This window comes from Alexandromys fortis, unplaced genomic scaffold (assembly GCF_014885135.2).
Source record: "Alexandromys fortis isolate MF-2015 unplaced genomic scaffold, M_Fortis_MF-2015_v1.1 scaffold_181, whole genome shotgun sequence".
Lineage (NCBI taxonomy): Eukaryota > Metazoa > Chordata > Mammalia > Rodentia > Cricetidae > Alexandromys > Alexandromys fortis.
This window is the reverse complement of record NW_026068069.1, coordinates 1,864,159-2,008,337: the sequence shown is the minus strand read 5'-3', so window position 1 is coordinate 2,008,337 and position 144,179 is coordinate 1,864,159. Positions and strand designations below refer to the sequence as shown.

Genomic DNA, 144,179 nt, shown 5'->3' with positions numbered 1-144,179 from the left:
CTCAGAGAAGGCTAAAGCTTAGGAGCAAGGGTGTCTAGGGGACACTTCTTAAGTGGAAAACATGTTTGCTTCGTCTTAAAAGCTTGGGTCTCATCCCCACCGGGCTTTCCCAGGTCCCAAGGCTGTGTGATTTTAGCACGGGGTGCAGCTGAACCCTTCCTTCAAAACCCTCTATAAATTTGAATTACTTGGGAGATTATCTGCTTGCTGCCCGAATTATCCAAAACTCCGGGCGGCAAGTGAGGGGGTTCACAACGATCGCATTAAATGCTCAGCAGTATACGAAGAGCTGATTCTTCTATTTGCAGAAAAGGCAAGGAAGAATGCTGGTCTGCCGCTAGGCGTGTGGTCTGCATATGGCAATCTGAAGGCACTGGGAACGCAAGTAAAGGAGATCCCACTTGGGACACAGTCCCTACAAAGATTATAAACACATCTTTGCCCATGCCAGACTCTCCTTCGCAACCAGGCCACAGGAGACATCTCAGTGGAAAAGGTTTTGCCTTAGGCTCTAATAACCCGAATATGTGCAAAGCAATTAGCCTCAGGCTGTGCACTCCAGGGCATACTATTGGTCACCTTGCAACAGGTGTGCCCTTCTGTGCTCTAAAGCAAACTGGCACCACAGGGCCCTGAATTCCCTGCCCCACCCCCGTTCCCCAGAACAATCAACTTCATCTCCTGCCTGAAAACATAATATATTAAACAGCTTTTTTTCCTGCTTACTTACAAAAATTTGGTGACTACTTATCAACACATTTTGTGCTCTTTTTTTCAGCTATAGAAATAAGAATTAAACTGAATGATGACTTGTCCTAGAGTAAAGCAGAACTAGTATCTAATTCTACCTCTGCTGCTACCAGGCATTTGGTTGAGGATAGCCAGATTCCTAGACATCTTTCTGGCACCCACTTCAGGGTTCAAGCTGGTTTCCTTTGGGTTTTACCTCTAAGGATAGACTTTTTCAATCTGAGGTTACAATTCTCCAGATGGTTATAAAATTAAGTTTTATGCTGGAATGGTAAGAGGGCATTCCAAAAAACAAGACTAATGTTCTACAAACTCTCGTTACGGCTGTTTGTATACCTAAGAATTGGTTGTTAATGTGTTCTTTTATTGTGGATAAAAGTGCCTTTTTTTTTTTAATGAAGCTCTGCAAATGAAGAGGACAAAGAGTAGAATAGTTGTTCATGGGCAGGGGATATTAATAGAGACTGATTGTTGATAGACATGATTTCTTTTTAGGTCGACGGAAATGTTCTAAAATTAGGTGGTGGGGGTGGTGGTGATAGTGGTATAAATCAGTAAAATACACTAAAATCCATTAATCATGAATGTAAAACGTGAGAATGTTATGGTATATAAATGAATATAACATACATTTTCAAGCATTCAAAGCTGTTTGAAAATATGACAAAAGGCTGCTCAAGAGAGCCATTGATTTGCTTCAGGCCATCTGAATATTCTCCAAAATTATACCATAAAATTTTAAGGAGAGAAAGTGTAGATAGTTTTCAATCAGAATCTCAAAATGATCCAAGACTTATCATGACATGATTTCATTCCTCTCATCTGACCCTCTAGGTATATATTCTATACCATGCCTATAGTGAATCATACAAGAACAAATATAGGAATACAGGGGTCTTTAATGATGCCCACTGAGCTTTCTTCATTAGCATAGTCAGACCACACATTAGCATAGTAAGGCAGACCAAACAGTAGCATAGTCAGACCACACAGTAACATAGTCAGACCATGTGGTAGCATAGTTGGACCACACAGTATCACAGTCCGACCACACAGTAACATAGTCAGACCATGTGGTATCATAGACTACACAGTAACATAATCAAACCACACAGCAGCATAGTCAGAACACAGTCAGTCCACACAGTAACACATCAGACCACACAGCAGCATAGTCAGACCATGTGGTAGCAGAGTTAGACCACACAGTGGCATAGTCAGACCTCACAGTAATATAGTCAGACCACACAGCAGCATAGTCAGACCATGTGGTAGCAGAGTCAGACCACACAGTAGCATAGTCAGAACACACAGTAACACAGTCAGTCCACACAATAACATAGTCAGACCATACCATGGTCCTGTCTCTAACTTTTTTTTAAATTAAACCACTGCTTGGCCCATTAGCTCTAGCTTCTTATTGGCTAACTATTATGTATTTATTTAACCAATTCCTATTAATCTGTGTATCACCATGTGGCTTTGGCTTACCGGCAAGATTCCACCTAGAGTCTGTCTCTGGCAGGGCTACATGACTCTGTCCTTCCTCCTCCCAGCATTCAGTTTAGTTTTCCCTGTCTACCTCTATTCTTCTGCCCTATCAGGCCAAGCTAGTTTTCTTTATTAATTAACCAATCGTATTCACAGCATACAAAGGGGAATCCCACATCACCTCCCCTTTTCTGTTTAAATAAAAAGGAAGGTTTTAACTTTAACATAGTAAAATTACATATAACAGTTATCAAGCAAGAATTACAGTTATATCTATTTTATCTTTTATCATAACTAAAAAAGAACTCTTTATGTTTCCCTCAGTGGTTGAACTACTTTACATTTAACTAACAGCAAATAAAAGGACCCATATAAATTTAAGGACCTTTTTAATCAAGTGGCTTCTCCCTATCGCTAAAATCCTGTGATTCTAAAATCTGAAAGTTTATTTTATTTTCCAAAAATTAGAATAATAAATAAAATTTTCCTTCCAGAGCATTACAAAACTCTATTTATTCAGTAGTGTGCATGGATTGGACCAAATATATCAAATTTTAAGAAGAAAATCAGTGTGCAAATTTGAAGTTTCATCAATGGCATCTTCATTGCTGAGTGTATCTCATATTGCATATTATATTTACCCACCTTTGTCAATATTCATGGGGCTTTAAGTCCTATGTACATAATGGAATTCGTAGTGCCACCAATGTTTTTCTGATATTGGTGATCCACAATTCCAAAAGAGGGCCTAGAGAGATGGGTTCAGTGAGCACAGTGCTTGCTAAGCAAGCATGAGGACCCAACTTCAGATGTCTAGCCGCCATGAATCTGTAATCTGAGAACTGAGGGCAGAGATAGGCACATTCAAGAGGCTCACTAGCCATCCAGGATAGCCAATAACAAGCTCCAGGTCCATCAAGAGACCTTGTCTCAAAAACTAAGGTAGAGAGTTAGAGTGGGAGATACCCAGCATTGACCTCTGACTTCCACGTCACATACGTAGTCAAGTGCACCCCAAAACAAATACGTACACATACAAACATGCATGCATGCATATGATACACAGAAACACACAGACGTGCACAAACAAAAAAAAACATAATTCCAAGGTGGGCTCAGCATGATGGTATATTCCCATAATCCTGACACTCCAGAGGCAATACCAGGAGGATTGCTGTGAATTCCTGGCCTGCTAGGGTTACATAATGAGTTTCAACAACAACAGCAATAATAATCAATGATAATAAAATTCTAAGGAAAGTAGAGCTTACTTACATACCCTTCATGACCATTTCATTGGTATGTAAACCCATTAGAATCGAAGATAACGAAGAACAGAGAATAGAAGTGTTTACAAGAGCTGGCAAAAGAGAGAAGGGGAGAGAACTGTAAATGGTCACAGGAGTGGGTAGGAGGCATGACTCAGATGTTTCAAAGTGCAATAAGAAAAGTGCAGCTGATAATAATTAATTGGACACTTCAGAGAGAATTTTGAGTTTTCCCACCACAGTGTTTGAGGTGATGGATACGCCAATCACCATGAACAGATTATTGCACTTTGTATATAGTATCAAAATACTATGTTTTATCTCAAAATCATGTACAATTAAAAGTGAAAGGGGATGGCAAGATGGTTCAGCATGTTCAGGTGTCTGCCCTTAAGCCTGGTGATGTGAGTTCAGTCTTGAGGACTTTCAGGGTGAAGTGACAAAATCGAGTACAGTGAGTTTTCCCCTAATCTCCACATGTACACAATGGCATATATACAGATACATAAATGAATAAATAAATGGATAAATAAATAAATAAATAAATAAATACTTGTTGGAAAGATGAAAGTATGTATGATAGCAAAAAGAGACACAAAGATTCTGTCTGTCTTATAGAAGCATGGAGAATGGGTATTTTTAAACAGGGTGGCAACTTGGAGATAGGAAAAAAAAATTCTGAGTAAGAAGAATGTTTATACAAGAGACTGTATTGGGTTCTTCCGTGAGGGCAACAAACTATCAGTCAGCTACATTCAGGCATTCCTTCATGGCAAGGGACGTGTCTAGTTTATCTGGAAGCATCCGGTAAGTATTTCATGATCGTTAAATTGCAGTGTAATTTTCCATTGCAAAATTGTTGGCAAAAAGCAAATGACTACCACCTAATCAGACATTCACAGCAAATTCTTTCAAGCCATTCTAGTAGTGAGAACCTTTTACATGAGATTTTTATGAATTTCAAGGTTATATTATTGATTGAAAAAGCAAAGTGTAGAATACTCTCATTTGAGTAATAAGGAAATGATAGAGTGACATCTTGACTATGATCACCGGTTACAAATTTCTCTTCTCAAGTCTCTTTGGGTGCTTTCAACACCTCTGTGTTCTAATGCCCATTGCTTTTTCTAAGGTTTGGGAGGTTTTTGGTATAATTTCACTGAATAGATTCTCTGTGCATTTAGTTTTGTTTTAACTCCTCTTTCTGTTTCATGAATTCTTGGCTCTGATCTCCTCTACATAGCCCAGGGCTCTTGGAAGATTTGGTCATATTCTCTCTCTCTCTCTCTCTCTCTCTCTCTCTCCCCTCCCCTGTCTCTGAGGCATTGAAATGTTTGTCCTCTACCTCTGAATTCTTTCATTCTTTCTTCTGATTCATGTTGTGTGAAATTTTGAATTTTTTCCAGCTATTCTCATTTAATAATCAAGTTTAAGGCATTGAGCAGTTGTAAGAATGCGGGGATGTCTTCACAGCTTGTTTTCTCATAGTTTTGGTGTTTATTGCGTTCCGTGCATTGAGAATGGGTATTTCCTCCAGTTTTTTTTTTCTCACTTTTTTTTCATGTTGCTTGTGAGTCTTCCAGGTAAGTTATCTTTACTGTGATTTATTCCCTCTGCCACTATTTAGAAGAAAACCCCAACTGTAGTAACAGAAACAATGTTTTCACAGAAATCCTGGTGCTCACAGTGAAGTAAAATATACTTGCATACCTCACTTGCATCTCTAATAATTTTCATAGACCCAGTTTCTAGGGCTACTTTGCTATTGGTTGTCCTCTCACATATATCCATGGTGTTTGTGTGTTTGTTTGTCTGTCTGTCTGTGCCAGTGCCCCACAGTTCTTGCCTGGGAACAACTGCATCCATCTGTAGACTGTGCCAAGTTCAGCACACGTCTTATGACCCTGTATTGCTGCTCACCTAGGCAATGGCAAGAGTGGTGCCCTTCCTATATTCCTAGTCACTCCAGGATGAATGCAAAGATGTCCAATCTTTGGGCCCCATGTAGACCTTTATCACATCCTCTGTGGCCAGCCTTGCCTAACCATCCCTCTCTACCCATGATGCTCCTGGGCTCAACTTGCTACTCCATAGCCTTTTTAGTCACTCACGTTTCAACCTCTCAGGCTCACACTCCTACAGTGTCCATGCTAGGGATGGTACAGCACACCCCTGACAACTGCCACTGACCTGGGGTCTCCATCAGATAGCTAAGGATCAGTTAGCAACTGCTCTTAGCTCTGTCTTATGTTGGAGGATGTGGGACTCTATCCTCAGCCTGTTTGTTTTCTGTGCATACTTTTTCCTCCATCCTTTCCTGCTCTCTTGCAACCCCCTTTATATGCTTCTGCATTTCTTCCCCTCTTCCTTAGTAATAGAACCTAATCTTCTGTATCATAATTCTTTCCCTTCACCGAGTCACATAGAGATCGATTCTAACTCACCTTCTTACCTGAGCACATTTCACCACACTTCTTGACACAACTTGGTCCACAGAATTCTGTCTTCTGGCACATTGCTTTTGCAACAGATTAGGTCAAGCTTAAAAGCATCACGTTTTCCCATAAGCCTCCTGCTCCTTCCAGTTCAAGGTGGGGTCCTTCTTTGTTATCGAGCAGTTCTTTCTAATTCTCATGCTAGAGGCTGCGTGGCTGTACCAATTTCATCTCCAGCCTACACATTTCCTCTATCTGCATTGCTGTTAGTACATCCCTGCATTGCTGATCTCCATCCCTGCACTGCTGATCTTTATCCCTGCATTGCTGATCTCCATCCCTGCATTGCTGAGCTCTATTCCTGAATTGCTGATCTCTGTCCCTGCATTGCTGAGCTCTATTCCTGAACTGCTGATCTCTGTCCCTGCATTGCTGATATCCATCCCTGAATTGCTGATCTCCATCCCTGCATTGCTGATCTCAGTCCTTGAATTGTTGATCTCTATCCCTGCATTGCTGATCTCCATCTTTGCATTGCTGATCTCCATCCCTGCATTGCTGATCTCAGTCCTTGAATTGTTGATCTCTATCCCTGCATTGCTGATCTCCGTCTTTGCATTGCTGATATCCATCCCTGAATTGCTGATCTCCATCCCTGCATTGCTGATCTCCGTCCTTGAATTGTTGATCTCTATCCCTGCATTGCTGATCTCCATCTTTGCATTGCTGATCTTCGTCTCTGCATTGCTGATATCCATCCCTGCATTGCTGACTGATCTGTCCTTGCATTGCTGATCTCTGTTCCTGCATTGCTGGTCTCCATCCCTGCATTGCTGATCTCTGTCTTTGCATTGCTGATCTCCGTCCTTGCATTGCTAATCTTCACCTCGAAGCTGCCACATTTCAATTATGCAACCATCATACCTCTCATGGTCCTTCATCTCTCTTTTTCCACTGAATTGTTTATTTCACAGATACTACATTATTTTCTCTTTAGTCTATAAGCTTCCCACCCTCATCCCCATTTCACACATTCAAAATATGAGTTTTACTACAAGATTCGTTTCCTCCTTTGATTTCCTTCTTTTGATATCTTTTGCCATAAACAAAACCATTTCTGGATCTTTATATATCATTTTACGATTTACCATTTCCTTAACAGCAATACAACCATACTTCTCTGAAAGTGATATAATAGATTATACATCTCAAGAGTATTTTTTTTTTCTGAGACAGTGCTGGAATTCACTCTATAGACCAGGCTGGCCTTGAACTCAGAGATCAACCTTCTTCTGCCTCCTGAGTACTGGGGTTAAAGGTCTGTGTCCCCACCTCCCAGCTTCAAGAGTATTCTTTAAAACACAGGAGGGGAAGAAAACAAAACAAAAACAAGACAGTGGTGTAAAGCAAGCCTCTGAGTGAAGTTCAGCTATAAAAGCGGTCTTGTATCAGAAAGCCTATAGAAACTTTTTTTTTTTTTTACTTTTTCACTTATAAAATTAGATGGGAGTGATTTGTTGGTTTTCTGTGGTGGTTGTTTAAGAGAATGAAAACCTGAGACTCAACGATGCCCAATAACTGTCCCCCTTTCGGCTTTGTACTGCCATCGGCTCCCCACAAATCTTGTAATTCTCATCCTGTCTTTCACCAATTCGTTTATAATTGCTTTATAAGTCTTAACATCCATCACCTGCATTTATGTTGAATAAATTTATTCCATCATGTTAATTATATTGAGTTGATAGAAAAAAAACTACTAAATGTACACCCTTTGGTTTACAATATTTTTGTTTGTTTTTCAAGACAGGGTTTTTGGCATACAATATTTTTGTATTACCTTTTTGTTTTTGTTTTGTTTTGTTTTTTTGGTTTTTTTTTTTGGTAGACTGAGAGAGTTCCCCTTGTAAACTGGGCATGGTAGTGCATACTATAATGCCAACAACTAGCCATGAGAAATATAAGTTCTAGCTAGCCATAGTTGGACCTTGTCTGGGGAGGGGTGGGGGAAGAGATGGGGGAGAAAGAGAGAGAAGATATCTTTTCAATTTAGGAACTCTAGGCTCTAATCTCAGAGGCAATCCAGTTTTTTTGAACAATGAAAGCTTTGTGCTTCCTTACACATTAGAGAGCAGCCTCGTATCCATTCACACCGGTTGTTATGGTGATTGCGTATGAGTACCACAGACGCATTCTTGCCTAAGTTCTATTTTTGTACAACTGTTCTGAGACTGCAGACATTTGTCTCATTTAGCAGTTACAATATTTAAGCATCAAGATGCTTTTAAAATAGCAGATAAGCCAGCCATGATGACATATTTTAAGCCAGGAATCGTATTACAAAAGACTAAGATTTCACATATTTCAATAATGTCTTCATAGTACCGTATCCAAATCCAAAAATAAAAAAAAAAAAATCCAACCTGGCTCTAAGCAAAATCAGATGGAGGAAAATGTGGATTCGTCTAATGATAAATGAAAAGAAAAAAAAGTTTGCACTTTTATTGCTGCTCCATAAATTATGACAGAGAGGGTATGAGAAGCTGGGCGTGTGTTGCATTCTTGCGATCCAAGTATTCAAGAGTCAAGAGGCTGAGGCAGAAGGACGGTGATTTCAAGGTGAACCCGGGCTACATAACCAGATTCTGTCTCAAGAAAAGTCACGGATCTAAGGAGGTGGAGGAAAGATAAGAGAAGATAAGGGAGATATATATGATTAGAGTACTTTATATGCATGTATATAATTGTCAAAATTCATGTACAGTATATGCTAATACAAGTTTCTAGGTTTTTTGTTTGTTTCCTGAAACAGGTTCTCACTCTGTAGCCCAGGCTGGCCTGAAATTCTTCCGCAACTTGAATCAATCAATCTATCGTCTCCTCCTCCCAAGTGCTGGGATTATAGGCATAAACAACCTAATCCAGAAAAAAAAAAAAAAGAAGGAAGAAAAGAAGAAACATTCCTCATATTTATAAAAGAAAAAAAAAAAAACACTGGATTCTGCCTCTTTTTATTTTCAAGTCTATGCAGCTTACAAACCAATTTAAATGACCCAATTGAGGCAGTTAATGTTTTATACCTTTATCCTGATTAAAATAAAGCTTCTTTTTGCTTTGCTTTGATTACATTGGTTTCTTTACTGCCTAACAGAACACTCTGCATCTTTCATATTCTTGATTTTTCATATTCCTCAATTCATATTCCTAATTGAAACTAGTTTGTCTTTTATAATTTGTGTGGATCTAGACATAATCCATCTTTTATAATGTTTTCTGTGTGTGATATGAGTGTGTGTACATATGTGCATATGTGTGTGTGGATAAGCGTATACATGTAAGCACGAACGTGTGGAGGTCGGAAATTGATGTTGAATATATCTTCCTCTTTTTCCACCTTAGTTCTTTTGAGACAATGCCTCTTTTACTGTACCTGAAACTTGATGGTCAGGCTAGACTGTGTGACCAGGAACCCCCAGCGATCCTCCTGTGTCTTCACCCCTACAGGTACGCACCACTGCTCCCAGAGTGTTATGTAGATGCTGGATCTCCAGACTTAGGTCCTCATGTTTGCGCGGCAACACTTTATTGGTGGAGCCATCTTCCTGGTCCCCATCACCCTTTTAGGAACACATTTGACTTTGATTTGGAAAGGATTTGGTGCACAGAGTTTTCTGCCCTTGAACAGATTTCTCACGTCAAGGAACACGTGACAGAAAAAGAGATCTGTAAACTCGTGAGATAGATGCCCAGGCCAGAGAAAGTTCAAGGTAGGAAGTGTTCAATAGTGCTGGAATGGCAACGAGATGGGGGCTGAGTGTACCGAGCTTTAGAAAGGCTAGAAAGTGACACCCGTCTCCTGAAAGAGACTGCACAGGGCAAAAACTGTCACAGCTTTGTTTAAAGCTCCGGTATGTGGGCAATCCAACAAAGGGATTTAGGTTGGGGCTTCTTGTTTTTAAAAAACAGGGCCTTTCTGTGTATCCAAGGCTGGCTTCGAACTGAACGACCTCCTGCCTCCGCTTCCCAAGTGCTAGGGTTACAGGTATACACCACCAGCATAGCTTACTATAGTAGTTGAAAACATTGATGTTTTGCCATTGGATCTATGTGTTACAGAGGTTCCTAAAGACAAAATAATACAATATCTCAGATTTATCACACGAATGTCTTATTATGAATCCTTCATATGACATTAAAAAGGAATTATTCTCCTAAAGTGAAGACAGAATTGTTAGTTGGGTGACAGCTATGAATAATTCAGTAGAAGCGAGGCATTTCAATGCTTAGCTTACCAATGACACATTCCCAAAGGCGGGAGAAATGTGTCTGTTGTCTGTAAGATTTCTTGGGTTCCACTGGAGAAAACCCACATGCCAGACAGAATGAGCATTTCGCACTTTATTCCTAAATCATGACAAGAATTCAGCGACAACTTATTAAATAATTTGCATTCACTAGCTGAATATAGACATACTATGATCTAAGAAAAACAATTTTCTTTGCAATTAAACGCAATATAGGTGCTGACAGCAAGATTACACAACACAATCAAGCCCGGGAATTGAGTTAGTTAATACTAATCTTTCAATATTTTCAATTATGTCCTACACAAACAGGTTCAGTATTGTGTAAAAACAATCTAAAGACTTGAGTTTTTTTTTCTCCCCAAACCGATGACTCTATCCTGACAATGTTTCTAATTCTGAGTGTCTCCTGTAAAGTGTAACTGCCTACTGGAAATCTATAAATTATACCTAGGAACTCTAGAAAGAAAACCTGATCATCAGAGTGAGGTCAAGCATGCGTGTTAACACTGGCCTGTCAGCACACTGGGGTTTCTGCTAACCTAGTTCTATCTTCTTGTCCCAGTTCTCAATATCGTGAAGATTTTGTTTTAGAGTATTCTTCATTATCCAGCTTATAATATTAAGCTAAACGTGGCTCTCAGTGCCTGCAGTTATTAGCCATATGCAGCCTTTGCTCATTCATCTACGGTTTACCTGTCCCCGAGGTCCAAATCAGTCAGCCAACCTTGAGCAACTCTGATCCTATTTTCCGATGACTCTCATTGGAATAATGAAGGCAGCTGTTGGCATTCAGTTGGAAGCACTTGCCTTATGCATATAAATCAGGTTTCCTTAACTTACATCTCTTCCTTTCATTATCTGTATTCATTTAGCAGCTGATGAAACTGCCTAGCATCTAAATAATTGGGCTTTTTTTTTCTCTGTAGAATTGTAAAATCAGCATACATCAGCTGAGAATTAAGGACAGCGGTAATGAACGTCCTGAGGCAAACTCATTGAATCACTAACATTTCTTACACATTTGAAGGTCAGGTAGAAACCGGCGTGGATAGATAATTTGGATGAAATGTGTAAGAATTTGAAACTGGTGTAAATGAGGCTAATGCTAACTACATGGTATAAATAGGAGCATTAGCCACAGACAAAGGATGAATGCTCAACCTGAAAACCATCCAAGAGAAATGAGAGGCAGACTGCTCCCTTGAGATGTTTCAGTGTCTGTGGGGCAGCTGGTAGAAAAAAATCACGGTGAGATGCATCATGACTATGGGACACAGAGGTAGGGGGAGGGTCTTGGTAGAGTCAGGGGTGGTGGGAGTATTGTACAAATTGCAAAGACTTAGTAGTCAGAATGGGAAAAGCAGTAAAGCTAGGCATGAGGTGAAGGCCTGTAATTCCAGCATTGGGGAGTCTGAGACAGGAGGATTGTGGGATTGAGGCCAGTCTGGGCTGCAGAGCAAAATTCTAACTCAGAAAAAAAATATTGAAGAAGAGGAATGGGTCCTCTGAGAAGGCACAGAATGGGCTACAGAAAATGCTGATGCCTGTATTTTGTGCTGTAGTGAAATATAGGGCTTTTTGTGTTAGGTTAATTTCTACTGTATCTTATGGACTGAGCAAAGTTGACATTCTTGCAATGTCAAAGTTTTCTCCAAACGCTTAGGCATTGGTAAATTGAAAAAGTTTGCAAAACAAACACACAGAAAAAAATATTAATTTAGCAATGATTTGCAGACTTATTCATCACTTAACATATTCCGTGTGTAACTATGGGCTATAATTACTGGTTCTATATTTAAATTCTCATCAAGTATGAAATAATTATACTCAACACAAATATCCACTTCAAAGAAATGATTCACAGTTGCAACGTTTTTCCCTTCTTTTTATTAATTCTTTGTGTCTTTCACAGCAGGCATTTCCATCTTATTCATCTCCCCATCCCTTCAAATCCACCCTCTGCCCTTGCAACCTCCCCCTCCCAATGCAAGAAAAATAAAACAAAATCTAAAAGAAAAAAAGGAAAAGGGAAAAAAAATCAATCTCATCGGGGAAGCTGTGGTGTAACCCAGTGAGTCACACAGTAAATCCTCTTATCCACACACATCTTTGCTGACGAGTGTGTGTTGCCAAGAGTCTGGTTCGAGGCCTGGTTTCTGCTACACTATTGATGCCAGGCCTTCACTAGGACTCCTCTTGACTATCCTGCTGTTACCCTATGTTGTGAAAATCCTGCAGTTTGGGGTCTGCAGGATCAGTAGTCCCTTCATGCACTACAGCAGATTATAGATGGGATGGATGTTGGGGTGGGCCAACATATAACCCTGGTTCTTGGCCTGGGGTTCTTGGTCAGCCTGCCAGTCCTTTGTCCTCACCACCAGGGTGAGCTCTCCTGCGTTGCCCTAGTGAGTTCACCCCTTGCAGCCAGGAGCAAGGGGGCAGGGCCAGTTCTCCATCTTTTGTGTCCTCAGGGGTGAGTCTCCCACACCTGCCCCTCCAGGGCCAGCTTTATTATGTTACCAGGCAGGTGTACGGGCCACTCTCCTGAGTGCTGCAGCTGATGGGGACAGGCTAGCTCTCCTGCTCTTAGGACCTCAGGGCCGGCTCTCCCACCTGCCTCAGCCTCAGGTGTTAATGAACACGGGAAGAGCAGACCTCTCTCCCCTGCCCTTGCCACCACATGACAGATGGGTAATAGCGACGGCTCTCTCATGCTCACAACTTCTGGACTGGCTCCTCCATACCTCCCCCAATGGAGTTGGCTCTATTGTGCTGCCCACACGAGGGACAGGACCTGCTCTCCCAAGAGAGTTACCACTTTGAACATCAGTAAAATTTAACTTCAAATTTCCACTAAAAGTGCTCCATATGTTCAAGTTCCCGAACACTAATAACTACCACAGAACCCATGGTGCTCCACTCCTGGGCTACAGTCAGGTCTTGTTAAGCTGTCCAGGCCTTGAACTTGCTCTGAAAACCCAATGTTCTTGACTAAGACCTAACTAATCAATATTTGTTTACAATATAACTTTAGGATATTGTAATTTGCAGGGAAACAGATTACAGCGATCTTTTAGTTTAAACCTCTTCACGGCATGAGTGAGACAGAAATGCACACTGGTTTCCTATACACCAGTACAAACGAAAGTTCGAGGTGGGAACAGAATCCAGATGTCATAATGCTTGATTTCTTCCTTCCTGCCGTGTCACATTGAACTGATAATAATCATAATTTTAAAAATAAATGAACACAGGCTGGAGAAATGGGTCAATGGTTAAGAGCACTGGCCGCTCTTCCAGAAGGCTTGGGTTCGATTCTCAGCACCCACATTCTCAGCTCACAACCATCTGTAACTGCAGTTCAAGAGGATCCAGTGCCCTCTTCTTGCCTCAACAGGAACCAGAGTCTCAGGTGATGCCCAGACACACAGGCAGGTAAAACACCCACACATATAACGTAACATAAATAAATCTAAGAAAATAATTGAGCACTAAAATGTTGAAAGAAATGCTCGGGTGGTGATATGGTATTCCATTCTTCTGTTCAGTTTTATTCTCTTCAATGTTAGCAGAACATAATCAGAGAACTGAGGAGAGAATCAGGAAACTTACTAGTCTGATTGTAGTATGCTGGCCAAGGCTGGGACTTTGTTGAATACACGTTACATTTGAAAGAAACGATTGTTCTAGGAGCTGAGGAAATGGCTCAAACTATAAAGTATTTGCTGACCAAACATGAGCACCTTAGTTTAGGCTCCCAGCACCCATGTGAAAGGTACCATAACCATATATATCTGAAATCCTAGAATGGGGGAGTCAGGGACAGGAGGATCCCTGGGGCCTGCAGGCCAGCTAGTCTAGCCAGACCAAGGAGCTCCAGGTTCAGCAAGAGACTGTGTCTCAAAATTAACGTGGACCATGATTGAGGACGACACCTAACACAACCTCTGGCATTCACATGCATGTGAACACATATGAACATACACACACATCTTACAGCACATGCAAACAAAATGGGAAATGCTTTCTCAAGACCAAGCAGAAAATTTAGGATCAGTTTTGTGTTATTGTAAGAGGTTTAAGGCAGTAGTTCCTCAGGGCCACACTTTATTCTCCTAGAGAAAGGAAGTGACCAAGTCAAAGATTGCACTATCGGGGGCCGCTCTGCTTCTCTTTTCACGGGGGTTCCTTTTTCCTGGCCTGAGAATCGGAAACAGTGTGCAAAAAGGGAGAGACCTTGGAACACTCAGTCCAAAATGGGCTGTCTCCATCAAATCCTTCTCTTCAGGGGTCAGAGAATGCTTCAGAAGAAGAAGTAGAAAGATTTTAAAAGCCAGAGGGGATGGAGAACCACAAGGACACAAGGTCTTCTAGACACGTCAGTGCTAATGGAGCATGCGCCAGGCCCACCTGGGCCTAAACCAGATGTGTTGACATGGGAAGTAGACACAAGCACACATCCCTAACCCAGAACCTAGCTCCAGTTGATAACCACTTGCAAATGAAAAACTACTTTTCTCCAACCCAGTCTCCCTGGGTATCCAAACTACTCCTAAGGACAGACTCCATGCCCAGCAGTAGATGGCCAACACACAATGGGGGTTCATTGTCTCATAATGCATTGTCTGAACATTTTACCCCTAATAGATCATTCACATATATATATTATGGTTTCCGGAGTTGTGTTTTTACGGGTTTCTGTGGATATGAATGTGTCTCTACTCTGTGTGTTTTCTTGTGCTTTTTCCTTTTCTCTTTTTTTTCTGTTTGTTTGTCTGTTTTGTCCTATTCCAGTCTGTTTTTCTTTTATTGCATTTTTCATGCCTGTTTGTTTTCTAATGAGGATTTGGGTGGATAGGAAATAGGAGGATCTGGGAGAATTTGGAAGAGGGGGAGACAATAATGCAAATATATTGATTGAGAAAATCTATTTTTGAAAAAAAATTAAAATTAAGTTAAAAGAAAGAATCATTTGCACTCCGGGCCTAATTATTTGCATAGTGACTGCCATGGTTTCCAGACCTTATATTATGGTGGCCAATGGAATAAACCTGTTTTGTTCCTTTAAATTGATAGCCCTTTAAATTTTATTTTAAAAACCAAAATTATAAACAATCTTGTGTGATACTCCAAAAAAATTTAGACTTTGAAATGAAGAACTTTTATCTTACATATACCTATAAAATGGTTTAGAAATTATAGCTGCTTTGATATGATTAAATATATATTTACTTCACTACTTAAGTTTTGACAAAGATAAAAATATAAGCAATATTTAGTTTACCTAAGAATTACTTCCATATGAATATAAATGCATTTTTCAAAGACTGTTCCGTAGAGAAATATAAAAATAATAAAAGGTGCTATTTTTCATAGAAAATGGCTGTATCATTTCAAATAGATGCAATATTTAGGGGCTCATAACTCTATATACCAGAAACAATTGGAGAAGCTAGAGTGCAAAGGTCAGATATTTATTCTCTTTATAAAACAATCCAAATTATTCTTTCATTTGGTTTTGGTTTTACAAGACAGGGTCTCACTATATAGCCATGGCTGTCCTGGAACTCACTATGTAGACCAGGCTGTACTGGAACTCACAGAGATCTACCCACCTCTGCCCCCCAAGTGCTGGGACTAAAGGCATGCACTCCCACACTCAGTATTCAAATTATTTTGGATTATATTTTTTCTCCCTATCAATGTTAGTGTCTTTTCATTCCTCTTTTAAAAAATTCTTTAGAGCACCAATTTCTTTTGCCATGGTTTGGATCAGGTTTCCATTTTCCCTCACAGATTGAGAAAGAGCAAATAGGTAACACATATCTATACATGTGTGTGTGTGTGTGTGTGTGATATGTTCATGTGTGTCTCCAGCCAAAGCTACACAATGAGACTCCAACTCAAATAAAAATTAATAACAAATAAGTAAAAAATATATTTCTACTGTAATTAGCCATGCTATCAAAGGTTCAGGACAGCCACTCAAATTACACACTGAAGTGTTGACAAATGCCTCTCCTGGTTCTTTATTTTTGAGTGCACCTAATGAGGGTGAATTAACCTTATTACCCATCCCGTTTTCCCTTTATTGGATGAGACACAGTTGGTGGAGGGACATGAAGATAACAGGGCTTTATTCCTCTCACACAAAAATTCGGAGGTAATATTACCTAATGCCACTCAGATTGTCCAGAACTGAGCTATTGGGCCATCCTCAGCTGCTGGGAATGCTAAGGAACACAGCCTTGGTTTGGGGCAGCTGTGTGTATTAGTAATCAAATCAGTTGTGTCTTGGTTAATCTCAGCTCGATCCTCACCCCAGCTAACATCATACATTGATTTCAGCTACTCAATTATACAGCATGCAAAGGAAAACTGAAGTTGCGGGGGAGGGACAGTAAAGGAGAAAAGAATCAAGTCTTTCAACACAGGTGATGTAGACTTTATAAGAAAGAACATGAGAAGTGAAGAAAAGGATAACACAAACAGGTTTTGCTCTAGGAAAGTTTCTTACCTATCAAATACACAGATCTGATCTTTATTCTTTGTTTCTTTTTGAGTGACTCTGTGGATTCTCACAATACTACGAAGTGTCACATTTAAGAGGGCCCTGTCACAAGCTCAGCTTTGTTCAGGAATTCTAAAATGCAGCCAGCTCATTATCATGCCAAAACATTTCAAGGTGCTTCACAAAAAAAATGTACAATTACTTACCAACTGTAACGCAATCTGTAGCCCGAGATAAGAATTGCGAGCAGAAGGAAACGAGTGAGTCACTACAGCTATTGGCTTCTATTTTTGATAAGGTCGTAAGGGGATTGCCTGCCTCCAGTCTAACCGCTTCCTATGTGGACATACACAAAGAATGTAGGTGTGGCCCAGCATACACAAGACACTATTTTCACATGTTTGCCTAACATCTTGCGTGCACTCTTAAACCGTTCCTCCACCGCATCTGTTCTTTTAAAATCATAGAACAATTTAAATAAGAAAACATAATTCTATTTTTGCTAAAATTCATTCCCAAGTTGGCATCATCTAAACTCCTGTCTATGTGCATCTTATGAAGCATGAGTTACATATCTTTAAATGAATATCCCCCCCAACCCCCTCCCACACTTGTGCCTCTTTTTTTTTTTTTTTTTTTTGCAGTGCTAGAAATCGAAGTTAGGATTTCCTGGTGCATGATAGGCAAGTACTCTACCCCTGAGCTATATCCTCAGACCCTCTTTCAATATTTACATGGGTTTTCCCCTGCCCAGGGGCCCAGAATACTCAGTCATATAACTTCTAGTCTCATTCGTTTTCTAGGCTTTGTGTAGTAGTTAAAGGGAAAAAAATTTCAGAAATGAAGTCTGGTGAGACCTAAAGCAGCTATTATGATCTCTATCTTGATAGACCCCAGTATTTCTTTAGACCTACCAGTTTGCTCTTCTCAGCATTTGTACACTTTGACTTGATGCTTTATGCCTTCCGGGAACACACATAAAGCCAAGGAATGTTTTGAAAAGACGGCAGAATGATATTCCATTTGGAATTTCTAATGGAAATATAATGTACTAAGTTTAATTTCTAACTATGGGTCTCTAGAAGCACCAAGCAAATGAGGTTAATAGGAAGGTTAACAGGATGTGTACTATTGAATGGAGTGTGTGTGTGTGTGTGTGTGTGTGTGAGAGAGAGAGAGAGAGAGAGAGAGAGAGAGAGAGAGAGAGCATGTGTGAGTGTGTATGTATGTTGTCTCAGTCTTTAGAGACAGGATCTCTCTATGTAGCTGTGGCTGGCCTGAAACTTTCCATGTAGACCAGGCTAGACTTAAAATTGTAGCAACCTCCTGCCTCTGCCTCCTGAGAGCTTAGATTACAGTGTGTGCCACAGTGCCACCATGTCAGCTCATAATGGTGACACTATCAATTGTTCACTCTGCATTAACACTATTACATGGACGGCTAATTGAATCTTCACTGCCACCTACAAGACAGAATTTTTCGTCCCCTCAGTTTTAAAAGTAAGGTGACTGGATCCCAAGGAGATGAAGAATTGCTCCATGTCACACAGGAAGGTTGAAGCTGATATGATATACCAATATAGGCAGTTGTATTCAAGAACCCAAGCTCTCATGCACCATACCAACCCATCTTCATCCTTAGTTCATGACCTAATTCATGGTTACAGAAAGGTACTTCTACCCCCAGAACTGAAGATACAAGAGAACCATGTGTAAATTCTGCACCTCTAGCTGAGTGGCATTTGTATTGCTTCTTTTTTTCTTTTTCTCATGTCTATCTTCTCCTCACATCTGTATGCAGACCCTCTCTTCTAAATGAAATCTTTTTGTTTACAAATGGACACCAGACTTGAACTACTAGATCCTGTCTGGGATAAATTAAAGAGGTCAAGGTTCTGGCTTTAGCCTGGCTAACTCTTTGAACACAGAATGTATAAATAAATGTAGAAGCTGATGGTAGCAGCCCTTTTCCATCACATGGTCCAAGTGCTAGAGAGTGTCGGTCTGCAGAGAAAAGAAAAGCAGACAGCAAACATTCCCAGAAAAGCGAGGGCTATCTTGGGCTACTGGAGTAAATATATGCTGTGGTGGTTTAATGTGCAATTTTTCTCTGTGTGCTATGATTACCACTGATTAATAAAGAAACTTCTCTGGGCCTGTAGAAGGGCAGAATAGAGCTAAGTGGGGAAAACTAAACAGAATGCTGGGAGAAAGAGGGTGGAGCCAGTGAAACCCCGTGTAGTTGCCAGAAGGGAAAGATGCAAACTGCTGTCTGGAACCTTGCTGGTAGGCCACAAGTTGCATGGTAAAATATAAAATAATGAAAATGGATTAATTCTAGATGTAAGAGCTAGTTGACAATATACTTAAGCTATTGGCCAAGTGGTGAGTCAAATAATATGGTTTCTGAGTGATTATTCTGTGGTTTGGGCAGCTGGTAATGAACAAGCGGTCTCCTCACAACAGTGGTTTTAATAGGTGAAGCCCCCACAGACTCATGTGTTTGAATGCTTTGACCATATTGAGTGGCATGATTAGAAGCTGTGACCTTATTAGAGGAAGTGTGTCGCTCTGAAGGTCTCACAAATTATGTGCAAGTCATACCCAGTGACACAATTCTCTTCCTTTTGCCTGCAGATCAAGATGTGGAACTCTCAGCTCATTCTCCAGCATCATGTCTGCCTTATCCATCCTGATAAGGGACTAAACCTCTGAAAATGCAAGCCAGCCCTAATTAAATGTTTTCCTTTGGTCATGGCATCTCTCCACAGCAATGAATACCCTAAGACAGATGCATAGCTGGACTTAGTGTTTTCACCTCCTCCTTCTGTTTTTCTGTCTTTAAGATATGACGCTGTAGCTCTTCCCTCAATGGTTCAGTCTAAGTAGCACGGTGGATCATAGCAGTCACCTCGTTACTTGGGAGGCCAAGGTAGAATCACAACAAGTTTCAGGTTACTTTGGGCTAGAGTGACACTTGTCTCAAGAAATTAAAGAGGAAATAAAAAAGGAAAAAGAAAACAATGACAAATCCTATCATTCTGGAATATGATCTTTATTTGGTTTTTGCTTTGGCAGAACAAAGGGAGTTGTACCATGGCTTAGATCGCAAGGAGCATCATATATTGTGTTAGTCAGTTTTCCAATACTGCTAGGACCCCTTAAATGATCCACCAACAGAGAGAAAGGGGCCATTTTGGTGTTGTTCGTCCATTTGTGGTTGGCTGTTATTCTTTGTACACTTGACTTTTGGAGGGACCACCACCCAGCTCCCAGATAAGTCACACACAGAGGCTTATTCATAGTTATGAATGCCCGGCCTCAGCTTGACTTGTGTCTAGCCAGATTTTCTTAAATGATTCTGTCTATCCTTGGCCTCAGGGGCTTTCATCTTTCTCTATTCCTGTATACCTTTCCTCTCCTTCTTACTCTGTCTACCTGTGTAGCTGGGTGGCTGATCCCAGAAGTCTTTCTCCTTCCTCTCTAGTTCCCAGATCCTTTCCTCCCACATTTCCCCTCTCATATTTATCCTCTCTGTCTCTCTCTGACTGCCAGCCCTGCCTATTCCTCTCTCCTGCCTCGCTCAGTAACACAGCTTCACAGAGTTGAACAAAAGGAACACACCTCAAAATAACATTCCCCAACAGTTGGCCTATTGTTTGGGGACCCTGTGGTGAATCCTGCGATGGTAAAAGAACTAAGCAGAAAAAAACCCGTTCATCTTATGGGGGGGGGGGGAGAGAGAGAGAGAGAGAGAGAAGCTAAACCTTCAATACAGGCCTTTGAGGGACTTGAGCACACGTGTATACCCGTTTTCTCTTTGACTCATCCACTCATCAATGCCAGGCTTGCTTAGCTTAAGGAACATACATAGCTGTGGCCCCAGGAAAGACTATCCTAACAAGCTAATCCTAAAAAGACTGGAAGCCCAGCTGATGTCAAGTTCATGCAAGCCCAACCTATATTTAAAAAAAAAAACAACAACAACAAAAAACTGTCGGGCCAAGCCATAGACATCTGTAAAACAGTAAACTGCTGTTACATGTGTGCACTGTTAAGCAGAATTCAGCTAACTGATACAGTTGCCTGAAACGTTGCCAGGACTATTTCTGAAAGCCTGGATCAGCTGAAAACACCATGCATGGGGGCTCATTTTACACCTATTTTCCTTGTGTTTCCTTAGTTTGGTTCCCGGTATTTGCAACCAGGAGGCTTCTAAGTGGACCAGAGTTTACAGGACCCAAGAATAACAGGAAGAGCATGTTATCCTTATACGGGGTCCCCTAAGAAGGAGCCTGATCTGTGATGCTGCGGCTCAAGGATAGCTAGCAAGGGGACAGGGGCGGTTGTTGAGAATATAGTTAAGAAAACTAATACAGCATTCCATTTGGGGGAAACTAATTCAAGGATTTGGTTACAAAATGTTAGAATGGAGAAAGCAGGGAAGGAAGACTGGGAGACAATGAAAAGGGAGTGAGTGATACGGGCTGGGCTTTGCAAGCCTGTGCCTGCCACGGTGCTGGGAGAGACACTACTGTGTTCTACACTGGATCCACCGTTGAGACGGTTCCCAGCCAGGGATGGAACTGTGACAAGGCAGTTGGAGCAGCAAATGTCATCATGCTCTGGGAAACCAGAAGCTACGGGTGAATCCCCTTCTCTGCCATCTCTGCCTTCCAATATCTTGCTGGTATCTTCTAGCGTCTGGAGGCAGAGGTCTGTGGGCAAAGGAGGCTGAAGCAGGCAAAGGAGTCTGAAGCTGGCAACTTGCAGGCTTCCGGCCATCTACAAACTAGATGGGATAGGAGCAAGTGACTCACACAGGGGAGGTAACGGTGAAGGGTTAAGGATCTCACTGCCAAGCGTAAGGACACTGAGCTACCTCTGTTTGTGAAGCCTTGAAGAATTACAGAATGAGTAAGTTAATAGTGCATCATATCTGCTGGAGACCTCACTCCTAGAGATGTGGACACACAGCATCCTAGAGCAGGAAAGGGGAATCTAAAAATGACAAACTGACTCTTTTCTCATCCCAGTTAAAGCAAACTCAGAGATTAAACTTCATTCAGAAAACTGAAAGGATGTAACGTTTCTTTGAACCAGATTATTTGAATGGATGTTATATTGCCCACAGGATGGTGGGGTTTCAAGCTGTCTCAATGCAAACGTAGGCCTTTCGAGGTTCGCACAAAGGCCACACAGCCATTACAGAGCCAGGTGCCATCAAAGCTTTGGTACCTAAGCCTTCAACATGCTGCCGGTTGGGTCTCTACTCTTGTCACCCTTGTGACTTTGACAGATTATTTTAAATGTATCCCCAGTATCTGAGTACATTCCTATGATAGCAACCTAAAAATGTAGCTATATAGGGAGCATGAACCCCACCCCTTTGCCATCTGCTCTGTAGCCAAGACCCTCGTTAAAGGCAGCAAAACCCAGAACAAGACTGCAGATCAGAGACAACTGAACTCATGCCAGCACAGAAGCTTGGCCCACTGGAGCCTGGATGAGAAGCTCCCCAGCTTACTGCACTGACGATGAGTGAACCGGCTTATAATTTTGTGTTGCGACTAACGAGCGTATTTTTACTGAAGATTATTCTCATGATATAAAAAATTCTGACTAGCCCATCTAAAACCTTGGTTCTCCACCTTCCTTGATACAGTTCCTCATCTTGTGGTGACCCCCAACCATAAGATCATTTTATCATTACTTTCTAACTAATTTCACTGTTATGAATCATAATGTGAATTTCTGACGTGCAGGATATCTGAAATGCAACCCCAGTGGAAGAGTCATTTAACCCCCAAAGGGGTTTTGACCCACAGGTTGAGAACTGCTGATTTAAAGTCCTGAGTTGATTCCTTCTGAATACAGTTATGGAGACAGTGAGCCGCACAGCTAGCGTGATCTAGAACAAAGAAGTCCACCGCAACGAAGACGACAATGTGGGGGAGTTCAGGGTTCTTGCTGAATGGCTTGTCATTGCCTTTGAGTTTGTTTTGTATGTTTGACTTAACCTCTCCTTAGCCTAAAGATGTCACGTGTCCTCAAGAACACTGGGTGTGTTTGCTGGCAGTAAACTGGGAATGTAGACCTGAGACGTTGGAGGGGCTATTGCTTCAGAGTCATGCCACGTGACCACACTTCCTGGAGACCCATGAGCTCCTTGGCAGCCCCTTCGGCACAGTTATAATTTGTAAAAATGCATACAAGTATAAAAAGACAAACCCCAAAGCATAGGTGACAGTTTCCAAATACTAGGAGTCAGTGTTTGCTTACAGGTACTCTCACTCTGGCCCTTTGTGTCCATGTATTTCCTGGTTGTTCTGTGATACACACACACACACACACACACACATATCACATTATCACATACCCTTCTTCATAACTAAAAATTACCCCAGGGCCAGGGATGAGGCGTAGTGGTATAGCACTTGCCTCACACACACAAAATGCAAGGTTTGATATCTAAGAAATACATTAATTAATAGATTGATTAATTGCCCCCAAAGGTGAAAGATTTATGTATTTCATTTCTCTCAAGATCCACATCTGCTTGCTTTGGAAACCGTGATCGTTCTCTAAGATTGTGTGTGAACATCCCTCGCCTCCTGCAATCTTCTGAGCTGGAGTATAATTTCCACTCATTAATGACCTGGTTATCTGGGACAGCAGCGTCTGGCTGCGCGCTGATCATCTGATTGATAGTGTCTGGCTGTCACTACTGGCGCTTGGCTTCACTCTGCTTAGGGATAAAAGGGAAGAGCTGTGACCCCAGCTTCCGGGTAAAGATGCCTGATGTGGCCTGTTGGGTCCTGTTTGCTGCGGTCACCAGTCCCCCAGGTTTCTGCAGATCTCGGAGCATACCAAAAGGAACAAAGAAGACACCTATGTCTGTCATTGGCTTTGAAAGAAAATATCTACAGGCTAGCAATTTGGAACCTCTCACTTAAGTGCAAGTATGTTCAGGGTCTCCAAATATCTTGATTTACAAAATCAGTTTCAATTTTAGATAGATATGTTTAGGCCATTTGTGTCAAAGTAATAAAGTCACAATCCCATGGAAATACATTTCTAGTAGAGTAATGAAAGTCTGAGAAAACATAGATTTATTTCAAGTTGGGCATGATTTTTTTTCTACAAATATTAATGTCGTATTCTTGAATGCTGGAAGTATTTTTCTTATAACTACAGAATTATGTGAGAAACAGGATTTGACATTTAAGTAAGTCTAGATGGGATCACCTGTCAAGTTTTAAATCTTTATTCCCTCACAGATTTTTTTCTTAATTTAGTAAGATTTTGATAATGGTTGGGTTGTCCAATGTGAAATGGTCAGCCCTGAAAACATACACACAAGTAGCAGTATATGATGTTGAAATAGGAGCGGCGGGGCTGCATCCCCAACACCCCAGCCGCTTGGCTAGCTCATGCCCGAAATAACAACACACAAACTATATTCATTTAAAAACCGCTTGGCCCGGCTAGTTCCAGATTCTTATTGGCTAGTTCTTACATATTGTTCTAACCCATTTCTAATAACGTGTGTAAACACCCCAAGGTGCACTTACCGGGAAGATTCTAACCTACGTCCATCCTGGGGAGCTTCATGCGTCTGCCTCAGAGCGCAGAGCTATCGTGTCTATCTGGCAGAGCTGAGCATGGCATCTCTGCTCCAGAGAGCAGAGCTGTCAGGTCTCTCCGGGAGCAGAGCAGAGTCTGACCTCACTTCTTCTTCCGCCCAGAATTCTATTCTGTTTACTCCTCCCATCTATGTTCTAAGCTATGAGGCCAAGCAGTTGGTTTATTATAATTAACCAATGACCTTCTTCCATCAATATGAACTCAGCAGGCTATATTTATGAATATATTTATACATATATAAAGACACACGTGTGTATGGTATGTGTATACATGCATGCAGTAGCAAATGATAAAAAAAAGAAGGGCTGGAGAGATGGCTCAGTGGTTAAGAGCATTGCCTGCTCTTCCAAAGGTCCTGAGTTCAATTCCCGGCAACCACATGGTGGCTCACAACCATCTGTAATGAGGTCTGGTGCCCTCTTCTGGCCTGCAGACATACCCACAGACAGAATATTGTATACATAATAAATAAATATTTAAAAAAAAAAAAGAGAAGCCATGAATCTGATGGAGAGAGGAGAGGGCTGTGTAGGAGGATTTAAAACCTCTAAACTTTAGAGGAACAGAAAGGAAAGGAGAAACGTAGTTAGAATACAATCTCTCTGAGTAAGGTGGTGAATCCCTGACTCTACCAGAATCACTCTAGACCAGGCTGGCCTCGAAATCAGAGATTGGCCTGGTTGAGTGAGCAGATAAACAAAAGTAAAATATGTAAAAGTTAAACGGGAGAGACTTCAGCAATAGCTTAATATCGATTAAAACTCGCCTATGATATCATGAGACTGTGAAATCAACAAAAAAAGAATCCCCTGAAAATGAATTAGAGTTTGATTGTCACAACTATATTGTGTGGCTAAACAAGTGGCTTACATGTAACTAGATAAACAACATGTGGTTTTGTAAGCCTCACTCATTCTCCGTGGGCAAATAGTCACTATCCTACATCTCACTCAGATCAGTAACATTTTAATCCAAAATGTAAATCCTACAGATAATAAATCTTCCCTGAAGGGAAGGTGTGTGCTAAAATATGAGCACACTGTGATAGACTGCCACTTATGTTTAAAACAGAAACTGAAAAAGACCGAAAAGATACAACAGAAAGGTAGAAAATCATCAGACTCTGCATGGAAAAGATTTTTTTTTCAAATACAAACTATGACTCATTCAAATATTAAAAAAAATACAAATGAAACTCCTCTCTCTCTCTCTCTCTCTCTCTCTCTCTCTCTCTCTCACACACACACACACACACACACACAATCTGCTTGGCATATTGCCCCCTCTAACCTACTTTATACCAAGCAATTTCAATCACAAGATGGGATTGGCAGTATTTCAGAAATGCTTTTCAACAGTACAAAACCTTTTTTTGGAAACTGGGATTAGCTTGCCACAAATATGGGTATGTAAGAGTAGGCACTCGGTTATGCAATATTTATTCAAGTGGAATTCTTCCAATACTTTCTGGAAGAGAGGTACTTTTCAATGATGCCATTCTGTGGGCCAACATCTTAGAGAAGGTGCATAGGAGCGTTCGTCATTTTTTTAATTAGTGTTCTCAGCATTAAAAATACATAAATGTGAGAAGTTTAAATAAATGGCAGATTTTCTATGTAATGAGTGACAAATTTTAATTAAGTTTATTTGCAAATAAGATGAACCCTGATTTCTCTCCTTCAGTACACACCTAGGAAACATACTACTTAGCGGGAGTTACTGTCTCCCTCCACATTAATCTGTACCATGAGTTATATATACTTGTGGATCCCTGTCTTGCCTATCTATTGTCTCTACCTACAGCTTCTTTAGTCTAGCCTCTGGCTCAGCGTGGCACAGAATGGCATGCTCTCCAGTCATCTTGCATTTCACAATGCCTTCAACCTTTCTGATCACCCCATAACTTACCTTTTTTGCCACTTTACCCCTGGAGTACAGCCGGACTTTCTTTGGACCACCTGTTCCCAAATAATGACACAGAGAACTCTTATTAATTATGAATGCTTGGCCTTAGCTTAGGCTTATTCCCAACTAGCTCTTACAACTTAAATTCACCCATTTATATTAATCTATGATCTGCCACATTGGTTCATTACCTCACCTTCAGACTGTATGTCTAACTCCCTCCTTAGCGCCCTGGGAAAACACACACACACACACACACACACACACACACACACACCTCAGATCCTTCCCCAGTACCTTTCTTTCCCTGGAAGTACCGCCTATTCTCTTCTGACTAGTTATTGGCCATTCAGCTCTTTATTAAGCCAATCAGAAGGCACCTTAGGCAAAATACATCTTCAGAGTCTACAAAAAGATTATCCCAACACACTGGAGTCTGACCGTTCTCTGGCATTTGGTCTACAGGACACTGCCCATCTCTAAATTATTTTAGAGAACTTATGTACTAATAAGATTTCATCTTTTACTTGAGTACTTTATCTTAGCTACAAATGTCAGACATACCGTCAAGCTGTGCCCTATCTAGGATAAAACCAACCATCATGCACCCCCAAGCTGCTGTCTTTCTTCATTGTTCAGTTACTAAATTTTATCACTTCTTTGAGAGTTGGCTTTTTAAATTTCTCTCTTAGTCTTAGTCACTGTTCTAGTCTTGTGAAGAGACACCAGGATGAAGGCATCTCTTGTAAAAGAAAGCCGCATTTGTTTAGGGGCTTGCTTACAGTTTTAGAGACTTAATTCACTATCATCATAGCAGGGAGCATGGCAGCACACAGGCAGACATGGTGCTGAAGCAATAACAGAGAGCTCGACACCCAGATCCACAGGCAACAGGAAGAGAGAGCCTCACACAGGCTTTTGAAACCCCATAGGCCACCCCCAGTGGCACATTTCCTCTTACAAGGCTACACCTCCTAATCCTTTTAATTCTTTAACAGTGCAACTCCCTGGTGACTCAGCAGTCAGATGTATAGCCTTATTCTTATTCAAGCTACCACACTCTTCAATTTTCTTTCCAATTAATATCCTTCCACTTTTATATGAGGTCATTTATGTACCAGTTTCTCCCTACATTTGTTTAACATTGAATTGCTCAAAAGAATTAAAACATAGGATTGTATATAGGTGGTTTCTTGAGCAATAATCCCAAAAAGTATATAAAAAAGAGAGATTCTTGAGGATGGGAAAGAAGACGAATTCAAAGGTTCCTTCTGCAGTTGACTATAGTAACCGGTACTTGGTCTTACCAGGATCCCAGCATGAAGCTTATGAAACACCACTTACAAAACTCACCCAGGAGATGAACAAGGTCAATACCAACTTATAAGTACCTGTCCCACTGTTGTATAACTTTATCTGGGGGGCCATATCTATTCCTGCCAGACAGGACACCATGAACTTGTTGTTCTCCTACCTTGGTCTCTCCTTAAGTAGCTGGGACCACAAACACTTGCTTGAATGACTTCCAGTCTAAAGGAGCATTCTGTATTTTGTTCTTAAATATCTATCTACTCTGTGTTTCCTCTCCACAGCAGGATTCTACCTCCGTGGCTTGTGATTATTCAGTGTTATTAAAATATTATAATCGAGGCTGGACAATTAGCCCAGCAGTTAAAAGCACTTGCTGCTCTTGCAGAGGACTCAGATTCAATTCCCAACACTCACATAACGACTAACAACCAGTGCTAGGGAAATTGATTGTCCTCTTCTGACCTTTAAGAGCACAGGCACTCATGTAGTGCTTATACACACATGCATACCAAACACTCATACGCATAAAATAATAAAGTACAGCAATCTAAAAGGCTTTGCCAGGCACGGTGGCACATGTGTTTAATCTCATCACTTGGGAGGCAGAGGCAGGTGGATCTCAGTGAGTTCTAGTCCAGCCTGGTCTACATAGCAAGTTCTTGCACACTCAGGGCTACACCTTATCTCAAAGAAACAACAACAAAAATATTAGAAGAGGTTAATCCAACAGTTACAAATATGTATATGTGTGTGTGTGTATATATATATGTGTGTGTGTGTATGTATGTATGTATGTATGTATGTATGTATGTATGTATGTCATGGGCCTAGGTCAGTCCCACGAAGGCTCCCTGGTTTTCTTTAACATTATAGAACATCTTCCCAAGTTAGCAATGCTATTAATTATGCCTTAATCCTCTTACTCAGCTACCCAAAGATTACACACAGACGACTTAAACTTGTCTTGTTCTAGACCAAGTTCTGCGTGTAGCTAGCCCTTCCTGTTCTGGAACTCACTTTGTAAACTAGACTGACCTTGAACTCACAGACGTCCACCTGCCTCTGCCACAGAGTGCTGGGATTAAAGGCATGCGCCACCACTGCCTGGCATTTTTTAACCTTTTACCCTTAGATCAAGGTTAAATTTCTTCAGAAGCTTAGGTTGACCTTCATTGTATTTACTTGTATTTACAGCTTCCATGAATACTTGTTTTAGCATCCTAGTCTCTGCTCCAGCTACATGAATTGGAGGACTTCAAAAGTTTCTCTTATGTACAAATCAGAGGAAAGCATCCTAACCAGGCTTCTATCCTACATAAAATTAGTGCTTATTTTTAGAACAGTCTAAAAATGAGATGGAGAAACCACGTTCACTTTCGCTATCCTTTGGTTAAAATATATCATTCGAGGAATTTGCCAGGCCCTTTACTCTTTCATCAGAGCCTTTCTTGTGTTAAAATAAAGTTCTCAAAAAATATCTCCAAAACTGCTCTTCGGACTGGAGAGGGAGGAGGAGAGGAGTGGGGGGAGGGGGAGAGGGGCCGGAGGAGGGGGAGGGAAATGGGAGGCTGGGAGGAGGCAGACATTTTTTTTTTCAATAAAACATTAAAAAAAAAAAAGAGTTGAGAAGTAATTTTAACCAAGAGTAAATGTCTGTAATGTTTTTTAAAGCATTAGGACAAAAAAATTGAGAATGTATTTTCATTCAGCAAATACCCATTAAGCATTCTGTGTGAAGGGGCATTATAAGACATTATAAAACATTATAAGGCGTATAAGATGTCTTGGTCACTTTTTAGAAAATGACTTGTTTTCCTATTTGTACAAAATTTGGTTTATAAAAGTTTTTTTTTTTTTGAGACATGGACTTTCTGTGCAGCCCTGGCTGTTCCAGAATTCACTCTTTAGACCAGGCTGGCCTCAAACTCACAGCACTCTTGGCTTGTCTCTGTCTCCCAAGTGCTGGGATTAAAGACACGTGCCACCATACCTGGCTAGTCACACAAAGTGTAGAAATTCTTCAGAGCAAGCAGAAAGCTTTGAGAACACAAAAGGCAACCATTGGTGGCTCTTTTGCCGAGTGCCAGGCTTTGGGAACCTGGTTGCATTTTGAGGGCTCTGGCTTTTCAATGGATTAATCCCTTGAAAGCGGTGTGATATGACGGTATTTTTGACAGTAAAGAACAGATATTAGGGCCATGGTAAAGGAAGTAGGTCACTAGGGTGTGTGTCCTGGGGTCTGTCATCTCTCTGCGTCACTGAGAGAAGATGTGCAGCTGCCACATGTCCCTAGAGCCACAATGTTCTGCCCAAACCCATGGCTGGGAGCAACCACAGATCAATCCCTCCACAACCACAAGGAAAAAACATCTTCCCTCTCTTTAAGTTGATAATATTCAGGGAGTTGACACAGCAGCACAGAGTCTCATCAATAAAGAGGAAATGGAAGGCGGCACCATTTACTGAAATAAGGAAGACAGAGAAGCCGGTTGGGGTGCTAAAGAAGTAGGGTTCGCTGTGGCTTCCTTGTACCCCTTATAGCATAATTCAACATTGGTCTGCCTTGGCCCCAGCTCTCACTCTTTCCAGTAGAGAGAGAGAGAGTTTGCTTGGCCTAGGAGCCTGGCTGCTTCATTCTCTCAAGTCTATGACATCCTTCTAGATCAAGCCTTCGCGTGCTCAGATTAGTGATCACCGGTCACCTATTTTCGACTTCTCATCTTGTAAACATTTGGCTTTGTCTTAGAGAGCCTGAAAGGACCAGTTATTCAAGTCGAGAGGACAATGTTTTCACACTATTCATTTAAGGAGAAGAAATAAGGGGCTAGGGATTAAATAAAAGAAAAACTAAAAGTAACCAAGCGGATTCTTTAAGAGCACACCAAGCAAAGGATGTTATGCTAATTAGTTTCAGTGGTTTTTTTCAAATTCTGACAATAAAGTGTCTTAAATTTTAAATAACATAATCCCAAACTTGACACAGGCTACCTTTTTAATACATGCCTTGAAACTGTGAAGTATGGAGTTAGTTTATGTGAATCACATCGATAGCTGCTGCCGGTGGATTTTTCTGTCCCACCTACCAGCTCCCAAAAAACCACCTGGAGATGTTTTATTATTTATGAAATTGGCCAATAGGTTAGACTTGCTTCTAACTAGCTCTCACACCTTAAATTAACCCATATCTTTTAATCTACATTCTTTTGCATGACTTGGTTACCTTTACTTTGTAAAGCCTATGATGTCTGCTCTGCATCCCCTAGTGTCTCTGCCATTCTGCTTCCCAGCCTCTTCTCTGCCTGGAAATCTTGCCTAACTATTGGCCATTCAGCTTTTTTATTAAATCAATCAGAATAACACATCTTCACAGAGTACAAAAAGATTATTCTACAACAACCACTGTGATCTTTCAATCTAATTGATTCCTTAACGCTTCAATTATCTTGGCAGTGAAAACAAAAAAAAAAAAAAAAAAAAAAGAAAAAAGAAAACAAAACAAAAAAAAACCCTGAATGCATCCTGTCCTCAATTCCCCAGGTAATTATGATTGTATTCCTAGATTCTTGTATTCTCATCATAAATGATGTTTTAATTTGGAGTGTCACTGTCTATAATGACATCCTAAGGTTCGACTTCTTTCCTGGGAAACAGAGAAAAGTTAAGGAAGATTTCTGGGACTTGGAGGTGTGGCATAGTGGGTAGAGCATTTTCTACACAAGCATGAGGATCTAAGTGTGGAGCCCCAGAACCCAAGTCAGAGCTAAGCATGGGAGTGCATTGATGGCCCCATTGCTGGGGTAATACACACAGGAGGAGCCTAGAAATGTACTCCCAAGTCAGCCTAGCCAAATTAGATACAGTGAGAGAGCTTCCCTCATAAAATCAGTGGAGAGTGATAAAGGAAGACATTTGACATTAATCTCCTGCCTTTACAGGCTCACACAGCCAAGTAGACCTGAACACATACCTACATACCCCCCCACGTACACACCTTGTACTATAATTGCTGAAAATAAATCAGAAACCAATGCCACATCCACAAACACAGAATTTTAAAGTGATCTCTATTCTCCTGTGTGTAGACAGAGTTTTAATTCTCTAATATGAAATCACATAATCAAATGAAGATGTGACTGGTTTTAAAATAATCTAATCATCTATTCAGTTGGAAACTGAGATCACTTATGACAAATATTTCCTAGGGTTGTCAAACTAGTTCTTTCTCTTGCATTTTGCCAATCCGTTTGGCAAGCTAGCTGAATGCTGGCTAGATTTTCATTCGAGTCAACCAGAGGATCAGTGAGGGGATCTCAGCTCTGGAATTCACTTCTTTGGTGATTGCACTAATCATAAATTTGCTGTTCCTCAGGGAATGACATTAAATGTTTTCTTCAGAATTCAAAATGGAATGAGATTTCCATATCAAATAACCGACTAAGGCATTTTAAAATAATTTTTCAGTTTAAGGGTATAGCATGATAAAGTACTTGCCTAGCATGTATGAGGCCATAGATAGATTCAATAACCAGAAGTAGTTCAGCAAAATGCAATAGAAAAAAAATTGGCATTTTTGTGAGAAACATATAACATGTCACATTAGCAATTAGTAAATAATTTTAATGAAATCACACACACCTCTTACATATTTGTTTAGCAATTACTACTTCAAAATGGAGAATTACATTGTTTACATTCCAGCACGTTCACGTATCAGAGACAGTCTTTGCCCAAACATAGTAAATCAGTCTGGGTGTGTTGGCTCATACATCCAATCTCAGCATTTAGGAGGATGAAGCAGGAGGACTGCCGCAAGTTCATGGCCTATTATTGGGTACATACTGAGTTCATGGCTAGGTCTGGGCTAGAGAATGAAACCCTGCCTATCTGAAAAAAAATCAACCGTCCAAACAACAGAAAAATCTCATAATGTCAAATTAGACGAAAGATAGTATAGGCAGTCTGTATCGGTCAAGGAAGTAGATACCTGCTGTAAGGAATACAACCTCATATTCAAATTATATAAGTCAGTTTGAGCCTCTATCACAAAGTACCACAAACTAGCTAGCGTATAAAGAACAGAGAATTATTTCTCAAAGCTCTGGATGTTGGAATTTCAGGACTAGGGTATCAACATGAGGAGGGGCCTTTTCTGAATTGCAGAAAGAAACTTCTTGTGAGCTCACGAATCCCGTCATGAATAACTGGCTTCCCAAAGGCTTGGTTTTTAAACACCAGTGCTAAAAATTAAAGTTTCAATGTATGAATTATGCAAGAATTGAAGCAAACAGTCAACCATACAAATCTTCTGACCCATCTTTACCATATTAAGATTTTTCACTGGGCAGTGGTGGCACACACCTTTAATCCCAGCACTTGGGAGACAGAGGCAGTTGGATCTCTGTGAGTTTGAGGCCAGCCTGGTCTACAGAGTGAGTTCCAGGGCAGGCTCCAAAGCTACACAGAGAAACCTTGTCTCATGAGCTCCCCCTCCCCAAAGAACAAAGATTCTGCTCGTTCTGCTCCTTTACAGAAGCATGAAGAAAACCCAACCCAATCAAATAGCAAAACTGTGATGTGCATTGACAAGATGCATTTTTCCCACTGACCCTTAGTGCCCCACTGCATGCCAAGCATTTAAAAATGACTGGGTGCCCGAAGGAATTGCAAACGCAAAGATAGAACCCTCTGTTTCTCCTCTAATGGTCAAGAAGTCAAATGAAGCAAAGAGGACGTAGACAAAAAACAAACAGCCAAGCCTTGAATGACTTACCCCAGAATGTCATTCAGGAGAAGCCAGAGAGAAACTAGGAAAGGTAAGAATCAATCTCAGCAGACGTTAATTTTCGCGAGCTGCTCAGATTATTTTGGACAACTACAATGCATTCTGAGTCTGTGATAAACTGTCTTGGAAGGAGTTAGACTGAGAATATAACTGACCTTGAGCAAACGGAGGCAACTCAGCAACTGAGGAGACGTTGATCCAGCAAGAGGCAGGCTGGCTGAGATCTAGTATGCTGGTCAATGTGAGAACAAAACCTTCACCATAGTTTCTCATCTGCTACTCGTGTCAATGAAGAAAGACCAATGTGCAAATATCAAAAATAAGAGCAAATATTTGTGGGCTGTTGTGCTCGAGGCGCAGCTAGATGACCTTGGTTATCTCAGAGCATACCTTTTCTCCTGGTCCTCCAGATTGACACACAGATTAAACTTCAGACACTTGTGAGTCGGCAGACCCAGAACAACTTCTTTTGAGACCCTCCCTTATCTGACTAGGGGCACAAATGCCTGGAAGTAACACTGCTGTAAATTTTGTTGGAAAGAATTTTACTGGCCAGAAGGCAGAAACAACCACTGACAGCTGTAAACGCAAACATGGTCTCCTTTGTTGCCTTGGCTACCTGTTCATTCTCCCTCCCTCTTCTATCAAGCTGTGGCTATAAATCCCCACCTTTTGCTCTCTGGGGACTTGTATTTTTCTCCATGTTCCTACACAGAAAAACAAATAAATTCTTTAATTATTATCTTGTCTTTTTCCCCCATTTAGGTTGTAACCTTGGGGGTAGGGAGCTGGCTGGCTGTAACCTGTGAATGAAGCCGCACAAGCAGGAGGAGCTGAATTCAGAGCTCCCATTTCCCAGGAAAGTGTCACCTGCCTCTAATTCCAGTGCTGAAGAAGTGGCAGCTTGACTCCCCCAACCACCCCTGGAGAAACACACTCACACATACACACTCATAACACAAACAAAAACAAGCGATTCTTGCACCTACCCTCCGGTATCTCAGTTCAGAATGCTTTGGTACATGCTAGGGAGGGACACTATTTGGGTGACTGCGAAGTTCATCCAAATTAGTTTAAAAAGCAAAGATAAATGAAGCATTTAACTTTATTTCACTTCCTTCAGAAACCTGTTTCTGAGACTGGCATGTGTTCTCATTGGAAAAAAGAATTCTTTACATACAATTGAAAAACTGACTCAGGATGAAAGAATCCACAGTGAATAAGATTCACAGTTTTTACCACAAGCCAGTGATGAGACAGTGTGTAAGATAGGACTTAGACCAAACTGAAGCCATTGTCCCTTTGGTACCTCCAGGCAACTCTGCAGAGACGAAGCAGCCTGAGTGTGCCTATTCTTAGCTGTTTGGAGAGAGGGAACTAGCCAGGGTCATGCAGAATCAACTGCCCCAAAAAGGATTAACAGAGGAAGGTCCTGGGGATGGAAAGTGTGCTAGAGGTGCGAAATTCAATCCTGGCACATGAAGCAACTAGAGGAGCTTCAGGGAGTTGACTGTGAAGGAAGCCAGGCTATGTGAGAACATGGATGTATGTAAGTGTGCGTGTGTTACTGCTTTGTCTGTAAAACTCCACAAAATAGGATTGGGGAGTACAGAAGAGCGGTAGAGTCTTGTATTATATCAGTGAGAGTCTGGGTTCCATCCCCAATGCAGTTTTTTTGTCAGCTTGACACAAGCTAGAGGGCATCTGGGAAAAAAAGAACTTTACTTAAGAAAATGCTCCCATTGGTTTGGCCTATAGACAAGCCTGTGGAGCATTTTCTTGATTAGTGATTGATGTTAGCAGGCCCAGCCCATTGTAGGAAATGCCACTCCCAAGGAGGTGGACCTCAGTTGTGTAAGAAAGCAAGATGAGCAAGCCATGGGGAACAAGCCAATAAGCAGCCTTCCTCCGTGGCCTCTTCTGCTTGAGTTCCTGCCTTGACTTCTCTTCATGATGGACTATGGACTGTAAAGATGAATAAAGTCTTTCCTCTCCAAGTTGCTTTTGGTTGTGGGTGCTTCTCACAGCAATAGAAAGCAAACCAGGACAGATATCATGGGACTAAACACATTCAAATGAGAATAACCAGAGGCTATTTCTCCCAGGCTTGTCATACAAGGAAATCAGACATTATTACTTATGCTTGGCAGAGACTCAAAAGCAGGCAGGAGAGGATTCTATGTTGGGAGGTTTTATAATAAAAGAAGAAAAGTTTTGGTGTGCTCCAGTTGGAAATCGTTTGCTTGAGAAGCTAGGGGTGTGCTAACCAGAAGTGTAACTTCTTTTGTGATTGGGTGGGGGTTCCTATTTGACTTTCTCATTTTGGTCTTGAGTTTGAAGCTAAGTCATTGATTGAGCCCTGACACTTCTGCATTGATTGCTTCAGGGCCTCTCCTTTGGCTCATCAGGTTGTTTCGACAGGGGCTGTGTCAGCGTTCTGTCTGGTTGTGAGGTCTGTGTCTTGTCCATTTGTGTTGTGGGATATTAGTTGAAGGTGTGTTACATTTGTTTTTTTTTATGATGTGGAACATTTGTTTAATGATGCAAAGATGTGTTGCATTCTTTTATGTGGCATTTGTTTAACTCTGTGAAGCTGTGTTACTTTGCCTGACTAAGACACCTGGTTGGTTGGTCCTATAAGGAGATAGACAGCCAATAGCTAGGTAGGAGAAAGAATAGGCAGGGCTGGAAGGCAGAGAGAATAGATAGAAGAAATCTAGAGAAGAGGGTGAGGATCGAGAAAAGCAGAAGGAGAGAAGGATGTCAGAGGTCAGTCACCCAGCCACAGAATAAGAAGGAAAGAAAGACATAAGAATCAAGAAAGGTAAAAAGTCCAGGGGCAAAATGTAGTTAAAGAGAAACATGATAATTGAAGTTAAAAAAGCTGGCTAAAAATAAGCCAAGCTAAGGCCGGGCATTCATAAGTAAGAATAAGTCTCCATCTATTTATTTGAGTACAGTTATAAAAAAAACAAATAAACAAACAAAAAACTACACATTTCTGTATATCTCAGTATGCACCAAAGTGATCTTAGTGGTTACCAATGACTAGGGAGGAAGGTATAAGGTCCACAAAGACTAAATTCATTATTTCTCATTCCTAATGTTTTATTTACATAATGTTGTGAGATTCTAAACAGTGTGGCAGAAAAAAATGGTAGTTGCCTTTTCTATGGTCAAGATGATCATATTCTTATTTTACAGTTAGAGACACTAAGGCACCTGAGAAGGTGACCTATTTAGACACAGATAATAAGCAGTGGGCAGAGATGAGTTCTAAGAACTCTCCATCCTATTAACTGCTACTCAGTCTGCCATGCCATGGCCTACAAAAATACAGTCATGGCAGCAATGGAAGAGAATGGCATTTGGACAACACAGAAAGTTTAGCAGAAGCCATGTTGGGCTACTACGCTGTCAACATCTACCTGCTGGTAAGTTAGAGAGCAGAAATGACTGATGCCCTGGGCAAACTGATTTACCCTGAGTGACATGGTAATGCTGGACGAATGAGTGAGTCAGAGCTTTTGAATTCCCCACAGGGGTAGCTTTGGCATTTGAAAGGGAGCCTTTCTTCTTTAACTACGCGTGCTTCTGTGTGTGTAGGAACATATGGACATGCGTATGTACAATGCTGGAACCTTGTAGATGCTATGGATGCACTCTGTCCTTGGGCTCTAGCTAGTCTGACCACAAGGCATAGCATCACAGATACAGTTACAACTAATGACAATGTAAGAGAACGGGAAACTCCTCTGCATCTTTTAGAGAATTCCTCTCAGGGCATCATCCATCACCCATATTGCTGATAACATGCTGTTTTCAGTTTCAAATCTGGGAGATACAGAAAAAAAAAAAAACATCGTCTGGGTGTTTGAAGAAGTTAGAAACAGGGTGACTCTCTTTGTGCATTCACGCGACTAGCCTAAATCATTTCCTTTGCAGATTAAGAGCCTCTTAAAGTATTGCGTTTGTCCCTGGGTTATGGAGTAGAAAACAGTAGAATGATGATGTTTGTTCTTGAGACACGGTCTTCTCGGCTTAGACCAAGCTGATATGGAACTCAAAATCCTCTTGAACAGGAGGAGTTTGGGGTAACAGATATGTGCGCCCACACAATGTTAAAATTTGCAAGTTTTATTTGAAACTTCTACATTGTTGGTAAATACACACACACATATTTGCACACACATGTGTGCACACATACATTTTAAGATGTGCTTATTCTTTAACAGAAATGGTGCCATTGCACAAAATGAATTTTTGCTTCTTTTGATGCTATATAGATACGGTCAGGGTTCAGAATAACCTCTTAAATTTGGTTGTTTGGGGACACAATGAGTAATTTATTGCAGAAATAAGATTGCCCTGTAGTTCCCTTATCTGCATTTAGACCAAACTGAGAAAGGAAATGAAACTGCTTCCTTTCCCTACTTAACTCCCGTTTCCCCATCTCCTTTGGAAATCTCATTGTCTAACAAATCTCATTGTCCTGCTGCAGATAATCCCTATCTCAAACTAATGCTGTACCCCAGGTTCAGGTTCCAATGTTTTTACAAACTACCAATTCCTCCCAGTCTTTATTTACAATCCCCCAGCCTCCCAGCCTCTCTACATTCTCCAGTCATCTTATCTTCCATAAAAAAAAAAGAAAAGAAAAGATTTTTTTTTTGTTGTTTGTTTTGTTTGGTTGGTTGATTGGTTTTTTTTTTTTTTATTTTTTTTTATTTTGAGAAAGGGTTTCTCTGTGTAGCTTTGGAAACTGTCTTGACACTTTTTCTGTAAACCAGGCTGGCCCAGAACTCACAGAAATCCAACTGCCTCTGCTTCCCAAGTGCTGGGATTAAAGGCGTGAGCCAGCCACTACTGCCTGGCAGCGATACAAAAGTTTTTGAATGACGTTGTCTACTTGATAATCACATTCCTGTGATTTTCCTCTTCTTGTAAACCAATAAATGTATTAACCCCCTATGTGTAGTGTTGAAGGACTAGGAGTTGGATTTCCTGACAGTCAGACAGAGAGGGACAATGACTGGGTAATAAAGATGATAAACTTCCAAGATGGCTTCTTCCTCACCCTCATGACCTGAAAAAAGCCTAGAGGATTAAAACAAAGGCCCTGTGGGCTTTTCCTTCTGCCTGTAGAGCCTCTACTGGTGGAATGGCTCAACAAGGTCAAAGACAAATCGTGACGTGTATGCACAAGAATCGAGAGTCAACAGTCTATCCTGTCTTTCTTCAAACTGTCAAACTATAGCCTTGGGGAAAAGGCTTCAGAGAGCCTGGTCTTAGCCTTCCTGAGTTCCCACTCTTGGGGAGGGTCTTCTTTTCTGTGTGCTTGCAGACACTAAGATGGTATAAACTGATAACAGTAGCTGAGCATGCTGGTCCTTACGTGCGTCTCCTTCCCCCTCTAAGCTGTAACCCTTGGGTCATAGTGTTCAATATTAGACAAGTAATTCATCACGCTTCTTGACTGACAAGTCCTAGGCTCTATCTGTACTTTTAACTATTTGGGCAGGCAGGAAACCCTGGTCAGGCTCTTCTGTTGTGTTTCAAGGGGAAAAGCAGCCCAGTTTCTCAGATTTTCTGAGTTGATTCTGAGATACTCTCACATTTTTCTTTTCTTTTCTTCCTCCCTCCCTCCCTCCCTTCCTCCTTTCTTTCTTTCTTTCTTTCTTTCTTTCTTTCTTTCTTTCTTTCTTTCTTTCTTTCCTTCTCTTTCAATAGGGACTCACTATATAGCTTCAATCTCATTATAGCCTGGCCTAAAATTAACACATATCCATCTGCCTCTGCCTCATAAGTGCTAGGGTTAGAAGTGTGAGCTACCACACCCGGTCAACTCTCACACTTTTAAAAGACATCTTAAGTGTTTTTCAGAAGGAAAAATGATTTAAATAGTTTAACACATTGACACTATTGACCCAACATTTATTGTCTGAGAAATTCTTTTCACACAAACTGCAAGCATCTCACAGATGAAAATAGGAGCTATCTGAGAAAAATATTATAATGCGACAAATTCTCCAATAAGACTCAGTGTCAGTTACTATGGAAAGTGTTATAGTACAGAGAGGAGATGACAAGGGCTGCTGTGGTCTGAATCAGGGCTAGTTGCTCTCTACAGACTAACTGATTTCCAGCACTCATAGCTAGAAGAAAATTTGGGAAGAAGCCGTGGCTTCTGTTCATGGCCTGGTTCTTAGTCACATTCTACTTCCAAGTAGATGTCTATCTATACCAGGTTTGCTGTATTATTTTGAGTCATAGCAAATCTATATTAAGTCATAGGAAAATCACTTTTGAAAATGAAAGCATAAAGGAGAAGATTTGGAGGTAGAAAGGAAGGAGATATACTGAGAGGGCGTCTGAGAGGAGTGGGTATGGGGAGTTGGGGTGGATACGACCAACAAACATGTATGAATTTGTCAAAGAATAAATAAAAGATTTTTTTTTTTAAGAAAAAAAGGAGCTGTCATGACTCAGAGCTTTGGGAAATGCCCAGGGCAGTGGCCAGTACCCTACAGCGCATGGGCCAAATCTTGCCCCCAGACTGCTTTTGCACAGCCTGCAAGCTAAGAATGGGCTTTACATTTTAAAGTGATACAACAACGAAAACCAAATACGCTCATACAAGAGCCCGTGTATTATGTCTGTCTCTGTGCAGAAAAGCGTCAAACCTGCTATGTGTCCTCTAGTCACAACCCATGAAGGTTCTGAGATTTTATCTTACCTGCAAGCTAACAAGAGAGGCCACTGAAGTGTCATGGGTCCAGCAGGAGACAGGAGGCTCCAGGGTCAGAAAATATGAACCAGTTCACTACCATAGCCGCCATCTGCTGCAGTTACTTACACGCAGATTCCCGAAGAGTGAGACGGAGAGATCCACGGGACAGACACCTGCTTGCACAGTAGGAGAGGGATCCTGAGTTCAGAGACTCTGGAGCTCTCAGAAGGGGCAGTAAACGCGCCTGCTCTTCACCGGCAGGGAGACGTTAGCTCAGTCTTCGGGGGCTTTGGCTGTACATTTAAGAAAAGATAGTTGGACTGCCCGTCAGCGCCTCTGTTTGTGAGACATACGGAAGCACACGAGGAGACGGAGAAATTCAGCTCTCTTCGTTTCTCTTCCCGTTGCCGTGATTAAAATAGCATGATACATAAGCACCTGAAGGGAGAAAGAGTTTATTTCCGTTCACGATTTAAGAGTAACGCCAGAGAAGTCAAAGGAGCAGCAGCTGGGAGCAGCTGGGAGCAGCTGAGCCCATGGCATCCACCATCAGGGATGAGGGGATGATGAATGCTGTGATCAGCTCACTGTGCTCCATTTTCAGAAGAAAGTCATGAAAAATACCCGTGTTGGAGGAAGAATTAAACGCTGTAAGCAGAATTCTCAATATACTGTCGTAAGAAATGTTATAACTACTGTCTAATTTCTAGCAGAATAGGCTAAGAAATTTTCTCAAAGCATAAATGGAACCATGTCCGTAAAACTTGAGACAGTTTAAAAAATTTATAGTTTTTCAACTTTATATGTAGTATTTAGTTAAATGTTTATTGAGTTTTTTTTTACTGAAAACAATAAGCGCTGTAAACATAGATCATCTTTAGACATAAGAAGGGGGGCTGTCAGCAGAATCATCTTATTCTCATATGAAAGGATCCCATCTGAATGCCCTTATCCTGCCACCAGTACAATGCTGGAAAGACCACGTCACAGTACAATGCTGGAAAGACCACGTCACTCCGATGGTGACAGCCCACCAAGTCCGACCTATAATTTTCAGTCCCCAGCCCGCTGAAGCAAAACCACAGAAATGGTTTGATGTTTGGTTAGTTAATCTTCCTTGGTCATTTGTAAGCAGCTTTACAACATCGAGGGAACAAGAGCATACTAGTAAACCAAGAAAGACACCCATCGGCTTCTCTCTTTAATCCCCTAGTGTTCCTATTTAGACTTGTGCAGTGTGTTTTGGTGGGTTAAACCTGAAATCATTTTTGCTGAGAATTAGGTAGGGGCTAGGTGCCCATGGACCATTTCACAGAGACTCTTTTTATATATTAAAATACCAACTCATTTAGACACCTTAGATTTGCTTTGCTTAGATTTATATTTTAAGGATTCTGTGAAAATAATGATATAGGCTTTTTGTTTGCTTTAAGGCAAGGTCTTAATAGGCTGGCCCCAAACCTGTTACAATCTACTGGTCTCTGCCTTTCAAGAGCTAGGTTTATAGGCTTTTGCCACCAAACCCAACCCTTATTGTAGGTCCGGATAAATCTGCTTAATTTTGTCATTGCCAGCCAATAGTTAGTACTCCCGGCCTGTGAGATGGTGTCTTCTGGAAGATGGGGGCTGTTGAGTAGAAAGGAAGCTGGAGAGACAGGGCTTTTCTTATGTTTGACCAGATAATGTTTGACAATGCTTTTTGTAATAAAACTTTTCTACCTATTGTCTTTTTGGGTGCTTAAAGAAAGGAGGCAGGAGTAGCTTTAATGTTGAATATATTTTTGTTTTGAAAGAAGCTCACAATGTGTCTGCAGGGTTTCTTTCTAGGAATGTTTTCACAGACTTTGAAAAAGATGGAGCACGCATTTATAATTCAATTCATGTCCTTATTGTATGACAACTCATAAGATTGGCTTCTAAGCAATCTGAATGTTTTGCATAACATGAATAATAAAAAAGAATATTACCATGTACAAAAAGTTACAAAATGAAGTGAAAGAAATTAACTTCGAAATTATTTGTCCCCCAAAAACTAACTTTAAAAGTTAGTCTCTTAAATCTACCAGTTTTACAAATGACTAAGAGGGAAAAATAGAACGGTCTTACGTTCTGAGGAGAAACAAAAAGCATACAGTGTAGATGCATTCATGGTGTTGGAGGGTCACGATAGGCAAACCGAGAAAGTGATTATTGTCTGGGAGTAAAGGAAAGACATGATTACACTTGGGGCTTTTGGGCACCTGGAAATATGTTTCAAAACTATATGGTGATTTACATATATGTCTGTTTTATAATTTTAATCAAAATGCACATACATGTTTTAAACACTTCTCTGTGTGGTATGCATGCCATGAAAAATAGTCTAGTGTAGTGGAGCATACCATAACCTATGCACCAGGGAGGAGAGGCAAGACAGTCCAGAGTTAAAGGTTATCCCAGGCTACACAGTGAAGCCCTCTTGCAAAATGTAAACAGAACCAAAGTAAAATAGAGTAGAGAATCTGATTCAATGGCGTCTAACACATCCAAGGCCTTGATTCAAACTCCAACAGCACTAAACAATTCCCCCACTAATGTCAAATCAAAAACCCAACAAAATACAAAAGTAAGGGCTGGAGAGATGGCTCAGCAGTTAAGAGTGCTGACTGTTCTTCCAGAGGTCCTGACTTCATTTTCCAGCAACCACACGGCACTCACAACCATCTAAAATGGGATCTAACGCCCTCCCCTGTTGAGCAGAGGACTGTGCAGACAGAACACTCATATACATAAATAAAAATAAATCTTTAAAAAATAGAAAAGTAAAATAAAAAACAAGCAAACAAACAGAAAACAAACAACCACCCAATGAACATCTTATAATCAAAGACTTGTAGACTAGAAGTCTACAATTCTAAGAAAAACTTTATGCTGGTGTAGAGTTAGCCATAAGCTTGCAGGAAGAAGCCCAAGGTTTACACATTAATAATCCAAAAATAAAGCATAGAGAGGCTAAATATGGAACTGTGTCTAAATCATCACAGCAGAGGCACACTCCAGTCCCAAGAAGAAGCGTTATATTTAGATTGGAAGATAGAATTTCTAATTCCTTTTTTTAGGACTGTATTTCTAATATTCATTTCTAAATTAGATACAGGACAGTCTTTTTCAAAGGTATTGCATTTCATGATGAATTTATTTCATAAATTGCCAGGTTCTCTAACTAATCATATATTCTATTGTGATAATTATGTTGACCTTGGATCTGAAAATGTATTTATAACTGTAAAGTAGAAATATGCAGCAATATTTTATAACATTTTGCCTTTATAGAATATGCATCATGTGTGTGTGTGTGTGTGTGTGTGTGTGTGTGAGCGACTTGTAAACTTTTCTTCCATCTCCTTTTCTATCACCAGTATCATGTATCTAGCCTGTACCTAAAGGACCTGAGAGTTGAAATGTCTAAGCAGATGGATCTGGTAGTATAAGCCTGTGAGCCCAGCTACTTACAAGGCCAAAATAGGAAAATCGTGAGTTCAAAGCCATTTGGGCTGCATGAGAAATTCCAGGGCAGCCTAGACAATATGGAAACCCTCTCTTCAGCTAAAAGCAGTCAGACAAATGAAGGACTGGGGACTTGGCTAAGTGGCAGAAACCTTCCTAGCTCGTAGCATACCTGAGGCCATAGGCTCAACCCCCAGAACACAAGAGTCAAATGGAAAGGCACACACACACACATATGTGGAGCAGCAAAATAAGCCATCAGCATATGAAAAAGTACCTCTAAAACCATGGTCCTCATGCTAAGGTATAGAGAACTGTATATAGTACTCATGATAGAAGCAGAATGTTTAGAATTCTTACCCACACACACATGCATACATACACACACACACACACGTGCACACATGCACATATACTTTTTCAAGGCGTGGGGAGAAGCCCTGTAAAATGTGAGCTTTAACCTTCTCATTTTACAGTGTAAGCACATTTTTGGTTCCATATTCATCATAATTATCATTTTGATATTAAACATTTAATTATTAAGCAAATGTCTCCTAACCCCTTAAAACAGGTTTATACTTTCTGGCAGGACTCCTCCTTATGGGGGAATTCCAGAAATCTGGGCACTTTGCTGGCCGTGTGATTGCCAGGTAAGGTTTATTCCCACCCAGGACCCTGTGTTCAACCTCCAATGCATGTGTGCTCACACCAACACCTCCACAAGACAAAACGAAAATCCTGCCTTCCCAATCTGTTATGTGTAAAGTGGGGTTGGGGTGGAGGGGGTGATTGTTCTCTGCTCTCCAGTTCCTTCTTCTCCCAGACAGGAAAATAGCAACAAGGGAAGGCTTTTTCCCCCCATCACTGAGATGGGATTGTCCTGGTGAAAAAGGAAGCCTGATTACCTTCAGAAGGCTGCCTGTAGATTGATGGCTGTCTGAGGAGAATATAAAGGGACATCTTTTCTAAGCACCAACATCTGAGCTGAAACTACACTTACAGTAACACAAAAGTCTAAAGACTCAAAATATGTCCCATGGATTGTTACACCATTGTTGTGCATTAAAATTAAAATCACCATAATAATAGGAGGTAAAAACAACAATAACACACATATATACTTATAACTATATATATAGTTATATATATATATATATATATATATATATATATGATCTTGTGGCTCATTTTATTCATATGATTCTGACAGTAAAGGATTCTCCAAGCAATCTATCAAAGAATCACCGATAACCAGCAAAACCCTAGTGAGCTCACAATAACTGGAGGTTAACAGTATGATAAGTAAAAACTACCATGCAAGTAACAAACTAGAGAAAACCAATTCAGTTTAAGGGTGTGTAGCCATAATCCATAAAAATCACAATTACTGCATAGCTACTGATTCTTGGTTGCAAGCCAACTCTGCTTAATTAAAACACGATAAGCTGCTGGATGGATATTGCTTCAGGAAAGCTAAAAAGGAAGAGCCAGGTGCAAAGAAGACAAGAGAAGTTGTTCCAGAAGGTCTCGCAGGGACAACTGTGTAGTCCCCTGAATGCTATCACCAGAACCAGATGGGCAGTCCCTGGATGCAGACTGAGACAGAGACGGGAGGAAAGAGGAAGGGAGAGAGCTTTCTGGATCTCAGGAGGTGTATCTCAAAAGAAAATAGCAAGGCATGATTTGGAGCAGGCCAGTCTAAAAGCAGGCGGGTGCTAAGACTTGGCCATCCTCATCTGGTGTTCTTTGCTGGATTCTTTTAGAGTTGTCCCAGGCAAGCAAGGCCTTTGTGTTCCATCTCAGCCAGCCAGTAAGTCACCCACATTGGACTACCCATCGCAGTTCCCTAGTGAGGAGGCATTGAGTTAGGACGAGGCAACAGTTACAACAAATTGACGTATTTTCTTACTTCGCATCATATCACCCCGGGCTTCAAAGCATGAAAGAGCCAGGTTGGCACATTTTGACGATGGGCTCACAAATTGGCTGGAGCAGGCAAGGTCCTTATTTTGTTCTTACAAAACTGTACACAGAGGTAATCATCCACCCTACTAAGTAAGTGTGTGAGGGGGTAAGTGGGAGGGAGGCAAAGAAACAAGAATAAGAAAAAAAAAAAAAAACACACTTGTATGTTCACATCGAGACAGGGTGGAAGCCAGACTTTCAGGACCCAGCGAACATCTATTCCAGGCATCTCAGGCAATTCAAAAGTAAAGATACCTAAATGATGACTAAGGGCTCTTCCTTGGGGGAGGGGTGGTTCCTGAGACTCCCACTCTGTTGTCCTGAAGGGCCTTGAACTCTAGAAATCCCCTTTACCTGAGAAGCGGGAACTACAGTTATGTACTTCCTGGGGATGGGAGTGAGGCAAATAAACTTTAAAAATGCATCCTCAGACTACTAAGTCTAAGATCTGAAAATTAAATTATCTTTTGCTTATCAGGTTGCCATAGGCTGAGGGGGAGGGGTCATCTTCAGAAGTTGTAAGGGTAGCAAAAAACAACAATCAGATACAATGCCAACAGAATAACTTTTCTGACGATCAATTTTTGCAATGTATGTCAAGTTTTAAAATACATACATCCTGTAATTTTATTTCTAGGAATCTATCCTTAGGAAAAATCAATCAAGGAGAAAGCTATAAAAGCCCAGAGTAGTGTCTGCCTATAACAGGAGTCTTAGGCAGAATAAAATGATAAGTAATAAATGCCTAATTACTTGGGATCTTAAATGAGATGTTCTCTCTCTCTCTCTCTCTCTCTCTCTCTCTCTATATATATATATATATATATATATATATTCTATAATTATATATTTTAGACACTGGTAATAATGGTGGATTTTTAAAACTTTATTTATATTTAGTGCATTGGTGTTTTGCCTGCATGTATGTCTGTATGAGGGTAACGAGGGTATCGTATCCCCTAGAATTGGAATTACAGACATCTGTGAGCTGCCATGTGGGTGCTGGGAATTGAACCTGGATCCTTTGGAAGAGCAGCCAGTACTCTTAAGTACTCTTCAGACCCTGGATTTTTTTTTTTAAATGAGGGTTTGAGTTTCTCTGTATAGCTTAGTGTTTTAGTTACTGCTTCATTGCTGAGAAGAGACACCATGACCAAGGCAACTCTTATGAAAGAAATCATTTCATCAGGGAGTTGCTTGTCCATTATCATCATGGCAGGAAGCATGGCAGTATTTATGGTACTAGAATAGTAGTTGAGAATTATATCCTGGTCTTCAGGCTGAGAGAGAATGGGCACAAGGCCTGGATGGAAACCTCAAAGCCCACCTCCAATGACCACGCATTTCCTTCAACAAGGCCACAACCCCAATCCTTCTAATCCTATCAAAGAGTTCTACTCCCTTATGACTAAGCATTCAGATCTATGAGCCTATGAAGGTCATTCTTACTCAAACTGCTACACTTAGGCTTAGCTAAAACTCCTGTCCTACAGTGTCAGCTTCCTGATGAACGAGAATTATACCCATGTGCCAACACTCCCCACACAACTTGAGGTAGATATTTTTTTTTTGTTCTGTTTGAGACAGGCTCTCATGCCACTGCCAGCTGAGTGTGACCTGGAACTGCATGGTACAGGCTGGCCTGGTGCTTGGGGCAAGTCTCTTCCCTTCAGCTTCCCGAGTGACAGAGTTATATGTGATTCTCCATGGTCAGCTTGCAACGTTTTTGGCCAACTGAAAGAGTTGCTCCTCAGGGACATATTGGAGGTCAACTGATAGCTCAGTGTGATTTAAAGTTTTGGTTGTTTTGTCCTTTGCTTCCCATTTATCCCATGTAGCAGATTGAACCTGGGGCCTTATGCATGCTGGGCAGGCCCTTTGTTACTAAGCTACAACATCAACCTAAAAGCCCACTAAAAGAATTTTGCATGAGCGTGGGGGAGGGGCAGGTGTGTCCACATAGATGCCAACGTGTACATATGGAAGTCAGAGAAAAAAAAATTGCAAGAGTCACTTTTCTCTTTCTACTTTATGGGTCTTAGGGCTTGATCAAGTCATGAGGATTGGTGGCAAAGTGTCTCTATGTACTGTGCCATCGTCCTGTCCACAATAGCTCAATTTTAAATGAAAAAAATTACTTGAACTATAAGAGCTTATTTTTACTCTCATAATTATTAGTGCCCCCCTTTGGCTCATATTTCAAAAACTGGAATATTAAACCTAATAGTTTTGCCTTATGTTTAATGAAACAGTAAATTACTTGGAAAATACAGAAGCAACTGGTTAAAAAAAATCATATGTTTAGAAACTGGATTCTATAAGGACATACAAGGAGAAACCATTCAGAAAATAAAACTGGAAATGACATTTTTTTTACCATAGTCTTTGAACATGATAAAAAAAACAAAAAATATGAATTGTTATAATAGCATGGGTTAGCTGTGAGGAAGAAGACCCTCTTAAACATGTACTAAAGTGACTTACATGTTCACTGTTAGGGCTAATAAACAATTGGTTTTAGTGTGTTACTATAGAAAAAAGTCACCCTTTCAAAGTGTTAAATGTAGAATTTTTGTTTTGTTTCAAGACAGGCTCTTACTATGTCACTGTCCTGAAGCTCACTCTGTAGACAAGTCTGGCTTGAACCTCCTAGAGATCCACCTGTCTCTGCCTCAGAGTGCTGGGATTAAGCCATGTGCCACTATGCCAAGCTAAAACCTTTTTTAAAAAAATTATTTTTGAACATTTTATTTGTTTACTATTTTTATGTGTATAGGTGTTTTGCCTGTATATAGGTTGTATACCCCATGCAAGAAATGCACAGCAGAGGCCAGAAGAGTGACTCTGATCTCCTGGAACTGGAAAAACAGACAGTTGTGAGCTGCCCTGGGAATTGAACCTTGGTCCTCTGGACGATCATCCAGGTGCTCTTAATGGTTGCACCATCTCTCCAGCTCAAATTTTTCTCTTCTTGTTTATTTATTTTTACTTCTTCATTCATTTATTTACTTAGACAGGGCCTCTCTCTACATAGCCCTGGCTCTCTTGGAACTCACTATGTAGAGAACACTAGCATCTAACTCAGCAGGGATCCGCCTGCCTCTGCCTCCCAGTGCTGGGATTAAAGGTATGTGCCGTCATGCCTAGCATTTTTTTTTTAAGTGAGAGCTTACTTTTACCCATTTGAGATCCTTTTCAAAGCCCAGACTTGTAACTCGGTGGTAGAATGCTTGCCTAGCTTAAGCTCCTGCATTTAAAGGAAAAATACTTTCCACATCTTAAAACATTTATAAAAATATGTCTGGATTGCATTTGTAGCTTTTTGAAAGTGACAAGTGGATTAATCATGATGGAATGCACCAGAAGATTAAGCTATTAAAGAATTCTCCCATTAGTAATGAAAGATATGTAGGGATGCAGCTTAGTGAGGACTGTACTGCATTATTCGGTTCAGAAAGCTTGGGGACGGGTGAAGCAGTCATTAAGAGGTGTGTGCTTTGGAGAAGTCTGGCCTAACTAGAGGCTTTACTCTGACTGGCTGGCTTTCATCGCACTCTAAGGTACTCTGCATACTAACCGGGAAAGGCAATCATAGTCCAGCTATAAAGGCTGTGACCTAGAACCAGGACTTGCCTGCGGCAGGTGCTGGTGAAATAACAGCACAGACCCTGGGGAAGTAACCAACCACTCTGCGGCTCGGCTGGATTTAAGTGGATTTAAGGCCCAGTCTGTGAGATAGACTCCACGCCAGGGTAGACAAGAATCTGAGACTGGCCTATCCAGTGTGATTGGCTTAATAAAAAGCTAAGCAGCCAATAGCTACCCGGGGAGAACAGGAGGGACTTCCAGACAGAGAAGAAGGAGGAAGAGGGATCTAGGCTCACACGTTAGGGAATATTATCTTTAGATGTGTGACTTTTGTTTATGCTGCATTTGTTCAACTCTGTGAAGCTGTGTTACCGTGCCTGTCTAAAACACCTGATGGGTCCTAAGAAAGAGATGGTCAACAGTGAGGCAGGAGCAAGGACAGGTGGGGCTGGCAGACAGAGTATAAATAGAAGGAGAAATGAGGAAGAACTAGGAGTAAGAGAACAAGAAAAGGAGGACTTCAGGGGCCAGCTACCCAGTCACCCAGTTGCCCAGCCAGCCATGAAGAAATAAGTAAAGAAAGGTATACAGGGATAGAGAAAGATAAAAGTCCAGAGGCAAAAAGTAGTGAGGATAATTTACATTAAGAAAAGCTGACAAGAAACAAGCCAAGCTATGGCCAGGCATTTATAACTAAGAATAAGCCTCTGCGCGTGATTTATTTGGGAGCTGGGTGGTGAACCATTACAAAAAAAAAAAAAAAAACAAAAAAAAACCAAAAAAGTAAAACACCCACAACACTCAAGTGGGGAGGGGGACAGGAGATACAGAAGAAGCAGGATGGGCGGTATGTGACAGAATATAGATTAATATAAACGGGTTAATTTAAGTTATAAGAGCTAGTGGGACAAACCTGAACTAAGTCCAAGTTTTGATAATTAATACTAAGTCTTCATGTTGTTATTTGGGAGCTGGCTGGAGAAACAGAGAAAGCTTCATTGTACCCCCACACAGAGAGAGACAAAGGACATCACTTAAAAGACTTGCCTGGTGGCCATTTCTCTGAATAAAATATCACCTGATTTTTGTTGCTGTTTTGTTTTGAGACTGTGTTTCACTGCGTAATAGCTCTGGCAGTCTTGGAACTCTCTTTGTAGACCAGGATGGCCTTGAGCTCACAAAGATCTGGCTGCCTCTGCCTCCTAGGTGCTGGGATCAAAAGTGTGGGCCACCAGACCTAACTATAATTTACAATTTGGATAAGAGCAACATAAAATATTTACATTAAAACAAAAAGCACAGGGCTGGGAAGACAGGTCAGTAGAGTACATACCTCAGGAGCACGAGGGGCTGAGTTTGATCCCCAGTGCCCTTGTGAAAGGCTAGGCTTGATGGAGAGATTTGTTATCCCAGTTAGGTGGGGTGGTGTGGAGACAGGCAAATCCCTGGGGCTAGCTGGCCAGTCAGCTTGTCTAATCAATGAACCCAAGGGCCCAGTTAAGAGACTATCTCAAAAAACAAGTTAGACAGCTCCTGAGAAAGGACTGAGGTAGTACCATTACAGACACACACACAAACACACACACACAAACGCACGCAAGCACGTGCACACACACACGTGCGCACACACACATGCTTACACATACACAGACGGAGACAGGTGAGGTTGTACCATCACACACAGAGAGAGTAAGGCAGAGAGACAGACGCACAAACAGAGGCACATAGATATACAGACAGACAGACAGATAGCTTTGGGTTATCTACTTTAAAGGGGATAACTTATAAACATGAATTTCAATATTGTGCTGTGAAAAAGGATAATAAGGTTTGAATTAATGTTGAATACTTGCTTGAAAATATTTACAATATTTTTAATGAAAAAGAATGTGAAGGGAACTTAGGGAAGAAAACAAAATAACATGTACAGCATGATCAAGTTTCTCTAGGGCAACTTTTTTTTTTTTCCATAATAGGATAATCACTTTATTTCTCAAGGGAAATACTGTTGACTTCATCGGTGTGCTTAATGCCAGCTAGTGAAAGCAGAAAACCACAACCAGGTCAGCTTGTCTAACTGAACTCATTGACTTGGTACACGTGTGTGTGTGTGTGTGTGTGTGTGTGTGTGTGTGAATTTTATAGGTTCCCCATGAAGTCAGGCGGCAGCTCATGTTTGTAACCCTAGCACTTAGGAGGCAGAGGCAGGAGGCCTGCTGTAACTCTGGGGACAGCGTGACCTACAGAGTGAGTTCCTGGCCAGCCTGGGCTACAGTGAGAGCTGTGAGAGCTGGTCTCAGAACCAAACTATTGACAGGTTCTACACGGTCCTGTACTTACTTATTCTCACACTGTAGATAGAGAGTTATAGAGACCTTGATAGGGAACTTATACCTCCATTTAGAGTACCTTAGTGTTCTAGCTTCCTTTCTTCAGCTGTGATAAAACATTTTCACTGAAAGCAACTTAGAGAGCGAGGGGTTCATTTGATTTAGACGTCCTGGTCACAATCCATTGAGAGAATTCAGGGCAAGGAACCCAGGGCAGGAGCAGGAAAGCAGGACTGCTTGCTATTTCATGCAGCGTTACCTTCCTACAGGCAAGTAAAGTACTGCTGGAACCACAGCAGATACTGCGTCCTAACTGACTCACTTGGGCTCATGCTCAGCTAAGTTGTCCTACAGAGCCGAGGACTATACTGCTCACAGTGGGCTGGACCCTCCTCTTATTAATCAGGAACCAAGACAATGCCTTACAGACATGCCCATGGGCTCATCTGATCTAGGTAACTCTTCACGTGTGGTTCCTTCTTTCCAGGTTGTAGCAAGTTGACAACGAAGCTAACCAGGATGGTTAGCATTTGTAAAGAGGAAAGTTTGATATGATATAACGACCCAAGACCTATCTAGCCTCCAGATCTATGTGCATTTGGTACAAATTGCTAAATTTGCTGATACTACATTGACCTGGGGCTGGGCTGTTAGCAAAAGGTGGAAAACTGAACAAAACAGTGTACGGGTCTTCCTCTTTGTCACTGAAGATGAATCTGTTTCCATGGCCAGTCCCTTAGTTGTCACCTGGCAAATCAGACAGCCCCATGACGGACAGTTAACTAAAGGAGACCCTCCTGACAAGTTTCATGTGAATATTCTGATTGTTTCTTCTGGAACTATACCGACTCCCATTCCCTTGGCCAATACTGTTATGTAATTCAGTATATTCAACTCTTCTTGGTCCTGCATCCAAAAGACTTCAGCTGGTTTTCTTCTCATCTTTTAGGCCCCTTCTTCCTCCTGCCTTCTGTCTTTAGTCATTGAGTTTTGGAATTATTCATTTCCCTACTGAACTCAGCTTTAAGCATAGCACATAGCACCTGAGGGTGCTGCCATTTTATTCCTCATGGCATTGTGCCATTAATCCCACGATGTAAAGAGTTTAGCCCAGTGTCCCAGGCAGACATTCTTCTAAGGTCTCTTAGCTCCTGTTTTACATCTCACTCAAACCTATTCCTTTCCTTCTCTACTCACCTCAGAAAGTCCACCGTTCTTTCAATTGCTCAGGCCCAAAACCTTGGGTTCTCACTCCACACACACACTGTCTCTGCAAATGCTGCCACTTCCCTTGCCAACCACTTACTGCCCCACCCAACCCCTTACCCCACTTTCTCCTACTAACCTCCGTGGCCAAAGCAACACTGTCCATTTGGGGATTATTCCAGCATACTTTAACACATCTTGATCTTTCTGTCACTTACTTCTTTGCCTGCTGAGCAGGTACAATGGTCCTGTGTTGGTTTCCTAGAGCGACAAGTGTGTTGTTTGGCAATTTTGACGGATCATGTAGAATATACATACTGAAATCTACATGGTATATAGTTTACATCATACATGTGTTATGTGGCATAGCCTATTTCTCCTAGGCAGAGTCAGGGATCTGTACAGCATTAGGGATCTGAACATTGTAGGCTTAATATAGTGTTGCGTGTGTTTCTAAACTGAAAAAAGGAAACAAAAACAGGGCTATAGATATTTCAGCTCCATTATGACATTATGTGACAGCTTTCCTGAAACGTCACTGAGTTGGACATAATTCTGTATTTAAAATGTTCGTCCTTCCTGGAACTCTTCAGTGATGTGACAGCTGTTATGGACTGTGCTGTGCAGCACAAACATTTGTAGCTGAAGTTACCCCACCACACACACACACACTCACTCACCTACTCACGTGATTGAATTGGAAAGAAGGTTCTTCAAGTTACCTTAAGGTTAAAAGAGCTCTTAGGGTTGAAGCTGGGGTCAATAAAACTGTGCCTTTATGAGAAAAGGAAGTAGCATCAGAGTGGTTGCTCCACTGTGTAAGGCCACCGTGAGAAGGCTGCCGTCTGTAACCAGAGAGTCCTCACCTGACCCTAGCCACACTGGGACCTCGATCTCAAACTCAGAGAGCTCCAGAACTATGAAAAAAAAAAGTATTTTTCTGTTGCTTAAGTCATCCAGTCCATGGTATTTTACTATGGAAGCCTGAACTACCATTCCACTCAGAGAGAAAGCCAAAGTTCCTCCAACACCCAAAGACTTGACACATTTCCCACGTCCTCCAACTCTGAACCTGATGCCTTTGATTCTTTCCCCTCACACTGCCCGACATGCAATTCCATACCAGGCCTACTCCCACTTCTGGAGCCTTTGCTTTCTCTACTTAGAACAGATTGCTCCAAAATATTTGCATAACACACTTTCTCACTCAAAGGTCACTTCAGTGATGTCATCCTAAGGAAGATTTACCATCTCCCTACCCCTTTCCTTTAGCATTTCTTTCTGATAGACAGGCTAAATATCTTATCTCTTTACATTATCTATGACATCCACGAGATGGATTTAGCTACATCCTAAGGACACAGGGAAGCTCATAGCAGGTGTTTCAACATTTGTTCAGTAAATTAATGTTGAATTCTTACAGCCATAAATTAGCTTTAGGCTGGAAGGCACAAGATAGAGCGTTTACTAGGACAGCAGTGTTCCCTAGTAGAAAATTAGACTGCTTGAAAGAACACATGATTTTTTTGGCCTCTTCTGGTTTTCCATTAATTTTAGAAAAGTTCACAGTGGTTTAAGAAGTCCTGAGTGTATGACCCAAGATCTGTTCTTTTTGATTTCCATCTTTAAAATACAGATAATGATAATATGCTGACCAATTGTCAAGGGCAAATAAGATCGTAGTTGAAGGCTTTTAAATTTTTGACTGGCTTTTTTTTTTTTTTTTTTTTTTTTGTAAACCCAGGCTCTGAGGTCTTGGATACTTTGATCTTGCTTAAAGTATTCGGCAAGAGATGGTGTTTATTCCTACAATTCTTTAAATATAGAATAAACACAACCATAGCAGACAATGACCCGAGGAAACTATTTGTGATGGCTCGCTTTCTCTTAGGGTTTCGGAGAGCTAGCAAGTTAACATAGACTACTAAGTTGGAAAGCAGGTGTTCTTCCTCTAAATTTTCAGAGAAAACAAGCCTGCAGAGCATTTTTGTGTTAAAACCAAGGAATTCTTCTCTACCGCAGCCAAACGGAAAACTCCTAATTGTAGCGTAGGCTGCTGCTGTCACTGTATCCCGAGAGAGGCGTTTCCTAACAGTGAAGTTAAAAATTGTCTTCCATCGTCGGAACGAGGTTCCCTTGCCACCTCCAAGCACCAGCTTTTAAAAATAAAGGTGTCACCCAAGTGGGGACACACCCACCGCATCCCGGCTGGAATTACTTTTTGGTTATGCAAATCTAAAAACGCTGGCGCGGGGCTCTCCAGCTGGGCGCCCAGCCTCTGCGCCCGCCCGGGTCAGGGCGCGCGCAGCCTCCGGGCGGGAGCGCGCGTGGCCAGCGCCTCCGGAAGCGCGCGCGGGTCCAACAGGAAAGACCCCAGCATCACCCGCAGCCAGAGCGCCGCGGGCCTGGGTACCACGCGCCCTGAGGGAAACCGCCCACAGGCCCTGCAGCGTCTCGCGAGATCTCGCCGGCTCGCCGCAAGTATTGCGAGTTTAGAACTTAAAAAAAAAAAAAAAAAAAAGCAAGAAAAAGAAAAAGACAGCGACGAGAGGAGTCTGTAGAGCCGGTGCTGCAGGGCGAGCATCCGCGGCGGCTGGCACCAGGGCCGGGGCTGCGGACGGGCAGGCGGGCGGCCCGGGGAGAACGTGGAGCGGGCGGGCGGCGGCGGCGGCAGCGGCAGCGGCAGCGGAAGGGGCGGCGGTGCGCAGGTCGGCGCGGAGACGCGTGCGGCCGCCCGGGCCGCGCCTGCTCGCTGCGCCGCGGAGGCCGGCGCTCGCTCTCCGGGCTCGGCGCGCCGGGCTGGCCGGCGCAGAGCTCGGGGCGGGCCGAGGGGCGGGCTGAGCGGCCCCGCCTCCCGCGTGCTGCACCGAGCGCCGCGGCCCCGCCGCGCCTTTAAACCGCGGACCGGCCGCGCTCGCGGGCACTCGGCGGCTGGCGGCGAGCGTGTGGCGCGCGGGCTCCTGAGGCGCTGCGACTCTCGGTGGCGCGCGCTCTCTCTCTCTCCTCCGGCTCTCTAGCGGGACCGCCGGCTCACGAGCCGGAGCCGAGCCCTAGGCAAGCGTTCACCCGCCCCGCTCCGCTCCGCAGCTTCTCCGAGCGTCGGGCGGAGATGGAGCCCCGGCCCGCGGCGCCCTCGTCTGGCGCACCGCGGCCCGCCCGGGATGGGGACGCGCCGCTGGCTGTCGCCGGGGTGGACCTGCCCGGGACTGCCGTGCCTTCCTCCGGCCGAGAGGATGCTACGGCCGGGAGCCAGGCCGGCGGGGTGCGCGGAGAGGGAGCGGCGGCGGCGGGCGATGGGCTGGGCAGACCTCTGGGGCCCACCCCCAGCCAGAGCCGCTTCCAGGTGGACCCGGTTTCCGAGAACGCCGGGCGGGCCGCGGCGGCTGCGGCGGCGGCGGCGGCCGGGGCGACGGGCAAGGAGACCCCGGCGGCCGGGAAAGGCAGCAGTGAGAGCGGCGCTGCTAAGGGCAGCGAGGAAGCCAAGGGCCGCTTCCGCGTGAACTTCGTGGACCCAGCTGCCTCATCGTCCGCGGACGACAGCCTGTCGGATGCGGCGGGGGTCGGAGGCGACGGGCCCAACGTGAGCTTCCAGAACGGCGGGGACACGGTGCTGAGCGAGGGCAGCAGCTTGCACTCGGGCGGCGGCAGTGGACACCATCAGCAGTACTACTATGACACCCACACCAACACCTACTACCTGCGCACCTTCGGCCACAACACCATGGACGCGGTGCCCAGGATCGACCACTACCGGCACACGGCCGCGCAGTTGGGCGAGAAGCTCCTCCGGCCCAGCCTGGCAGAGCTCCACGATGAGCTGGAAAAGGTGAGCTCGCCCAGACCCTCCTCCCTTCTCATGCCCTGGTGCGTGCTGGCCGCGGGATGCAGCCGCCGACTCTCCCTGGTGAGGTGGCAGCACAGGACCCGAGGAACGACTTGCTGGCATCTCTGGATTCAGCTGTCAAGTGTGGAATTGCAGCGGAATGTAACTTAATCCTTCAAAAGTTTGCAGCGGGTTAGGCTGGTCATGCGATACAGAGGAGGCAGCACTTAGCAGCCTTTCCCATCCAGTTATGTATCTTGTGTGCCCCTGCCTTTTTTCACCCCATCTTGACAGTGTGTCACCTCTTTGAGTTACGCATGTGTTTAGAGCCCAGAGAAGGGAGTGTGGAGGAGGTGTAGAAGAGGCTCTCTCTTGGGACAGTGGAGAGAACATACTACCATCTGGGTCCTTTTTAGATTGTAGTGTATGGCTTATGTATATCCATTAGGGATCCTGAGTGGAAAGAAAGGTTGACGTTTGAAGGAAAATCTTAATAGCATGTGTTTATAGTCTATTAATTATTAAAGCCCATTATTTGCAATCTTGAATATGTAGAGGACCATAGAAATCTTTTTTCTTTCTTTCCTTTTTATTTTTTGTTTGTTTATTATTTTTAGGCAGGATCTCCGTGTAGCTCTAGCTGACCTAGAGTTCGCAAAGTAGACCAGGCTGGCCTTGAACTCACAGATCCACCTGCTTCTGCTTCCCAGCTTCCCAACTTCCCAGCCTTAGGGTTTAAAGGCGTTTGCCACCACGCCCACAGATACTTCTCAAATCTTGGGAAAAGTTGTTTTTGATAATAGCACGGTCTTGTTTGTTTGTTTGTAATGTAAACTTTTTGGAAGAGAGCTGCCTTGGTGCAGGGCAGTGGTAGAGAGACGGTTCAGAAGTTAAGAGCAACAAGTGCTCTTGCTGGGAACCAAGAGGGTTCAGTTTTCAGCACCCACAAGGAAGCACACAACACACAACCATTTGTAACTCCACTTCCAGGGAGATTCCATGCCTTCTGACCTTAATAGGCACCAACCATGCACGTGGTATATATCCATGCATGCAGGCAAAACATTCATACACATAAAATATTTAAAAGAGGGATGTTTTTAAAAAGTGACATTGGTGAGTTTTTAGAGAAAAAAGGAAACAGGGATTTTATTTTATTTTTTTCCCCCTCCAGGATGTCTAGAGAAAAAGTCTGGAGTCTTAATTTTTGTGCAAGCCCTTTTACTTTGTAAACAAAAAACCATTCCCATACACTCTTATTGACTTTTCCTTCTGTTTTTTTTTTTTTTTTTATGGCCTCGTAAGTCTTTCATTTCCTCAGGGTTCAGATAATTATTTGAAGATAACTTTGATGCTTTTGAGACCTGATTAATATTTAACTTTTTTATGAGTTGAATTACTTGACATCTGCCTCAGCAAGTCTATAGTGGAATTTTTGTGACTTCAGAGTTGGTACCACACAGGGCGAGATGATCAGCGTGAAGAAGTTTATGTGATTTGTTTTGACTGTGATGGTTTGATCTCATACATTCATGTCTTACAAGACTGCACTTGTCCCAGTGTTTGATAAAGTAACAATCATGGTTTGAAGTAAGTGATAGGTCCCAGCCATTACAAGCTTGTGGATTGTTTAAAAGATTGACATCATTTAGCCTTAGATAATACTACCTCTGTTCTATTGTTGTATTTTGTCCTATCAGAAGCTAAGCACTTTCTGAAACACTCACACTTAGATTTTTTCACATCCATTCTTTTCTGTTTATAGGCTCAATCAGAAATGGAGTTGGTAAATGATATTTTACTGCAGCATTTTTAGTATTCATAATTTTTTTACAAATACATTTCAGGTTTATTTCGGTAAAGTCAAATTCAGCAGTATAGCACTGTATCTGTAAATTGTAGAAAGCTGAAAGGTGTCATGCATCTTGTACTTTAAGCCCCCTACGGTTGAGTTTATTTTGTGTGTGGCTTGTAGTGTGGGTTTTATTGTTTTTGTTCAGTTTAGAGCATCTGAAAGATAGACACATTATTAGCTATGTGGTAGTTGAAAAAGTCACCTAAGCCCTCACCCTCAGCTTCCTCAGTTTTCGAGATTATTGTAAAAATTAAAGAAAAAAATGCAACAGAAATAATGGACCACGGCCATGCTAAATTCGTGGAATATCACTGCTCAGTGGTTCTTATTTTGCTCTTACATTGACTCCTCAGAGTATAAGGCTAAGCTTTTAAGATTTCAGTTTTAGAGTCTCTTGATTCTATTACTAGATGAACATAGTTTATAACATGCTCAATCCAGAGTCTCCATTGTGCAGAATAGCATAATGAATTCTTCAGTTGTTTTTCTCTGCTCCCATAGCACATGCTAGACTGATGTTTTTCTATTCAGGTGGGCCCTCAGCCTCTACTCAAATTCTGTATAGCAACCAGAAGTTCTTGATGGTGTTAACTAATAAGTCAAATGGGTTAGATACCTGCCATGTTAAATAGTACAGAAGCGCTGCTCAGAGCTGTAGGAGGCGTGGGCGAAGGTGTGACACATGACGATGATCTCTGATTGACTCCCCAGAGTCCATATAGAGTCCATATATGGTCCTCATCTATATAGATTGACAGCAGCTTGAGCTCTTTTAGCCCTGTTAGTAATGCTACCTATAGTTTCTTTGATGTTCTAGTATTGGATTGTCATGTACTATACTCTGGTAACTGAGTGCTAAACCATCCATGAAGTGTCTAAGGCAGATTAAGTTACAGATGCCAAGAGCAATGGGAGATCAGAGGACGTGAAAGATAAATGCTCTACAAACTTACTAGGAAAAAAGACTAGAGTTGTCTTTGTCATTGGTCTTTTAAAGTATTTCCCTGTTGACATAGGTTTTTGTCCCGCCAGGTCCTGCAGCCAATCAGTCCCAAAGAAACACACAGAGGTCTATATTAATTATAAACTGGTTGGCCTATTAGCTCAGGCTTTTTATTAACTCTTTCTTACGTCTTAAGTTAGCCCATTATTCTTGTCTATGTTAGCCACGTGGCTTGGTACCTTTTTCAGCAAGGCATTCTCATCTTGCTTCCTCTGTGTCTGGGTGATGGCTGCAGACTAACCTTTCCTCTTCCCAGAATTCTCCTGTTCTCGTCACCCTGCCTCTACTTCTTGCCTGGCTACTGGCCATTCAGCGTTTTATTAGCAAGTATTTACAGGGTAAAACCATTGTTCCACAACACTCCCTCCCTTTTCAAAACAAGAACTATGAATTGAATCTCACTTGTTTAGCTTTCTTCCTGACCCTTATCCATACAACTTGTAACCAACACTCTAAACAAAGAAAAACATCCATAATCCATTTTTTTGGGAATGTGGGCATAGTTTTCCAGGCTACTTCCTGCTAACTAGGGGTGCTGATAATCTTATGTGGAACTAAAGAAAATTTAGAATTAAGGTCAAATCCTGGCTGGAATATTCCTTGAGGCTTGATCATCTCAGCTAGCAATCTTGAGGTTGTTCTGGATGTAGAACTCAGACATCTGGGCCATTTGCTCCTATCAGAGATTCCTGGGGGGGGGGGGGTCTTTCTTGATCAAACCTTATTTTTCTTAATCCAGAATGAATCCACAGCCTCTCATTTGCAGTGGAAACAAAAGTAAAACCTCTTCTCCAAAGTAACATACCTTTTGACTTAAATTTTTAAGTCAGGGCATTTTTAAAATACATATGTTGGATTAATCCAACATTTAAAATCAAATGTCTTTTAGCTGTTGCTCCTTCCTTAGCGTTCAGACAATTCAAAGAAAACACAATAACAGACTCTGTGTATTTTCCATCTTTATGTGGCTTTATTTTAAACTCTTATTTCATTTATTTATTTATTTATTTATTTATTTATTTATTTATTTATTTATTTATTTTTTGAGACTAGGTTTCTCTGTGTATCTTTGGCTGTCCTGACACTCACTCTGTAGACCAGGCTGTCCTTGAACTCACAAAGATCTGCCTGCCTCTTCCTCCCCGTGTAGGGATTAAAGGTATGTGCCACCACACCCAACTACTCTCCTTTTTATATTAAGGACTCTATCCTTTTTCTTTTCTCTCCCAAGTCTACATATATTTTTAAACACACTAAACCATTTAGAGGTTTTCTTATCTGAATCTATCTTTACTGTATATCTCTTTTTCTGACCCACATGAGTCTTTAATTTGATAAGCAATATAGCTAGGATTAAAGCCTTGGCTTTGATGGTTGGATCCACCCTATTTCTTACCTTTCTTAGAATCTAGCTTCATGGTGGAGGTACTGGCCAGAACCACGTTTATTGCCACAACTCCATGGCGTTTTAAGGTCCTTGCCACCACCAAGAAGCATGTTGTCAGCTATTCATAAACACCATTTAAGTGTATGGTGGCAGGGGCTCTTAAAAGAGCTGCAAGGTTTTGTAGCTAAAGCTGAGTCAGGAAGCCTCTCTTAAATGAGATGCGCTTGTCTCTAACAAAGAGAGCCCACCCGAGAAAGTGCTGCTATCAACAAGCCATGCTTAACTCTATTCTTTTCTGTCTAGAATTACTTCCCAAGCTCTCTCAGGCTTTATGTCGATACAGTTGTCCACATGGGCGCCATTTCTGGGACCGGGCGGGACAGAAACCTCAGTCAATATTTCTCCTACTAGCTAGCTGCAGAGAATAAACAAATATCCTTGCTGTTATGAGCCACTCTAGGAAGAAGGCTAATGGCTTTCCAGTTAGGAACTGTTGGCCAGGTAAGGGGTGACTGTGTTGTCCACAGTGCTCTGGAAATGTGGGATGGTGGATAAGTGAGTAGCGAGTCTGTGTCTGCCTGCACAGACATAAAACCAATAATAGTTGTTATTAACACAGCGGTGCGGTGAAAGGAAACATCACCAGTCAGGGTATCATGGGATCCAGTTTTGATTGGGCCTTGGGAAGAAATAAGTGTGGCATTGGAGCCCAGGCCTGAAGGATAAGTTGATGGGTGGAATGTCGTTCCGGAACAAAGACTGTATTTGTGAAGGTAGTGAGAAGAAGCGTGCTGTGTCCATGCGACAGACACAAAAGGCTGGTATATCTTACTGTAGGTGTAGTTGGAAGCTGTTGAGGGATGCTCTGGGACAGAGTACATGATCTCTTTTATTTGAAAATCTTTGCTGGCCAGAGTATGTGTTCTAAGGTGTGACTGGAAAGAAAACCTTAAACTGTTGGTGTGACTTAGAGATTATAAGGATTTATGCAAAACAGATTAGATGTGAGAGAGGCTGACTCTCAGGTTTTGGACTTGAGTAATTGAATAGTGAGTGGGGCTGTGCTCCCTGACTTGGAAAAATTGAAGTTGGAATGGATTTGAGTGATGAGAATTCTAGTTGTATTCTTTGTAAGACACATTTTTCAGGCAGAAGGTGTGTGTGTGTGCATGTGTAAATGGTTGAAGTACCTTAGTTATGAGTGAAATATTGGGTTGATAAAGAAACATAAAGTATGGTCAAGGATTAGGTCCGGAGATCATCTAAAGTTATGTTGGGGACTTTTAATAACTAGACTTCATAGTCTGGAAAGCAGTATCTTAGAAGGGCAGACATCTAGAAGAAGGCAGACATTAAGGACATAGTGGTACCTGCCTACAATCCTGGGAGGCTGAGGCAGGAGCACCTTTTGGGTAAAGGCCAGCCATGGCTGTTTAGATGGTTCCAGGCCAGACTGAGCTCAATAGGGAAACCCTCTCTCAAAAGGGTAGGAACTCTAAAAATAGATGCTAGGAATTGATTTAAAAATAATTGTGTCCCTGTCCCCCACCATCAGAGTATTGATTTCTCCTTTAGGAAGAAATAAAAAGTGGAGTACCAAAACTGATCTGGACAACTTTAGCACGTGCGATTGGGAGCATAATTATCAGTTGTGGGGTGGTAGGTACACAGTCTGCTGCTGTTGGACTCAGCATCATCTTCAGTATCCTCATCCATCACTGTCTTTTATAACTGCAGTTAGAACCCTAGGAAAGAGTTTCAGTGGAGCAGAGCTACCACTGTGATGAAACATTTGGTATTGTTCATCAGAAGCTGTTCACCTTGAGTGTCCTAGGCTCACAGATTAGGCTATAAACTAGCTGGCCACAGAGCCCCTGCTCTGGGATTACAAACCTGGGCTCTCACACCTGGCTGTTTACTAAGCCCGACTTCACCCCACCTGACCTTTTCCTCTTTTAAAAATAACACCTTTGCAGTTGTTCTTAGACCCGGGGTTAGAATCATGTTGTTAGCATTATCAAGTCATTGGATGAGGCCTGTTTTGCCTTTCTCATTAGTAAAGGAAGCATCAGTCTTTTATCACTGAGCTTTTTTCCTTTTAATTCCTAAGAAATCTTTTACACATTTACTAGTAATAAATGATCTCATAGAAACTGAAAACGGTTTACTAGCCATTTTGATTAAACTATAGAGCAAGACTTCATACTTGCTTTTCTGTCTGATGCTAGAATATTTACCGGGGTCTTTCTCTGTATCACATCTGTCTGGCTATCTCTCCGACCTGCCGTAAGATGCTTGAGCTGCTGGAAGGGTTGACATCCTGAGAATAAGGAAGAGGATACTTGATGGTGCAGTTGTTAATTAGTCCTTCACTAGAATCAGAGCATTTGTCTCATTAATTTTCATACAGAGATTAGGTACCAGTGCAGATCTGTTCACTGGATGTATCGGGGCTGGCAGTTCCTGCCACTTAACAACAAGACTTTAAGGAAAACCCTGTATTGCCTCTTAACACTGGGTTGGTTCTGCGTCTTGCAAATAATTATTTCAGGATATAGCTTGGTGCCTTGAAAGTCACCCTGGAAGAAAAAGAATAGGTCACAGCTTGGGTGGTATCTGAATAGTTTCCAGATATGAGTAAAGTGGCCCCTGATAAACATTTGCATGTGGAAAGTCAGATTTCAGTTTTGCTGGGGCCCTGACCTGCTATATATATGTTACTGGCTACTATAGTCTGGCTTTCAGTTTCTGTATTCATTCTTCAAGTAGAAGTAGCAACTGATTACTTGGGTAAAAAGAAGGATAAATTTGGGAATCTAAAATGAGGCAAAGGAAAAAGATCTGTGCATTACTAGTCGCACTTTATGCATTATCTGTGTATATTTATGTTCGAATGCCTATGCTGTGGGACTAGAACCAGAGAGATGCAAGTTGAGTTTCTTGGGTCTTATGTTTCATATCTTTGCTTGCAGTGACTTTTCATCATTTTTTGCATGTGTTTGGGAAGTCCACAATACCAGTTGATTTAGGTCCTTGCTGAGTGACATGGGTTATCCACCAAATCCTAACTGAACATCAACAGCAGCACTGTTCTAAGTGTGGGGGATACATCAGTAAGCAAAACAAAGTCCCGGGACTTTGTAGTTGTAGGAGACAGTTGGTAAATAAGGCAGATGTACTACAGTGAAGAAACTAAAACAGGGAGAGAAATTGATGGCCTAGTTGGATTAGTTGAGGCAAGGTTTTAATAAAAGACACGCGCCAAGAGGAAAGGGATTCCCCCATGCAATTACCAGGAAGGCTGCTCTAGACTCAGCAAGGACAGTTGCCTGAGGCTGAGGAGGGACTGTGACTAGTGCAGTTTAGAGACCAGGGAGGCCGAGGCTGAGGAGAGAAGACAGACAAAAGTTAGAGGCTGGTGCTGAGCCTCACGGTTCATAGTAAAGACTTGTTTTGTTCTCAGTAACATGGAGGAGACATTGAGAGGGCTTTGAGCTCAGATTTGGTGGGATTTGACTTACAACTTAAAAGTGTGAATGATTGCCATGTGGAGAATATACTATAGGGTTTAAGGATGGAAGCCAGGACAGTAGAAGGTAAATAGGATTTTTACGGAGGTGAGCTGGTTGGTAGATACAAGGGTTCTTAAAGGGAGGATTGTAGGGAGTTTGCTGAAGTTTGGATGAAATGTGTATGGAAAGAGAAATGTTAAGTTTTATTTTTATTTTTTTTAGAATGGAATTACTATTTAAGGAGGTAGGCGAGAACTGGGAGGAGTAGGGTTAGGTAGGTGGGATATAATTCTCTAAAACTGTTCTACAATGGGGGCAAGTCCTAGAAAATTGCAGGTACTAATGAATTAGAACTTGAACAGCTTCACACTGTAGCTGTTTGTAAGACTGACCCCCACTGTAGAAGAGGTAGGTCTGAAATAGGATCTTACAAATACTGAGGTTCTGCCATGATGGGCCTAGTGGTGCTTGCTCTACTAGGTGTATTGAGTTTATTTAGCTAAAACACAGGCATCTTAAGAGAGACTACTTCTAGTGCCTTGTCATTGTCTTATAAATGATAAACCCAACAATACATTGCTGTACTCCTTATTCTTTTTAAAGTTTTATTTATTTATTTATTTATTTATTTATTTAAAATTTCTGTCTCTTCCCCACCGCCACCTCCCCTTTCCCTCCCCCTCCCCCAATCAAGTCCCCCTCCCTCATCAGCCCAAAGAGCAATCAGGGTTCCCTGCCCTGTGGGAAGTCCAAGGACCACCCACCTCCATCCAGGTCTAGTAAGTTTAGCATCCACGAAACTGCCTAGGCTCCCACGAAACCAATAGGTACAGTAGGATCAAAAACCCATTGCCATTGTTCTTGAGGTCTCAGTAGTCCTCATTGCAGCCTCCCTCTATTACAAGAAGTTAGTTATTTTATCTATTTCTCTCCTCTGTTATTTCCACTTGAAGTCCATTCAGTGAATTTATCATTTCACATATTGTGCTTTTCTTTAAAATGTACCAAAGTCGAGAATTTCTGAAGTTTCCAATGAAGCTTTCACATCTCTGTTAGATGCTTTGCTAATGTGATTTATCCTTGACTTCTATAGTGATTTTGAAGTATTTGTGTCCTGAAAAGGACATTTGGTTCTTACCACAAACATTTGAATGGGAAACATTTTATTTGTTTGTACATCTATTAATTTGAGGAGGGGAGAATTAATGTGTAGATAATACATTGTGGTGACTATGAAATTTTATTTTTAATATTCTGAAGTTGATTTCCCTTTTCTTTGTTGAGACAGTGTCTCACCGTGTATTTTACACTGACCTGGGTGCTCTGTGCAGCTCAGGCTATGATTGATGGTGTGTTGTGCCTTGCTAGGCTCAGACATCATGGGGTAGCTACTGTCTCTGTTCTGTACCTGCCTCTGTCAACAGCTGTTGTTTGGCTCCTGGAAGTCTCCTCTACATTTGGGGGCCAGCTTAGTTATGGGGATTTACCCTTACTGTTATTCTTGTTTTTCCAGAAATTCAAATGAGTTTCCCAGTTCCTTTGTTGATTTGTGACTCTGTTCTGTTATTTCAAACTGGTGTGGCTTACCACAGTCAGTTTGAGAAGACTCAGTGAAAAGGCAGCAAATTCATACTTTGACTAGTGCAGGTCCATAGATGTTTCCTCTCCAGTCTGTGCTCCCATCCCTACTTTCTTTGGGTTCTTTTCCATGAGCAAACAGGTGGGCTATCAGTTTGCAGTTCTTGGCCATTGGTTAAATCTGGATCATTCCACTTCAATACATCTTCAGAAAAAGGATATACCATCTCTGATTCTGAGTTCCTGAACTGAAAATGGGAAAGATGACAGAGAAACACCCAGTGCTAGCTGTCCGCTCTTGGGTTCCATGCAGATTGCGTTTCCAGTGCTGGCTTGGTTTGGATGCTGCTTGTCATGTTTTTTTCAGGTCCTTCCTAATTTTGGGGTCTTCTTCCCATAAACAATTAGAAATACAAGTTGGCAGGGCTATTTTTTGTTAACAGAAGGTAAATGCTTCCTGGGAATCTTATCTAAAATGTTTCAAGCTCTCAGTCTGTTGACATTAGCATGTTGTGTGGGATTTGAAGTAATTCCTGTGTTGTTATTTGTGAAGCATTCTTTTGTAGCTCAGTCTTGAAGTTTTGGTAAAGAACATGCAGAGCTAGTTCTAGTGCTGAATTCTTTGACTTGGATCAGCAGTTCTGACTTGGTTCATTGTGAAGTCACATGGTCACACTGACCACTTTTATCTGTGGCTCTTGAGTTTTGAGCTTGCATTAATGCCTCTGGATATTAATAGAGCATTGTTAACCAAAGCAACTTGGATTTGTGTAAAACAATACTTTGTTTTGAAAGCGTAGTCTGTATGGGGAGCATTACACTGAATACACCAATCACCGACAGCACGGATAGGAAGTATTGGCAGCTTTGGGATGATATAATTAGCTAGTACTTGCTAAAATATTAGAACAGTTATTAGAATAAGCTTCTTGGACATCTAGATTTGCACATATGCACAGTATTTTATATGTGACATATATGCATATATATAATATTTTGCATTTTAAATTCAAAGTAAGCTATTTTAATGTAAGATTTTGGCTTAGACTTGAAAGCTGTGGTTAATGGTATGAGAAATTTTTAGGATTTTTATCAGTATTAAAATCCAAAAATTATTTTTAAGATGTAAATAACTTTTTGATGAACCTTTACATTTTTGATGTATTAGTTTGAGTTTATTTAAAGCAATAATAGCCCAGTACTCAGAGGATGTGAGTTTAAGGCCAGGCTAAGCTTTCATGATGAAATCCTGGGGCATAACTTGAAAATACTAACAGCTTTTCCCTTTGAAATTATTTTTAGCTGGTGTGTGAGTTTTTAGTTTTGTATAAAACCATCACAGTTTTTCATTTTGTCTTTTCTAACAATATGTGATGGGTACCCCTTTTCACAGGTGTTGGAACCAAACTTTTAGGAATTAATTCTATAGGTAAAGAGTAGCAGGGCTAGGATTATTTGGGAGCTAACACTTTGACCCAGTATATTATTTTAAGGTATTATTTAGAGAAAAGACTTACCATAAAAACTTATTGTTAGTTTACTGTATTTCAGTTAAAATGCTGTTTCATTTTCACACATTCTGGAGGAGTGGAGGTGAGTGTGTGCGTTATAAAATCTGAATGCTGTATTTAAAGAGGACTGCAGCATATGGTGTGTGCGGTGAAGGAGCTGCAGAAGCATTGAGCAGTGGGACCTACCCAGTTAGGGAGGCTAGACTCAGTCTCTCTAGGATTTGGATGGAGAAAGTGCTAGGTCCCCTAAAGATAAATTACAGGCAGAGGGAGTTGGAGCTGAAAGTCCTTTAGGAGAAAATAGTTTACAACTGATTTCCCAGGTTGGGAGTGATGGCCTGTGCCTTCAGTCCCCACACTCCAGACACAAACACATGCAAATCTCGGAGTTCAAGGCCAGCCTACTTTTCGTGGTGAGACTACTAATCAATAAACAGAAAAACCTGTCAGCTGAAGGAAAATTGCATCAGTTAAATATTTTGATGTGAACTTGCAATAATTTTCTAATTGGAAGCATAAGAATTGGCAGGGGAGGCGTATCAAAGAAAATTAGTAAAATTAGAGCTGCCTTTGGTTAGAAAAATATGAGAACTTTGCTTGCTTATAAATGTTATGTGTGTATGTGTCATTTCATGTTCATTTCTGCATATCTCATTGGGCAGTAAACTGAAAACAATGAAAAAAATTCAAAGTCGTAATTTTATAGACTTGACTAGAGAAAGTCTCAAAGTTAGAATTTCTCTTTGTACCTCAAAACAGAGTGTGCTCAACAGAAAAAAGAGTGAGAATTTCTCTCTTGTTAGCAGTCTAATGTTTATTTTTAATTATATCAGATATTATTTATTAAAAAACCGAATTCAAAGAATTCAGTGTGAATACTTTTATTTTCCTAGCCTTCTTGGACACTTGGGCTCAGGCACCAGGCTTGTGAAGGTAAAGTCTGCAAGGGAATAAGAAAGCTGAGTATCACCAGGAATACTGGTTAAAAGGAGATGGCAAGTTTGAATGGCTCATTACAACCCAGGGACTGAATGATTGGCCAGTTGGACTGACCTTTTCCACCTATCAAAACAGCCTCAGTAAATTTGAAAGTTAAGTTAGTGTGCACACCTGTTCCATGTCACACACTTTCTATCCCTTCCTGGATGGAACACATCTGGGCAGGTTCCTTAAAGGTGGTGTGATGCAGCTGGCTGTGGTCGTTGTGTCTTTTCGTACTCATAAGAAACTTGTGTCTTGCCGTGTTGGGCACAGGAGGATCTGGTGTTTGCCACAGGAAACCTGAGTTACTTTGGGTGGGAGTCTCTGCCAGGGTCTGCTCCCCAGACTTTGAAGAGCCACATTATTCCTTGGCCTTGTGGTGCACTAGTAGAGAGAGCACCTGATCGTCACTGTAGACTCTGGTGGGTGGCGGCGGTAGTGGAAGTCCTCAGAAGCAGATGGGACTGTGCATAGCTGGGAGGGCTGCACAGTTCACTACTGCTTTTCCATTTAAAGCTCAGGGAAGGATCATTTTGTTTTACTTATGTGTATTCCTCTTTACTTAATTTTTTTTTGTCTGTTTTTGGTGATTGGCTGAAGTGTTTAGGCATTTAGATGGTGTGACCCCAGAGTAATTTGAAAAGGGATAACTTGAATAAGGGTATGATTTTGACTACTAAAATGCCCTTTTTCCCTCAGATATAGCTACTGTTCTGTATTCATCCCATCCTCCGAGTATTCTGTTCTCCATCTTTGTCTCTGTTCAGTTCCTTTGCTGTCTCTTTAGGTCACTATAAGGTTTGATTTACAATATAAAAGGTCCTCCAATTAAATTGTGATAGAATCGAGACTTATTTCATAGGTAGAGTATGAGAAAGGCTTTCAGTGTAGCAATCCCTTGTTGTCTTTTATTAGGGTCGGTGGTATTGAATAGGAGAATGTACTGTATGTTTTCCAGTTCATATGATTTTGACTTACTGAAAAACTAAAAACCTTCTATATCCAATAATCTTTCTTTCCAATATTTCATCTTTAATGAATAGCCATCCTAGTATATTTGCTAAATGAGTGCTTTCTATTTCTTTCCTGCTCACTATGTAAAGTAATACAGTAGTTGATGGTTCATTTTTCATAGGTGATGCTAAAAGGAAAACTTGTTCCTCTTAAATATGTATCTCTTTGCCTAAAAGCAGACTTGTTCATTGTCCACAAAACCGACAAAAACTTAATCTGTGTATTCACCTATGATCATTGCGAGAGGAGTGGAGAGCACTGGGGACCCTGCCTTTGATCTTCCCTTATCGCGATGAATCAGAGCTTCTAAGCAGGAGTAGCCAGAGCGGATGACCACACCACTGCGTGTAGTCCAGGAAAGCTTAGCCTCACTCACATAGGTCAGCTGGCTAAACTTTCTCCTTCTGAAGAGTAGCCAGAAATTGAAAAGGCAGGTCACCTAAGGACAACTTTCCCACTATTTGCTGACTAAAAAAAAAAAAAAAAATACCTGAAATGTCTTTCTATAGATTTGACTTAACAACTGTCACACTTGAACTGTGACACCGACACTTAATTATGGTGTATCAGTTCAATAGCCAATAAACACATCTCACTTGCTTTATATATGTCTGTCATATTATCTAGAGAGCCTAAAACCTTCCAGGATATGATATTGATGGGGAGAAATTATTATCTCCATCTATCCGAGGAAACCAGTTCTCAGAGAGGGAATATAACATAAAAAGTAAAGTGTGGGCATTGAAAAAAGGTATATGTAGCCTTTGACAGGGCTAAACATTTCCTGGAGGCTGCATTCAGTATGAAAAAGGTCCTCAGTGATGGTAGGAGACACCTTTTTCCTTTGTCTCTATTGAAAAAAAAATTACACCTTTAAAGATGGTTCACAAGTCCCTAGCATGGTGACTGATAGTGTGTTAATATCTGTGTGCTAATGAGTCAAAGGATATGGTTGTTATTTATGCCCGGAAAACTGCTTTTGTGAGTGCAAAACTGCACAGGGAGAAGAACATCAGAGTTACTTAGGACTTTTGTTGCACATTGGCACCACTAAGGTACTGGCTCATTTCCTTACTTAAAAGGTATTGGTGTTCAGCTGGCTTTAAATTACTCCAGAGACAGCCTTGTGGTAGCTTCCGGAGCCCTAAAGAGACTGTGACACAGCTTTGTCCCACTGTTCTTGCTAAATTCCCCTTCCCAAGTTACAAAAGTATACAGTTTATTATCTTTGCCTACAATCACCAAGTAAAGATACTTTTTATAAAAAAATAAAGTAAGTTTGTACTAAAAGTGAATATGTGTTAATAAACATTGCCTAAAATCTGTTTTATAATAGTGTTTGCACTGTACTAAGGGACTGCACTCCTCAGAAATGCCTTCCCTGGTGCAGGGAGGAGACCTGTGACAAAAATAGTTTTTGTAGGTAAATGTGGTTACACATGTCTGTAATCCTGCTCATGGGAGGCTTCAGTAGAGGGATGGTTGAGTTGGCGACCAGCCTGGACCATTTGAACTTGAGGACCAGAGTCCCCATACCCCCAGTCATGGTGATGTGTCTGTTCCTTACTTAGGGGAGTTGGGAGGCAGAGACAGTCCCTGGAGGCTTGTGAATCAGCTTGCTACTTCTGTGAAGTAGCAAACAAAGAGACCCTGTCTCAAGCAAGTCAGGGACCTGTATCCTGATGCCAGTGTGTCCTCTGACTTTGTCCATGATTGAGGGGGAGCTTTGAATCTACAAGACAAACAAACAACACCCAGTCTACAGAAAATTCTTCCTTTTCCTACTTCCTGCAAAGAAACAATAACCATGGGAGCTAGAATTCTTCCATTCTTGTCTTTTCTGAATCTTTAGAAACACACCCTGCCCATGTTTTCTCTCTGTATGTTTGTCTCTCTGTTCCCATGCACTCACCCCCTGGCTGTCTATCCCTGGCCCCTCTTCTAAGTTCCATTCATGAATTTTTAAGCTGCCTGATAGATTCTCTTGTCTCTTGGCCCCCTTATTCTACACTTGGTTTGTATGTTGTTGTTGTTGTTGTTTTCATCAGTCTCCCTTTAAACAGAATCTTGCTTTGTAGCCCAGGCTGAATTTAGATGAATGATCTTGTAGTCCCAGTACTAGGATTGTGGGCATGCTGACATACTCTCTTTAGTTGCACTAGTGGATCTGTTTTATAAGAAATCCTTCCAGTTACAATAGGTGTAACATCCGTCTGCCTTCCATTATTTCCCATCTTCCTCTCTTCTGAGTTTATTTCTGTTGCGACTCCAAACTCAGAATCACAGTGCTACTCTTTCAGAGCTGTATTTCCTAGAATAATGCTAAATTAATTTATCTACCTACTAAAATGCCACTAAATAGTTTTTACTTTCCACCTACTATTGTGGAAAAGATAGTAAATACTGAAAATAGTTATTTTTGTACCTTTGCCTTGGCCTATCTTACTTAACTTCATATTTGAACTTTTATTTACTTGTGATGTTTTCATGTAAATTTTTGTCAAGGTGGATAGGGTGTCATTCCTGAGATTTTCTTGTTCCTTGAAAGCTCATATATTAAACAAACAACTCAAAACTGAGTCTGGAGCTCAGTAGTAGAGCCTTGAGTTGGATACCCAACATCACCAAAATAAACAAACTCTGGTTTCTTTTTATTTTGGGAAATTAATTTAGTTCTGATCCCAGTTTCATCACACTTCAGTCCATTTATTCAGCCACAAATAGCACAGTTATTTGATTAGCTTTGGATGTTTGTTTGGATGGTTGGTTGGAGTCTGTCTTGTAGCCTTGCTCGGCCTGGAGCTCAGGGTGCATGCCTCACAGCAGCTTCCTCTTGGACCAGCCCCTAACTGTGAGGGTGCAGGTGTGCACCACTACACCGAGCTTTAGTTGTAGATTGTAGTTTGGAGAGTAATACTAAAACTTTTAAAAGGAGATTTGCTAGAGGGTGATTAGGAAGGTAACTTTTTGTTTTCTGTGAACACATCGCTAGTTTTCTAAAGTAATTTCATAAAAGCTAGAAAATACTTGTCTTTTGAGCAGTTTTTCACAGTGTTCACACTGTGGTAGAAACCAGCATAATTGCTAGACCTTCAACTTGCATGTGAGATTCTGATAAGCACCCACAACAAAAATTTTAGGATGCCTGCATACTTTTGCATTGCTCAAAAGACACCCACATTGCACTTTAGCCTTGGGAAAAGTAGCTGATTAGGGACATACATATTCAGTTTCTAAACAGAGATGGAAAGAGATTCCTTTTCTGTGCATATTATAGGCTTTCTATTGCAGCATGAAAACTAAGGACTTTTTGCTTCAAGATTAATAAGTTGATAGGCTTGTTTCTCCTTGTGACTTTATTTGAATAATTGAGCAGCTGGGGGGAATGGTGAAATCTGGATTAAGAGTTTCTATTTACTGTTTGGAGTCAGCTTTGCCCCTCTGCTGTATGGGAAACATTTAACAATGGGAGTAAAACCCAACTGGGATTGTGATGCACTGACGTCTAGTCACGTTGAAGAAAAACTAATTTCTCCATATTTCTGTTAAGGTTAATGACTGCTAGTTGCTGTGTTTACACCAGAGTGTACATAAAGAGAAGAACAGTAATAGGCTAGAGGCCAGGGAAGATTGGATAAGTATATAGATGTGGTTCTGTGGTTACACATAACTTTCCATCACTCATTTCTTTTCATTATTATATTCATAATTCCCTTTAGTGTTGAAGCACTAAAATTAGTTTTAAAAGTTGGACTGTGTTCATAAAAAAATTTAGTGCCCAAACTATAGCTGTGTTTTGTTCCCTGGTGTTGAGAGTATGGATTAAAAACCATGGTGATGGCGTTGAAGGTCATATGTTAGACTTAGAGCATCTGTCTTCTAAGCCGTTTCCTTCTACCCTAAGTTGTACAGTTTGCCTTAAGTCTCGGTAGTACTAGTTTGGAGATGTCTGGCCCTGTGTGTCCCAGTAAAGACTGAACAGATAGTGAGAACCACTGAGACATAGAGAATAAAAAACGAAGAGCTACAGAATTAGACATGAAGTTTACCTAAGAAAGAAAGACCAACAGCGAGAATGTACTGTGTGATTTCTGAAGAAGTCAATAGACCTGAATGACTAAGAACATGTAGAGTCAGTGTAGAGATGGGGCTCTGAATGAATCTTAAGAGTCTTGGGAATATTCTGTATTGTTTGATGGGAAAGACTTTTAAGCCGGGCAGTGGTGGTGCTCCGACTGAAGTAGATGGATCTCTGACTTCAAGGCCAGCTGGTCTACAGAGCAAGTTCCAAGACAGCCAGGGCTACATGGAAAAACCCTGTTTTGAAAAATAAGCAAACAAACAAAAAAGGAATTTTAAATTGTTAATGTTGATATTTCAGATATGGGAAAGAATATGGCAGCTAGATGATATAAATTTGTGCTAAGGAGCCAAGACCTTACATCTGCCTGTTTGTCTGTCTGTCATCTTTGATGTAATCTTACTGGAACTGGGACAGGCTGGCCTTGAACTCACAGTCCTTCTGCCTTGGTCTCCATTACAGGCCCATCCCACCACGTGCCTAGTAGTAGCTCTGATTTTTTTGTCCCATCTGGATTAATCTGGCAGGCAGCAGTCACTGCAGACTTCAGATACCATCAAAGTATAAAAACATTCGTTATTGTTATTTTCATTATTAGTACAGATTGGGTCATGCTTTGTTGCCTATATTGGTGTCCAGATTTTGAAGTCAGTCTCTGCTTTTTGAGTGCTTGGAATATGTTTGTACCACTAGGCCCATTTTAAAAATTGGAATCATTAAAATGGATTTACGTCATAGTGACACTTATTTTAGGTTTTCCTTTTACTTTATTGCTTTGATTGAGCAACCTATCTTTATTATATTGAAATACTTGAGTCAAGCTATTTAGGAAGAAAGGCTTATTTGGCTCCCAGTCGTGAATGATGAACGCCCAGACAGCATGTTACAGGCTTTGGTAAGGACTTTCCCGTTACTGTGTCACTTTATAGTGCAGTAGAAGGAGCACGTGCAGGTGAGAGCATCACATCACCCACATCCAGGAGACATGCTGGCAGGGTAGCTTCCCTGGTGATGTAGGGACCTTGAACTAGGCCTCTCTTTTTATGGTTCCACATCTCCAGTACCACTGTACTGGGGACCAGACTCCCCATTCTTGAACCTGTCTAAGAAATAAACTGTGTAATTTATCACATTTCATTCTCATAAGTTTTTGTCATCCTACGTGTATAGTTAACCATGTTTAATTATGTTTGGTTTTTATCAAGTGATTCAAGATTATTTAATTCTTAATTTGCATTCATGTTTCTTTCTGTAACCAGGAACCTTTTGAGGATGGCTTTGCAAATGGAGAAGAAAGTACTCCAACCAGGGATGCTGTGGTTACATACACTGCCGAAAGTAAAGGGGTTGTGAAGTTCGGCTGGATCAAGGGCGTATTAGTATGTATGCATAGACCCTGTTTATGGCTCCAGTCCTGTTGATTAGCAAACCTAGCTCAAGTTCTCGAGAGAATTACTGGTTTTCTGCCTCACTGTTTGTTTGTGGGTACTATGGAAGACCCAGTAATGCCTTGTGTATTCTTTCCTTTGTGATATTATGTTCATTAGGGGAGAAATGTTTATTATTATGCACATCATCTTGATAAAATTGGAAACTCACAAGTTTCTACTTTTTGGTAGCCCTGGTTGGGCTACACCGGGCTGACCTTTAACTCATTTTGCCTCTGCCTCCCAGGTGCTGAATCAGTTATAACAATACGCAAAGAGGAACATAGAATAAAAAATTAATATAAGCTCAAGTTGTGGGAGTATCATACTTAGTTTAAATTTTTGGGAATGGTGTGATCCATTGACATTTGTGTTGGTGTACACGCAATCCTTAACTCTGCCTTAACCATTCATGGCAGATGTTATCAAAGCATAGGCAAAACTTAATATGATAAAGACAAATTGTAATTTTAAGATTTGAAGTCTTACCAGGTGTGGTGGCACAGGCCTTTAGTGCCTCCCAGCACTCAGGATGCAGAGGCAGGTGGATCTCTGAGGTCAAGGCCAGTCCACTTTCTATAGTGAGTTTCAGAACAGTCGGGGCTACACAGGAAAAAAAAAAAAAACCCTTGTCTTCAAAAACAAACAAACAAAGAGTCAATAGTCTTAAAAATAGTCTTCTGTTGTGTTTCTAACACTCTTGGTAAGCACATTTACTTATACACATACTTCCATGGCTCTTACTTACATCAGCTAACAGAAACCCTCAGTAAGCCCTTTTGACAAACTTAAGGTAAAGGAGTTAGATTTCAAAACACTTTCATAGTTTCAGTCACATTTAACTTTTGACTTGTTTAATTTTTATTGCTGTGTCTTGTGTCCTTTTTTCTCTCCCAGGTACGTTGTATGTTGAACATTTGGGGTGTAATGCTCTTTATTAGATTGTCGTGGATTGTGGGTCAAGCTGGAATAGGTAAGGGAAGCTTCACACCTCTTGATCTACGTTATATTAGCTGTGTGCCTTTCTGCAGTTGCTGACTGGGCTGTGTTGCCTTTATTATGTAGATTGCTACCATAATTGACTTTCACAGTTTTGACTTTATTTCTCAAAATTGAGATTAGAATTAGGTAATTTATGGCCTGTGTCTTAGTTACTTATCTATTTCTGTTGAGAAATGTCATGACCAAAGAAACTTACATAAGAAAGCATTTAATTGAGGGATTGCTTACAGTTTAAGAGAGTGAGTGCATAACCATCATAGTTTGGAGCATGATGGCAGGCAGGCAGCATGCATGAGACCGGAGCAGTTACTGAGAGCTTACTTGTGACCCACAGCACGAGGCAGAGAGAGTGAGTCTGGGCCTGCTGCAGCCCTCTCCCAGTACTGCACTTCCTCCGAAAGCCAAATACTTCACACACAGTCCACCTACTAGGAACCAAACATTCAAAAATGTGAACATACCGGGACTATTCTCTTTCAAAGCACCACAGTCCAAATCAGTGCTTAACTCTGCTAGTTCTAGGAAGTGGCAAGTTTAGGAATATAAGGTTCATGGTTTCTTTTTCCTCCTTAAAGGTCTCTCCGTCCTTGTAATAGTGATGGCCACTGTCGTGACGACTATCACAGGATTGTCTACTTCAGCAATAGCTACCAATGGGTTTGTAAGAGGAGGTGAGTTGCCCTTGCACAGGCCCAACCTGAAAGATACATTCGTGCTTTTTAAGTCGCCTGTTCTGTATATCAAATCTGTGTTCTTGAGAGCTTGTAGTTGGCCAGCCTTGCTTGAGTTGTGTTGATTCTGCCCTTAGATAATACTGCTTCTCAGTCTCATCATTCAGACTTGACTTCTTCCATTGCACAGATCAGTCTCTTCCCATCTACAGCTGAATACAGCCACCACAGGCACCAAGATGAACACCATGTAAAGTTATTTAAGTTTACTGCCGAAATTAATATGAATTAGCCTATTCTATGCATTAGGTGAAGTGTATTTTATTTGTGCTTCAATCAGTCAGGTAATTTTGAGCACCTTGTGGCACATGCTGGGTTTGTAACAGTGTCAGGCAAGGTCCAGTTTTCTAAGGACTTAAGATCATATAATAAATAGTAACAGTCATTGTTTGTCACCTAGAGACTGGGAGTGATATGGTTCTGACATACATTATCTTGATGAATGCAATATTGTTGTTTATTACTGTTATCATTTGTATGACTAATGAGACCAGATAGGAAACAATTTATGTGAATGCTTTATTAAAATTTAAACTTGATGGAGATTATGCAGCCTGGTCTCAAATGTCCAAAAATACTTTTTGAAATAATTGAAAGCTTCATTTTGTAACAGTAAAATCAAAACACTGAAATTGAAGAAACCTTAACATTTTCCACTATGTGACAAAAAGCACTGTCTTAATAAAATCAGGCTATATAAGTGGTCAAGTTTTTGTCTTTAAATCCATTGTGTAACTGTGGATGACTAGTACTTACTACCAAGCAAGAAGCTCCATATTCTTTCCTGTGATAGGTATATTCCTTCAAATTGTAACTTTCAGATCAATGAAATATCTGTAGAAGCTACAAAAGGCAGTTCTGAAGTTCCTGTTTTATTAATGGAACTGACTGTACTATAATACTTCCTGTAGGCATGAGTAGCTCAGATATCTGTCTTCTGGAGTATTTCTTCTGAAAATACACTCATATGCATGGCTAAATCTGTTTTGTGAGTTCCCTGGTATAATTAAAGGAATTGTTGGCGTTTTAAACTCTAACTTTTTCATTCTTTTTCTTAGGAGGAGCATATTATTTAATCTCTAGAAGTCTAGGGCCAGAATTTGGTGGTGCAATTGGCTTGATCTTTGCCTTTGCCAATGCGGTGGCAGTTGCTATGTATGTTGTTGGATTTGCTGAAACTGTGGTGGAGCTGCTTAAGGTAATTGGGCCTAGTCATTCGCTTGCCAGATCTTCACTGACAGGATACACACACACACATATAGCTTAACCTATTGGTGAACTTAAAAAAATATGCTCCCAACATTATTAACGCTTATAAATAATTTGCTTATGTAATAGGAACTGTGTGGTTTTGACAATAGCATGAAGGTTTATTCTTTTTCCCTTTTATATCATAAAAGAACATTAAAACATGGGTTCACTAATCACACCAAACATAGAACACATTTCTGTTGTGTCACTTTATAAAACCTATCTGTGCCAGTCAGATTATAATTTCCTTGATTGGTAATTAATTGCTCTTCTTGATTTATTGGGTCCATATCAGATGTACTAGCATTTGTAATTCAATTAGAAATATAAGGTACCTCAATGACAACTAGTGGTAATTAGTGCTTAGTTTTGAGACAAGGTCTTGTAGTGTGACGACTGGGAATGTGTAGTATAAACCAGGCTAGCCTTAATGTGTAGTATAAACCAGGCTAGCCTTGAAATTTTGATAGTTCTTCTGCCTCTGACTCACACATGCTGGGAACACAGGCATACTCTGTCTATTCCCTTAATAAGCATTGATTAAATGTCTACAGCTATTTCTCTTTTGTAGGAACATTCCATACTTATGATAGATGAAATCAATGACATCCGAATTATTGGAGCCATCACAGTAGTGATTCTTCTGGGCATCTCAGTAGCCGGGATGGAGTGGGAAGCCAAGGTAAGTCGTGGCAGAGCATCTCTAAGCATTTGCTCCAAAAACCCAAGTTTTGGGAAACTAAAACTGATTTTCAGAATCTAGTGGAAAGGTAGCCATTTTTATAGAAGTTTATGGTATATAGCTTATTGGAATTTAAAATGATATACTTGAAGATAACCCATTTTAAATTCAGTTAAACACTACTTTGCTCATCATTGAGTAATTAAGAATTGCACCTAAGGCCCATTGCATGATAGACTTTTTGTCTACAACTGAGTATATTCCAGTCCTTCATTTATTTACTCATGTAGCACATTGACTTTATTGAAAAAACCTACTTGGGTCACAGTTAATGTATAAGAATTCTTGCTGGGCCAGCAAGACAGCTGAGTGGGTAAAGGTGCTTGTTACAGATGTCCTGGGGACTGAGTTGGATTCCTGGAAGCCACAGGCAGGTGGAGGGAGAGACCCAGCTCCCTAAAGTTGTCCCCGGAGATCCACACATGCACTGTAGCACATGTGGCTCCTTTTCCCATAGTAATCATATTTGAAAATACTTTCTAAAATGTTTTGGTTGCGAATAGTATCTGCCTACCTTTTTTGAGTAGCTAAAGTTAGAGGAAAGTTTGTGTTAAGGGCTTTTTGCCCCCCCCCCCCCCCAGTGTCACTGTTCCTGAGTTCCCCCACTTGGCACGTTTTTCTGTCTTTCCTCCTTTCCTGCAGCATTGCAGGCGGACACACCACTGTGTTTGGACCTGCTCTGAAACTCGTGTTGATCACAAGCATATTCTCCCTGTTGAGACTTTAATCTTGGTGAGGAGGGCTTTATAGAATGAAAAGCCTGTGACTTGGCTGGTGATATAACCATCTTTAGGGCTTATTGTAGAAATGAGTGGCATGATTCTATCCATAATCAAACATTCTCAGATAGTTTTGTTTGAGGCAGGGTCTTACTAACTCAGAGTTTCACGAGTCACAGACTTGTGGTCCTTCTGCCTCAGCTTCCTGACAGATGGGAACTTCAGGCTCATGGCCCTGCCCTGACTTTAAGAAAGTTCTTTAAGAGCTGTTATTCATGTAACAGCATTTATTGAATATCTACTGATACTTATACTGATGCGTTGCATCCTTTAAGACATTTGGCAGAAAGGCAAAACGAGACAGATTGTCTATACTGGAGGAAAGTGCAGGAGACAGGCAGTCTGTAATGGAGGAGAGTGTGGAGATAGACTGTGACTCTCAGCGTTTGAACCGTAGGCTCAGATCGTCCTCCTGGTGATTCTTCTGCTGGCCATCGCTGACTTTGTCATAGGAACGTTTATCTCACTGGAGGGCAAGAAGCCCAAGGGGTTCTTTGGCTATAAATGTAAGTATAAAGGATGGATACTTTGTTAAGAATGCAAATTACAGCACTCTGCTGTTAACTAAGTATATTTTAGGTATTTTATATAGTGATTAAGTTTGGTCTGGTGATTCACACTAATTCATAATTCAGTTTTGTCCTCTTTAAATAGACTGTACAATTAGAGTAAAATTGCTTCGTTTTTATCTTGTTTTTCAATGATAGCAAAAACAGGTGGTTCAGTATAGAGATGCCAGTGGTACTAAGAAGGAGGTGCCTGCATGGCTCTCATTATACATCTAGTTATGTGTTTTTTGGTGATGGGGATGTGGGAAATGTATCTTTAGATGATTTTATTGCTGCACAAGCATCTGAGGGTATACCTACCCAAACTAAGATGTCGATGACATCATAGAGTTATAGACCCCTTTAAGTATATTGCCCATCATTGACCAAAATGCTACTTGGCATATGACTTTTTTAAAAAACATAACAGTTTAAAAGTGCTATGAATTGTGAAAACAGATGAAAGTGGCCAGAATCCTGACTTCTTATCTCTAAATACTATAGCACATATCCACTAAGGAAAAGGGCAATTCAGGAATTTTTTCTTTGGCACGATGCATAGATGTTTTTCAGGTTTCATGAGGATCCTAATAGCAACTGCAGGTTCCTTGTCCAGAATCAGTTGCATTAAGTTGTTCACTTTCCTTTTTAAAACAAAACAAAACTGACTCAAGACATAATCCTCAGTCTCACTAGGCTTTTTCATCTTGACAGTTTTCAGGATAATAGGTGTGTGTGTGGGGGGGGTCATCTCTCCAGCTGGGTTATTTACATTAGCCAGAAAGCAGTGTGTCCTCAGCACCCAGAATAGGGGGTCAGAGTGAACTAGCTTTCCCTAGTTTTGATGTTAATTTGTATGTCTTTATTAAGGTGAGGACTAAGAGGCTTCTTGGTTGGGAAGTTGCCATTTGTTGTCAGCTAATAAGCAATACTTTGAGACAGTGCTTAGCCTTGCCCCCAGTTGACTTTAGCCAGATGGTTTTATTAGTAATCCATCAGTCTGTCAAGTCACAATGACGTGGAGCAGCATAGATTGCTCTGTCTTCTTTAGTCACAGTCTTGTCCTTTTTGAAAGTCTTTCCTTGTTGGCTATCCAGTTGATGTTCTGCTTGACTCGTTGACTGCTCTATTACTCCTCTTACCCTCTGTTTCAGTTAGGGTTTCTATTGCTGTGATGAAACACCATGACCAAAGCAACTTGGGGTGGATAGGGTTTATTTGGCTTTCACTTCCCTATCATTGTTTGTCAGAGAAGGAAGTTGGGGCAGGAACTCAAACAGGGCAGGTACCTGAAGGCAGCTGATGCAGAGGCCATGGAGAGTGCCAAGTACTGGCTTGGTCCTCATGGCTTTCTCAGCCTGCCTTTTTAAAGAACCCACAGCCACCTGCCCAGGGATGGCACCACCTACTGTAAACTGTAAAGACTTGTCACTCATGTTAGTTTAATAAAATGCTAATTTGCCAGTAGCCAGGCAGGAAGTATAGGTGGGGCAACCGGACTAAGAGAATTCTGGGAAGAGGAAAGCAGGGATGGAGTTATCATCCAGATGCAGAGGAAGCAAGATTAGAACACTTTACTTAGAAAAAATACCAAGTCACATGGCTAAACATAGATCAGAATTATGGGTTAATTTAAGTTGTAAGAGGTAGTTAGTAATAAGCCTGAACAATAGGCCAAACAGTTTATAATTAATACAAGCCTCTGTGTGTTTATTTGGGACTGGCTCTGGGACTGGGCGGGAGAGAAACTTCTGTCTATAACTTAGAGTGGGCTAGGTCCTTCCCCATCAATGACTGATTAAAGTCCTGCAGGCTCACTTACATCCTGATCTTCTGGAGGAATTTTCTTAATTAAGTTTCCCTCCTCTCAGGAGACTTCAGCTTGTGTCAAGTTGACAAAACTGCTGCACATCCTCTTTTTTTTTTTTTTTTCCCCGTGGACACAGTTGTGTTCATCATATAGGCCCACCACCTATATTCTTTATTTTGGTGTTATCTAGTCTCATAGTTTGAAGTAACTTCAGGGGACTATCTTTTTATTTTTTAATTGCTCCTTTAAACCATTTCTTTTAGTCTGTATAGGTGATAATGGAAGTAGGTGTTGGAGAGTAGGGTAGAGGCTGGCTCCAGATCAGTGTGTTTGCGTTTATTTCCCTACCTCCTTTCTTGTGTTTTCTTAGTTTGAAGTCAGGGAAAGTGGGTCAGTAATCTATACTTGTAATTTTCATTTGAGTTAGTGATGACAGTCAAGTTTGGAGGTTCTTAAACACTTACTCATAAAAGGTATCAAAAGGTAGGTCATATCCTAGATTACATCACCATTTTGATAGCAAACAATTTCATCAGATAATAGGAGCACAGATACTGAATTTGCATTAAGTAAAAATGACCCATTGTGGGGAGACCATATATACTAATTATTCTTGACTTAAGTTCTTTTGTTCTCATTTGCTGTCTAGCAACTGATGCAATGTTTTGTCCTCTGTAGCTGAAATATTTAATGAGAACTTTGGACCGGATTTCCGAGACGAAGAGACTTTCTTTTCTGTGTTCGCCATCTTTTTCCCTGCTGCAACTGGTATTCTAGCTGGGGCAAACATCTCAGGTGATCTTGCAGTAAGTATCATAAAGTGTTGTATTGATTACTGATTTGTTAAAAATGCTCTCCATGCGTTTATTTTTATAGACTAAAGAATTTTCTTGTCTTCTAGGACCCTCAGTCAGCCATACCCAAAGGAACACTTTTAGCCATTTTAATTACTACAGTGGTTTACATAGGAATTGCAGTGTCCGTAGGTAAATAACCTTCATTTCTTTATATGTCTTAGAAATTTTGTGATGCTCATAGCATATTTTCTGACTTTAACATTCCAAAATAGTTTAGGTAAAAAGGCACAGAATCAGTTGCCTGTTTTAATGCAAAGGCCGCTTAAGGACTAGTGGTGACTTACAGAGACATAAAATGACCAAATGCTTTGTGGGGTCCTTTCTGTCATTTATTTATTATACTAAGTATATATAAAATATATGTAAAAATATATGTAAAATGGTACCTGTAAACTCCCATTTTATTTGGACATATGTGCTGTATTCACACATGGAGGTAAATTTTACTCTTTAAAGTTGTAAAGATTTGGGAGGCCCAGCACACTGTTATGCATGCACCTTTTTATGCTCATACAAATAAAAGTTCCGAGTTTGTTAATCTCATGGTGAGAGGGGTCCATGTATATCTTACTAAGAATAATTTAAATTTTACCACATTTTTTCATTGTTTTGTTCAGAAATAGTGACAATTCTATTTCAGAATTTTATTGCTATTTCTCAAGGTAATTTTGAAATTTGGCTGAACAAAAGGTAGATGCTGACAATATCATGATGGACCAAATTGTGTTTTAAAAATGATTTTGGATTTATTTTTAATACATATTTCCAAAATTCATTTGCAAAAACCAAGTGTTTACCTAAACTTTTAAATATGCTTATATAATATATAGCCTAGCTAAATAAGGTTTGTTTTTAATTTAACTAATAGCATAACTGATTATGTTCCAACTTTTAAAATATTTTGTTGCCATTGATACATTTCTGCTATAATCTGACCCTTTTAGACTTCACATTGATTTCATTCTGTCTGTTCTCAGTGAGCAGGGGAACTGACCCTTCTTCCTGGTGTTCAGGAGTGGGCTGGGAAAGAGCTCAGTACCAGTGCCTGTGTAGCTAGTTCAAAGAAACAGAACTTTTATCCCCAAGCTGTCAGGTACAGCACACACATGTGGTCCTAGTGCTCAGGATTTTCCTTGTAAATGTGCCCAGCCTAGACTGTACTGTGATGCACAGGACATGAAAGTATGCCTGCTCTCAAGCTGATTGGAGTCTTAAGTGTTTTCTCTCTCTCTCTAGTCCTGTAATAGTTCAGAGGTGCATTAAGAGGGAGATGCTTTTGGCAACATGATTGAAAGGCAGAGGAAAAAAAATGATGATTGAAATATTTATTCAAGTTTTCCCACCACTTATAAAATGCCTGAAATGTAGCACTTTTTTAATAGAATAGTTTGATTACTTAAATTTTAGTGACGGCAAAGTTTCTTACTTCGTTCAGAATAAAGATGCATATGCATGAAGTGTGTATGCTATTATGAATATGTTCCTAGACAGTACTGTGATTTCTTTATGAATGGATGTAGGATTTTAAGAGGAATGCGTGTATGAGTCATTCTGGCTGTTGCTTGTGCTTCAGGTTCTTGTGTTGTTCGGGATGCCACTGGGAATGTTAATGATACCCTTACCACAGAGCTGACGAACTGTACTTCTGCAGCCTGCAAATTAAACTTTGACTTTTCCTATTGTGAAAGCAATCCTTGTTATTATGGACTAATGAACAACTTTCAGGTAAGCATTGACATTCTATCAATGATAAAGATATTCTGTATTTATCTAGGGATTAGACCACTATGAAATCTGGCCATTAGAATATAGCTATACATTAGAAGGGAAGACAGTTGTTACTTTCTGTTTATCACTAACTAGGCAAATGGAGAATCCATGAAAGAGTAAATAAACTCTTGAGACGATTCATGAATCAGGCTCGTTCTCTGGTTGTGTTGTCCTTTGCACAAATCAGCATCAATGCCCTATGCTTAGTATTGGGAAATGAAAAGCCAACTAAACTCTGGCTCTGCAGTTTAATATTTGGCATTCTCTAAAACTAATGGTGAGACTGGACAGAGTGATACTCAGCAAAACCAGTGGTAATATCAGTGCAGCCCACGACACAGAGCAGCAAAGATGAAAGGCAAGATGGCTCTCCAAATGAAGCACTGAGTGGAGGTAGCGAATGGTAGCAGTATGCACACACCTGCATCTTGCATTAACACAGTGACCATGCCCATGATAAACTGAGGGTTGTGAGAGATCAAGTGTGAGAAATATGAAGCCATACACTAAATATATTTAAAAACTGTATTACCCAAATATAATAATCATTTTTGAGAGCTGATTTAAAAAAAAAATAAAAAGCCTCTTTTGAAATGACAAGGATAATGGGGACAATTGAGGCAATTTGATTGGTGACTAGATGTGTGTTACTGTGAAGGACTGGCCAAATTAAGCCGGGCCAGCGGCTTTAGCTACAATTTCCAAATGTCTGCCTGTTAACAGACACACACTGAACCTTATGCATTAAAAATGTAGGGCTGCAAATGATGTGGGCTCGGGCCCAGTTGTCCGTGATTGGAACCTGGTGACAGGCAGTTGGCGGTGGCGGTTCATCATCCTCTTTTTTTCTCTCATGTTCATTTGGAAATTTACAAGAGAGAGGTTTTTAGTGGTAAATCTGTTTTAATAACTTGTACTTTACTTCTTCATGCTATTTACCAAACGACTCTCAGGTTTCCCCAGTATTAGTTTCCTTTATTAGAATCTTCAGACTGTGACTATTCAATCCTCTGCTCTTTGTCCGCCGTTTTTAAGACTTCTTTTGCACTTCTGCCACTCCATTTAGGTGATGAGCATGGTGTCAGGGTTCGCACCCTTGATCTCCGCAGGTATCTTTTCAGCCACACTTTCATCAGCTCTAGCCTCTCTCGTGAGTGCTCCCAAAATATTTCAGGTAAATGTTTCATAGTATAATTTTTATTGGGGGTAGACATTTCAATTTTTGGATTGTTGCTATATTCAAGTAGGTTACCTTTACCAACCTCACGTGTTTGTTATGTTTGCCTATACGTATATTAAGACTGGTATAAATTTTATGTATATAAATGCTATGTGGATCCATACAAACATTTGTGCATTTTCCTAGTGTCATGGTATATGCTTAGAAAGGATGATTTGAGGATCTGGAGAGATGGCTCAATTGTATGGTTTCATGCAAAAGATCCAAATTCTGTTTCCAGATTGTACATTGGGTCACTCATATAATCACTTATGACTCCAGACACATACATAAATAAAAATGACAAAAATAAGTATTTTAGGGATAAAAGAGTTTTTGACATACTTAGCATAAAAGTCTAGGGTTCTTAGGAGTGCAGTCTTAAGACTAATCAGAAGTAGTAAATAATAGTTCCAGTTAGCATGTTGCCAACTTAAATATTTTATGTGGCTAACATTACAGTAATTGTAGTAGGTACAGTGATAACTAGAATGATCATTGCTCCCTGTAGTGATCATAAGCAGCTAATACTGATTAGGATATAATTTTTAATTACTAAGTCAGATAAGTGTTAAATTTCTATCCTTATTCTTAATATTATATTTATAGCCAAAAAGTATAGTAATAGTGTAGAATATGATTTTTAAGGTAGCATCTATTAAGATTTGAAGAAAAGTGATTAAACTTTATAAACTTTATAATCTACTTTTATGTTTCAGATTTGGACCTAACATTTCTTTTTTAAAAATTATTTATTTTTATTTTATGTACATTAATGTTTTGCCTGCATGTAAGTCGGTGTGAGGGTGTCAAATCTTAAGAGTTACAGACAGTCATGAATAGCCATACACATGAGCTGCCACATGGGTGCTGGGAATTGAACCCAGGTCCTCTGGAAGACAAGTCAGTGCTCTTAACCTCTGAGCCATCCCTCCAGCATCCCTGAACGTAGTTTCTTAAAGTCATAGGTACACTGTATTGTACTTACCAGCTTCCAATTTTCTTTTTTATTGTACTATTATTTCAAATGTCTGCTTTGCTGATTCTTCAAAGGAAGAGTTTGCACATGGGGTGGGATAAGACAACATCTTAAGCAGTGTTATATAAACCAACTACCCATTTTACATAGCCCTTACTTATAGTCTGTAGGTGAAACACTGTGAGGCAGGAAACAAAAAGCATCAGAAATGAGAGACACGGGCTCCAATTCATTATTAACCTGTTTTAACTGTTAGCAGATTTGTGTATCTTAATTTTCATGTATTTCATTTTAATGTTTGTATTCTTTTCTTAGGCTCTATGTAAGGACAATATCTACCCAGCTTTCCAGATGTTTGCTAAAGGTTATGGAAAAAATAATGAACCTCTTCGTGGTTACATCTTAACATTCTTAATTGCACTTGGATTCATCCTAATTGGTTAGTTCTATGAAGGATATATGATATAGGTTTTGGTATGTTTATATATAGCATTACCTATAATCATGAATATCAAATTATTAATAAAATGTGCCTTGCTTTAGTGCACTAAATTTCTAATCAAACAAGAGTAAGTAAAATACTACAAACAATAGTGACAGATATTATGTACTAAAATTGTTGCTATTACATGAAATTAGGAATGGAGTAAATCGAGGAGGTTACAGGTTTTTTTTTAAGACTCATGTAGCTCAGGGTGGCCTCCTATTATTCACAATTGTAGCCGAATATACTGTTGAATTCCCGATGGTCTTGCATCTATTCCCAAGGACTAGGATTGTAAGCATGTACTCGTAAACTATGTGATGATAGTGTAGGAAAAGGGTACTAGTGTGCCCAGGAAGACAATGCCTCTGTCTGATCGTGTGCGAAGCTGTGGATCCTGTTGATTATTCTAAAGATATCATTAGGCTTTCTAAAGAATTGTCTAGACCCTCAAATTAGTTGATTGAAACTTGATTATGCCATCAGTTGTGATAGCAGGATATTAGGATCAGTCTGTGGTAGATTTAGGGGTATTTATTATGCTATTTAAAAGTTAGGAATATTTCAGAATTTGTAGTTTTAAATACACTAATTTTTTTTCTTGTTTGTTTTGCAGCTGAATTGAATGTTATTGCTCCAATTATCTCAAATTTCTTCCTTGCCTCATATGCGTTAATCAATTTTTCAGTGTTCCATGCATCACTTGCAAAATCTCCAGGTGATTTCACATTTTAGAAAGTTGTATATGCTAATCGCTATGATTTCTGAGAAAACAAAATTTCTAGTTTTCTAAATTTGGTGTTTGTGAGTTTAGCTCATTATAGTTGTTTTCTTTCATAATTATGTCAAGTTCAGTGCTCAGAGATCTTTTGTTATGAAGTACACTGATAATAAGCTGTTTCTTTTCAAAACATTAAACAGCATTTGTCATATTAAAGAATTAGTCCTATTTTGAGAATTTCTTTACTATTTGCTTACCTGATTCAGTTCTCGTAACTTTGTCATTATTTAATAACTGTTCAGAATTTTTGGTGCTGAGAATTGAGCTGGTGCTCCAGGCATGATAATCACAGCACACTCTTCACCACTGAGCCGACGTGCCAGCCCCCGACATGTTTTTGCACAGTGAATTTTGTAGAATTCTAGCATAGGGGCCTCTGTCAACTGAAAAAGTACCATGCTGCTTGTGTTCTAAATGGGGCAGGGCTAAAATCAGGAAGAGAACGGAAAGTACAGAGGGACTTAAGTACAGAACAGGCCAGTAGCAGGTGGGGTTTTCAAAAGGAAAGGAAGTATGAACGCATGTCTTAGCTTCAGTTTTACTTTCAAAATAAAATTTTATTGAAATAATTTTAAATAAAAAGTATTTTTGACTATTAGTGACAAGGTTATGAGTAGTTTTTAATTCATTATATTTTATTAATTTATATATATATTATTAGTATATAACTAATACTAATGGAAAGGTATGAATTTCTTGGAGTCACACCAAGATTTAGTTACATGGGTAGGTTGTTTGAAATGTTTAGTAAATTCATTAGAACACGGCTGTGTTTCATGCCGATGACCAGAGGGGAAAGCTGCTCCACCCAGGAGCAAGTCTACATGAAGTCTTTCCTTTTTATGGTGCTTCTGTAGTGTTCACTATGATGGGTTGATTTAAAATTTCAAAGATTGTATTGACTGAAGGTCTGAGAAGATGCAGTAATAGGAAAATATCTTCACAGTCATTAAGATAATAGTCATTGACTGTATTGTTTGATGTTATCCTTGAAGTTAATATTGAGTGTGGCACCCATAATGAAAGCTATTTTATATATAATTTAGTGTCGCTGTGTAAAGCAGATGGAAACCTTGCTTACGTTTTCTGTCTGTCATTGTTAGGATGGCGTCCTGCATTCAAGTACTACAACATGTGGATCTCCCTTCTTGGAGCGATTCTGTGTTGCATCGTCATGTTTGTCATTAACTGGTGGGCGGCCTTGCTCACCTACGTGATAGTTCTCGGACTGTATATTTATGTTACCTACAAAAAACCAGGTCAGTAGTCTTTTCTGCTTAGTAGTTTTACTTAAAAAATGTCGACAAATTCTTGTTACTTTTTATTCAAGCATCTTTTGTATATTTGAAAAGGTGTTACATGTAAAACTTACAAAACCTTCTTTCCAAATAATTATTTTTGTTTTTAAAGTACATTTAAAATGTTTTATTCCTATAGAATTTCATTCTCACCCATGAATTAAATGTGACTAACCTTCTTTAAGAATAATAATAATAAACTAACATTCTGTTGTAGTTATGTTTTAAAATTGTCCTGAAGGTTCCAGATTTGCAGCACTCTAGTAACGACTAGCGAAATATGTATGTGTGTGTTTGCATGTGTGACACACACACATATGTAGCCTCTTGTCATCTTAGAGCTGCTGTATGGCAAGGAATTCAGGCACTGGGAAGATGTGTCTTTCCCAAAGAAAGTAAATATATATAGTTTGTGTGTTTGTTTGAGACAGGGTTTCCCTGTCCTGGAGCTCACTCTGTAAACCAACTGGCCTTGAACACACAGAGATCCATTTACCTCTGCTTCCCAAGTGCTGGGATTAAAGCTGTGCACCATCACTGCCCAGCTAATAACGAATGTTTTTAACTGAGAAATAATTAGTGATTATCATCTTCCACATTGATGATGTCTAGGTAGATCTCCATGTAAGGTGATGAGGGTGAGGGCTATTAGGATTTTTTTCAGTGTACAGAAAAAGATCTGGCGTAAAAAAGACAGGAGAGTTTGGTCCACTGGCATACTCTGAGAAGGAGCAGGCCCAGCAGTTTACAGCAGCGATGAGACATTTCGGTCTGGATGTGAAGTGATGAGCTTTTGGATTCAGACGGTGGCTCTAGAAGTGAAAGGGCAAAGGAGCTATATTTTTAACTTTTAAGAGCAATTATTCCTTCAAAAACCTATTAAAGTATATATTAATGTGTCTAAAATCAATCAAGGACCAACCTTTTTATTCAACGGTAGAAGACATTTTCATGTTTAAATAGCTTGAATGTATTTACTGTACTTAAAATATGCCTTCAGCTACAGAATGAATAATTTTAAATGTTTTATTGTTGAGAGATTGTTTTGAGTTATGTGAACATGCCATCATCATGCCCTTATTAGGTTATGCCTTTTTAAATTGAGTCAACAGATATGATATCTTCATATATTTCTATATACTGGAACTATGCCAAGTTATAGAACAGTGCTTTATTTTAACAATTGACTTATAAACATGAAGATTCTGCCCTATTTGCTGTCAATCCCATATGTCTGAATTGGCTGCTGTTGGTATCACACTGTGTGACCCTGTTTTCCCACAGATGTGAACTGGGGATCGTCCACTCAAGCCCTGACTTACCTGAGTGCACTGCAGCATTCAATTCGTCTCTCTGGGGTGGAAGACCACGTGAAAAACTTCAGGTAGGTGACGAGTCACCACGGAGGCGTTCTCTGGTCGCTAGTCGTTCAGTTCTTAAACCATTTCTGTATGGATTAGTACAGGATATTCTGTTTTGTTTGGATGTTTGTTAATTATTCAGAATCAAATCATGCAAAAAAAAATTTGTCTTCCTTCAAACTGTTATGAAAGTTTTGGAACTGTCATTTAAAGAAAAATAATTTTTTTCTCTTTGTAATCATTCATGTTGATTACTATTTATAAGTTTCTTTAAAATTTTTTATGTGTATGGACATTTTGCTTGTGTCTGTGCCTGTGCACTTGCATGCCTGGTACCTGCAGAGGCCAGAGAAGAGTCTTAGATCCCCTGAAACTGGGGTTACAGACAACTGTGAACTGTTATATGGGTGTTGGTAATTGACCCCTGTAAGGGTTTTTTTTTTTTTTTTTGTTTATCTGTTTGAGACAGGGTTTTGCTGTATGTATATGTTTCACTCCGGCTGGCCGGGGACTCCCTTTGTGTAGACCAGACAACCTTTCAACTCAGAGACCCCACCTGCCTCTGCTGCTTGAGTGCTGCGAGCACAGCCGTGCCTGCTGCTGTAGGCTCATTTTGATACACTTATTTCTGTAATTTATTAAGACTAAATAATACTGAGTTATTCCCATTACTCAGCAACTAAGTGGAAACCACTTGCAGTGATCGACTGTGTTTAGCCAGAGTGCTTGCCTTGTACTTCCCTCAGAGAATGGCTGTCAGTAGTCTATTAGTCACCAGTGAAGCTTCTGCAATGTAGTGCCAATCGTGGGTTAGATCCAGCTGCTTAAGCACTGTAGAGAGATGCTTTTCTATATTCAGAAATATTATGTAGATAAAGTAAGTCTAAGACCTTTTAGCTTATTTATACTTAATATTTTCATAAAATAATATTTTCTAAATAGATCAAATTTTTTAGCTGTGAAGAGGTGACTTTTTCTGGTCATGAGTCATCACCTTTCATTGGCTTCTGTCTGTAATTGACTTTCTGGAACACACAAAGTTGTTCCAGAGAACATCTTTGAAGAGGAGAAACAATTTCAGGAAACAATTGTTCTCTTGAGAAGGAGAATTTGTGTGTGTTCCTTATGTTGCTCTTTTGGGCACCTGTTCACCCACTGTCCCTTTTCTCTGAAATGAAAAGCTCCCAGAGACCGCAGCTTTGCAAGTGAGAGAGGGGAGAAAAAAAAAAAGAATGAGAACCCTGATAGAAAAACTTAAATGTTAGTGTATTTTGGGTAGTTGATATGACAGAAAAATAGGAATTATTATTTTGTGAGTTGTGTAATATAAATGAATATATGAACAAAAGTCACAATTAGTCTTAAGCCAGTAAAAACTTGATTGGACTTATTTTAATTGGGTGAATTTTTTTAAAGTTCTTTTTATCCCAGTTTGGTTTTTTGCTGTTTAATAATTTATATAGTTCAACTGTTCTGTAACTCAGTATACTCCTGTCTCTGCTCCCATGTAGTTTTAAATTTTTATAAAAATTATAATAGACATAGCATGAAGGGGAGAGTTTGTAAAATTTTGCCTTGAAAACCAATACTTGCCGTATCTATCCTCTATGTTATTTTCTTACACCATAGGCAGCGGTTTCTGCAATTTGACTGCTTTGTTACCTGTTCACTTTGTATCCATAAAGCTGTATTTATCTTCCTGTGCTTTCTGATTTTTTTGCTGGCCATTATTTTCTCTGTTTCTGGCTATAATGCATAGATGTACTCTTCCCATACTTGCAATACATTGTATGGTGTTACTTTGATTAATTCATATTTAATATTTGTATTTTTATGATGTTAAATGGTAGATACAGTATAATTTTTTTACTTTGTTGTTGTATTAAAACTAATAATTCTTTTTATATTTAATTTTTGTGTTTATCTCAGCCTTCATCAAAGATGCCAAAAGTTTGAGTTACTTGATATTTCTTCCTTCCTTCCTTCCTTCCTTCCTTCCTTCCTTCCTTCCTTCCTTCCTTCCTTCCTTCCTTCCTTCCTTCCTTTCTTTCTTTCTTTTTTAATTTCTTTATTGTGTATACAATAGTCTGTCTGCAGGCCAGAAGAGGGCACCAGACCTCATTACAGATGGTTGTGAGCCACCATGTGGTTGCCGGGAATTGAACTCAAGACCTTTGGAAGAGCATGTAATGCTCTTAACCACTGAGCCATCTCTCCAGCCCCTTGATGTTTCTTTCTAATAGTTTCCTTTTTCTTGAGTCTGGGTTCTTCTAAAGTGCAGTCTCTATGCTCCTTGACAAAGAAGTTCTGCGGTGGTGCTGAGGCCTTCCTTGCTAGTCAAGTTCTTAATGTAGATTAATGCGGCTTTGCCATTCTTCAGGGAATTTAAGTCATTTTTAAGGCTTTCGTTTGATCTGATTAGATTTCTCAGAAAGGAATATTTTAAGCTGTTTATATGTCCTTGTTACCAGAATTCTGAAAGCTAGGTAGGGAAGGAGGTGAAGGTTTCAGAGTTTTGCCCATAAACAGCTTCTAATCCTCTAGCTTAGATTGCTGACTTTTGCCCCTAGCTATTTCAGTGTCTTCTGGACCACAGAGTCCTCTTTATAAAGAAGCCATGGTGATGGAAATGACGACTCAGTCTACTTGCTTCTTATGTAGACTTCTTACGTTCTTGATTCAGGTTTCTTTAACACATCATCACTGCTGTTTCCAGACCCTTGCACTCTAGGCGGCGTTGCTGCGCTTGTAGTATAGAATCAGCAGCTTCACAGCCTCCTCTTCATTTAGTGTTTCCTGATGGTCTGCTCCCCCATTCTGCTGCTTGCTTTATACCTTTCAATATTGTAGTGCTGTTACTCGTGGGTTTGTTAATTTCATGGTTTTATCACTTTAACAGAATTATAGTTTATGGGGGAGTCTACTCTAACAAGAAGCTTTTTAAAAAGCAATAATTAAATGTTGAAGGAGTTGACAGATGTTCAGACATGAATGGTTCATGGCAAGTAGGCAGATTTGGCCATGTGGCACTACTGTTCCTTACGCGTTGCCATTCTATTGCCCCAGATTTGTTTTGTCTTTGTGATCAAAGTCATCACTACACCCATGATCTTGCTTACAGGAAAGAAAGTATGGGGAACAACTCACTTTTAAGTAGCATAGTCTGAAAAAGAAACACCTTATGGGTTGTAAAATACTCAGAGGCCTTTGCTGGAGAATCATGCTACCTGTGGAAGCTGAAAGGCGAGACAAGACAGTCTGAAGAGGGCACTGAGCTGTCTGGGCCATAACGTTACATTTGATTACTCCAAAGCACCTCTCAGACAGAATTGATTTTTGAGCTACCTCACTAAATTTCTAAATCTTGGTTAATACTTTTATTATTTTAGGGATGAGTCAAAAAATTAGTGTTTAAGTTAGAATTAAAGAAAAAATTAAAGATTCACTTAGTTTTGTTTTATGTATATGTGTGTCCTTTCCTACATATATGTCTGAGGATCAGAAGAGGGCATCGGATCCTCTGAAACAAGTGTCAGCCTGTTGGTAGTTGCCATATGTGTACTGGAACCCTCATCCTCTGCAAGAACCGGAAGTGCTCGTAGCCTCTCTGGGTTCTTACCTTAGGAGTCCTTACTGAGCATCTTTCCAGTCCTAACCTTAGGAATCAGTCAGCTCTTTGCTAATTTCAGGAACTTTGCTAATCTGTTTTGGTAGATAAATTGATACCTGGATATTATATAAACAAGATTTATTTTCTCTTTTAGTTAGTGAGAATCAGCTTTTATTTTTCAATACAGAGTCTTTCTCTGTACTCCTGGCTGTCTTGGAACTTGCTATTGTAGATCAGGTTGGTCTCAAACTCACAGAGATTTGCCTGTCTCTGCCTCCCATGTGCTGGGATTAAAGGCGTGCACTGCTGTTGCCAACAAAAAAAGCAAGTTTAAAACATCTAAATATTTTTTCAGCTGCTCATGTTTGCAGAGATACTTGAGTGCAGTTTTGGCATTCATGGTTATTAACTAGAATGAAAATATTTTAGTCCAGTAGAACATGTAGTTGATTCTACTTACATCACAGCACTCTTAAGTAAGCTGGATTAGACAGGGTTGATACATGAAGTGATGCCATTATGCTGAGATGGAACTCACCTGTTTATATTGTGGTTTCGTTGTGCTCAGTAAGTTTTTTAGGATCTATGAAATGACTGGAACATTTATGACCTTTGAAGATAAAAAATTATTATCTCATTCTTAAACAAAATAGTAATTTCTGTGGCATTCCCAGAAACTCAGTGTTGTTTGAGAGGGGTATCTGGTATGCTATTTCTTACAAGTTTTTTTTTTAACATTTGGTGTTATTTGTGTTATATATGTCTATTTGTCTGTACGAATGTGCTCTGTGTCTCCAGGGGCCCTTGACAGCCAACTGGAGTTACACATAGCCTTGAACTGTCTGACATGGCTGCTGAGAACTGAACTTGGGTCCTTTGGAAAAGCAGCAAATACTGTTAACCACTGAGCCATCCCTCCAGTCCCACATAGCCAGCATCTTCCTGAAGTTCTTCTGTAGCTTTTCTCCTAGAGAAACCACATACAAACTTCAGATTTCAAACTGTTCTAATTTTATTTTATTTATTTTATCTTAACTTAGGCCACAGTGTCTTGTTATGACAGGGTCTCCAAACTCGCGCCCTGCTTTACTTCATCTTGTTCATGACTTCACGAAAAATGTTGGTTTGATGATCTGTGGCCATGTGCATATGGTATGTATTAGTTTTGTTTTCTATAGTAAATCATTCTTTCACTCATCAACCGGGATTGTAAATTACAAACTTTGTAGATTAGAAGTTGTTAGACAAATTTGTAGGATTTTTTTAGATGTTTTCTTCAAAATGCTTTTTCCTTTAAGTCACAAAGTGGCATTTTTAAACAGATACTTTGTGATTTGAATCAGGAGTAAGAAAAATATCTATAATAAGTTTTCACCCCCAAAGTAGTGCTTTTTTAAAAAATATCATTTGGAATCTTGAAAATAGTTGTGAAATGATGCATCATGCGCTGTGCATTGGAGCTGAGGTGAGGTTTTTGTTTGGTTGGTTTTTTTTTTTGGCACCTCCTGGCCAGCTGTGTCAAGAGAAGGTGACTATTTCCTTCCCAGCCATTGATTGTTGGATACTTGTTGAAGTGGATGACAAACTTTTTTTTTTTTTTTTTTTTTTTTTCCTGAAGAGCACATGGTCACAGAAGTAGCTGTAGATGTTCTGGAAGGGTTTTGTGGTCCAAGTCAGTGGGAATGACAGAGTTTCCCATGACTCAAGGTGTCTTGCTCCACAGTAACATTGCCAGCTATTGAGTGAGCAGCATTCCTGCTACAGATCCAGGAGGATTTTGGAGAGAGGGCACAAGTCTTTTTGAGATGCATCATGGACACAGCCTAAGAGCTGTTAGCTTGGCTACTGTAAAAAAGAGAAGAAGGATATTTCTGTACAATAAGTACTGTGCCTCAGCAGCTAGGGTCCAAGAGAGCGAGCATAACCTGAAAACTTTTCGGTCTCTCTAAAATGATGTGTGCCAATGTGTTGTCAGAAAACCCTTAAAGAAGGTAGGCGACGAAGGACCAGACCAGCCAAGACAGCATAACGTCACTTCATGCACCCTGTGACACTGCTCTGAACAGACAGTGTGATAAGAAATGAGGAGGCCGCAGAAGATGCTAAACATCTGCCCAAGAAAATGAAGGGAAGCCACCAAAAATGCCAGGAACATATTGGCAAGAGAGTAGGCTGTCCTCACTGAGAATTTCTATTTGTAAATCTGAGTCCAGTTAAAATTAAGTCTTTTAAGAGTAACAAATAAATGATAGGCATTGGAGGGTAAAAAAAGAAAAACTAGAATGTCGTATTTGTTTTTTTCCCCAAACTCTGCTCCATTATTTAGGTGCCAGAATGTATGTTGTTCGTTGTATTGCAATTCCTGTAACAGTCGCTCTTGTATGGTTGCAAAGCCAAGACCACAAACACCCATGTGCACACTTGGGCTTGTGTGGAGGGTTTGTCGTCAGCATTGACCCCACTCAGGGTACATGGAGTGTTCCAGTTTGTCTCTAGCTTAGCCTTCAAGTCAGTGCCGTGAGCACAAGATGTTAGAAAGAAGGCAGTTTCCATTATTAGGAGATATTTTTCTCTACATATTTTTTAGTTTTTATAGCTTAATTTATTTTTATTTTATGTACTTTGTTTTGCCTGTATGAAACAGAGAATTTTGTGGGAAATTGTTTTGCTGGAAATTGAACCTTGGTCCTCTGGAAGAGCAGCCAGTGCTCTTAACCACTGAGCTATGTCTCCAGCCCCTAACATACTTATTTTTAAGATATATACTTTTAAATACTTTCAAAGTTTTGTTTTATATGTCTGTGCCTAACAAATTTTATAGATTGTATAAAAGTATCAAAATGGAATTTTGAAAAAAAAATGTAATTTTGAGTTAGCAAAGCCCATTTCCTTCATCTTATAGAAGTATATGCCTTACTTTGATTTTTCATTGATATTCTCAATTTACTGTGATTCAGTATAGAAGTATATGCCTTACTTTGATTTTTCATTGATATTCTCAATTTACTGTGATTCAGTAACCCAGACACTTAGACCAAACAGAAAGCAAAATTGGAGACTTTCTGTAGAGAAATAGAAGGCTTTATTTTGCATTGTGTAATATCTTTTCCATTTTCAGTAATTGCAAATTTCTCTCATTAATTTAGGATTGAAATATTTTGTTTTAAAATCTTTTTTCCACCCTTCTCCAGGCACCGGCAGTGCTCTGCCTTTTTGCATAACCTTAGGTATCAGAGAGAATTCCCTCAGGGAAAATGAGAGTGTTATTGCACTTCTCCCCCATCCACACAAGCACATTCTTTCAGACCAATGCAAGAGGATACCTTTTCTAAGTGTAAAAGGGATTGTGTGTCAAGTAAAAAATTCTGATATTTTGTTTTAAAGGGCCCTCGAAGACAAGCTATGAAAGAGATGTCCATTGATCAAGCCAAATATCAGCGATGGCTTATTAAAAACAAAATGAAGGCTTTCTATGCTCCGGTTCATGCAGATGACTTGAGAGAAGGTGCCCAGTATTTGATGCAGGTGATGAGTCTTTCACATGGCTGCACATTAAAGCTTTTATGTTTTCTACTTAATTATTCATGTAGTCTATATCTTTTTAAAAATATCTTTAAGCAAATCACTAATCGTTTTGTAATTTAGAAATCTGCAGAAATGTTGTGTTGTCGGGTGACACAAAGGGCCTATTTGAAAATTCTCTTTACCCGTTCACCTCTCTCCGTTAGGTGTTTCTCACTTCCTTTACCCACCAGGTTTGTTTTTAAAACATTGAGTCATAGCCATTTTTATTTTGTTTTTTCAAAAATTCTTGTCTTTTGTATTTGTTCATTTACTAGCTCTTAGTTTAGACTTTATGTATTTTATAGGCACCACAATAGGAAATTTGGAATCATTCCCAGGTTTAAATGTTAGTGCTGTTGCTGTCTTATTATGGATCTTGGACTGAACTATTTACTTAACTTCTGAACTCTGTTTTCACTTTCCTAAAGATAATAGGGGGATATAAATTGAAACAGTGTTTACCGACTTAATCTTAAAACCAAACAAGTAAAAAGCGCTGTGATTAGAACTGTCTGTTAAAGGTGAGGTGAGATTTTTAGCTCTGCTGCATGCTTCTTAGAACATAGGAATAATCTTTGGAGCTTGGCTAGGAATAAATAAACTTTAGGAAAGACAAGCGGTGAGTAGGTTGTAAGTAATTACTACCCTGCTGCGTGGAAGCTGCTGTAATTTAATGACGGCAGAAAATGAGAAAATTTACCATATACAGGTAGCTTTGAAAAGGTTGTCTGTAATTGCTGTCAATGAAAAGGAATGAAATGTGTCCTTACAAAGACTGGGCAAAAGTCATTTTGAAGCAAGGCTTGGTGGATGCCATTGGTTGAAGACCAGCCTGGGATACATGGTAAGAATAGGCTTCCATGTAGCCTTCCATGGCTAAAAAATAGAAAGAGAGCCAGATGCGGTGGTGCACAGCTGTGGGCTCAGCACTTTGGAGGCTGGGGATTATCCTGTGCTTTTGGCTGGCTTGGTCTACACCATGGGTTTCAGGCCGGCCAGGATTATATAGTGAGACCTTGTCTTAAGTAAAAATCGAAACAAAACCATTATTTTAAAGATGAATTAAAAGCCTAGAGATAAAATGCAAATTTTAAAAATAGGAGAATATATAAAATATTCAGAGAATGATTTTCTAAGTGAAACCCAGAAAATAGAACTGTGAAAAATATCAGTAATCTTTTAAAAGTTTAAATCTTTGAGATTTTAAGGGAAACATAAACATTATGGGAGCATACTAATTCTGAAATATAGCCAGTAAAAGAATGGTGCGGTGTGTCTGGATATGCTGTAGGCCAGTAAATGAAGGGGAAGATGTAGATCAAAGAGGGAAGCTAGATGCCAGGACTAGAGCCAAAGGAGTTCTGCAGCCATAATGACCAGGACCACTTCTGTCAGGTAAAGAGAAGTTGGATGTGTTTGAACTGCCACAGTCACTTCTAGACAAGAGCCTGGTGATAGAAGAAGACTAGACTTCACGCATACACCTCTTCCCATGTAAAGATGAATCTGCAGTTTTAAGTTCAGGCACAAGAAACCACCTTGTGAATGGTTAGTTAGAGTTGTCTAATCAGCTCCCAAAACAGAATATTGGTGGAGCCCCTGGTTGTCTCTCAGGGACTGAGGGTGGGCCCTTATTGCTGATGACACCATTCACTTAGGACATGGTAATTAGATGATTTGATCTGGGTCTGACCTAAAAGCCTCTTTTCCTACAGTCTAGCTTTCATGGTTCCAGAAAGTGCTATTTAAGAAGCTAAGGCAGGGGGGTGAGGCGCTCTTAAATAAATAATTCAGCAATGTTGCAATGTTTCTGAAACATGTTACTTTACCAGCATGGCAAAATATGCATAAGTGGCACTCACATGTTGGAGGCAACCAACAGCTGTCTAATTAGATTCAATCAGGAGAGTAATCATGGCTGGTGCTGGAAACCTAGCCAGCTTACACGGCTAGTGAGGTCACTAGAGAAGATTTCATTGTTGCCACTTAGCAGCATCATTTGTAATAGCTTAACACAATTATAATTAATTTCAATAAACATCAGATAATTAAAATGTAAAGTGTATCACTCTATAGAATTCTGCATATAGTTGAAAACTGCACATAGCCATGTGGGTAAATCTCAGTGTTAAAAATAGCAGCTCTTACAAGTACATGAAAAAATAGAGGTGCAATTTTTAATAATTGTAAAATCTTTACTTGGATATGTCTCTAAACAATAGAATTATTAATATATGTGATAAGTGCACATGTAGATACATGCAGTTCTTCATGTGTATTTCATGCGTCTGTCTGAACTGTGTTTATTGCTTTGTGATTTATAACTTTTTGTAGTTTGTAATAGTTTAGTACTTCAGGTGTCTACTATATCTGGTAGCGATGTGTGTGATGAGTTAATCCTGCTGGCTTTTGTAAGCTTTCAGAAATATTTTGATAACCACTTACATATGTAATAAATTTTATGAAGGAATTCTTCCTTAAAGAGAACTCACTAGAGCAGATTTCTTTTCCTCTCATGGTGAAGAAGGTTGCAGTGGAGCTGCACAGCCTCAGAAGCCAGAGAACCACTGCCCTAGAAAGCCTGTGTGCTGTACAGCCTTGTAATCTGGCAGGATTTCAAACTAATCTAGTGTTCGTCGTCCAACTAACGTGCTTTCCATGGATCAAGAGGGTTTCCTCTGAGGGAGGAAGACAGAATAAGCACAACTTATTCTGTGTGTGTGCCCACAGCTTAGCACTGCACTCCTGGAAGGGGCGGAGCTAGCTGACAGTTGTTCTTGCTTATTTGCAGCCTACTTCTGCCGAGTTAGTAATTCAGTGTAAATGCCACTGGAAGATCTTGTTTCCCTTTTTCCTTGTGGAAACCTGTCATATAAGTACTAGATTATCTTGTTTTTTAAATCATTGTCAGAAAGTGTTCCGTTCATATTTTTCTTCACTGACGGTATTCTAGCAATATGGCTTTAAGTAGTTGATTCTTTCAGAAGAAATTATACTCTAAACTTCTGATTTTTCTTCTTCCTTTCTGTCTAGCTCATCTTGACTATCAGAATTTATCATTAAACTAGCATTCAGATATCAGCCTTCATTACAGAATTTTAATCACTAGTTTGCTAATGAGAACTTTAACATTGAGATGTTAGTATGGTTAATTTCTTGATTTATGTTTTGGATTTTTTTTCTTTTTCTTTTTTTTTCTTTTTTTTTTTTTTTTGTTTTTTTCGAGACAGGGTTTCTCTGTAGCTTTGGTGCCCGTCCCAGAACTAGCTCTTGTATACCAGGCTGGCCTCGAACTCCCAGAGATCTGCCTGCCTCTGCCTCCCGAGTGCTGGGATTAAAGGTGTGCGCCACCACCACCTGGCTGGATTTTTCTTTTTAAAAAGGCAGTAGACATCTGATTCTCCAACCATTTTTAAACTTTTATTTTATATAGCAAAATGATACTGTTCTTAATATTCCAAAGAGATGACTCTTCAAATTCAGTTGCTTACGTATAATTTCAGCCTAAAATTATCTTGTCTAGCATCTTCTTAGACTTCATTGGTCACATGCTAAAACAGTTGAGTGATGGTGGAGGCTGTTTTTGAAAAAGGTTTTTGTTTGTCTTGGACCTCATAGTGTTGACCCACCTGGCCTTGAATCACAGTATATGATCCTCTTGTGTCTGTTTCCTGTGCTGAGATTACAGTTTTAATCTGGCTAACAGTGTTTTTAAAACTTGTTTTGGTATCCCACAAGGTGGTGGTGCACGCCTTCAATCCCAGCACTGCTGTGGCAGAGACAGGTGGATCTCTTAAGTTCAAGGCCAGTCTGGTCTGCAAGAGCTAGTTCCAGGACAGTCAGGGCTGTTACTCAGAGAAACCCGGTCTTGAAAAACTAAAACCAACCAAACAAAAACCTTGTTTTTCTTCTAGAATTCATAAATCAGAAGAATTTGGGAATTGCTAATAAAATTATTTATACTACACGTTTATATCCAATACTGTAACCAGGCTCTAGGAATAGAGTGTGCTGTGATGTACTAAGTGTTGATAAAGTGAGGTCATCATCATTTTTCTTAATAGTAGAAGACAAAAATGAAAAGCTGTATAGCCCGTTCTTCTGTTATGGTTGTGATGACATACAAAATGACAGAGTGAATGTGGTTATTGTCACTAAGTTCTGACACAAGGTGCATAGAGAACAGTGCTGAAAGTCCGAAGCTGGCACTGCAGGAGGAGAGGCTTGAGGGAAGCATTGTGTTGTTCTTCTTTAAGGATAGAATCTGAAAACTGATTACACCAATGAGGTGTTTTCTGGAGAAGATACTTTTTTTCAGTAGTAAAGTATTTTCTTAAATACATACTGCTTCATGGGAATTGGAAATAATATCTCTTTTGTAATAGCTACACTGAGTGAAATATTTAAAGGTGAAAGAGATACATGTGGCAGTGAAAAAAATTGAGTAATTCTAGAGAGAGTTAGTGCATTAATGCCACTGAAAGTGTAAGTACACAGAGTGTCTTACAGGATGCTTATTCCTTACTTTATAAAGTCAAAACTTTGAGAAACTATTCAGTGGTAGTATGCATTGCTTGTTTGTGTCAGGCCCTGAGTTTAATCCTTAGCACTCAAACAAACGTGCCATTTTCATTATAACAGGATTATGACATAGGTTTTTACCCCAAGAACATGACCTTGATAGTATTTTGTGCCATGAACAAGTCACTGCTGTTTTGTAACTGACTCTGTTAAACAGCTGTTGTGCCTGAAGATACTGAAAACACTGCTTGGTTCTGTTCAACACCATTGACTCTGCCTCCACCCAGCAAAACAAACAAACAAACAAATATGAGAATTCTGTGTTATACCACCCAGCAGATAGTTGTCATTTTAGAAGAAAGTTGGGATATTCTTTATTGTCCCTTACTTTCTGCACCTTAATTACTGAAATACTTAGGACACTGACTCATGGCCAGGTCTTTGATAAATATTTGAATTCATTTTATGTTTTGAAAAAGAAAAGATTTAAAGATGTTACTTAGAACCATTAGACAAAAACAAATTAGAATGTATCATCAACATAAATGAGAGCTAAAATCATAAAAATTAAAGAAAACAGAGCTAAATTTTCCATGGCCTTGGATCTGACAGTAGACTCAGTTATGACACCAAAAGCATGAACCTTAAACCAGCAATAAATTGGACGTTTTCAGAATTCAGATGTTTTCCACAGAGGACTTTATGAAGAAAATGGAAACAACTTAGGGAATGGGAGAAAGTTCCAGTCACTGTGAATAAAGGGTTTGCCTTAGTAACTAAGTAACTTAGTAGCTGCTGTTGTAATGCAACACCATGACCAAGGTAACTTATAAAAGAAAGTTTATTGTGGGTTATAGTTTTAGAGGTGAGTCCATGGCCATCAGTGCGGTGAGCATGGGGGCAGGGAGACAGGCAGGCAAGCATGGAGATCTGGCAGTAGCTGGAGCTTATATCCTGACCCACAAATGCAAGGCAGAGAAAGAGCTAACTGTGCCTGGTGTAGGCTTTTGAAACGTTGAAGCCCATCCCCAGTGACACACCTCAACAAAGCCACCCTTCCGGATCCTTCCCAAACAGTTCACCAACTGGGGACAAGACATTCATATATATGATCCTATGGAGGCCATTCTCATCCAAACTACCACAGGTTCTGATATCCATAATATGTATTCAAAAACTTCTAATAATAATAATAAAACACAGAATTAGTAAAAAATAAAACTAAATAATCTCCAGGAAACATGAAAAATATTTTTGACATTAGTTATAAAGGAATTGTAAATCAAAACCACAGTGAGATACTGTTAGTGGGGTCGTAGAAATATGAGAACCTGTGCTTTGTTGACTGCCAGCATAAACTGATAGGCTGCATTCTTTGGCATTTATCCCTAAAAACTGAAGGAACAGTTAGATTTTTCTAGTGCAGGTATTTGCCACTGCACCATTGTGCACAGCAGCCAGAAGGTACAAGCTGTACACAGCCAGTGTGTTCATCGTCAGACGAATGGATAAGCACGTGTGACACGTGGATATTTAAATACAAAGATCCTGTCTATCTGAGGAAAAGACTACTGTACTCACTTCTGCATTAGCCTAGAAGACAGCCTGCTAAGTGAAGTAAGCTAACCATCAAAGTTGTGGGATTTTGCTCATGAAGTAACCAGATAAAAGTGTATTAAATGTCACAAGGACCACAAGGGAGAAGAACATGACTAGCTATGAATAGCTGTTACACAGCCGTTGCAGAATTTCTGGTTGGGGTGATGAGAAGGTTCTAGAAATAGTGGTGTATTACTTGGCAGTATTGTGGACACAATAAATACTATTTAACATGGTAAACTTGTTAACTTTTTAACATGATTCATTTACGTGTGTGTCTGTATGTGCAGGTTCGTGTGTGGACTTAATACACAGTGTCTTTCACTCCTTACTGGAACGAGCCAGTCTGTGTAGTTTGATTGGACAGTGAGCCCCAGAGATCTGCCTGTCTCTGTCACTGTTATTGCGAGTGTGTGCCACAAGGCATGGGCTTTTACATAGATTCTGGGATTGAACTCAGGTCTTCATGCAAACTATCTCCTCAGCCCTTAACACAATTTTTAAAAAGTCATACCCTCCTCCTAGGATATAATTTCTCAGTATACTTGAGAAATAAAACAAAATCTCAGAAAAGAGATTCTTTTGGACTTTGAGGGATAATTGTTACTCATGCTTAATTGCAGCTCTTTGTTTCTGTGTCCATGTGTGTTTTAAGACTGGATCTTCCTAGCTGTCTCAAATACTATATAACCCATGACACTCACTATATCTGGACTAGGCTGGTTTCAAACTCATGGCAGTCTAGCTCTGCCTCCTGAATGCTGGGATTATTAGCATGCACCCACCATGCTTGGCTTGCATTGTAGCTCTTGGTGAGATTACAAGATGAATACTTGAACTGTTGTGGGAAGGAACCAAACAGATTTCAGAAAGAACATGTGAATGATTGAAAGAATTCAGTTTCCTATTGGAAGAATTCAGAACTCCGGACATTAGTGCACCTAGGAACTAATGACTGTTCTCAAAACACATCAAGGAGGCGGGGAATGCAACTGTTGTTTTTCTTTTTAAATTAAATACCTTATTTTGGTTAGTAAAAGTACAAAATTTTTCATGTCATCAAGATACAAAAGTGAATTTCGTAGCTTTCAAGTGTTCCATTGTAATATCTATTTTTATTTGTATTTAGTATAAGTAACTAGGGGTCGATTTTATATGTATAATTTACAAAAAAAATCCTGTAAATGTGGAAATACTTCACCTCTTAAAAATTGGCTTGTTAAATAGTGTGTATTTGAAATTATGTTTTATATTTTAGGCTGCTGGTCTTGGTCGTATGAAACCAAACACACTTGTCCTTGGATTTAAGAAAGACTGGTTACAAGCAGATATGAGGGATGTGGACATGTATATAAACTTATTTCAGTAAGTATGTTCAGAATTGTTATGTACTTGACAGAAAAATGCTAATTTTGAAGCATTCCCTGAATTTTTACCTTGTTTTTTCTATGTAGTCCTTTCTTAATAGGTGCATAAAAATGAGAAAGAACCTCATGTACTATTTGGGTTTTAAAATGGTGACCTACTAGGACAATAATGATCTCTCTTTTCATATAAAACCTATGTACAAGTACTTATGTATAGGTACAGATGCAAATACATCTACAGAATAGCTCATGTATGTAAAATGGTTTGTTGACCTTTTTGTTGTATTTTTTTTTACTTCTTTAATAATTTCAGTGTATCTGAGACATACTAAATCCTTTTAAACTCTTTCATTTCTACCCTCCTTTCCACTCAACTTTGAGATTGCTTCTTTTTTCTTCTTTTCCAATGGAGTCCTTTTTTTTTTTTTTTCTTTTGACCAACTAGTGTGTGGTCAGTCTCCCAGGGATCCCATTTAAAATGCTGCCTTGCTCTCCCCTCCTCAGCTAGTGGTAGGATCACAGGTCCACTGTCCTCCCTCTGTCTTGGAATTTTGTCTGGCTGGAGCTTGTTGTCATTTTACTGTGAGTTCATATGTGCAGCTTTCCTGTTTATCTAGAAAACTTTCCTTGAAGTTCCCCTTTAGCTCTTACAGTCTTTCATGCTCTCTTCAGAGATGATGGCTGAGCCTTGGGGCAAAGGGTGTGCTGTGAATGTCTGACTTAGGGCTAAGCATCCAGTGTGTGTTCTCTGCACATTGACCAGATTGGGGTCTCTGCTAATTGCCATCTACTGCCAGGAGAGGCTTCTGAGGTGGCACCAGTGGACATTATCTTGCCAGGCCAGTCATTGTAGCGTGCAGATTTTCATGAACGATGAGGTTGAGGCTTACTTTTCTCTAGCACTGGTCATGGACTCGTCCAGCCCCATGAGATCTGGTCAGTAAGGATGAATGTCCGCTCAGTGTCCCCATGGTCTGTGATTCAAGTATGTAGTGTCTTCAGCAATAGGTTTTTAGCATCAAGTTATGACGGTTAGCATGTTATACTTAGCGGTCTATGTGACACCATTGGCTAACAACTCAAAAAAAATGGTAACCTAATTCTTGATACTTGGGTAATTTGTTAGATTGGGGTATGGCCTCCCCTCATTGTAGGGTAACACCATTATACCTCTTTATATACATCTATATCTTATGAAGCTTCTACAGTAGTAGGTCTCCCAAGTTTTTTACAAAGGATTTTAATATTAATTACCCCTCTCTCCCCATATTTCATTCTTTACTTTGCCTCCCATCTTCCACCCCCGTTTAGCCCATTTTGTTCTATTGCTTCCCCTTAATACTTTATACTACTGTGCTCTATCCCCACATTCTTGAAGGCCACTTCTCCCCTTAATAAATTCCCGACTTCTGTGGGCATTACAAATGGAACACATATATGTGAATATTCAAAGGTAACATCCAGAAATGAGAGGAAATATACAATATTTATCTTTCTGGATTTAGGTTTTCTTATTCAATATGCATGTTTCCAACTCCCATCAATTTACTTGTGAATTTCATTTTCAATCTTCTTAACAGCTGAATAATTTTTCGTAGAAGTGTTACTGTGAACAAGAGTGGGTGTGTATAGGTACCTGCTTCCTGTGTAAGCTGGTAGGCTTCTTCCTGTGCTTTTGCAGTAGCTGAACAGAGTCAGCTTTGTAAGGTCTTCATTATGTCCTACACTGAGCAGGTGCAGAGATTTGCTTTTGTTCCCACGCTGGTCTCTGCTTCATCCTTTGAGTTGCTCTTGTTTGCAGCTCCACGTGCTTGTTTGCCTTTTCCACTTGAAGTCTTGTTCTGAGCTCACGGTTCTCGTTTCCTCTGGTTGCTTGTTTACCATGCAGCTTAGCTTTGTTTCACATCACTGTAACTTCCTTCCCACAGCTTGTCTAGTGGGTTCTTTTTATTCCTTTGTTACTTTGCCTTTCTGGTTCATAGATTTTTGTGTATATATTTAATCCTACCAGTGTTTTGTAGAATTCAATTATTCAATGAGAGAACTTTTGTTTTTACCAGATTTACTTGTTAAAACTTGAAAAGTACTTCCTTTTCCTAGTATTATGGAATTTGCTCAACCAGTGTCATTTACACTAACAGTTCTCACAGTGCCATTATTATTGTACAGTATTACTTTGCATATAAATAATTGTCTTTAAAAACAAACATCAGTGAGAAACTCTTACCTTTAGCAAAGAGGTTTTAAGGTGGAATTCACACGCCAGTTTTCCTGTGAATTTTGGTGGGATTACTTGGAACTTACTGCAGTGGCCCCTTTTCCTAAAGTTCCTGGTTTGTTTATAGATTTTTTTTCATAGTTTATTTCAAAAGTCTTTCCGGAAATGATCAGAGGTCATAGTTGCTCTTTGAGGAGGTCTACTTTGATTAGTTATGCGTGCAGGTGACAAACGAACCCTTACATTGTTAGGTGATTTTAGTAAGGCTAAAGTCTGGAGCTGGGGCATCCTGACCATCTGGTGAACAGTCACTGCAGCTGTCTAGTTCTGTGCCTTGTGTATGCTATGCCTCAGAAGACAGACAGTAGAAATAAAGATTAAACGATGAGCTCTCAAAGATGTGAGCTGTGCCGGGCTATGATGTTTTCTTCACAGGCTCAAGAGCAGTGCCATGGAGTAATTAGCCTAGGAGAGAAGCAGCATTTGGGAAATGGATTGATACTCTAACATTAGCAGTAGTTGGAGTCGATCATAATGGCCCTGAAAGGGTCCAAATGCTTTGGTAGTTAGCAGATGTTTCTCTTAACTTCAAAGGAATATACCTAAGTTTAAGTGTAGTAGAATTGCTGTAATGGTTGTTTTCTGTCATATTGCCTTGCAAATGGAGGGGGCTAGATGGTGCAGTGTTTAAGACCACTCAGCTCCAGAGGACCCAAGTTCTATTCCCAGAACCCTCTTCAGGTGGCTGTAGCTCCAGTTGTAGGGACATCCAGTCCTTCTGGCCTCTGTTCTCACAGACACTTAGGTACACATTTCTACACACAGACACATAATGAAAAATAAAATAAAATTTAAATAAATGAACAACCAAACAATTACCAACCAAACAAATCTGTTCCTGCTCTAAAAAGCTGCTGCGTGAGTCAGTTGTGGTGCTTGGTGATGGTGTGAATTCTAGGAAGTATGTTGTGAGGTGGCTTTGAGAGAGAGTAGGTGGTGCAGAGAGCTAGGCTGCACTTAGGCAATGGCGTGGGAAGTTGTGTATACAGTGTGCTTCTGACCAGGGCATCAGGTTGCACATTACTGTAATAGAAGGGTATTATAGAAGAACGGTGTGGGATTCAGAACTAACATGATTCATCCCCCACTGACTGATTTTCAAAGCATATTGAAGAAAACAGACATTTAGAGCTGACAGTAATTTTAGAGGTGTATAGGTCCTTTCACTTCCTACAGAGCATAACGGTTCTGTGATGCTTCCTTTCTCCATCGCAGTGATGCTTTCGACATACAATATGGAGTTGTGGTTATCCGCCTGAAGGAGGGCCTGGACATATCCCACCTCCAGGGACAAGGTGAGTGCTCCGCAGTAGAGGTTGCCTTCAAAAGTATGTATCACTTTGTTAGAAAATCGTGCCTAGTTGTTGCACGTCCTTCACTGACTTTCATAATTGCCATCATCTTTATTACCATCTTAGAATCAGACTTGCTTAGAAGCCAGCAATGTCTGCATCATAAAGTATGGCTAATTATTTATTATTAATGGAGAGGATGGAATTTATGATTTATAAATCATACACTTAAGAAAGGCAGGCATTAGTTATGATTGTAAATTGACCAACCAAATTTGCTGTAAAAATTGGATGAGAAAAATATTTGAACCTCTACTAAAATACTTACATCACTACTTTGGCTGTAAGTTAAATAATACAATGCATACATTTAACGTATTTTTAAAGTGACAATTTTAAGACCCAATTTAAGGTATAACTTTCTTGCAGATTTTATGAAAATGGAAATTTTCATATCCTTCTAATTTTTTGCTAATTCAAAAGTACTGAATAGTTACTATTTCCCCTTATACAGTTTATTAATGAAATTATTAGATTAGTTGAAAAAGACAAGAAGCATATAAAAACTTGTAATCAGCTCATCGATTTAAACTCTTTGACTTTACACTGCTCACCTTTAAGAGTAACTTTGCAACTCTGCAACTTTGAAGAAACACTTTGAGTTCTCTATGAAATAAACACGCTTTGCTGGCTGAAAATGTATTTTTCTTTCTCTGGAATGAATCTAGCAGAGCCTCATTAGAAGCCTTGTACCAATGACTATGTTTAGAGAATCTGACTCATACCCATTAACACTGCATAATTAGAAGCCATGCCCCTGTCACTCACAGGAATAATGTATTATTCAATTCTATTATTTAGTGGGGTTTGAATGTGACTGAAACATTTTTTAAAAGTATTGTGTATCTATGATCATTATGAAGTACTTCTTTGAAGGCCTTGTCCTTTGCTGATGTATCTGATGTTGAGCCCAGGTGGATGTCTTCTAAAACTTACAGCCTTTTCCCATAATTTTGTAGCCTGGGCAGGTTTGGTAGCTTCTGGGCCTGTTTGCTTGTCTGTTAATGCCTAGCGATGTACCTCATAGGGTTGTCCTGAACAGTAAAGAGGTGAATCCTTTTAACCCTTTAGCGTAGTGCTGGCACTTGGATCCCATATCTCCTATTGCTTCTGTCCCTCCATACAAATTAGTGATGAGCATTATGGGCAGATTATCAATTTTGTATTGTATTGTCTTTATATGTGTTTTCCAGTTGATGTTTATTACTTACTCCCCAGGACCCTACTTAGCCACTAGTACTGACATATTTACATGGACAATCATTTTAAACACTTCGGTTGTTTCTTAAGAAACCACTTATCACACCTTACTATTTCACAAGGGATACTGGTTTACCTTTTTACTATGAAGACATGTCACTTTGAATAGTTAAAATACAATCTTTGATACTGTTTTAAATACTTTCATATCTACAGAAGAATTACTATCTTCACAAGAAAAATCCCCAGGTACCAAGGATGTGGTGGTGAATGTGGACTGCAGTAAAAAGTCAGATCAAAATACTTGCAAGTCATCTGGTGAAAAATCCATTACACATAAAGGTAATTTCCACTCAGAGAGATTTTTATCAAGAGTTGGTGTTAAAGTGGAGGGGATTGACTTTTGAGTATAACATACATTACAAAGTTCCTTTTCTTAAGCTAGACATTGTTTGCTTTCCTTAAAACAGAAACCATGCCAATTAATTATTACTAATAGAGTTTTAAGAAGTTTGCTTTCAAATATTTTTGTTTGAACTTGGGAAGAGCACGTCCTTTTTCATGAGGCTTACAGATAGTTCCATCCACAAGCTTGTGTGTTCTGCCGTAAGAAGAGGGATGACTTCCAAATCTTACTCTCCCACCCTCACTCTCCGACCTCTGTTGAGACTCGTATCTCCTCTGTCCTATTCCAGCTGATAACGCACTAAGAAAGAAATCTGCACTGTAAATCATCAAGCCATAGTGTACTTTTTATTTCTCTAAGATGACTACCATCTTTTTATGAAATTGATAGCCTTGGACAAACCATGTCTCTGCACAATTTATCTTTTAGATTATTTGAAAGTATTAATGTTGCTTTTTATTCTTTTCTTTCCTGTGTAATTGCCTAGTGCAGTAGTAGAAAGTGTGACCTGCACACATTTCTCCTCAGTCCTTGTTGGCTTTATTATTCTTTTTTGTGTTCTCTATGCATTCCATAAACTGATTCTGCTCATTTGTTATGCATTTATTTTATTTTAATTTATGTGTATATTCTTTTGCCCTTCCCCCGTTTTCTTGTCTGAAACAGACCCTTTCTGTGTAGTCTATTAGGAATCAATGCATGCAGTTGTATTGATCATTTCCTAGAAGCTACTCTGCACTCACATCTAAGAAGACAGTAATAAAACATTAACTTATCAATGTGTGCTACAACTTCATAGCTTTAAAAAGTAGGAAACTAGTTTAGTACATTTCTACTCTGTTGTAAAATTTTAGATGCATTTAGCCTGACTTAAAGAGTTCCTTTGGTGGGTAATAAGGCCCTGTTGGAAGAAGGCATTTGCGCTAAGTCTTATGACTTTAATTTGATCCCTGGGACTTAAAGAGTGGAAGGAGAGAGCTGACTCCTACAAGTTGTCTTCTGACCTTCAGACACCTGAAAAGATAGGTAATATTATCAGTCATTTTAAATGCCACTCTGACTTTGGCATATAAACTCCTTTAAATGAATATAAACCATCCATTACTAAAATTTCAAAAGCAGATATTATTACTTTATAACAGTAATATTTTAAATTTAATTAGTTTTTTCCAGAACATGCATAAAAAGTAACAGTTATACAGGTTGATTTTTCTGTTTTCTATTTGACAAATTCTCAAAATCAGCATAGATATTATAAGAAAAATAGATACTTTGTAAAAAAAAATACTCTTCAGGATTAGGAACATTCCAATATATAGTCAAAGTATTGGTTTTATCTGTCTTGCTTACTGAGGCATATAGTGTACAAAGGGACAAGAAGAGAATACCCTGTAAGTACTTAGTTTGTACCAGCCTAAGCGTGTTTGAGCAGGGCTTGTAGTTTCACAGCCTTAAGGGGTAGATACATTTCTACCAGTGAGAAAGCAAGGCATCAACTAACCAGGTCTGGTTTCCAGAGGATAGTGTGAGAGATACTGTTGAAAGCTGGGAATCTTCCTTAGGATCCTTTTGCAAAATGTTCTTAAAATTTTTAAGTCTCGAGTTTGCTTACTTTAAACAAGTAAATTTACATTTATGGGGGAAAAAGGAGTTAGAAAAACTAATTACCCCAGAAAGCAAATTGGTAAATATTTGAATATAAGCTGGTGAATATATGCACACATATGTATGTGTACATAAACTTTATTTGAAGAAAATAATTCCTTTATAAACTGGCATTTTACTCTGATGAAATTCCTTAATATCCCAAGTTCTGATTGCCGTGTACAATCCAGGTGTGTTCAGCTGTTTGTGTAGTGGTGCAGTGACCTGTGTGAAGCTTGTGTATGATCTGCCAAGGTGGTCGCTCAGAGTCATGCATCCACTCTACACGCTTTGACATTCTCAGCTAATTTTCAAGTATAAAGTTTAATGTTTACAAAATCTGCTGGCTCTTCTGAATAATTTTACAGATATAAAATTTCAGTGTGGGTGTTCATCATTCACTCTGTATGGTCTTTATAAAAATATGTGTTTTAAAAAATATTAAACACTCAGTATAGAAAATATTAACTTTCAGTAGTAATCATTTCTCATGGGCTGTTTCTTCACACTGTCTTGTATATAATGTGCTCTATTTACATTTCCATTACTCTATGATTATAAAGGCGATTAACTTCATATTTTGTGTTTTTTAAACATAATCTAGATGAGGAAGAGGATGGCAAGACTCCAACTCAGCCACTGTTGAAAAAAGGCAGGCATTGTTCATCATTTTATTTTAATCCCCTTCTCATACTGTTAACTCTCTAATTCCAGCTCTATTGTTTTCCTTTTATTTTAATTTAGTTTTTATTTCCATGGTGAGGTGATATTACAGTTATCTATTAAATGCAGATTAGTAAAATTAATTTTATTCCAATGAAAGCATTAAGTCTCACTGGGACAAACTGTTATTTCAGTCTTTTGAATCGTCATGGTGTTTCTAAAATACACAAACCTGAAAAGTCAGGGTTTTTTGTTTTTTGGGATTTTTCCTGATTTAAACTGCATGGTCCGGTAAGCAGGGACGCCGAGTAGGCGTGTCCACAGTGCCGCTCACACTCCTTACCATCTGTGCCCAGCCAAATTCTCGGTTTTGATACTAATATATTTTTTGTTTCAAAAATTGCACTATTTCTCACAGTCGTGCTGCGTTTGGGAGATACAGTCATGTCAGCGTACATGAATGTTAAGAGAAGGAGATAGAGGTGAGAGTTACGGAGCAGTGCGGTTTGGTAGCCATATTACGTCATCATGCAAATCATTTGTCATGTTTGCTTACATCCTGGCAGCATGAAAAGTGAATGATGGACCTTCTGGAAAAAGGACCAGAGTTCCTTCTGTAAATTTCTGTTTTTAAAATTGTGGTAGTGGAGTTTCATAATAGTCATCTGCTTGCTCACAGAGTCAATGCTGATTTTTTTTTTAATTCCTAGAAATGTAAATTGGAACTCTTTACAGACATGCAGCATATCTGTACCATTTCCAGGAGTTCCTACCATCTGTCTGTGACTCAGAAAGATGTGGCTATATGTCTTTGACATTGTGTATCACATATTGAGGGGACAAATGATTAATAAGCACACTTCCCTGGTAATTGTAAGAGTATATATTAGTATTTATCCAACCATCTTCCAAATACAGCTTTTTATTTAGTGCCTTTGAACTCTAAATCATTGAGATAGCAGATAATAAAAGAAACCTCACAGGACAAGTATAGTATAAGGCTTGATCTATTAACCTAAAGTAGCTCTCCAGGAAAACTGAACTCCATCAGTAAATGTATAGTATTTACCATTCCTGCAGATTTCACCAGAATACTTCAGAATACTAGACACTTGGGTAGTTTGGGTGAGTTTACCTATTATAAGACAAAAAGTACTTTTAAAAATCTGTTATAAGCTACTACTGGCTTATAATGGAAGTCATATACAGCTATCTGTATATAAATATATCTGAATTTAGAAATGCTAGGAAATTCTAGGAATATAGTAAAAGGAGATTTGACATTTACTTCCTATATGTCGTAATTTTTTGCTTACTCCTTTAGAATCCAAAGATCCTGTTGCACCTTTAAATGTAGCTGACCAAAAGCTTCTTGAAGCCAGTACACAGTTCCAGAAAAAACAAGGAAAGAATACTATTGATGTCTGGTGGCTTTTTGATGATGGAGGTAAGGCCATTAATACATCTTTTAAATAATTAGAAATTTACTGAATATGTAAGAACAGTGCTAAGAAACGGCATACAGTTTTCATGTGTTTACCACATTCAGGTTTGCAGCCTGCTCCAACAGCACAAGAATCAGTGTGAGAATCATGCATCGTCCTTTCAGGGTCCTTCAGGCTGTTTTAGTCCATTCTTGAGCGTGTGACAGGGCCATTTTGTTAACTACTACAGACCAGGTTGTGACTGTCACTGGATTTGGAGTGCAGTTAGATTGGTCAGAATTAGTTTCATATTACGAATCTTTGGCAGAAATAGCACAAAAGTGATACTGCTCTCTTCTGCCTATATCTGGCCAAGAGTGGCATATTGGTGTAAAGTAAGTTGTTGAGGAAAGTGTGGTGTTTCAGACTTACCCTTGAAAAGTTTTTTCCCCTCTTATGGTTCCTGGGAGGCTCTGCAAATAGACCGTTCTTCCTCAGCCGTTACAGTCGGATTCACATTCAGTCGCTCAGGTTATGAACGACTGTTGTGCTTCCGGGTGATGCGTTTTCACCCCCACCGTTCTGTCCTCATCGATTGGTCGGCATTTCATTGTAAAGAAGAGCTCGTCTCTTCGAGTCATTAATTCTTGGTTTATCCAAAAGGATATAGTTTATTACTGTCATCATTTGTTTAGTTCTCTGATTGTCCACATCCAGCCAGCAAGGTCATCTCTCACTTCCCTAAGGTGATTTAATATGTCCATGTGTCGTAGGGCACTCATTTTGGCAGTTGCTTCCTGAAATAAGATGGTATCCTAGACTTATCCCTTCCTCTATATGGAAAGGACCTTTTAGTCAAGAGCAGTACTTAGAAGCAGTATGCCTGTGACTTCTAGGATAATTCTTCGTTACCAGGCCCCCTCAGGGGAGAAAGCTGGGGAATATATATAATATGTATGTTTGCATGTATGCACTATCTAGAGCTTGAAAGAAGCAATTCCATATAACTTTTCGTCTTTCTCATTTCAATGTGAAATTTGCCCCCATTAGGCTATATTCATTTCCTTTCCCTTTCTGTCCACAACTAATTTTTTGAGTGCCCTAGGCCACCATCCAGTTCTACTGCTTACATAAAGAACTGCAGTTCTTGGGCTGAACCACTCCCTTGGACTCCCTCCGTGACAGAACTGTCAGGGGAGGACAAATTTTACTTTACATTGAGTTATATAATAAATGTGGTTTTTGAGACCAAGTTGAAAATAAATATTTTTGTTTGAGATAAAAGCATTTTAAAAAGAGTTTATTATATTTTTGTAATTCAGGTTTGACCTTGTTGATACCCTATCTTCTGACTACCAAGAAAAAGTGGAAAGATTGTAAGATCCGAGTATTCATTGGTGGAAAAATAAACAGAATAGACCATGACCGGAGAGCGTAAGTTCGTTTTAAGTTGGAGAGCATTAATCAAATAGCCTTGACATGATAGAGATTTGATAAAATAAAATCCATATATAGACCATGAAGTATTATTAACTGATACTGCAAAATTTTCATTAAATAGAACCTCATCCTCTTTATTTTTTGACATTTATATTTAAATTATAAGTGCATAATTTTACTTAAATGTGATAGACTAACACATTGACATTTTAGAAAGTTTTTATTAATACCTGTATTGTCAAGTGTTAGAAGCATATCTCTAATCATTTGAGAGAAAGTGCATAGAAATTGCCTTTTCATATCTAGAGAAATTGTATGGCTTTGAAGACATCAGCATACTATTGCCATCTGTACTGCCGTGAGTCTGGATTCTGGTGCTCCTCTCCTGGCCTTGTCCCTGCAGGGTACTGCACACATTGTTCCCACTTTCACGTAGAAAGTCTGAGAGTTGTGACTGATCCTCCCACAGTCCTGTAGCCTAGACATGTGAGTGCAGCCGTGTGGCATAAAGGTTTCTGACAGTCTGTTTCTTCCCTTTCTGTCTTGTCCCCACCCCTGCATGCTGTCTACATTTGGGAGATTTCAGGCATTTTTGGTCTACCTGTTCTATCTCTTTCTTATACACATCGCTCTTCCTTTGCCTCACTCATCTGTGGAAATGTGTTGTACTGCGAGACTTTTCCTGGGGAGACACAACACACACATGTACTCACCCCAGCTAAGGAGCACATGACAAGACCACACGGACACTCCCACAGTCCTGCCTGGTGAAACACTGAGTTTTATTGGGACTACTTACAGGAGTATGGTTGAGGGGTTCTTAGGAGCAGAGAAGACTCAAAGACAGTTGCATAACCAAGGCCCACCCCAGCGTGGTGACAGCTCCTGAAAGCTGGAAACCTGCAGCCACTGCACTGCCCGCAGGCAGCTCGACCACTGGGAGAGTGCCCTTGTGCCCTTTGCCGGTGACTCTGGTCTAACCCTCTTCCTGGCAGCTTGGCATCTCTGGGAAGGAGGAGCCCAGTGAATATGGTCAGTTTCTGGAACTTTCTGAGACTGTTTTGTGTTGTTTGCCTTCCTGCTTACGGAGTTTCTATGTAGGATGGAGTATATCAAACTTGGAGGAAACTTAGACAACAAAATGTTGGGTTCTCTTGAACCCGGTTTAGTTCTCCAGTGCTGGGCCTTACCATATTTCCCTTTCTCTCTCCTGCACATTCCCTTCCTCAGTCAGTTAACATGTGAGGCCGCTTGCATCACTTTCTCAAATTTTAGTTCTGTGGGCTCTGTAATGCTTAGCAGATTGGGACTAAGAGATACTGAATTCAATTAGGTATTCATTTTCAACAGGGAATTATGGAAGACATATTTCTCATATTTTTCTTTCTAAAGCTGCCATTTTATAAAACATAGGATCTTGTTTTATTGATTGCTTTTCTTGGGTGTTTCAGCCTTTTGTTGACATGACCCCCTCACACAAGACCTTGAACGAGGTGTTTATTTGCCACGGCCAGGCTTGTCGTACTCCTTCCCCTGACCACTTGAAAAGCAAACACTGTGAACTACTCTGTCATGAACTGGATCTTCAGTTTGGCCTTAAGTTTTTTTTTGGGCCTGGGGATATTTTAACATAAATCCAATAGGTAGTAACCCAAAAATAATTTAAAAGAGGCTTGTTATCAGATATATCCTTCCAATATGCCTTGATTAAAATTACTTTTTATCAAGCTGGGTGTCACATGGCATTATGGGTAGCTCTGGCTCAGCCCTTTAGGCTGTAATTGAGTGCCTGAGGGACAGCGTGGGAAAGGGGAGTGTTTGTGTGGGCTTAGGTTGCAGAGACAGCATGGGGGAAGGCATGCTGGCTACAGTGTGCAGCAGTAAACAGAAGACACTGCTCAGTTTTTCTGGAAATTTCCTCAGTGACACGTGCAGAAGTATGTCTCCTAAGTGATTTCAAATACAGTCCAGGTGAGAGTGAAGATTAACCACCGTAGATAGTAGGCAGGGATAGAGACTTAGATGATAGTCATCTCTACTCAGGCAGTTTCAGTGCTTTCTTTTAATGGAGAATATGAGTTAATTCAGGACGTTTGTGTAGCAACTGATAGACTTTCTCTTTAAGTCACCTTATCACATATGTAGAGAGTAAAAATACTTAACATCCTTTGCATGTCTGAATGCTGGTTTGTGTTTTTTTTTGTCATAGGATGGCTACTTTACTTAGTAAATTCCGAATAGATTTCTCTGATATCATGGTCCTAGGAGATATCAACACCAAACCAAATAAAGAAAAGTAAGTTGCTGGATAAATTATTCTGTATAAATTTCCAACTCTTTTGGCATGTGCAGACACAGATAATTTAACTTGGAATGATTATCAGGGCCTTTTCTCTGCCCCGAGTTCTGTGAAACCATGTGGTAATTGGTGGCCAGTGATACTGAAGTAAGCCGTAAAGAACTGAGTTCTCAGAAGGGGCTCACTCTTCTCACATGCTTTCTGAAAACTGGTAGTGCCCCAGAAATTGCAGAGGTTTTACGTTCCAGGTGTTTCTTGCCCACAGTCACTAAAAGCATTTGATTCTAACTTTACATGTGTATTACTTCCATTGTTTACTTTTATAGTGCAAATCTGAGTTTCCCAGTAATATTGGCCGTCAAGAGTCTCTTACTCAAACACTTTTTACTCTTGGAATAAATAGTCTTCCTGAAAATGGCACAGAGAGGCAGTTACTGTCTGTATGCATTTTATCGGGAATAACTAATTTTTGGCATGTGTTAAATGAGTTACAGAGCTGGGCAAAGATGATGTTTTACATTGAGTTGGGAATGATTTGCTGTGTTTTACGGATCACTCAGGAATCACCTTGGCTGGTGTGCTGTTCTTAAATTTGAGGTTGACCCAGGCGAGGGCAGACAGCATGACGCGAGCTCCAGCTCCAGCCTTACTAACGCCTGTGCAGTCTGAGAGACTGGAAATTACTGTTTCCTTACCCAGTGATACTAATGATTACAAGTTTGTAACAAGTTATAATTTCTACTGAAGTTATTTGTGATGTATAATTCAAAATAAAATTGTCGGTATCCTGTCTGTTTTTTTCAAGTATTGCTGCTTTTGAGGACATGATTGAGCCATACAGACTTCATGAAGATGACAAAGAACAGGACATTGCAGATAAAATGAAGGAAGACGAGCCTTGGCGAATAACAGACAATGAGCTTGAGCTTTATAAGACCAAGGTAGTCTTCACTCTCCTTTTCACTAATCTTACATGTGATTTCATAGACTCGCTATACCAAGCACTATGATTTGAAACAGAGGCAAATGCTTATGTAAGCTAAACCTCCATTAAGGGTGTTTTATATTTGAATGGTGGGAAGCTAAGAAGCAGCATCAAATATTTTTCTAAATAGTGTTTTTTTTTTATACAAAATTTGTTTTTGCTACTTGTTTTTACAAACCATAGTGGTTTCTTCTTTCTCCTCCTCCCGTTCCTCCTCCTTCCTGTGCCTCCTTTTTCTCTCGTAGTGCTAAAGATCTAGCACATAGCTACCTGGGCTTACACACTGGTTACTGAGCTAGTCTGCCCTTGTTCACAGTTCTAATTGTTAGATGTTTAGGAATGATTCTGTCCTTTTCCATTTCAGACATACCGGCAGATCAGGTTAAATGAATTATTAAAGGAGCACTCAAATACAGCCAATATTATTGTCATGTAAGTATTGTTGGAATAAGGTTTGGACTATTTTCATGAAGGTGTGTGCATGTGTCTGTGTCTCTATTGTAACAGTACTTAATGGTTTTTGAAACGTTCTTTTTAGCATTTCATGAGTAATGTATTTACATCATACTCCTCTCAATTCCTCTGTTTATTTTTCTTCCTCTCATATTTGTGACTTTTCTTTAGTTATAATAAATTACTAAATAATTATTGTTATAATAAACTGATATGCACATACATAGTGTTGCTCATATGCATGTTTTTAAGGCTGACCACTTATAATTGGGTCAGCCTTTATAACTGGGGACTCATCCCTGGATTTTTTAATTAATCTACTTAATTATTATTTTGAAATTAATTTGCTTAATTGCCTTTAGTTTTTCATCTCATGTGATGCCTCACGGCATTTCTCCTATGCACGTTGGCATGTCAGCTTGTGTTGTCACTGTTCAGGTCTTATCTCATGGTCACAACTTCCTTTTGATATAGAATGCAGACATCCAGGTCCTCTGGCTTTTACAATCTTGCCGCCCCCTCTTGAATCATGTTCCCCAAGCCTTAGGTATAGGGGTTGTGGTTGTGGATGTATCAAGTGGGGTTGAGCGCTCCAAAGTCAGTTGTTCTATGCATTGTGACCAGTTGTAGTCTGTAATGGTTTCTGTGTGTTACAAAAAAAGCTTTCTTCATGAGTGAGCTGCATAAGGATAAGGACTTAGAATGTAATTAGAAGTTGACTAGTTTAGAAAAGTCGTGGCAGTAGGTTCTGCTCCAGGTTCTTTGGGATATGAGTGTGGCATACATACCTGGAAAGGCCAGAGTCTCCAGAGTCCCTGGAGCTGGTTTACAGTTGTGAGCTGCCTTGTGTAGGCGCTGAGTTGAACCTGAGCCCTCCAAAGAGCAGTGTGTGCTCTTAATTGCTGCCCATATGTGTATGAATGTGGGACAACCTCTCAGTGAGCAACCCCCAAAGAAGACTGTCCCTCCCAAAGCAGCCTTTAACTTCCAGTAGCTTCTCAGATAGGGCCTGGGGCCTTGTGACCCCTCCCCAGTTCATGATGGAATTTTGACCTGTGCAGATAGCCACATCAGTGTGCATTCATGTGCAGTGGCCTTGTCATTTCCAGAAAGTGACCTATCACAGACTTCCTACCTGCCCTCTGGCTCCTACTGTCTTCTTCCTCCTCTTCCTCAGCACTCTCTGAGTCTTGGCTGGAAGCGGAGGGCACTTGTGTGATAAGAGATGCCCATTATTGACCAAGAACTCAGTCGTTTACTCAGTGTTTTGACAAGTTAGGAGTCTCTGCATTAACTACTGCCCTCTATGAGAAGCTTTTTTTTAACAGTTGAGGGCAGCACTTCTAAATATGGATATTTAGAATGTAGTTTGTCTACCTAACTGTTTAATAAAACAATAGAAGTAAGTTAACCCCTAGGGCCAGTGACATCCTGGGCAGGAGCTTTTGACACTGATTACAAGACCAGCCATGATTCCCGTCCTCTGGAGCAGGCCTCAGATCCAGTAAGAACGCAGTTGGTTCCACAGTAACAGTCACAGCTCGGGTGGTTTGCTTTTTTGTTTTGTTTTTAATTTATAGCCTAGGCTGTTCTTAAACTTGACTCTGCCTCTACCTCCCAAGTGCTGGAATTTCAGTCCTGTACTACAAGGCCCAGTAAATAAGTACTCAGACTATTATCTATAAAAAGGAAAACTCAAAGTTTAAAATGTGATTGCCTTCAGTATGTGGAGCTAGCATTTATGCATGAACAAGAGATACTGTGTACCCTTGTGTCAGTCTGAGTAGTTTGTTTGGGTTGGTTATTCTGAACTTTTACATTCATATTCTTTGATTTCTTTTTCACCTTTTCAAAATTCCCTAGCACGGCCACAGGTGTGGGTGGCACAGGAGGGGCTCACAGTAGGATTTGGACCCCAGGCAACTTTGTCATATAAAGATAAGTGTGAAAGGTTGTTTAGAATATTAACCCAGTACAGCAGTTCATGCCTGAACCCACCCCCATGTTTCCCTTGCAAGTGTTTTCCATGCAGACATGCTGTCTCTGAACTAGATAGAAGTGTTGGAGCCTACCCAATCCTTTCCTCTGTGGACCTATGTTAATTAGAGATGATGTGATCCTGGATTTTTTTCAGTTCTGAGACCCTAAACAGATAAGAAAAGCTCAGGCACCCAGAAACCAAGATGAAATAAATGCCTTGGTGCTAAGGAACTGTTAGGGTAACTCCAAACCCAATGTTTTCAATTTCTGCTGATGGTTTGTAGAGTTCTATAGTGAAAGACACTAAACCATAGAAGTTTAGAATGAATCCTTGTAGGTCTATGAATATCTCTATAAACCCTTATAGGTCTATAAATAGCTTGATAAAGAGAAATTAAAATTCACAAGAAAAGTTAAATTTAACACATATTTAATTATGTTTCATTTTTCACCTATAACTTCCACTGTGTGATTTCTAATACAAATATGTTTTTATTCTAAAGAAACCTGTCCTTAGCGAAGAGTAAGTTTGATTGAATAGTAATGTTATTATTCTTAATAATAAATATGAATTACATATATTGAAGTTCACAGAAATACTTACGAATAAGGACAACTGTTTGAAAATCCATTGAATCTGAGGATAAGTGAAATGAGAGTATGTATACTAATTATTGTTGTATATATGCAGTTTCCCTCCACTCAGATTTTATCATGGGAATTGGGATCTAATTAATAATTGTTTCATTTTCTTCTTCAAAGCATCGCTCAGTGTCTTCTCATTCTGATCCTAGGAGTCTCCCAGTTGCACGGAAAGGTGCTGTGTCCAGTGCTTTGTATATGGCTTGGTTAGAAGCTCTGTCTAAAGACCTGCCACCAATCCTCCTAGTTCGTGGAAATCATCAGAGCGTCCTTACCTTCTATTCTTAATTATTCTGCACCATGGACTGCCCTCCAGGAATGGTACTTCAGTGCCTAGCGAAAGCGCTGAAATCGTCAGTAACACCTTACTATCACACTGGTGAACTGGGACTTTGTTTCAGTCTTCTTTATTTGAAAGCACAGGGAAAAGTTGCTCCATTGGTAGATATACGTAGACTTGAGTTCTGCTCTACTCCACATCTCAGTCTCAGTGACTGGTTAGTCTCCCGTCGGACTGAAGTTCGTGAGAGTAAAGTTGTCCTTTGCTACTTGAAAGCAATAAGAGTGTGTTATTGTTTGAGTGAGGAAAGGAGTACAAAGCCTTTAGCCTTGAGGTGCCTTCTGAAACTAACCAAATTTCATCCATATATCTATTGTCTTTTGTAAATTTATAGAATGTTAAACTTTGCCTTCAGATATTTTTATTTCTAATGTCACCTTAAGTAGACACTCCTTTCATCTTCCATTGACCAGTTAGTTCTGAGTACTGTGTGTTTTGTATTACTTTTGTAAAAGTATCTGTTAGATACTAAGGACAAACTAATAAAATACATGGGGGAAAGTATCCAAACAATGAAGCCCAAGTTTAGGGTTCTATGAGTATGTGTACATGTAGAGCTAGGAAATAGAGGCCCAAAACACCATTTTTAACTCCATTGAAGTTACGTATTATTTCTTGTAAATCTTAGAGAAGGGTGAGGTTCTACCCAGTATTTCCTGTATGATGCTGAAAAGTCACATGTCCTTTTTCAAGCAAAATCTGAGATCATTTGTATTATTTTTTAAACGATGTGTTCTAATTGAGAATTCCTCTCAAATGTGAGGGACTTTAAGACATGCTGACAGGTGTTTTTGGAGGAAATTTAGACAAAGAAATGCCATTTAGTAGAACATTTTCAATAAACACTACAGGAGCTTCACTAGCCTATGCCATCCTTTATTTTTTAAAAAAAAATCACTTAAAATTTTATCAATGGTTAAATGGACCACTGTTTTCTTAGTGGAAATGGTTTTAGGCTTAATTTATTCAAGTGTCAAGTACATTTAGTCTTAATACACTCAGGTTTGAACAGATTATTCTGAGCATTGAATTTTAATCCATTCTTAATACTTTAAACCTTCTGTGTTAAAGAAAACTGCCAGTTTGTGCGTTTGACCTTGTCGCCTACTCAAGCACTTGACAGTGTGATGTGCTGTCCTGAAGCTTTATCTACAGTTTTTAATGTGAAGTTTCTCATTTTCCGGGGAAGGATTTCCTGAACACATTTCAAGGGATTCGTGTCTTCATGTCTGTGTGTGTGTGCAATGTGTGCACAGGTGCACATGCACGTCTGTATGTGTGTGTGTGGTGCGTGCACAGGTGCACATGCATGTCTGTAATGAGATGTCTGTCACTGGGGTCTCCAACTTGAAAGTGACCACAGCTCAGTAGATTACAGGTTTTTGTTTTGTTTTAATAAACATTGAAGTCAGATTAAGGGGTTACAGGTCTCATGGAGGACCAAGACAGTTTGAAGCTCATAGTATAGCTTCATGTGGTTATCCAGTTAGATCCAGTGCTGCTGAGTAGGTGATCAGCTTCAGGGGTGGAGAACATGCAGGTTTCCGTCATCTTGAGCTAAGTGTTAGGAAAGCATTTTCAGTGGTGCAGTACTTCTGCTGCATGAATATGACCTACGTTTATACCAGCTGGATGTCTGGTCATTTCCATTCAGAAAATTAAAAAAAAAAATGAAGTTAAGTGATTTTTTTAAGGTTTTTCCATACATTATAATACAACATTGTTCCATTTATTTTAAGTTCTGCAGAGTTTGAAGGCAATATAGAAGTGTCATATTCAATAAACCATATCATGCATGATTTTTCTGAATGGATAATAAGGTCCAGGCTGACTGCTGCTGTCTTGAAATGTACACAGGTACACTTGCCTTTTATTTTTAAAGGTTTTTCCCCATTCAGGAAAACTTGATTGTGATCTGTACTACAGAAACTAAATGTCATACATCATACATTTGTGTATAAAGTACATAAAATGGATCTCAGTACACCTAATAGGGAGGGTAATATTGTTTGTGAAACAATGTAAGAAGCTTTCCTCTTTTAAAAACTACGTTACATTCATTTAACACTAGATACCAGGTCAGACATTTTCAAGGTTGTGGTAGTACTCTAAAATAAGTTTCAACAATTCTTGGAGATGCTAGCTAGTATTAAAGCTATTTTTATTTTATGCTGAATTTTGATTATTTTGATGCCAAATTATTTTTTAGTCCTAATCATTGATAATAACTTGAAGATAATTATGCAGTGGCATTTGAACTCATTGTTATGATGGGTAAAGAATTTGTGGGTTCACAGAGAATGTTGGTGTTGATTATTAACAGTTACTGAATCAAATATTTATTTGTTGCAATGTTTCTTTTGTGCTTTAAGTTTTCCTATACACTCTTTTCATATTGCTTTCTGACATGCGTGTTTTTTTTAAGACTATGGAAATAATTTAAAGAGTTGAGCTCTGGTGGATGATTATCTGCTAAGTTTGAAAATGTAATATTTTGATAATACTGTACTGTTCCTGTCACAGATGCTTTTGTAATGTTTTAACCCTGAGTATTGCAGTTGCTGCTTTGTACAGAGTTACTGCAATAAAGGAAGTGGAGTCATTAAAACTTCAATATCTACTCTTAATTTTACCTATTCATAATATTAGGTCAGCTTTGTGATCTCATCTCACTTAAGTGACCTTGGGGAAGCTGAATGAATTGTGCGCCACCTCCCCTAAGAATGACTGTTGGTACCGATTTTAGTGGAACTGTACGAAGTACAGCACCGTATGATTGTTTTTGAACTGATTTAGATTTTCTAGTTTTTAATTTAGGGCCAGACTTCTCAGGGGAAACTACAAGATTAAATAGGATTCATATTTCCTGAACTTGTTGATTCTTTGCTCCTGGGATTTGTTGTGGTTTTGGTGAGCTGACTGAAGTGTTAGAAAGCATTGCACCTTTCTCACTCGGGCCTTTGCTGTGTGCCACCTGTGCTGGCCGGTTACTCTTGAGAAAGCAGCCTAGATAGTTAGGAAGTTTGCTAAAGGTCGTGGGGATTGTTGAGAGCATTGGCCAGAGCTGGCCGTTTGTCCTGTGTGCACTCAGTGCTGCTCTGCAAGAGCTGAGACAGAGCGGGCATCTGCACACTCCCCTCCCACTCTGCCCGGCGAGTCTGCCCAGTATTCCTATCACAGCTGCACATAAATGCCCATTCCAGATTGCCGTCAGAGATCTAAAATAAATCCACTTGTGATTTTTGTTTTCGTTCTCAAATAAGCTGCTGTTCCTGCCACTTTACTCTTTGAAAGCTTATTAAGGAATTTAAAAGTGACTATGACATTTTAATTTTAAACAGAAACCAGTAGGGTTTTGTTACTCATTTCAGCTGAGAGGTAGGTTACAGTTGACATGCACTTGTTAATACGAACAACAAGGTAACTAGAGAGCCTGAAGAGACCCCTTGGTGAAGATAGTGCCGTCCTTGGGTGCACTCATTTGAAAGGTCTGTCTTGTTCAGTAGTTCAGATAGTAAATACACACGTTAATAAGCAGTGTGACTTTGGGGTGGTATATACATCACTTTAATTGTTTTTATAAATCTGGTGGCAAAATGACAATTAAGAGTCATAATTCAAGAAAAGATGTGGACTTTTCACTTCCTGGTGTGTAGGTTTAGCGTTTGCTGCTGTCCTTCTAGATGGGGGATCCTATTTATTTCCCAGTCTGATCAGCACACATTATCTGCCTTGCTGTTTGCATATGAATACAATTGTCCAATCTGTTCTGCCCATAACTAAAAGTGAAACATACTTCTTTTCATCCATGAAATAGGGAAAGTGATCCTTGGATCGTGAATTAAAAGCTTATTTCTTGGTAAAGTTATGTCAAAGTAATTGTTGAAGCATTTGTTAGAGAATTGCTAAAATTTTTCCCTGGAAGAAGACATAATTTAGTATAAAGAAAAAATATTTCAGGCTAGCTTTAGATTCAACTTTCTCACCTCTAATAACAGACATACACAAAGATAACATTAAAGCTAGGAAGGCAGTATTTCATTTACAGAGCTAGATGGAAAACAATAAAATGAACAGGTTATGTTGGCCTGTTTACATTTTAAATTCAACTAAACAGATAGTAAAGTATTTTGAAAACGAGCAATGTTTGGGGCGGTGGTTCTCAACCTGGGAAAGGAGCTACCCTTTGACAGGGGTTTGCATACCTGATATTTACATTCTGATTTATAACATCAAAATTATGAAGTAGCAATGAAAATAATTTTATGGTTGGGAATCATCACCTGAGGAACTATATTAAAGAGTTGTAGCATTAGAAAAGTTGAGAACCGCTGGTTTAGGGATTTGGCTGAATAATCAATAAGCCCCAGGTTCTTTTTTTAATTAAAATTGTTTTCACACAGTTTTGTTTTCATGTTTTTGCTCCCTCCCAACTCTTTCCAGATTCTCCACACATTTCTACCCACCCAACAGTATATTCTTTTCCTCTTTCAAAACAAAAATGGCCCCGTAAAGATAGGCAAGCAAGAGACCAGTAAAGACAGATAAATAGGTTAATAAATACATAAAATGAAGTAAAAAGTGATGTGGGATTCCCCCTTTGTAGGCTGTTAATACCATTGGTTAATAAAGAAACTGTCTTAGGCCAGTGATAGGGTAGAGTGGTGGGGAAAACTAAACTGTATGCTGAAAGAAAGGAGGCTGAGTCAGGGAGAAGCCATGGAGCCGCCGCTGGAATAGATATGCTGGGACCTTGGCCAACATTATGCCAGTGGCCTGCTTCCTGGGCGCGTCCATGAAGGTAATCTTTGCTTATGTTCATACACCTGGGATTTTAGAATTGTTGACATAAACTTCACAGTTGATCCCCGCCCCCAGAAAACGGACAGTGGTAAAGCACAGGTGTGTTGTTATCGAAACCCTGATGACAGGAGCCGTTCCCAAGCTGTCACTGCCTCCCTCACAGCAGACTCTACCAGAGGGCTTAGTAACGTTCACGTGTGCTACGCTACTGTGATCATCCTTCACTCCTGGGCCATCGTGACTGTCTAAAGTGAAAGTCTCCACATTCTTCCTTCATACATCTTCACACAGCTTGTCCCCGTGTGGTGTTCTTTGTCAGTTTTTCTGTGGAATTCAGTCATTGTAAGCATCCCCCCCCCCCTTTTTAATAGCAGCTATGCACTCAATTATTGAAACTTCTATATTTTTTTTTCCTCTGTGGCCAGATCAGAACCTGAAAGTTGCCAATGTAAAGGAAGTTCAAGAAGGTAGCCAGGTTACTGGGAGCCCCTGCTGCTTAGCCACACCTGCAGCAAGAGGGAGGCTCCCTAGAGAAGGAATGAGGAAAGAGCACCGGTGGGCTCTGCATTTAATAGGGCTTTAGACGACAAATCTAACAAGTCAAAGTCTATGATAGCTGCTAATTAATGTTTCCATATATATTAATCTGTCTTTTTCTTTCTGCTTTGTTTAAGGCTAGAAACAATCCATTGGGTTTAGGAACCCAAAACTTGGCGTCACTCCAAATAAAAGCAATAAACGGCCTGGAAAACCCAGCGGTTAAGAGCACCGGCTGCTTTTCCAGAGGACCCAGGTTCAATTCCCAGTACCCACATGGCAGTTCATAACTGCCTGTAACTCCAGTTTCAGGGGCTCCAACACCTTCAGAAAGACATATGCAGGCAAAATATGAATGCAGATGAAATAAAAATATATTTAAAAAGAGCAATAAACATTCTTTCCTACTGTTTATTCTTATTCCTACTGTTATTATTGCCCATCATAGTAACAAATAGCTTAACATAGAAAAAAAAAACCTTATTTTCACTGCCTAAGATCTTCCACCTGAACCATTTCTGTCTTTACTCTGATTCCAATCTAATCCTTAGTCAGGCCGTGACATCATTATTTCTAACTGGCCGTGACTACCCATCCAAACTCAGTTGAAGTCTGTGTCGAGCTAGACGAGTCTTCAGTAACCTTTGCATCCATTGCTCTCCAATCTTTTGATCAACCCTAGTTCTATATGACACACACACTCCAAAAACTGACCAGTGCATTAAATATTTACATTTCTTATCTCTATGTCAATCTTACTGCTGTTAACAAACGATTTCAACTTTCTTAGATAAAAGGTTTAAAGAATTGGTTCACAATGTAGCCATATGATGGTAACCAGACACTTTCTTAGCAATATAGATAACCTCATTGCAGATACTGAAGTCCCAGAGGAAAACCTCCTACAGCTACTTTCCTAAGCCAGTACAATTTCTGTGTGCAGCCTGAACATCCACTCTTTCCCCACAATGCATGTAGCCCTCAGCCGTCACCACAGAAACTTCTTTTTACAGCAGATGGAGACCATGGCAGGAATCCAGATGGGGCAAAATGCAGAGAGCAACTGAGCATGGGGTCCCCAACCCCAACCGATAAACCTACGCCCCTACTCTTACACCTAAGGCTCACACCGTGTAGCATCATGGAAAGGGGGCAGGAAGGTTGTAACAACCAGAGAGCCAGGGTGTTTACTGTGAGATAGTGTATGACAGGGAAGCTAGACCCATGAAATCTCAAAACTACGGTGGCCTAAAGGAGACCGGCACAATGATACCACCCATTGACTGGCTGGAGGCACTGTTTGTCCTTCACACTCTACCTCCTGCTTGAGGGTCAAGATGTGAGCTCTCAGTTTGCTGTTACAGCTGCCTCCTGCCTTGATGACGACCCCTATGGAACCAGAAACCCAAACAAACTCTTCTATAAGTGGCCTTGGTCATGGTGTCTTATCACGGTAATGGAAGTGTAACTAATAGAGCCCAGGCTTGGCCACACTAACGCTGTGGCATTATTAACCAAAGTGGGTAAATGACTTCCGCAGGGCAGTCACAGAGGAAGCCCACGGCCTCTCTGGAACCAAAATGTTTTCCTCAGTTAGCCCTCAAGGCTTCTACTTGAAGCACATGAGCTGTTTTCAAGTACTATGTGAGTATCACCGCATTACAGCATAAATTTCAACACACTCTATAAACGTCTCCCATCATGCACCTTACCTCACGAGTGGTAGATGTGTACAGATAGGCATACGTTAATGTTTAATTGAATTTAGAATCTACTCCCTATTCAAATAAGCATGTACACCATCCTATATAAAGTACGCATAAACTAGGAAGTATTTAACCATGTCTCACTTCTTGGGTGACTATTATAGTCTTTTGGGTTTTTGTTTGTTTTTGCCTTTTTGAGATAAGGTCTCATTCTGAATCCCAGGCTAGCCTGGAACTTACTATGTAGCCTAGGCTGGCCTCAAACTTAGGCTTTTTTTTTTTTTTATCTCAGCCACCCCAGAAGCTGAGATTCAGGATCAACCACTGTGTCTAGCTTAATTCTTGCTCTTACATAGGACATGGTATTATTACTTGTACACATTAAGTCTAATAGATTCTTGTCACCATCCTTACCACCTCCGATAGGAATCTCAGCCAGCCATGCTCCATAGAGCCAGCAGCCTGCTGTGGAAGTACATACATCCTTCTCACACTGGTGTAACCCATGGGGGTTCTATAATTACAATGTTCTCCCCACCTCTTTTATTTCAGGGTCATTATATCAAAGTCACCTACTCATTGGACTGGTGACAGATGGACGCATTATCACACATCCATGCGCTATGACTCACTTGAGTGTCTTTAATTTGGGGAATGCTGGAATCCAGCATAGTTATCAAGGGTTTGATGCTGTCAGTTACCCTGTAACAGAACTTGAATACTCAAGAAATTACATAGAAATCCTAAGGGGCTAATTCTACCGTCCATGTAAGACAATGCACATCTGCACAATACCACATGCATGTAGCATGCTTCCATGCATAGATACATCTTCATACACAGATGCACTGGTTTCACAAACCATCTCTACACTCCCCACATTTCCTCAAATCTCTAAATGCATGTATTACTGTATTATATAGGCTTTTATTCTTGCCGAAACCCTAAAACCAGAAAACACTGTGTATCCATTATTGAGGATAACTCCATAAATATGAAATCAAATTACAGCTTCAACCAGCAACAGGTTTCGGCTAACTCCGAATTAAACCATCTTTGGAAACTCAAAAACTTTATACATTTCCAGGCTTATGGGGCTAAAACTTTTTATTTTTCCTTGGGAAGTTACTGAAAAGATTTCTCAGCACTAACATAGTACTTAAACATGACATCTTTTTTTCTCCAAGGGTGGTTTCTCTAGATTTGATTTTTTTAAAAAAATTTAATTACACTTCAACTAGGAGCAGGTTTTATCCCAACTCCCACAAAGTATATTTAACTTTCCCTACATAGCTAACATAGCTTAGCAAATAAAACTAGGCATGAAAAAAGGCCTAGGTGGTTTTAAAAAATAACTCCTTTAGCTATAGTTTTGGTCCTGGCATTTTGACTAATTTCTAGTAAAATTATATGTGCAAACTGCCACATGCCAGAGAGAGTGCCTCACAGCTCTTGAAGGTGAGGAGGAGGAAGCAGGCATCAGAGAGCTCCTGGTAGACCACAGCACCTCCCTCAACCCCTCACCAGCAGTGATGAAACAGAAGCAGTAAGTGGAAGTGGCTTAGTTTGTACCGCTGTGGGGGTTGGTAAACAGAATTAAACCGTGTCAACAAAACCCATAGAGTCTCTTTAAGAACACTCAATGGTGGCATGCACCTTTAATTCCAGCACTCAGGAGTAAAGGCAGGTGGCTCTATGTGAGGCCAAGGGCGGCTTGTTCTACACAAATTGAGTTCCCGGACAGCTGGAGCTGTATAGAGAGACCCTGTCTCAGACAACTTAAGCCAGACCAACCAACCACACAAACAACACCAATCAAAAGTGTAATGTTAAAAGCGAAGATGTGGGAGCTTACAGATAAAGTAAAGTTAAACTACAAAAGCAACTTTAATATTAATATTTTTAGCTTTAATATTAATAACCAAACCCCAAACAGCTGTGCTTAGTACCGAAGTCAATGTCTAACAGTTATTTGGTGGTTTGCACACAGGAGCAGCTCACTCCGAGGAGGTAACTGTGTTCTCTGTCCTCCCCCAGGGACCTGTTCTGCAGTGCCTATGCCCTGAAACTCAGAGCTGCATTAACTGGTAACTGAATGACAGGGGCAATTTGGCAATAGTAATGACTTCAGAAGACTGGCGCCTCACACACACAATGACTCCAAGGTGTCTCCGGCAACACTCGTGTCTCTGCTCCACACGGTCTTGGTCCTGAGCACACGGCTTACACTGTGCACTATGTGTGCAATCCAGCCGCCATGACGTCAGCAAGTGCTGCCGGAAGCACTGTACTGAGAGTCAAGACCACTGGGGTAAAAATGTAGTGGTTTAGTGTACATACTGAGTTTTCTGTTCAGCAAAAATATGATGGTTGTATAATGGGAAAGGGAAACTTTGAATATTTTCTGATCCCACGCACATCATTTAAAATATGTTCAAATTATCTGAGGTCTTCTCTGGAGGCACAGACCCATACATGCTCACACACTCACACACACACACACATTTTTAAAATAAAAATAAAAGCTTTTTAAAATTGTGTGGGGTGGGTAGTGGTGGAATGTACTTATCAGTGTGGCTGTCCATAGAGGCCGGAGAAAGGTGTTGGGTCCCCTGGCGCTATGCAGTGACAGATGGATGTGGGCCATCGTGTGTGTGTTGAGAACTGAGCCCATGTCCCAGCCCTGGTCATTCATATCTGGCTCTAGAATAAGCCGTCTGTTATTCCTCTGGAGGTCTAAGAGTGGTGTTTTTGCCTGCATGCTTACTTTGGGAGCTTATTCTTCGAATGACACACAAACGCCAGCGTTCCACTGTGAGAATTCTACACCGCTGGAGGGTTTGCAGGATTCTCATCCCTTCCTTCAGAACAGTGGGATCTCTGTAGAGTTCCTACTGCCATTTTCTTCTCCGCCTTGTGCCCATCAGCGACACCACCATTGCCTTCCGGCAGAACATCCGTGCTTCAGTCCAGTTCACACCAGTCACAACCGGACTGCACTGCTTTGGTCAGAGGGGCTTGCTGAACAGGACACAGAAGGAGAGACGGCAAGAAGTTCTTGGCCTCAGGCAACTCCTGCTTCCACTTGTGTTTTGAGTTTCTGCTGACCGCTGGGGTTTTAAATACCAAGGACGCTTTGTTTGCGACCACCTGATTATGTTTGCGAGCTGGAGAGCTCTTGGCAAAACCACCCCTCGCCCTTTGTACTTCACAAAAGCCAACCTTCACCTGTGCTTACAGAAAACTAGCCGGATCACCAGAATAGCCAAAAATATGCTGTTACCATGGAAGCGGAAGGTTTACCCACCACACAGTAGAGGCCAGGTACCCAAGTTGCCAGGGTGAGATAGCTTTCTCACTAAGGAGAAGGTCATTGAAGGGAGTGTAGTTCAAACTGGGCCATCTCGTCCAGGCTGAATCTAATCACTTATACAGGATGGGCTGGTTGTGGCTTGGTCAACACTTCCTCACAGGTGGAGGTTTGTGGCCAAATGATGCTACAATAATCTCTGCCCGGGGCCACTCTTGACACTGGCAAGTTACCCTCTTGCCGTTCCTGACATGCCACACACACACACGGGTGATGGGGACATTGGCCAGAGGCCCTTATGTTGATCACCAAACTTTTGAAAATGAAAGAAAACAGGATTCGTGCTGGAGTACTATTGTGGGGTTGGGGAACTAGATAAAGAAGAGAAAGAAACCATCACCTGATTATCCTTGGTTTGTAGAAGACAAGTTCGTTGAGGTTAGGCAGGATGTGAAGGGAGCAGGGGAGCAGGTTCCAGTGCTCAGCTTCAGTGTCAAAATGGAATTTGCCAAAAGTTAGCACATGAAGCAATTGGGTAGTGCACGCTGTCACGGACACCGCGGTGTCATGTTTCTGTATGCCTGTTGCCTATTCGTTTCCTCGGTTTTACATGTATTGGATTTGTTTCTGTTTTCTGAAAGAGATGATTTGTATTGATCCCTGCCTTTCTTAGTCGTGATGGCCAATGCAAACCAGAGACTTTCTACTGTAGCCCCACCCCTTATTAGAAACTACGAAAATTACACAGAATACTTTTGTTCACAACTCAATCCCAGGAAATGTCCATGGCTGAATATTAAGAGAAGTCTCTGAAGATAACCCTGGCCTTCCTGAAGTCCCCACCGTCTTACACATCATGACCTGTGATAATGGTAGTTAACCTGAGAGCTCAAAAGTGATTAACTATTTCACAATATCAGAGTAAGTCATTCCTCAAAGGATGGGACAAGTTAGCTGCTTAGCAGAAGGTTTCGAGTCAGGCTTGGGTTCACATGTTCTGTTGGATGCACTTGACCCAGACCTGCTAATTATCAGAGTTCTCTTCTAAACATTTAAAGAGTGGGAAGATAAAAAGCACCAGCCTAAATCATTGTAGAAGACAGTAGTTACCTTCTTCTGCAACCCAAGGCCATTCATCTCCCTTTGGGGACAGGAAGAGGTGGGGCATTAGAACACCCCGAATGTCACCTGAGAGAGAAGAGAGAGACTCCACAGGAGGCTGGCCTCAGTCTCGCACTGACCTCACTAGTGCCGTGGCCAGGGGCATGTTCCTTGGCCTTTGAGAGCTTTGTTCTTCAATTCTAGCAGGAGGATGCTCTCCCCGCATCAGAGGGATCTTTGCAGGTTTCAAAAGGCAACAGGGCTGTCTCAGTCTGGTAACTGCTGTGAGCTCTCCCACCCCATCCCCATGTCTCTGGGATTGCAGGGAATCAGAGGCGTTCTTGACCACATTGGGTACTCCGCAGTCTGACTTCTAGTTTACAGCCAGGAGCAGTCCTTTGTCAGATCCTGTTATTTCTTCTCCCTCCTTCCCATTATCCAGCCTCTGAGCTATGCCTTCCCCTCAGGTATCAAGCCCGTTGGACCATTCATCCGGCTCCTCTCTCCATCCCTCTACCTTGCACATTGCAGTGTACTCATGAGAACTCAGAGCGTGTCTGCCAGCCTGGTGTCACACTGTGGCTCCGCCTTGGTGTTTCTTTGCTAGCTTGTCAGCAACCTCAACCCCAGGTCTAAGCCACTAAGCATAAATCATTTTAGTTCTCCAATCTGGTTGGGGCTTTGTAGATGAATATATAGATCAGTATTTTTTTTCTCATGTGAGTAAAAAAGGTTCCTAATAAATCTGTTTCCAACCCCCTCCCACTCTGACCTGTTTCTACACTAAGTCGGAGTGAGGCTTTGAAACACCTGAGATGGGATTGCTCCCCACTTTGGGCCCATTGAGCCCAGGCTCTGGACTTCCCTTGGTTTGACTGAAGGTCCATTTGTTTATTCTGATCTGGCTAATGAAGGATCCTAATTTAATAGATGCCTTTATTGGTCTGCTTTCAAGTATGGTTTACGATATTTAAGACAATATGTGACACTTACTTAGCCTCTTACTAGAATTCTGCTGTTTCAAGAGGGGATTATTTAATAAATTGTGATCGAATGAGCGTGCACTGGCTTTATATCCCTAACACTTAGGACAGTATCTGCTACATGCCGGGCACTCCATAAACGTTTTTGGAGCAAATGAACAAAATCAACTGGTTTAAAAATAGAAACTGATTTACTGTCTGGTCCACGTGAGTCTGAACTGGAGCTAATCCAACATCCATGCCAGAAGCATTTTTTTTTGCCTCATTTCTCACTGACTCTTGGCTTTTGGACAAGGAGCTCGAGGAGATGGGGTGCTGGGCTGGGCATTGGTTGTTTATCGGGGTTCATCACATTCCATTTACAGGTTCTCACTCTGCTCATAGGGTATTTCACTATGTGTTGTAGATGGATTTTTTTGGGGGGGGCTGTCAGCTCATAAATAGCTACACAGAGACAGTCTTAGTTAGGGTTTCTATTGTTGCAATGAAACTGAGGCGCCTTCCTCTGATGACTCTAACTTGTGTCAAGTTGACACGCAAAACCAGCCAGCACAACTGACCCCTTGCCAACCCATCTCACGAACACATCACTATTAAGCCACAACCCTTCCTTTCTTATGCATCCCAAGATCTTGAGTAACACTAAAAAAAAAAAAGTCCCAGTCTTTACAAATCCAAATATATTAAAAATTTTAGTCCCTTTAAAATAACCAATCTCTTTTAAAATCCAAAGTCTCTCTCAACTGTGGGCTCCAGGAAAATACGCTCTTCCTTTGAAAGGGAAGACCCATGGCAAATCACAATCAAATCAAAGCAAAATAAAATTCTAAGCATCCGATACCTGGGATGCACTCACGATCTTTGGGGCTCCTCCAGAGGGCTTGGGTCCCTTCGTCAGCTCTGCCCTCTGCTGCACACACGGCTGGTCTCCTCGACTCTGGTCGGCTCCACTCTACCTCGGCTGGTGGCTCCAAAACACTGGGGTCTTCTGTAGCAACTGGGCTGCACTTTTACCAATAGCCTCTCATAGATTCTCTTCATGGTGCCAAGCCTCAACCTCTCAACCTCTTTGTATGATTCCTTCAGTCCTGGGCTTTCAACTGCCACTGAGGCTGCACCTTCATCAATGTTCTCTCCTGGCCTCTCACAGTGCCAAGCCTCAGCTGCTCTCCATGACCGCTTCGTGCCTTCAGAACCAGCACCACCTGGGTGACTCCTCCACATTATCAAGTCCGGCTGCCAGCACGAGGTATAACCTTGGCCACTTCTGGAATGCAGCTTCTCTGTGCTCTAAGAAAACCCTTCCCAGAAGATTTCACCTCAGGGATGCCAGTCTCGTCTTAATCACCTCTAATTCCTTAGCTCCAGCCCAGCAGCATCCATTGTAAACGTTTCACTTCAGTCATTCTCTTGACTTGTCAATCACAGTTGACTCTTCGGTTCCACCTGTCCAGAATCACAGAACCTTAATTCAAAATAACAAAGGGCCCTGGTAGTCTTTAAACTTCCCTCTGAAACTTCACAAGCTAAACATCCATCTTCTGCACTGCTCTCAATGGCCTTATCTCCCAAGCTCCCATAGAACATCCACAGAGCTCTTAATGTTCGCTGGCTTTTCTAGCCCAAAGTCTCCCAAAATGTATGGTCGGGTCTGTTACAACAACATCCCACGGCACTGATACCAGTTTGTCTTAGTTAGGGTTTCTATCGCTGCAATGAAACACCATGACCAAAAGGTGAGTTGGGGAGGAAAGGGTTTATTCGACTTACACTTCAGCATTGCTGTTCATCACTGAAGGAAGTCAGGACAGAAACTCAGACAGGATCCTGGAGGCAGGAGCCGAAGCAGAGGCCATGGAGGGAAGCTGCTTACTGGCTTGCTTGCTAAGGCTTGCGCAGACCACACTTCTTAGCACCCAGGACCAGCAGCCCAGGGATGGTACCGCCCACTATAGGCTGAGCCCTCCCCCATTGATCACTAAATGAGAAAAAGACTTAGAGCTGGATCTCTTTGAGGTATTTCCTCACCTGAGGCTCCTTCTCCTGATGACTCCAGCTTGTATCAACTTGATACACAAAACCAATCAATACAGAGACTTACTATTAATTATGGAAGCTCAGCCTTAGCTTAAGCATATTCCTAACTAACCCATATCTTTTATTCTATATTCTTTTGTGTGATTTGGTTACCTTTATACTGCCCATCCTGCATCCTCTGCATCTGGCTGGTGACTCTGCCTTTCTTCCTCCCAGCATTCTCTCTCTGCCTGGAAGATCTGCCTATCTCTCCTGCCTAGCTCAACTTTTGATTACACCAATTACAGCAATACATCTTCACAGTGTACAAATATCCCACAACAATGTATATGACCTATGCAAATAATCAACTTAGTTAATATTGCAAAGATTTATTGAACGGCCACATCACAAATGCCTTATCAGTTGCTATAGCATGGAAAGGAAGAGACCACTGTCCTGTCTTTGAAAAAGTCACAGCCTCCTACTATGAATAGCTGCAAGTGACGTCAGCATCCAGGCACAGCAAAGCAAGTGTTTTGTAGAAAGACACTTGTCGGAGGAAAAGGTCAGAACTCTTGGCTTTGAGAGGTACACACGGACCTGAGAAATTCAGATTACCTACTCTGTTTACCAGGTTCACAAACTGGGATGGAAAGCCCTGTGGGCTGCCGGACACAGACACAGGGACTCAGGAACAGCCAGCTGCTGTTTCCCCGTACCTTTTCATAGAAGCCCTGACCTCCAACTTATCATTACTGTTTTACCACCCAGTTTCACATGGAGAGAGCTCCTTCCAGAATTGATGATGTCCCTTATTTCCATCTTAGAGAAAAACGAGAGTAGGATGTTCCTACTTGCCCCCAGTTCCGGTGCCCCAGGCTTGAGAACACCTCTTACACAAGAGTGCACGAGGATCTAGGTCGGAGGACAGGCTTGGACTGCCCGACCCTGAGATCAGCTGTGCCAGGGCAAAGTGCTTAGGCTTTACTTAAAGAGACAGGGATGGAGTCAGGAGTGTTGATGGGTGCATTTAATCCCAATACTCAGGAGGCAGAGGCAGAAGGATCTCTGTGAGTTCAAGGCTTGTCTTTGTAGCAGATGAGAACAGTCAGAGCTACATAGTGAGATCTTGTCTTAAACACACACACACACATAGGGGCTGGAGAGATGGCTCAGCGGTTAAGAGCACTGACTGCTCTTCCCTAGGACCTGGGTTCGGTTCCCAGCACCCACATGGCAGTTCACAACTGTCTGAAAATCCAGTTCCAGGGATCTGACACCTTCACACCAATGCACATAAAATAAAGTTAAATAAACCATAGAAAATTAAACACACACACACACACAAAATCAAAAACAAACCAAAAGATACGGATGGCCTTGAATCTCTTTCCCTGTCCAGTCCCAAAGATAGAAGAAAATTAAGACAGAGAGGTGGAGAGGTAGGTAGGATGGGGGAACAGGAACGGAGCTGCTTGGGTAGGGGAAAGGAGATGTGTCTCATTGGGTGAGGAGCTGGTGCAGGGGATACCGAGGAGAGGGTAGAGGCCAGAGAAACTGAGGGGCAACAAGAAAGAGGCTAAGAAAATTGGGAAAATGAACTTGGGTGTGGGACATCTGGGGCAGGGAGTCAGGCCACACAGGCTTCTGTAAAGCCAAGCTCTTAGGAGTTGCACTGGCCAAAGTGTTCCCAGGACCTCAGGGACCCCAGCAAATGAAGTTGTGGATGTAATCACTCAGACAGGAGACTAACTCTTCTAAAGGGATGCTTACCTCTCTTCAGCTGCCAGACTATTGAAATACAGGACACCGGACAACTAAACATTCCCCTGGAGTCCTTTGCGGGGAAGGAAAACCTGAAGTCTTCAGCCAGAGCAGGAACTACCCTCGGGGAAAGATTTAACACAGTTCTGACCCATGATTGGTAGAACCTGGACTAGGACTTCTGAGATATGCAAACCCCTTGCCCTCTAGTTAAACATAAACTTCTTGTTGGCACCCCAAAACAGACTTGTGGGGAGATCACTGGACCTCTTTGTTTCTCTTCCCAGTGTGCCCTCACCGTGTATATCTCCTTCCTGTGCTTTTCAATTTCTTTTTTTACTTTAATCGGTGTCTTAGGGACTGGCAGAGGGCCCTCCTTTGTTGGGGTTCTCAGAGGCAGGCCTTTGCCTCCCCCAAACTCCAGTAACTCTGAGTAGGACTTGGTTGGAAATGCTTTAAGTCAAGAAGGAAGGGAGTTAGTATTTAGTTAGCTGCCGGAGTGTTTACTTAAGGCATTAGCAACCTGCTTGTCCAAGTTTGGACACCTTCAAAGGCATCTTGGTGGCTTTTGTTTTTCGAGGATTATTGGATTATCCGGCCCTACAGGGGCCCTACTGTTTTGAGAAGACTTTGTGTTAAAAAAAAAAAGTTGAATGGAAGCAAATCCTCAGTTATTATTATTCAACCTGCTATCTTTTTATTCATTATTATTATTGTTGGAGACAGATTCTTCTCTCAGACAATACATCCCACCCACATGTCCCCTTCCCCCCTTCCCTTTGCTCCTCCCAGCTCCCTGATCACTCCCCTTCTCTTTTAGACCACTTTCGTTTCTTCAGAGAAGGGCTTGTCTCCAAGGGACAGCAGGACCAACCAAGAGCAGTAAGACAGGGCAAAAGCCCTCATATCCAGGCTGGGTTCCTGCCATTTCTCAAGGGGCTCTCTGCTGAGGCCGCTGACTCTGAGACTTGACAGAACCCCAGGGTTCTAGGCAGAACTGGGACATTTTGTTAAATCCGTGGTTGCCCCCAACCAAAGGATCATGCCTGCAAACTGCAGCTCCCTCCAACACCCTCCTTCCCTGCCTTTCTCTTTCCCCTCCTCCATCCTTCCCTTTCCTCTCTTCCTCGTTTCCACATTCCTTGCTCTGGGTTACTATAGCTGCAGCTCTAAATGATTCCCTTCTGTCTTCTGTTTGATATTTCACGGTTTGGGCCACAGGAATGTGTTCTGAGGGCATGTGCATGACTTGAAAATGCTTTACATTTTATTTCTAATTACTTTTAAAAATAATTTTAAATTTTGACTCTTCAGTATGCATGTGTGTTTACATGTGGATATGTTTGCAGTACTGATGCCTGCAGAGTCTAGACGTGACAGATCCCTTGGAACTGGAATTATAGAAGGTTGAGACCTGCTGGATGTGGGTGCTAGGAACTGAATTCCAGCCCTCTGGAAGAGCAGGACCCGCTATTAACCACTGAGGCATCTCATCAGACCCTTGGTTTATAGTTTTAAAAGCATCCCGCTTTCCTATGTTGTCGTCAGTTTGAATGAATGCAGCTTGGGGAGTGAGGACTTGACCTCTAGGTCTTTAAAGGTTCTTGGGATGCAAATCTTGAGCACACCAGCTTGGAGGACCAAGGGCTCCAAATTACTGCCAGGGGCGCCCTCGTGTGGCATTAGTGGGTATTAACTCTGTATCTTGAATGCTGATCCCAGGGGACCCAGAGACATACATACCTCAGTACAAATAGAAGACTTAAGTTCAATCTCTTTTCTTCCTCCCTCCCTCCATCCCTCTGTCCCTCCCTTCCTCTCTTTCTTCCTATCTCTCCTACTTCTTCTTTCTCTTTCTCTCTCCCCTCCTCTCCCTTTCTCTTTCCTCCCTTCTCTTCCCTCCCTTTCCCTCTCTCTGACCCTCTTTCTTTCCCTCTCTCTGGCCCTCTTTCTTTCCCTCTCTCTCCTTTTCATTCTGCTCTTTACCCCTCTCCCCTTCACCCTCCTCCTCCCTGTCTCTCCTTCTCTCTCTGTTTCTGGCTCCCTTTCGTTTCCCTCCCTTCTTCCTTCCTTCCTTCCTTCCTTCCCTCCCTTCTTATTTTCCCTCCTGCCACTCCCATTTCTCCCTAGCCCTAATACACCTGTCTTCCTCAGAGTGGAAAAACTCCTCAGTTTTCTCAGGTCAGCATGGACTTTACTGTCACCTAACTTCAAGAGACATCCTCCGGCTTGGAAGACAGTCAGGGGTAGAAGTGCCGTTGGCTACCTGGCTACTCCTTTTACCATTCAAGTGAGCGGAGGGGAAGAGCTATGGATACAAGGATGAGCTCAAAATGCCAGGCTTTATAGTCTTACCACCTAGCCCAACCGCAGGAGTCGCCATTTTTACAGAAGGAGAAGCATTCTGAGAAGTCAGGGTTCAAAATGCCACCTGCTGCCTCCAGAAGCCACAAGCTTGGGACTGATACATTCTGCAGAAAGAGAGGATGCTAGCTAGATTCATGGTTTAGGGAGTGAAAGAAAGCTAAACAATACCAGACTATGTCATAAATAGCTCCACCCAAAGTTAGAGTGGAGAAATACATCTAGTTGTGTTTACAAAATGTGTTTACATCACACTGGGATGTGCACAGTAAATATTATGTCTGTGTTTACATTTATATATTTATTTGTGTGTGTGGGGGGTGTCTATGTGCCAGGGCTTGAGTGTGGATCCTTGCAGGAGGAACAGGTTCTCTCCTTCCACCACACAGGCCTCAGAGACCGAACACAGACTCTCAGGCTTGGCTGCTCAGTCGTCTCCAGGCCTCTTTTAATTTTTCTTTAAGTTTTAAAGTTTGCATTTTAAACATGAAGAAATAATGACCACGCTGGAGGCTGAGATGAGGAATCAGAAGCTTTCTCCTTGTTGCTCTGTGAACGGGAAGAGTCAAAGTCACTAAGGGGACCATATTCTCAGAAGAGAAAGAGTAAGGGCCCTGAGAATCAAGAGGTGTAGGACAATTGAAAGCCAGAGAAACAGAAAGGCAACACATAGAAAAATCTCAAATAGTTCACAGTGCCAACTGTCATCCCCAGGAGAACGTGGATTGGAAGCTACAACCACAAAGTAAGGGCAACGGCCACAGTGATGATAGATTGGCAGCCCCAGCCCAGCTGAGAAGCCCAGTTTAGTTTTTATTTTAAATTTACTCTTATGTGCATTTGCATTTTGCCTGCTTGTGTGTCCGTGTGAGGGTGTTGGATCTCCTGGAACTGAAATTACAGACAGGTGTGAGTTACCATCTGGGTGCTGGGAATAGAACCCAGGTCTTCTGGGAGAGCAGTCAGTGCTCATAATCGTTGAGCCATCCCTCCAGCCCCTGGTATCATATTTTAAATAAAATTATGATGAAAGTCAAGTCAAAGGAAACTGAACACAGTGTGTGTCATCCTTGGCGTATTGCTAAGCGCAGGAGTTAAGGCCAGGGAAGGAGCGGTCTCTTTCTTGGTTCAGAGTGTTGAAAACTTCCCTCGTAATTGCTCTTTGCTGTGGGTCACCCTATCTTTGGACCTAAATACTGTCTCAGCCACAGTTTCACAGGACAGCCAGCCTAGGACAATATGCTCAGTATATAATAACCCCTGCTAGACTTAGAAGGAAGAGGGGTTGTAGTTTCTCGATCCTGTGCACCAACGAACTGAATTCACAGCCTCGGTTCTTATTCAGAATGGAAGACAAATGCATATTCTTTGAATGCGTCTACTTGTAGACCAGGCTGGCCTCGAACTCACAGGGATTCGCCTGCCTCTGCCTCCCAAGTGCTGGGATTAAAGGCGTGCCGCCACCTCTTCGTCATTTGCCGGTGATGGGTGGTGATCGAGTAAAAATGAGCAGGGTTGAGCAGTCCAGGGGCCTGGGCTGTCAGACTATGAATGACAGGGATCGCCAAAAGGAGTCGAGGTATAGGAAGAGATGGAGGACAGATGCTATTCATAATAATTTATGGGGTTAGGAAGCTCCTTTTTTTTTTATCAGAGGAGTCACGTGACTACAACACAGCTGAGGAAGCTTCGTCCGTCTGTTTGAGAACTAGAAACCCAGTCCTGTTTATGGACTGTGACGCTTGTGGATTAGAAGAGGAAAGCTCGCCCAGATTCTCCCCTGTCAGCCGTGTATGGTGGAGGCAGAGAGGACGTAGAAAACAGAGTGAAACTCCTGGTGAAAGCCGAGCTCCTGTTCAGGGCTCGAGAACCCGTGGTCTTCAGAGAACAGACTGTTCTAAGCCAGGAGGTCCAGCTTGAGAACAGGAAGGGGTTAGGAAGGGCACCCATGCTAAGTCCTGAGGCTGGCAAGCATTTTCTACCGCTGTGCCACATCCCAGCGACAACCAACTAGGTCAAAGGGCTTCAAACTGAACCGCTCTCAGGGCTCGCAGAGGGCAGCTCTGTGGCAAGCAGCCCTACCGCAGAGCTGGGTCCAGGACCAATCAAGAGTGGGCCACCAAAGGGAACGCATGCTTCCACTACTCCCTGGGGAGGCAACGACTCCATGTGGGTGAAAAGCCGGTGCTGTGCGGCCCTTTTTCCTCCCTTTTGTCTGTGGGACTGGGACACCCCAGACTCTCTTAGGGAGGTGGTCCGCCATCCCTCCTGATGCAGTTCCAGGAGGGAAAGCCTGCGTCTCTCTCTGCCGGCTCCCTGCACAGACTTCTCGGTTCCTTTCACTGCAGCGAGTTAAACTCAAACTCCAACATCACATACACTCGGTTCTGTTGAATGAGGTAGATAAAGCGGGTTTGTGGCGTCCTCTACGTAACTGTTCACGCCCCTTTCTGCTTCTGAAAACAAGCGGAAGGTCATTTCTTGCCATCTGTAGCCCCAATCCCTGGGTATTTAATTAGGGATTTATTTGGCTATTGTGAAATGCTCATTGCAAATCAGAATGGTGATTTTTCTTGAGAATTCGCCAAAGATTGAGTCGATTTAGGGAAATCTTTAGAAAATTAGATGCTGGTTCACGTAAGCATGCAAACACAAATGTTTATCCAGGAGAGAAAAAAACATGCACTCCCTGACACACAGTTAAAGAAAAACAAATGAAATTGAAAATGTTATTTACAAGTACGTGAGGGAAAATCTCAACATGAAAATAATATATGCTAATGTTCTATTGAATCGGATTTATTTGTGGAGCGGTCTTGAGAGCATCATGACAGTGCTAATAGTCTGCACTAAGCATATAAGCAAGTACCCTACAGGTTTGGTTTTGTTTATGTGTTATGGCTTCTGATTTTGTGCCTTTATGGGATTTCTTCCTATGCATGCTAATATGTGTATATCTGTGTCTCTATGTTTTCTTTTTGTGTGTGGGTGTGCTTTTTCTTTGACTACTTTTGTTGTTGTTTATTTGTTTATTTTGACCTGTTCAGGTTCGTTTGTTTTTATTTTATCTTTGTTTCTTCGCTTGCCTGTTTGTTTTCTAATGAAAGAGACACAGACAGGATGTGGATGTGGGTGGGTGGGGAGATGGGTAGGAGCTAGGAGAAGTAGGGGGAGTAACCATAATCAAAATACATTGCATGAAAAAAATCTATTTTTAATTTAAAAATTTAAAAATCAAACCAAACTTCTCAAAGGAAGAGACAAACTGCAATAAGACTGATAAGAGAACTAGCATTTCGTGTATCCATGTGGCTAAGATGAAAAGATACAGT

The 144,179-nt window shown here is 40.6% G+C and overlaps 1 protein-coding gene across 1 annotated transcript; it reads left to right on the top strand.

The window, feature by feature from the left end:
- Positions 1-55,667: 55,667 nt before the first annotated feature.
- Positions 55,668-124,874, top strand: Slc12a2 (solute carrier family 12 member 2). The gene is made up of 27 exons (XM_050120898.1): positions 55,668-56,535; positions 74,714-74,833; positions 75,779-75,854; positions 76,459-76,554; positions 77,673-77,812; positions 78,437-78,547; positions 79,784-79,892; positions 82,423-82,550; positions 82,646-82,730; positions 84,175-84,326; positions 85,438-85,545; positions 86,885-87,008; positions 87,670-87,771; positions 88,938-89,093; positions 90,417-90,516; positions 95,144-95,255; positions 97,488-97,628; positions 105,046-105,152; positions 108,648-108,727; positions 110,201-110,326; positions 112,639-112,686; positions 114,022-114,144; positions 115,444-115,555; positions 117,771-117,857; positions 118,666-118,801; positions 119,210-119,277; positions 122,073-124,874. Exons 1-27 carry the CDS (start codon positions 55,819-55,821, stop codon positions 122,206-122,208), a joined length of 3,600 nt encoding a protein of 1,199 aa, XP_049976855.1. The 5' UTR covers positions 55,668-55,818; the 3' UTR covers positions 122,209-124,874.
- Positions 124,875-144,179: the final 19,305 nt, after the last annotated feature.

Excerpts from the sequence above, each read along its gene's own strand:
- Slc12a2 (XM_050120898.1), top strand. The coding sequence starts at position 55,819 with ATGGAGCCCCGGCCCGCGGCGCCCTCGTCTGGCGCACCGCGGCCCGCC. Across the intron at positions 90,517-95,143 it reads GACCACGTGAAAAACTTCAG|GCCACAGTGTCTTGTTATGA; the intron begins GTAGGTGACGAG and ends ATCTTAACTTAG. Across the intron at positions 118,802-119,209 it reads TTGAGCTTTATAAGACCAAG|ACATACCGGCAGATCAGGTT; the intron begins GTAGTCTTCACT and ends TTTCCATTTCAG.